General features: G+C 41.3%; 2 protein-coding genes across 6 annotated transcripts; one reads left to right on the top strand and one right to left on the bottom strand.

The window, feature by feature from the left end:
• Positions 1-55,446: 55,446 nt before the first annotated feature.
• Positions 55,447-105,868, bottom strand: LOC149318520 (NHL repeat-containing protein 2-like). The gene is made up of 11 exons (XM_089509940.1): positions 105,639-105,868; positions 100,409-100,561; positions 86,145-86,600; positions 83,613-83,734; positions 82,890-83,019; positions 71,698-71,797; positions 70,622-70,853; positions 69,409-69,531; positions 65,522-65,731; positions 61,865-62,090; positions 55,447-60,744 (listed from the first exon to the last, which is right to left on the bottom strand). Exons 1-11 carry the CDS (start codon positions 105,823-105,825, stop codon positions 60,488-60,490), a joined length of 2,196 nt encoding a protein of 731 aa, XP_089366066.1. The 5' UTR covers positions 105,826-105,868; the 3' UTR covers positions 55,447-60,487.
• A 246-nt stretch (positions 105,869-106,114) lies between these two features.
• On the top strand, positions 106,115-142,363 carry LOC149318519 (DNA cross-link repair 1A protein-like). 5 transcript variants are annotated; one of them, XM_089509936.1, is made up of 11 exons: positions 106,122-106,199; positions 107,489-107,574; positions 112,827-113,673; positions 115,088-116,554; positions 118,493-118,626; positions 122,529-122,647; positions 123,132-123,275; positions 125,556-125,701; positions 127,699-127,853; positions 133,369-133,510; positions 141,488-142,363. In XM_089509936.1, exons 3-11 carry the CDS (start codon positions 113,211-113,213, stop codon positions 141,652-141,654), a joined length of 2,937 nt encoding a protein of 978 aa, XP_089366062.1. In that variant the 5' UTR covers positions 106,122-106,199; positions 107,489-107,574; positions 112,827-113,210; the 3' UTR covers positions 141,655-142,363. The 5 variants fall into 5 exon arrangements, with proteins under 5 accessions (XP_089366061.1, XP_089366063.1, XP_089366065.1 ...); XM_089509935.1 differs by lacking the exon at positions 107,489-107,574 and having other exon boundaries at positions 106,115-106,199; XM_089509937.1 differs by lacking the exons at positions 107,489-107,574; positions 133,369-133,510 and having other exon boundaries at positions 106,115-106,199; positions 141,488-141,610.
• Positions 142,364-144,179: the final 1,816 nt, after the last annotated feature.

Genomic DNA, 144,179 nt, shown 5'->3' with positions numbered 1-144,179 from the left:
AAGTTTGCTTGTGATGTCTTTGCTGTTTGCATATGCTGTAGTCCATGGGAAATTAGTCATGTCATATGCCACCAAGCTGGCACGTGGAAGGCATTATGACTGTGTGTTTAATCGTCTTCGCGAAACTGATGGGGTTTAAATATGCTTGGCTGGACTGTGTACCTTTGCTGTTATTTGCCAAAAGATGAGTTCTGTACATGCCAGCACCAGAGAATGAAATAGTTCAGAAAGTGCAATTATATAACTCAGCCAATATGTAGTATCAGTTTTAAGTAATTTTTAAAGGGCTGTTAGGTCTGAATCCAATTATTAGTCCCAACTAGTGTAGATCTTTTGAATCAATGGAAATTTGATAAGTCAACACTTTGGTAAATTCCATTATTTTAATGGTGTATTCCAAATGAGACTACCAGTTGGATTTAGGCCCAGCACTCGAATTAACTTTACATTAGCACAAAATATACTGCCTAACATGGCTACTTATCTCTGGAAAATATAATGTTGAGAGGATGATGATGATGATGATGATGATGATGATTTTAAAAGTCTGTGGCACTTTAGAGACCAAAACATTTATTATGATATGGCTTCTCCAAATGGAGCAAATATATTTGGAGGTTGCGGTATATATATTTGCTGTAATTCCTAGGATATTTTTTAAATATTCAAATAAATTTTTTGTTGTCTTGAACTAATTGCTAGCAATTCTTGGCACCAGCTGCAACATTTTACTCCCACCCTTGAATTTTATTATTATTCTAAAGACACTTTGAACAAAATACTATAGTATCATTCTCTTCTCTCTCTTTTAAAACAGAGATAAGTATAATACTATAGTGCATCATTGAAAAAACACTTTTGCCTATAACCTTAAGGGGAAAAAACCAAACAATTCAGAGAGCACAGTGAAATCCTGTGAATGATTTGTTGCTGGTTATTTCCTGGTTATTCCTGAAAATACAAAGCCCTCTGGTGCAACTCCAGATAGCTGTTTGCAACACATCCCACTGTACCTCCAGCCACTGCTGGCTGGCTGGCACAGGTAACCCTCTCTGAGGCCAGAAAGAAGTGCCCAGCTATGTAATCAATGTAAGGTTGCCATATCCCGGTTTTACCCGAGACAATTATTATTATTATTATTATTATTGTTGTTGTTGTTGTTGTTGTTATTAACCTTTATTTATGAAGCGCTGTAAATTTACACAGCGCTGTACATGCAATCTTTTAGTTAGACGGTTCCCTGCCCTCGGGCTTACAATCTAAAAAGACATGACACAGAAGGAGAAGGGAGTGGTGGAGGGAAAGGGTAAGAGGTCCAGCAGTTCCTCTCTACCTCCGAGGCCTGGACCAAGGCAGATGGACTGGAGGGAGGGCTTGGCTTCATAATGGAAGGTTAATCTTCATCCAGGGAAAATACATACTCTCAAGTAGGATAATACATATACAATACATAGCAATACAGGAAATGGTTCGATAAACAGGCAACAAAAGAACATCAGATAGTAAGCGACAATTATGCAATGCCTGGGAAGGCTTCTCTGAACAGGATAGTTTTCAACTCCGTTTTGAAGCTAGTTAAAGAAGTGATGGCTCTTGCTTGTGGGGGAAGAAGGTTCCAGGAGTGAGGGGCAGCAAGTGAAAAGGGGCGAATCCGGGATGGGGCAGAGGAAATCCTGGGCTGAGACAGTAGGCCTTGACTACCAATCCCGGGTTTGTGGCCCTGGGATCGCCCCGGCCCAGTTTCGGCCATTTGTCCCGGGCCCAAGGGGCCCGAGCGCTCCCACGCCTACACGGCGCTTGCCGCAGGCCCACAGCTCCTCCTCCTCTAGGCTTGGCCATAGGAGGAGCTGCAGTATCTCCAACTGCCCACAAGGAACAGTGGCTGGCCCAGAGGAGGAGGAGCCCAGGTAGGCCAGGGCCACCACTGCCATTTGCCACGCGTTTGGCGCAGCAGCGGTGGAGGGGGAAAGAGAGAGGCCTGTGTAGGCCTCTCTCCTTTGGCGGGGGGCCTCCCTCCCCTCTTTGGCTCCACTGGCCACCCGGGACGAAGCCGAGTGGGAGAAGGAAGCCTTGCCACGGCAAGGCTTCCTTCCCTTCTTCAGCCTCGGCTGCAGCACGAAGCCAAAGAAGGGAAGGGACCTTCGCCAAGACGAGGCTGCCTTCCCTTCTTCGACTCCGGACGCAGGACGAAGCCGAAGAAGCGAAGGGAGCCTTGCCTGTTCCCCTCTTCCTCCTCTTGTTCTTCTTCCACTCTTCCTCCTCTTCTTCTTCTCCTCTTCCTCCTCCTCCTCTTCTTCTTCTTCCTCCTCTTCTTCTTCCCCCTTCCTCTTCTTCCTCTCCTCTTCTTCACCTCTTCCTCTTCTTCTCCTCCTTCCTCTTCTTCTCACTCCTCTTCTTCTTCCCCTCCTCCTATTTTTATCTTCTTTTTCCTACTCTTCTTCTTTCTCCTGCTTTTCTTCTTTCTCCTTCTCATTCATTTTTCTCCTCCCCCCCTTCTTCCTCCTCTGTTGTTGTTGTTGTGTACCTTCAGCTCCTTTCCAACTTATGGAGACCCTAAGTGGGATTGCTATGCATACCTTCAAGTCATTTTCAAGTTATGGCAACTCTAAAGTGAATCCATCATGGGGTTTTCTTAGCAAGGGATTTGCCACTGCCATCCTCTGAGGCTGAGAGTGTGTGACTTGCCCAAGATCACCCAATGGGTTTACATGGACAAGCAGGGAATCAAATTCTGGTCTCCAGATTTACAGTCCAATGCTGAAACCACTACACTATGCTGGAGTGTGGTAACCTCTTATTTTCCTGTTCAAAACCCCACAAAAATGAATATATATCTTCAGTAGCCATGTCCGGCTTCCATGGCATGCACACTCTGTTTCCTGGGCAAGTTTCTAGGGGGGTGCCTTTAACTTCTCCTGAGATGCTGAGAGAGTGTGACTTGCTGCCCAGAGTCACCCAGTGGGTTTCCATGGCCGAGCTGGCATTTGAACCCTGGTCTCCCATTGCCCTGGGCCACTACACCATCCTGGACCCTCCACTGCACTTAAAGGTACAGTACTCAGTTGTTTTTTATTCTTGTGTACCTTCAAGTTGTTTTCCACCATATGGTGATCCTAAAGTAAACCTATCCTGGGGTTTGCTTGGCAAAGTTTGGTCAGAGGAGGTTTGCCATGGCTTTCCACTGAGGAGCCTGAGAGAGTGTGACTTGCTTGAGCTTGAGGTCACCCAATAGGCAGGGAAGTGAACCCTGGTTTCCAGAGTTCTAGTCCTCCACACAAAGCCACATCCCAAACTTATATCCAGAAAGAATGTCAAAATGTCCTCCATTTTGAGCATGCCTAAGAAGCATGAATTTATATTAATGCTTTTTGAATGTATTTTTTAAAGTTGTTTGTGTCCTCCATTTACAAAATTTGTCCTACATTTGGGGGAGGCAAATTTTGTCCTACATTTGTCCTACATTTTTTTTACATTTGTCCCGGTTTGGAGGTAGACAATTATGGCAACCCCAAATCAATGCTGGGCACCTTGTTTTGGGCCTCAGAGGAAGCAGAATATATATTGCGCTGTGGCAAATAATTCACCTAGCATTCATATGTTACTAACAATGGCAGGATACAGACCGCCCAAAAGGGAGGTCTGCCGCCACCCTAGTTTGCTGCGTGAGGGAGCCGCAGTGGACAAACCGTGCGGCTCCCTCGCGCAGCAAAAAGAACCCTCAAAAAGCGGGTTCTTTTTGCGGCACCGTTGTGATGCTGCAAGGCGCCAATGGCTCACTTGCGGCATCATAAAGGTGCTGAGACGTGCAGACTCTAGGCATCCATCACATCAAAATGGCGGCGCCCGTATGTACAGGGCACCGCCATTTTGACGCCCTCATCATGTGTGAGGGGCGTCTGAAAGCACTGCCCCTCACACGTGACGACGGCATCCCATACGGCCCGTCTATCAAGTGCCAAAATTCTAGTTACAGGGACTCAGTAATTCAAAGCCTCTTTGCCAAGTAACAATGACAATGTCCACTGGAAATTTTTTTATAGGTGCAGCTATTCCTATGGACAGGATCATAGGGGTTGTTCCCACTACGGTTTAAACTGGATCCCAATCTTCTTACATTGATTGAGATTATATAATTTTGGATTCAGCCTGAAAATCCCAAATCTAAATACAAAATAGATTAAAAAAATACATAATTCAAAAAGCATTATAACTGACCCTTCCATTCCCTCCTAAATCCATCTCTTAAAATCATATTGCCTAATTCAGAGTAATAAAGACCTAATTCTTTTCCTTGGCAATTAAAGCTCTCCTCTATCTCTCTCCCTCTCAACCATTTTGTACGTTTTCTCACCTGTGAGGCCAAAGCCAAACTAATAAATCATAGGGAGAATGTGTGCATTTCAGTTTCCCCACATTTGATTTTCAGAAATTTTAATTTATATAAAAAAGGCATATTATAGAAATTCATGTTTTAAAAAAGAAAAAGTTTACTTTGCTCTAGAAATAGGCCACAGAGTAATGGATTCAAGAGATTCCCTCTAAACATTAGGTTATTGATGGTAAGAGGTGATCAGCAGTGAAATATGTTGTCTCGGAGAGTGGTGTAGGCGGGATACACACCACCAAAATGTAGCGTGGCGGCAGTGATTTTACGGTTAGGGAGCATGTACCATTCGCACGTTCCCTAATCCTAGTACATACTAGGGTTAGCCTAGTACATACTGGGAGCAAAATATGGCGGCACCCTGTCATTATGACGTGATGGACGCATAGTGTCCGCACATCATGCGCCCCTTGTGACGCCGCGAGTGTGCCATTGGCACACTGCAATGTCACAAGGGCGCCACAGAAAGAACCTGCTTTTTAAGGGTTCTTTTTGCTCCGCAGGAAGCCCCGCAGTCTGGAGGCTGTGGCTTCCCCATGGAGCAAGCCAGGGTGGTGGGAGACCGCCTGTTTTGGGCAGTCTGTATCCCACCGTAGTCTCCTTCTTTGGAGGTTTTTAAACAGAGGCTGGAGGCCCACCTGTTGGAAGTACTTTGGTTGTATGCTCCTGCATGGCAGGGGATTGAATTGGATGACCCTTGTGGTCTCTTCCAACTCTCTGATTCTCACTCGTCTCTACTTGTGATTAATTTTGGCCTATGTCAATTTTTCCATGGTAGATTCCTTCCATCTCTTCACTTCTCTTTTTCTCTCTTTTTCTTTGAGACATTTTAGCTGTCAAACACAGCCCTCAAAGCTCTTAATTCTTTTTCTCATTTAGAGAAGACAGGACAATTTTGTCATCTGCTGGTATTTTGTGGGCCTTGTGGTTTTAAAACTTAGCAACCAGAAACAAAGATGTGTGTTCACACTCACCACCTCCAACAAAATCAATAAGTGGTAGTGTCTGCATGTGCTGTGACCCCAGTGTGAGAGGGAAAAAAATCCCTAAATCCTGTGTCAAATCATCGCAGCACAATTAATAAAGCCATCCCAGCTGCAGAAAAGGAAACATTCTATCAATTCACTTTCCTTTCATAATATCCTTCTTTGCTTGGGATTTGGATCCACTCATTTAACACTAGATACACGAGGGCCTTCCTGGAAAAGATGCCTTATACAGATTCTCTCTCTCTCTCTCTCTCTCTCTCTCTCTCTCCTTTTCTTTGTGCATGTCTGTTTTGAGCTTATGTCAGTTGCAAGCACAGATTCTTATGGCACAAGCATCAGACATATATCACATATGAAAGAGTACAGAAAGCAGCATGAGCTGGCAAAGGTGAATATTCACCTGATTCTAGATATTCCTGAAATAGGCATTTTTTTTTAAAAAAAAAGGCTACATTTAAAAGTAGAAAAACAGATTGGCATATTGGTAGTTCAAGGTCCAAGTGCCGCATGATGAAGTAAGCTCCCATCACTAGTCCCAGCTTCTGACAACCTAGCAGTTCAAAAGTGTGTAAAAGTGCAAGTAGATAAATAGGTATAACTTTGATGGGAAGGTAAGAGCATTCCATGCAGTCATGCTAGTCACATGGCCACAGAGGCATCTTTGACAACATTGGCTCCCTCGGATTAGTAATGGAGATGAACACTACGACTTACAGTTGGACATGACTTGACATTCACGACAAAGGAGAAACCTTTACTTTTTCTTTAGTTATATACTGCTCCACCATTTGTAAAGAAAAATTGCAGGCCAATTCTCAAAATGCCATAAAGAAAAATTATATTTACCAAAGATATCATTCACATAGCATTGGATCAAGGATCTTTCTTCTGTGGCTAGAAGGGTCAGTTTACTCAACCATCCACCCATTACTGCAGCTCATCCAATTCATCAGGTTCTCAAATTTTGCATTTTTAGAGGGCTGGAGGAGCTGCCACAGCTGAGGAATATGCTTCTGCCAACTTGGTGGTATGTGCCTAAAACTGAATCAAATGTCATGTTTCACAATTTTCTGCTAACCTTAGATTTTACTCTTTGTATTAAACAGACTTCTATAAGATTAACTATATTTTCCAGAATATTGAATGCAACTGTTCATCAGCTAGTGTGCAGAGATAAGAACTACTATAATAATTAATGCAGAGAGATAGAAATTGATCACAAAAAAGGAAGAATTAAAGACTTCTTCCACAAGGTCTGAGAAATCAAAGAAAAATGTAAACCTATCATAGGGATGATATGCGACCAACAGCATAAGCAAGTAGAAGTAAATAGAAAACACGATGGAAACAATACGTGGAAAAACTATGTAAAAGAGAATTATGTAAAAGACATGAAAAGATGACAGAATGATCTCAAGAAGAATCATATGAAGATGAAGTTTCAGCTTTAGAAAGTGAAGTGGAAGCAGCAATCAGAGCACTGAGGATAAATAAATATCCAGGAACAAGATGTCATACCAATAGAGCTGCTTCAATGTACAAAAATAGAAGCTACTCCAATTCTTTCTAAAACCTGTCCACAAATATGGAAAACTAAACAATGCCCACAGACTGGAAATGATCGATATACATTACAATACCAAAGAAAGGAGATGAAGGGGATTGTAGCACTTACAGACATATTACATTAATTTTCCATGCAAGCAAAGTGAAACTCAAAATTCTACAACAAAGACTTTTACAATATGTTGAAAGAGAAATGCCAGATGTTTAAGGTAGTTTCAGGAAAGGAAGAGGTATTAGGGATCATATTGCAAGGATATGTTGGATAAATGAATGTACTAAATAATTTCAAAAAGGAAATTAGCCTGTGCTTTATGGACTACGCCTTTGATTGCGTAGATCACAAAAAGCTATGGCTCACTCTTAGAGAAATTGGGGTGATACTTGTGTAATCTGTACTCAGGTCAAAAAGAGTACTGTCAGGACAGACTACGGATAAGTTGAGTGGTTTCCAGTTGGCAAAGGGGTCAGCAAGGCTATGTTTTATCACCCTATTGGTTTAACTTGTTTGTTGAAAACATCATACGTAAAGCAGGATTAGATCTGTAAGAAGGAGGTGTGAAAATTGAAGGAAGGAATATCAGCAGTCTAAAATATGCAGATAATGCCATACTAACAGAAAATACCAAATGTTTGAAATTATTATTGCAGAAAGTCAAGAAAGAAAGTGAAAAGACAGGTTTACAGGTGAACATTAAAAAACAAAAATAATGACCACATAAGATTTAGATAACTTCAAAGTAGAAAATAAAGACATTGAAATATTTAAAGATTTTTCATACTTTGACTCAATCATTCATCTGAGACTGCAGTCATGAAATCAGAAGAAGATTGGGGCTTGGGAGGGCACCTGTGAAGGAACTAGATAAAATTCTGATATGTAAAGATATATTACTGAATACTAAAATCAGGATGGTCCATGCCATAATATTTCTCATCTCTATGTATGACTGTGAAAGCTGGATGGTGAAGAGGCCTGACAGGAAGAAATTCAACTCAGTTGAGATTGGTACTGGAGAAGAGTTCTGTAGCTACCATGGGCTGTTAAAAAGACAAATAAATTGACCCTAGAGCAAATCAAGCCTTAACTCTCCCTAGAATTCAGGGTGACTAAACTGAGGCTTTTGTACTTGGCCATATAATGAGGAGACATGACCCACTAGAAAAGATGATAATGCTTGATAAGGTAAAGGGCAATAGGAAGAGAGGAAGACCACACCCTAGACGGGTAGATTCAGTCAAGGAAGCCATAATCATGAGTCTGCAGAACCTGAGCAGGGGTGCTGAAGATAGGATAATTTGGCATCTAATTCATGGAGTCACCATGATCAAAGTCAACTTGGGCAGCTAATAACAATATACTTTCCTGGAAAGTCCTGTTGAACTTACTAGGTTCCCTCAGCTATGCACAAGGCAAGACAAGAAATCAATGATACTGTAGTGAAGTCCTTAGCAAATAAAGGTGTCATTATTTACTTAAGCATTAACTATCCATTACTTTAGTTTTAGTCTGAAATTTCTTTATCGCAGAAAACAAAATGTTTTAGAAAGAGTGAACACGACTGTACTTTTATTTCCGTTTCTAAGAGCAACCACTTAGATTTTCCAGTGAGTGGGTGCTGTTAACACAACAAGAACGTGCCAGTATTTCATCCAGCAACAAGAGACAGATGATGTGGCAGATCTACTCAGAGATCCTTCCTGGAATCCTTCCGATTTGAAACAGCTGCTGTCAAGTTAAAAGATGGATGCTTGTGGCATTCAAGAGTTTTTATGATATCTATAAATGTATGGCTTGCAAAATGAAACTGATATGGTCCACATATCACGTAAGGTCAGGATGTTCCTTTATACCTTTGATCCAGGTCAAATCATTCCATCTTTCATTGTTACTGTGCAGATTTTGCTTTTATGTGGACTTACTTCTATATGTTTCAGTTGTGGCCCGTTTATTTTGCTTGAGTTTAGAATTTAAGAGCTCAGCCTTTGCTCCATTTTTAAAGTAATGTGTAAATGTTGTACAATATGTAATTGTGGTGATTTTATATTTTCTTTAATTTCTCTCTGACCAATTCTTGAAATTTCATATTATCAAATATTTTTCTGCTATGGTTAAAGAGGGTCTTAGGGCCGGAGCAGGTGGGTACGAATGAGCAGCCTGAGTCTGCTCCGAGTAGAAGCAGGTCTGAACGCCCTGACTGCACGGCCTGCTCCCAAGGCGGGCTGTACACATAGGGTCCAACAAGAGATGGATTATCCCAGCTCCTTTTTTCTCCAGTCCAACAGACCAGAGCACAGCTTTGGTGTGGCTTCCGGTTGGTTTGGAGGCAGGCACCATCTAACTGGCATGCCTCCAAAGTAGCCAGAAGTAGCTTCATTCTGCCTGTCTGTTTCACCCCATAGTAACTCGAATGTGCCTTTCAAAATAGTAATATGTTGCCATGCTTTTAAACACATTTGCAGCTGAATGGCTTTAAAAAGGATTATCTTCCATCTTCTCTTGGGGAAATATAGGCTGCAAGCCTGATTGTGTCATACATCAGTGTAAATTCCCTCACACATGCAGTATTTTGGGCCACTTTAAAGGTAAGTCTCCAGCTATTAATAATAATAATAATAATAAATGTTTTATTTGTATACCGCCCTTCCGTAGGATCAGGGCGGTTCACAACATTTAAAAATACATAAGAAATTCCAATAAAACAATTTTAAAATTACAAAACAGTACAAGGATAAAACAACAACAAATGCCCCCGGGTTAGCCAACCATTGCCTGTGCGGCCTTTACGGCGGGGGCGCCTATGAGGACTTAGTCGGGGAATGCGATTTTAAACAGGTGAGTCTTCGGCTCCCGTTTGAATTGGGCCAGGGAGGTGACTGAGCGGAGCTCTATGGGCAGCGTGTTCCAAAGGGCCGGGGCGGCGATGGAGAAAGACCTCCTAGAAGTGGAGGATAACCTCGCCCCGGGAACCCTAAGGAGTTGCTGCCCAGATGTTCTGAGGGTGCGAGGCGGAATGTATGGGGAGAGGTGGTCCTTCAGGTATCCTGGGCCCAAGCCATTTAGGACTTTATAGGTCATTACCAGCACCTTGTATTGCGCCCGGAAGCGAATGGGCAGCCAATGGAGGTTTTTTAAAACCGGTGTTATATGGCTGGCCCTGGACATGCCAGTGACCAGCCTTGCAGCCATATTCTGCACCAATTGAAGCTTCCGGGTTTGGTACAAGGGCTGTCCCATGTAGAGTCCATTGCAGAAATCCAATCTCGAGGTTACCAGGGCATGTACCACAGTTTCAAGGTCCCTCTGGGCCAGGTATGGGCGCAGCTGGCGAAGAAGCCGAAGCTGATAACAGGTGCTCTTGACCGTCGCATTCACCTGAGCAGTCAGGTGAAGCGACGAGTCAAGAAGCACCCCCAGACTGCGCACGGAGTCCTTCACAGGGAGCGTGACCCCGTTCAGGACAGGTGGAACCACCGCCATTCCTGGACCAGGGGAACCTATCACAAGTACCTCCGTTTTCTCTGGATTCAGCTTGAGTCGGTTTTCCCTCATCTAGCCCATTACTGACTCCAGGCAGGCCACGAGAGGAGAGACGCCATCCTCAGTCACTGCATCAGTCGGAGACATAGAGAAGATTATTTGGGTGTCATCAGCATACTGATAACCCCGCACCCCATGTCTCCAGATGATCTCTCCCAGCGGTTTCATGTAGATGTTAAATAGCATGGGAGACAGAATGGCTCCTTGAGGGACCCCAGTTTTAAGGGCCCTCTCATCGGAGCACACGTCTCCCAGCTGCACCATCTGGGACCTCCCGGAGAGGTAGGACTGGAACCACTGGAGCGCAGTGCCCCCGATTCCCACCTCTGCCAGGCGTCCCAGAAGGATACCATGGTCTATGGTATCGAAAGCCGCTGAGATGTCCAAGAGCACCAACAGGGACACGCTTCCCCTGTCGATGCCCAGACGGAGATCATTGACCAAGGCGACCATGGCCGTCTCAACCCCATAACCTGCCCGAAAGCCAGTTTGAAATGGGTCCAGATAATCCGTTTCATCCAAGACCCCCTGAAGCTGGATTGCAACCGCCCTCTCGATCACCTTCCCTAGAAATGGCAGCAGTGAAACAGGCCGATAATTATTATACACCAGGGGGTCGAGGGAGGGCTTTTTTAACAAAGGTTTTACTACGGCCAATTTAAGGACAGATGGAAATTGCCCTTCCCTCAGAGATGTGTTAATTATCCGGCGTAACAATGAAGTTACAGCCGGTCCCCCCTGGGCTGCTAGCCACGAGGGACAGGGATCGAGAGAGCAGGTTGTCTTCTGAACACTTCCGAGGATCTTGTCCACATCCTCGGTACTAACCGACTCAAACCGATCCAGCTTAATTAAGTCCACGGAGGCCCTGGACGCCTCTACGTTAGGTTCTGCCTGAATGTCGGCGTTAAGACCTTCGCTTATACGAGAAGTTTTATCCGCGAAGAAGTCATTAAATAAGTCGCAGCAGGCCTTAGAAGGTTCAAGGATCTGGTTCAGGGCAGGAGGGAGCTGAGTGAGCTCCCTGACTACCCTGAACAACTCTGCTGGACGCGACTCCGCGGACGCGATACGAGCACCATAGAACGAATTCTTTGCTGCTCGTATCGCCTCTCCGTAGTCCTCTAACCGTTGGGCTAGGAGAGTCTTGTCGTGTAAGCGGAGGTGTTTCCGCCAACGGTACTCTAGCCGTCGCAGCTCCCGCTTCCTTGCCCGGAGATCTTCCGTATACCAGGGCTTGCATTTGGAAGCGGGTCTGAGAGGGCGCTTGGGAGCGATACTGTGTATAGCCCTCGAGAGACCGGTATTCCAGATACCAGTCAGGGCATCAACAGAATCGCCGTCACTTCCAACCATGTACCCCTCTAGGGCTTCCTGGAACCTTTTGGGTTCCATCAGCCTTCGAGGGTGGACCATCCTAATAGGTCCACCACCCCCGGGAGGGATCTGGGTAGAGACCTTGATTTTCACCTCAACCAGGAAGTGATCCGTCCATGGCAAGGGGGAAATATCAAATATTTCCACCCACGGATTTTCCACATCCGAACAGAAGACCAAATCGAGAGTATTACCCGCACAATGCGTAGGACCCTGAATTAGCTGGGACAGGCCCATGGCAGCCATGGTATCCATGAATTCGCGAGCCGCACCGGGTGGAACATAGCTGGCCGTGAGAGAGATGTTGAAGTCGCCCAGGACAAGTAGCCTGGGTGTCTCCAACATCAGCTCAGCGACCAGCTGTGTCAGCTCGTTAAGGGAGTCCGTTAGCGCACGGGGTGGCCGATACACCAACAGAATCCCTAGACTGTCCCTAGCTTTAAGGGTCAGGTAAATACACTCGATATAGGACGTCTGTCTTATGTGGTTCCTAGTGAGGGACACGGTCTTCCTATGTATCAAGGCCACACCCCACCCCCCCCGCCCACCTAACCTGGGCTGGTCCTTCACCGAGAACCCGGCAGGCAGGGCCTGAGCCCACACAGCATCCCCTTCAGGCCCCAGCCAGGTCTCGGTAATGCAAGCCAGATCACAACTTCGGTCCTCCAGCAAGTCGTGGAGGATGTGGGTCTTGTTGTTAATTGATCTGGCATTGCACAGGAGCAGCGACAGGGTTTGTGGCACGGTTGGAGTGACCCTCAGGTCCCTTAGGTTGGGAGGGGGACCGGAAGGAGAGATGGATATGAGGCATCGATCTCGCCTTCCCCTAGAACGCATGTCCCTCCTCCCACCGCCATATCTCCCCCTGCCCCACACTACCTCAATAGGAGCTCCGCTCAGAGTGATGTTGTCCCCTTCCTCCCCAGCCCATGCATCCCCTGCGTCCATGACCTCCCCCCACCCACCCTACACCAGCAAATAAAGGGCAGAGGTTAGCCACTACAGGCATCCTCTGCCCAAGCTAACCAACAGCCTCCCTAACCCCGTAAAAACTGCGCAGCTGCGCAATTGCGGAGTTCCGCTGCGGTGCTCCCCAGTCCGTGGGCAGCGCTCCCGGGGCGGTGCGCAGATACGTACCTCCGACACCCCGGGAGGAGGCCGCCCGGCAAAGCGCAGCTTGGCTACAGGGTCCGGCGAGGAGGCCAAAGAGGGGGCGTGGCGAGGAGGTCCGGCGTCCGGCTTATGAGCTCGCCGCTCTCACCTGGCGAGCTCTCACTCCTAGCCTTCCCCCCAGAGTCTTAAAGGGGACCCGCTCCCCGGCTACCGCCTGAGGCCAAAGCGCCAAAACAAAGAAAAAATTTATGTGGCAAACTATGGAAGTATTCTTTTGATGGTATATTTATTAAAACTATCTTACAATATAACACCATCTTCATATTTACATCTTTACAAAATAAGTTTTCTTATTCTTATTTCTTATCCAAATTTTTATTTTTATTTCTTATTCAAAATAATTCTTTCTACTGTCTGGATAATGGCTTTACTTGATTCAATCTGTCTTTCATTTTTGCTATCTATATTTCTTATAATCTCCTGCCATAAATGGAAATCTTTTTACCATTATTATTATTATTATTATTATTCGACTTCAAAACTTACTATGGTCACTTTAAATCTGTATTTTTACACATGTATTTAATATAGCATTCAAAATTGCACTCTTATACAATTTGATCAATACCACCTTATGTTGTCATGTTAATCTTTAAAGCCTACTGTATACCAACTTTGGGTTAGTCTATGAGAAGATTTCAGTGTTTTACAAAACCTGCTGTAGATCTTTCTCTTATCAAGCAGGTGAATTTGTCCATTTCTGACAGATCATACAATTTAAGAAGCCAATTGTCTTGAGTTGGTATATTCCATTCCTCTATGAACATGAGCCCTGCTGCAGTCAGCATATATAACACAGCCTTTTTATATTTCTTTTCTAGATGGCTATCAAGCATATTTAATAAGTAAAGTTTCAGATGAATTTTCACATTTAAAATTTCTATCATCAGTTTATTGAACTGGGCCCAGAACATCCTTGCCTTAATACATGACCACCTGGCGTGGAAAAAAAGCCATACCAACATTATTTGAGCATTTCCAACACTTATTGCTTTGACCTTTATACACTCTTGCTAATTTGTCTGGTGAGAAGTGCCATCTCTAAAGCATTTTGTAATAGTTTTCCTTTAGACTGTGATTCAAAGTAAATTTCAGAACCTTTTGACCATGTCCTTAAACATATGGAGACACTGTTCTGTCAAATTGTTCTGCCAGATGCAAGTCTGTCCTTGCCTTTCAGACATGTGGGAGTGAGAATGATTGGTGGGACCAACAGGAATACAGGAAGTGAAGGAGGGACCCATTACAAGAGCGCAAGGAAAGTTAAGGGAGAGAGTGAAAGAGACAGGAAAGTGAACACTGCCACTGTCCTTATGTAAGAAGCGAGGGCATTGTAGGCCATTGGGTGGCTGAGGGCACAAGTAGCAGGGAAGAGAAAGTGAGCAAATGTGTGTGCAAGAAGCATGGATGGATGCAAGAGAGAGATACACATTGCAAGGGCTTGCAGGGAAGTGTGTGAGAGAGGGTAGGAGAGATGGGAGATTGAGTGGTGTGAGCATCAGAGTGCAAAAAGCAAGGGAGGGATCAGTGGCATCACTGAGGTTGGTGTCAACTATTGCTGGGAGGGGAATTGCCCTGCCCTGCCATTTTTTCACTCACCCAGTAGCTGTGCCAGTCCCACCAGTTGCTCCACCTCACTGGATGACATGCCGCTCTGTCACACACACCCCAGTGATGCCTCTGGGAAGGATGCATTGCAAGAGTGCAAGGAGAGGCAAGGAAGGAGTAGGATAAATGGAAGAGTAGGTAATGTGAGTACTAGAGTACAAGATGCAAGGGAGGCATGCATTGCAAGAGTGTGCGAGGCTGCAAGAGGGGAATAGGAGAGACAGAAGAGTGAGGGTGTGAGTGGTGGAGAGCAAGTAGGGGGTCACTGTGAGGGCACAAGGTGAGCAAAGGAGGGAATAGGTATGGGAGGGAGACAGGAGAGTGAGCAGTGTGCGATACAAGTGCAAGAAGCAAAAGAGCACACCAAGAGGGCTGAAAAGAGACAAGAGAGGGAATAAGAGGCACAAGAGAGCAAGTGGTACAAGCAGCTGAATGCATGAAACAAGGAATGGATGCACTGGGAGACCATGAAGTGAGACAAAGGGACAGTAAGAGAGTGGCAATGGCAGGGCGAGTGGCAGAATGCAAGAAGCAAGTGAGGGATCATGCAAGGGTGCAAGGCAAGAGGGGCAAGAAGAAAAGAAGAGACACATTGTGAAGGCATGAGGAGAAATGAGGGAAGGAGTAGAAGTGAAGGGAAAGTTGGTGGAGGGCTGGATGTTGGCAGTGTGCTGCTAGAGCGTGAGGTGAGGTAAGCTAGTGAATAGGAGAGATGAGAGAGTGAAGGATGGGGAGAGACAGGTGCAGTGGCAGGGTGCAAGGAGCAAGACCAGGAGGCATGATGTAGCCCCCCATTGTAGGGAAAGGGCAAGGGAGGGTGATGTGGTAATGCAAGGCAAGGGATGGTGGGAAGTGAGTAGAAGATGCAGAAGCAGAGCACAAAGAACTAGAGAGGGGAGTATGGTGGAGGCATGAAGTAAGGGGGAAGTATAGGGGTGGGGCTAGTGAAGAATACAATGAAGGAGGCAAGGTGATGGCAGCAGCTACTGCTGCCATAGAAATCCTCCAGAAGGAAGGGAACACAACAGTACATTGCTCCTGTGCTCTGATCCCTGAGGCAGGCACCTCATGATGCTACTCTATGGAAAGAAGGAGCTGGGGAAAAGTAAGAGGAGATATCCACGTAGATAGATGTGAATCTCCAGTTTTTGGGGAAATAGATCCAAACCATGATTTAAAAAAGTGTCTTTTTGATGGAATGACTCTACAATTATTTGTCTTGGGAGTATGTCGTGGGCATTTGAACTGTTTACTCACACACATGCCCTGCTAAGTTAAATGCAGTTAAGAGAGCAATACTATTTACCTCTATAATGCAAATGCTATCGGGAAAGCAAAATAGCAGCTGCAAGGGTGATAAGATAGAAAGTATTTACGTTGAAGACAAATACTCTGTGTGTGTGTGTGTGTGTGTGTGTGTGTGTGTGTGTGTATTAGAGAGGAAGATCGAGATCTGTCACATTGGCATTGGACTGGAATTTACTTTGATTTCTTTTCCACCAAGAGGCATGTTTTAAAGTTTTCAAGGAGCTAGCTACATTAGCTTTTGCAGCAAAACAAAGGATCTACTATGTACTCTTATCTAACCAACAGTATCTACCCTAACAGCTAACAAGTTTTATTTGATATACCCTTTGGTGGACCACAGCGTAGTTCATCAGATGCATGCAGCAGAGTCTAAGTTGGGAAATATTTATACATTTGGTTGTGATGGAAGAAAGTAATATTGATTTATAACGCCCTTTCCACCAAATTGGATGAGAGGACAGACATCCTAGCATAAATGAGCTGTGTAGTATGTACATTTTAATGAAAAGTCAAATAGGTAAAAGATAGCTTATTTTCCAGTTAAAATAAAATACTTATTCTGAATCTCTGCAGGAAATCAGTCTGTGTTCCCCACGTTCAAGTACTTCCATTTATCCTTACTTTCCTCTGCAACTTGCTCTGTAAGTCAGATGGCAGTCTTTCAGCAGGCCCTGTGAATGTATTGTATTTTGCCTTCAGTGAAAAAAAATAATGAATGAATGAGTGGATAATAGTAATCTGATGAGATTGCTAAGCACTAGGAATATACATGGCCACGTTATATGGTTTCCCTCTCCTTAATAATCAATCCCCACAGCAACCCTGTAGGGTTGGTTTGCTGAGGGTGGCGTGGTGGTGTAAGCATTGGACTATGACTCAGGAAATCAGGGTTCGATTGCTGGTTCAGCCATGAAACCCACTGGGTGACCTTGGGCAAGTCACATGCTGTCAACCCCAAGGAAGGGCAATGGCAAACCTCCTCTGAACAAATCTAGCCAAGAAAACCCCATAATAGGGTTGCTTTAGGGTAAACATAAGTCTCAAACAGTCCAACACTATGCTGGCTCTCTCAAATATTTGCTAGAACAATTAAGCTTGGGTACTATTCACCTATATGTCCACCAGAGGGCTTCTATTTGAAAACAATTGGCATGCAATTATTTACATGTGGCAAGTGGCTAATGAAAAAGATTGCCATGTATGTGCATGTCTCTGTGTTTGTGTACATGTATGTGCATATGTATACTCCTCAATACAAGAAGTTGTATTGGCAGCTGAGATAGGTCTTAAATCGTGAAATTTCAGAAATGCATCTAGTCATTAAGCGGACATGAATGGATAGGCCCAGAGTGAACATGGTGTAGTGGTTTGAGCATTGGACTAGGACTCTGGAGACCAATCCCCACTTGTTCATGGGAACCCATTAGGTGATCTTGGGCAAGTCACACTCTCTCAGCCCAAGAGGGAGGCAAAGGCACACTCCCCAAAGCAAATCTTGTCAAGAAAACCTTTTGATAGGTTCCCTTTAGGGTTGCCATAAGTTGGAAATCTTGAAGGCACACCACTACAACAAAAAAGGCCCAAAATACCACACTTCAATATAATCAAATATGCCTTTCTTCACAACACTACATTTCAGTAAAAACTAATATGCCTTCCATTAAGGTGGAGATTAAAAAGGGGCTCATTTCTTTACCTTGTACAATGACCAAATTAACCTTAAAGATGTGATAGGCTGAAGCAAAAGAAGAAAATAATGTAATAGGAACAAATGCATGCATAGAGATGCCATATTGTAAATGTTACCACTTGAAAAGCTGTTTGTCTGTATTAAGGAGAATTTTATATTTTCTGTGATTAGCCAGATTTCTGGTGAGGTGTTAGTGTGATATCATTCTTCCCAACCATTGTTTGTCAAGAGAATGAAGGCTCCATTCATCACTTATGGAGACACTAGTAGATGTGAATCTGTGAAGTAGTGATCATCTATCAGCATGTGGAGCCTATTTTATATACTTGTCTATAAGTCAAAAAAATTATGCCCAAAAATTGACCCGAAAATCCCAGGTTGACTTATTTACAGGTCAGTATGGTAATGTGATAGCAGCTCTTTCAGATTTCACTATGCAGCAGTTTCTTTCTCTCTTGAGCCAAGAAGAAAGAGTCCTGGGTGACTGATTCCTGTTTGTCCCTCTCCAGCCTGTGCCACCCTGTTATGGCAAGATCCATAATTTTGGCACCCAAACCTGCTCTTGAGTGAAGGCTGAAATGCTGAAGCAGAAAACCTCAAGGATGACTGAACTGCTGCTTCTTTAAGAGTGCTTCTTGCCGCATGCACACATACATACACTAAAGGAGCCTCCAAGTTTTACCCTCAACTTACCACAGGTCATAGTAAAATTCATAATTTTAGGCCCAAAACCTGCTCTCGATTTATGGGTCAACTTATTTTAGAGTATATACGCTATCTGCTATATTGCTTTTGTGGGAATACGTGCTCATCAGTTCTTCCCTTTGGTCAATTGGAAGAGACATGCTTTCTCAAAGGCAAATGAAACTAATGGGCAAGGTGAAAATGTTCTGACATCTAATGAAATAGGTCCTCATCCTCCAGAACAACTATACCTTACATTCTGAAGTCCAGTCTCTCCTTCATATCAGGTTTTATTTATTTATTATCCCATTTTTCACGCTTTCAAAAATAAATAAATAATTAAACACAAAAACAGATGCTAAATTAGATGTCACTGTTGTGATCTGACATAGCTGTACTTAACAATTACTGTACACAGTTATTTACCATCTTGATCCTACCCTTTGAAAAACCCTTGAGATAATTCTTTAGGTGGTCTGGAAGGTTGTGGATGTGATGGAGTGAGGGAGTTCCACCAGCAGAATGCTGGATGTAGCTCTATGGTTCAGAGTCCTGTTTAGTCTTGATTCCACACAAGTACTGCAGTTATGGTGCTGTGAACTGAATTCTGTCATAAACCTTGCAGCCTTTACTTATCAGGCAGCTGCTGCTGCAATTGATAGAAGTCCTTTCACCTTTTGCTTTGGGAAGCAGCTGGCTTCCATTTCCACTCCCTCCCATGATAGACCTCCATTGTAACGGGAAAAATCCCTGTTGCAATTCCTTCTCAAGCCAGAGATTGTTTCTGTGAGGGATGGTGGGAACAACAGCCAGCTGCTTTCGGGGCTACATAGACTGTGAAAATGTAACGGTCATGACTGCATAATTCCAGGTTATGCATTTGTAACTGTAATACAGGATTCTGGCCAACATTTTTATTTTCACTGTCTTTTGCACTGAGATAGTGCACCTTTTATGGTATTTCTATGGGGCCTCATCCTGTTTTATTCCAATCCTGGAGCCACAAAATACTTCTGAGAAAATGTTGACTTCTTCAGAGTGAATAGCTCACTCAGGCTCTAACCAGTCACTGTGTTCTGCAGAAAAACACAAATACTGTTTATATTTTGTCATTTTTGGCATATACACTGTCAAAGCCAAATTGATGCAACTTTGCAAATCTAAAAGTGTCGCCAGCTGCAAACATGCGGAAAGCAACTCATTCAAACTTGTCATGAAATGGGCAGCATTCCAGTTTCTCCACTTGCCCAGAAAGCTGGGGAAAATATGCCATGGAAAGTGCTAATGGAAACCCATTGTCTCTGTACAAAAAGGAAGATGATCATTTTAAAACGATAATTGCACTGGGAGAGGTTTTCTACTGCAGGCTGGGTCATACTGGGTAACACTATTATTTTGTATTCCAAGGGGATTTGATTTAAAGTAAAAGCACATGGGAGAATTACAGGAAAAGATGAGCGATTTAGTGCTTGAAAATGTAGAAATCCATGAAGAGTCACATTAATGAACTATGTGGATTGCCTTTTGGATTGCTAGTTCTAACCATAGTATTTTATTCTATAGGTATTATAGCTGTGTGTACATGTACGTGCAGATTAGAGCTATGAAGCAATGAAAATCAAAGGCCCTTGCCTAAATTCCATGCCCCACATATAAGGCACATATAAGACATAAAATGTATTGTAGATGCAAAGGGACAAAAACAAACAACCTAACTATGGTGGGATGCAGACCGCCCCTTTGGAGCGGCCTGCACCCACCCCTTTCCCTGACGGATTGGGGCCTCAGTGGCCACAGCGGCAACCCCAGAGGCCCCAATCCACCACTTTTCCAGTCCTCAGGGAAGCGGCAAAAAGCCTCTTCCCCGTGGCCAGGAAAGGGGTGTCCTTGGGGCTTCATGCCCCAAGGACACCCCAACAGTGGTGGGAAGACAGAGAAAGGGGCCGCTTGGCCCCTTTCTATTTTGTATCGCTGGCGCAGCCGTGTAAAGGCTGCACCAGCGATACAAGAGGCGAAAGGAGCTCTGTTTCAGAGCTCCTTCCGGTGCCACTGAAAGGACATCACAAGCGCCCTGCAGTGGCGCAAGGGCATCACATGCGCACCACTCCATTTGGAGGCGGTGCGCATGTGATGTAATCATGGTGGCCCCCGTGTGGATGGGAGGCCGCCATGATTACGCCCCGTCACGTGCTGGGGTGAGGACGGTATGGACACTGCATCCTCGGCCAACCCCTAGCATGTGATGGGGGTGCCACAAAAGCCCGTTTAAATCGGGCCTGAGATCTGAGAACCATGCCTCCCTGCTGCATGATTGCAATTCCATTTAGAAAAGGTCCCTTCCAATATTAATGATACATTATTGCGGCATGTTGCTTGTGGTTAGAAGATGAGTGATGAGTAATCTCTTAAGTATCCCTCAAAGAGATTCTGTTAATTAATTGCCCCAACATCAGTTTCCTTTCCAAAGGGGAAATTTTAATTATTACTTTCCTTGCATAATCTTTTCTTTTTCTTTTTATAATGAAATTGTGACATTTCAATAAAACAGTGCAAAGAAGCCAGTGGTTGAATCCCATTTTGGGAGAAAGTTGGGATATAAATCTAATCAATAAATAATACTGTAGGCCCTCCTTATCCATGGATTCTTTATCCATAGATTCAGGCATCCACGACTTTAAAATATTCAGTTTAAAATATTCCAAAAAGCAAACCTTAATCTTGCCATTTTATATAAGGGATACCATTTTACTATGCCATTGAATTTAATAACCATACACCCATTTTGGTATCCACAAGGTTTCTGGAACCAAACCCCAGCAGATACCGAGAGCCCAATGTACAAATAAAAAAATACTAGTGTCTTGCTCCATAGGAATAAACACTAATAATGGAGCAATTCAAGGGGCAATAAAGAGACACTTCATACTAATGTTTCCATCAGTAGCAATCATTAGGAAGCTGGGCAGGACTAGAAAACAAATAAGAACCTCAAGCTGCAGTCCTGTTGGTATGTGGGAGCTATAGGATAAAGCAGACTTTTCTTCCTCTTCTCTCTCCGCCAGCAGACAAAATGGTCTATATATACAGGATCCTGTTTTAATACTCATGTGCAGTGGAGTAAAAAATTTTTTAAAAAAGGATTATATACTGCACACAAATCATACTGGACGGCAAGAAGTCACAGGAGAACATGCATTCAGCTATGGACAACTGTAGTTAACAAACATGAAAAGTGAAAACTGCTAGGGAATTATCTGAGAGACTGCTTTCCTTCTACAGACTGCTGCCCCCATGTAGGGGAACCATCATCCTACTGAGATGGCTTCCTAGTGTGAAGTGTTTCTGACAACAACTTTATATAGATGGATGGATAGCTAGCAAACTAGATTGCCTGGGCATCTTCTTCTGTTAAGAGCAGTGCACTGGGTTTACTCAGAGGAAAAGCTCCCAGGACCGTACAAGCTGAAGGTTTTAAAAACAGAGAAATAATCAGAGTGACTCCAAGTGAGAATGAGGCAGAAGACAAGCTGATTTTGCAGCAAAAACAATTAATCCTTTATTAAAGAGATAGAAAAGGTTTCTGTGGTCATTAAAGAAACTCTGAAGATACCAGTAAAAAAGTAGTTTTTTTCTCATCACTAACAATCTGATGTTGCCCATAGCAGAATGCAGATTCTGCTGTGACCTCCTACTTCTCAATGTGATTTGTGTGTAGTGCATCCTATTTTTTATTGTACACTGCATGTGAGTGTTAAACATGATCCTGGTAAGGTTTTTCTGACAAAAACTGGAAATAATACCCAGGAAAACCAGTATGTTGTTGTTTTTACTGAGAGGTATGATAAGAGCATGGTGAGCCACTTGTGGTCCTCCAACTGTTGTTGATGGCAACTCCCATCTAAATCCTGGCCAGTGATGATGGACTATAGGAATAAGTTGACCTCTCCTGAGAAGATTCATTTGGAGAGGCACTTACACCATTTCTTTTCCTTTTCCCTTTAGCTGTAGCAAGCAGGCTTTCGGAATCCTGTATCTACTTCAGTGTTTATGGATACAGTTTAAAATAACTTACACTATTCTGACTGTTTAATATTAGCAGAACTTTAAATCACAGTAACAGTGCTCAGCTCATTGTGAACATAGTTTACTGGCTGTACACACAGGCATGTCAGCTAGAAATAACAGTAAGATTAAATTCCAAGTGCAGTCATTATAATATCAATGAACCAAGGCAGGCAGCAGACCGAGGAAGAAAAGGACAAGAGCTGGACATTGAGAAACGGACTGTGATGTCCTTGATCCTCCTTCTGTAAAAGATGAGCCACAAACACCCTGTGCCTCTTGGGAATACATAATTCATATTGGAACATCCTGTGCAGATTGCTTTACAAACTACTAAGAGTGAAGAGTTGAAGTCAGGGAACACCAGCCCCTAACACTGGGCAAAGTAAGGCAGCTGCACCAGGCAGCAGATGCTAGGAGAAACTGGTCTCAGTGAGGAGAAGGTGGGTTTTCCGATTTCAAGGCCTGGCCACAAAGAAGGGAAGGAATCATAGGGTGAGGGAGCTGTCTTGAAAAATGTGTGGGCATGTATTTTCCTCCACTGAAGTAATGATGGAACTCCACTGTTGTAGCTACCTCTGCTGATTCCACCCACCAAAAACCATTCTGTTAAGCCAGGATGCCTCAGTTGAAGGCCTTCTGAGATGCTACAGATCAGTGCACCAGGAAATGACAACTTCAGCAATCCCCCAGTCATGAGATACCTTGACATAGGCATCTGGATAGGCGTCCTGTGATCCTGCTGCAACTGCTTTTGTCAGCATTGCTGGCCACTAGGAGAGTGCTGCAGTCATCAGCCCACTGATCAGCAGCACCTTGGAAACCCTTTGGTTGGAGTACAGTCTGATGTAAGATGTAAGGTTTTGAGGTCACCTTTGGTCCTTAACAACTGTAAATGTGAGCCCTGAAAGTCATGAGATCATAGATCTGGCTTATGATCTTGTTAACTATTGAACAGGTATTTTTTATTTGAGTGGCACAATCTGAACATTTGTGACAGATGCTTAATGACATCACTAGTGTAACATTACCACAGCCTGCATTCCATGACATCACAACAAGTCTCTACGTCTCAAGTTTTGTCCCTGAAATGTCAGGGCTTGGGATAGTCCTGACCTGGCATCTCCAGGGAGAAGAATAGAGTGACAGGGAGAGGGTCTATTCTGTACCACCTAAATTAACCTAAATTAATAAACTAGGTATGAAGCCTGAAAAAAAAATATATGAAAAGTATTTTTGTTTGTTTGAATCCCCAAACTAAGAAAGTTAGAGAAGTAGTGCAACTACATTATGCTAATATACCACTTCCTTGAGCTCTGTGGGGTTTCCCCGGTATTCCTGGCATTACCAAAGACTTTGCCTCCCAACTTTTCATTCTTCCCTGGTCAGTTCAAATTAACCCAGTATTTTAATGTAGCTCTACTTTGCAGTCTGTGGATCCTGGAACTAGCTAAGATGGGTGCTGCTAGTAAACAAAGCTATTGCTTCCAGAAAGCACATTCAACTGGAATCATGTGAAGGAAAGAGAAGTGTTTGCAGCAAAACAAATTATCATAATATTTAACTACTGTAATGTTGCTAAAGAACTTTAACACATTGATTACAGCTTCTGAATAATAGTAAAATTCAGAAGAAATGAGTAAAATTCAGTTTCTGAAATGTTGGATGATTTCAAGAAACACTTAGGATGCAAACCTGGGAATATGCAGGTAAAATCAAATTTTAAAAAACTGGAAACTCTTGATACTTCCAGAGACGTTCACCCTTCTGGATAAGCCACTAGTTAGCACTGATTTTAACTGAACCTTAAGGAGACAGTATTAAATTGTAGCTGGCAATTTCCTTTTCTAAAAATAAAAATACAGTAAAATAGTGAAGAGGTAGAATATTGGCTGTAGCATCATTCTAAATTGTTCCAGCTGTCAGCCAGGAATCAAATTTATTGTGTTTATGTCATTTAAACAGACTACCTAGGTAAGACCAATGACCACATTATTTTTAGCCTCTGTTAGTCCCTTGACATGGTGCTTATTTTTCAGCTGCTACATTGTCTCAAGCAATTGGTTCCTTGCTAGGTCAGACTTTAAAGAGACATAAACAGATGTGCTGCAGTAAGTACAACCGGGGATTTCTGGTGCGCTTGTTGAAAACACAGAACTGTTAAAAGGCTGCCAAGTGCCCGGCTACCAGCCTGTATGGTTTATTGTCAATCTTTGGCTGAAAGAATGAGGAATAACTATGGCTTTCCCCAGAGGTTTGAAAATGCCTGCTAATGCTTAAAATGCAGCATGAAGAAGAAAAAGAATCTCCCGATAAGCTGCATTTAGAATGAACAACTACTTTTCAATTTCTCTCAAAATGAATAACACATATTAATTTAGAATAAATTGAATGCAGATGGATGATAGAATAAAAAGCTCCAGAGACTGAAAGCCTCCATTTATTCCCAGACCACATTTTTTCTGTGTCTTGCATTCCTCTTTAGCTATTGCCTACAGATACAACTGGGAGAAATAAAACTCTTAAGCTCATTCACACCTCTTCTATGGTTGGAAACTGGTGTTGTGCAATCTGAGGTGCTGGTGGGTGTACATTTTGAGTAAAGAAAAGAGACTAAAATTCCACACACACATACCAAATGGCATGTCAAAAACCAGCAACTCACAGTTGCTAATCACCCCCTGCTTTCTGCTGACAGTAATTGGTGGTTTATTGTATATGATGTTGAAATAGGGGTGTTATGGGTGGAGTGGGGTATGGAAGATAAGATCTGGATTTTTTTGTCCACACTCAAAATCTTGAAAGTTCATAGCTGATCTATCTATATTCGAAGACAATTTTCTTTTAAAAATGACACCAACAATAAAGTAACTAGAATGTGGAAGGTAGATGTAGAATGGCAAAAGGTGAAGAATATCAGTTCCATACCACAACATCTAGCAGAGAAAAGATGCAAGCTTGGTCTTCTTTGTAAAACATATAAAAATAGATTTAGGTACAAATTACTTGTACATTGTCAAAGCTAAGGTCTTATGGAGGAGAAAGAGGGAAGAATTAAAAATCACTGCAAGTTAGAGTGATATTAGCAACAGACTGTCTGGAAAAGCAAGCAAACAGGAAGCTTGCAAACATGCAAACAAAGCAGTTAGTGAGTGTAGACATGCAAAGGTTGCTAAATCGACTGGGATGTGTGAAGTCCAACCATATGCTGTCTCTTGAAATGCCTTTGTTGTTGAATGTATGATACTACCCACGTACATATTGCATCAACAGTTTATACACTAATTGAATCAATATAGATAAATGTTTGAAAAATGTGCAACAAGTGTTCACTGATATTAGTGGCAGGTAATATTGACAGGTCTGTCAATAGCAGCAGTAGCAGCAGTTTTATAGCCCTGGCACATGTTGCAGGTTATACCTGCTGCTACTCCTGGCATGCATTGCTGAAATTTGGTGGTGTATTGACAACTGAAACTGGGATGGGGAGATCAATTTCTGGTTTCCCTGAAACAGGTTTTGTGCTCAAGGGGGAGATGCTTTGTTTTGGAGAATAATTGCATTCTCAGAATCTTCCAGAAAGTGCAATTTGCTTCTCAAACAAGATACTGTTTCTGGAATACCTTTCTGTAGCATGAAAATATGCTTTTGGGGATTGTAACATGGCACTTCTGCACTACTGAAGGTTGGCAGCCCACCATGAGGGCTGCAAAATTGATCCAGGGAGCCATATGTGGCACACAGATTCCATATTACCCACTTCTGATTTATATGGTCAAAAGGACAAATTTCTGATTGCCAGAAAAGAAAGAAAAGGGTATGGTTGAAAAATGGCAATTTTTGGTAATATATTGGAATAATAAGATGCATTGTGGGCTATAGCAATGTGTTACATTTACTTAAAAAAAATCAGCAGCCAATGTGACAGAATCACTAATATGTTAGAAAGGGATAGACAAATCCCAATCATGTGCTTGGTTGACACTGCCATACTATTGAACATGGCACAATATTGGCCACATACATACCACCTCTGCAGTGTGTACCAATTCATATTTTCATGGATGTATCATTTCCATTATATTAAAAAAAATGTGTTTCTAGATGAAAACAAAACTTTTTTTGCATAAGAATGTTATATTTTGCAGAGACACAAGGGTTTGTGCATTTTATTTATTTATTTATTTATTTATTTATTTATTTATTTATGCCTAGACAAGTTAAAAATCATTGGAAAATGTGCAACAAGTGTTGTAAATCCATGGCATCACCAATTGCCTCCTGAGCTCTCAGGTTTTGGTCTGGAAATCAAAGGGCCTGAGATAATGCTGACTAGGCATCACTGTTTCTTATTATAAGTTGAATATAACAAATATGCACATGTCGGATCAGAGTAGTACTTGGTGCAAACTAGAAACACAGACCAGAATTCTGGTAGGTGCATCAGCACACATATGTTTTCCTTACACATGTGGATGGGAGACATAGCCAGGTATTTCTCTTTCACTGCTTGTTCACTGTGAAGCATGGAGTGGTCATGTGGCATGGTATGAAGGGCTTATCAGTATGGGGCAGGGTCTATGGCTCAGCATAGTATAGGTCCGCATGCAGATATTTATGCCATGCTGAGGAGATGTTGGCTTGTGGTTTCACTCTGCTTCTAAAGCCCTGAGAGCACCTTCATACCCTTCTTTCCTTTTCCATATCCCAATCCTAGCTATCTAGAGCTTATCATTTGCTGAAATAATTTACTGGCAAGCTTTGCACTGTTTTTTGAGGAGGAAAATGTCCTCCTGTCCTGTTTGCACCAGCAGCCAGGGAGAAAATGCTAGGGGAGATTGACTGAGGGAGTTCTCTGACAGAGCAGGCTAAATATTTCACAAAACTACAAACCCCAGAATTCCATAACATTGAGCCATAACATTGAGCCATATCAAACTGCATTATTTCTGTAGTACAGATGCAGCCTTGGTGGAACTCCATATCTAGGCTTGGAGAGCCTCCTCACATCCCATTCCTGGCATAACAGTGAGACATAAATAAAATGATGGGTGGATGGATATCAGCATCCTCCCACCATTGCATTGACAAAAACCATTGAAACACATTCAAATAGATTTTACATCTCTCCTCAAAGTAGTGTTGTTGGAGATAAAGTCATTATAACATTGGAAACTGTCCTTGTCCCATGATGCAGCTAGGGATGGACTGTTTACAATTTATGGTGACTCTAAGAAGAACCTATCACAGGATTTTCTTGGAAAGAGATTTTCAGAGAGCGTCTGCTTTTGCCTTCCTCTGAGGATGAGAGAGTGGGACTGGCCCAAGGACACTCAGTGGGTTTCCATGGCAGTGGGGACTTATCAATTTATGGTGATTCCGTGAATTTCATAGAGTTTTTTTAGATAAGGAATATTCAGAGGTGGTTTGCCATTGCCTTCCTCTGAAATGCAGCTTACAGCACCTGATATTCCTTGGCTGTCTCCCCTCCAAGTCCCAACCAGAGCTGACTTTACTTAGCTTCCAAGATCAAACTAATGAATGTGCAGAGGAGTGCAATTTAATGAAGTAGATGAAACTGCTTGGTGAAGACCTGAAATTCTCCCTGTACCATCTTGGTACCTGTCTTCTTTAGACCATCTGCTGATGTGGTCACCTTCTGCTGCTGCCACAGACCCATGTGTGTAATTTAACTCACTATGCTAGCAACCTAACGTCACCCTCTGCCTAAAGTAGATCACTTTGCTTTGCTTTGCTGAGCCTCCACACAATATTTGGAAATCAATCTCTGAGTGCTAAAATGCCTCTGGAACATTTCAGCCTGTGGCGCAGGAACCTTGACAGGGAAAGTATGTCCGATGCTTTTATAATGTTTGCTGGTCCTGAGGAAAACTAATAAAGTTCTGTTTTATTACAGCTATGATCTTCTTACTCCTAAGGTACAGTTCAGCTCTGTGTAGGATGACTTCTACATATTTGGATGACTAACAAAGCTCAGACATTAACATCCAGTTCTTCAAAAAAAAAAAAAAAAAAAAAGTGGTTTTCCTGTTACATAAAACTGTTCCAAGATTTTCCACTCTGTTTTATCAACTGAGATTGTACTGTAAGAAATAATATCTGAGACTTCATGTACAAGCCAAAGGAGATGAGATGTGGATTCATGTCTAGAACATGAGTAAGACAGCACCTCATTATTTTCCCGATTATATTACCTTTCTAATAAAGATTAAAGGACAACAGCATGCCACGAACCAGCCCCTACATTTATGACAGATAGTGAATGCAATAATAAAAAGAGCTATTTGAGATGAAATGATGAGTTGTGGTCCAAAAGGTTATGCAGCTAAATATTTCTTCCACTCAGTCTTAATAAGGGCCTTTACCAAAGCCTTGTTTATTTATAACTATGAAAGGCACCAAGAACGGATACTGAAACCTGAACAATTTGACTTGGACCACATGCCATATACATTACATGATAGATTTAAAGTGCTACAAGGAAAAGTATAATGTTGTTGTTGTTGTTGTTGTTGTTGTTGTTATTATTATACTTTATTTCTATAGCGCTGTAGATTTACACAGCACTGTACATACAAACAATAAAATCGATAAAAATGAAACCTGCCAATGGTGTACATTCTACAAAATACATATAAAACAATAGATAATAATACAAGATAGAATTAGATAAAATAAGCAGGCAACAAATTAAAAACATCAAATATCAAATCAAATATCAGATAACAATTAGATAAACAATCACACAATGCCTGGGAACGTTTCCCTGAACAATATAGTCTTCAACTCAGTTTTGAAACTGGTCAAAGAAATGATGACCCTTGCTTGTCGGGGAAGGAGGTTCCAGGAGTGAGGAGCAGCAAGTGAGAAGGGACGAATCTGAGACGGGGCAGTGGAGATCCTATGCTGGGACAGCAGACCTTAACTACCAGAATGGAGGGTATGCATGGGAATATGAGGAGAAAGAATTTCAGATAAATAAGGAGGGGCCAGCCTATGGAGGGCTTTAAAAGTCAACAACAGAAGCTTATACTGAATACGGAAGGTGAAAGAGAGCCAGTGAAGGGATGGTACTAGAGGAGAAACATAAGAGTTTATCGCATGGGGGTTAAACCGCTCCCCAGCGTGTTCTAACGGGGGCGAGCAGGGGCGCGCACAGAACGCGATGGGCACCGGATGGGGCCCAAAACGCGACTTTATCGCACAGGGGGACGCCGCCGCCGCGCGTTCCCATCACGTCCCAATTCGGTTCCAGAGGGCGCCATTTCTGGGAACTGTTTCAAAGCGTCCCCAGAAATGGGGCCCTCTGGAACCGAATTGGGACGCGATGGGAACGCGCGGCGGCGGCGGCCCCCCGTGCGATAAAGTCGCGTTTTGGGCCCCATCCGGTGCCCATCGCGTTCCGTGCGCGCCCCCACTCGCCCCCATTAGAACACGCTGGGGAGCGGTTTAACCCCCATGCGATAAACTTCATAGTGAAAGTGGCGAGCAGATGTAATAATGCGTGCAGCTGAATGCTGGACCAAAATTAAAGGAAGGAGGTGAGAGAGAGGAAGCCCTACCTATTGTAACTAGGTTACAATAATCTAGTCATGAGATGACCGGAGCGTGGACCAGAGTCTTGGCAGTAGAGGCAGAAAGAAATGGACGGATTTTAGCAATATTGTAGAAAAATAATCTATAGGTCTTGGCTGTGGCCTGGGTCTGGGGGATACACGACAGAGAAGAATAAAAAATGAAACCAGGACTGTGGGCTTCCTGGACCAGTCGAATAGAGATGTCATCAACAGAAACACGAAAGGATTATTTAAGGGTGGACTTAGGTGGAAAGACAAGAAGCTCCATCTTGGACATGTTGAACTTCGAGCGCAGATGGTGCATCCACTGAAAGACAACTGTACGACAAGATGAAACTTGCTATTCAAGCCCTGGAGAAAGGTCAGGGGTGGAAAGATACAGCTGAGTGTTATCAGCATACAGATGATAGGAAAAACCAAAAGAACTGATAAGTTTTCCTAGGGACAATGTGTAAAGAGAGAACAGTAGGGGGCCCAAAACAGAGCCCTGGGGAACTCCAACAAATAAGGGAACAGAGGATGAAGTCTGACCACCCATGACCACTGCAAAAGATCTATCTGACAAATAAGATGTAATGGAATAGATCTAAACACAGTTAGTAGGCTATGCTAAACTCTCTATGTGAATCAGTTCCTGGTTTCAAATGCTGACCAATGGGATAGGGGAGCCCAAAACTGAACACAGACATATTCACTGCTCTCTAGAGGAATCTAGAGGAGTAGACCTCTTTCAGTTTTCAGCTTTCCCTGATAACAGACTTTCTCCATATAGGTCAATGGAGGCTACTCTGATTGGTTAACTAATATGGTGTAATGTCAGGCATCTAAAATCAATGTGTCTGGGAGACACTTGACCCACAATCCTGGTGTAGGCATTGCCTAAGCTTGGACAAATCAGAGCTCCCACAATTGTTGTGTCTGTTCCTTCATGTCTATTTCCCATTTCTGTTCAAAGAGACAAAGGTGCATGCTTTAAGGATTATGGCAGTCAGAAGAGCCATCAGTTTGTGTTAAAGCTAACTCTGACTTTGACATTGACTTTTAGTAAAACTTACAATTGCTGCATTGGTTTAATAACAAGCCATAATGGGAGGCATTCTTTCATGAAGCTTTGCATTTGGATAAATACCTATGATCTAAAACACACTGCAGAAATAATCCAGTTTGAGACTGCTTTAATTGCCCTGGCTCAATGCTAGGGAATCCTGGGAACCATAGTTTATTGTGGCACCAGAGCTCTCTGACGAAGAAGGCTAAATGTCTCACAAAACTACAATTCTCAGAATTCCCTAGCATTGAGCCAAGGCAGTTAAAATGGTTTCAAACTGGATTATTTCTGCAGCATGTTTTGGACCTGAGCTACAGTCACTGAAGATATACAAGTTCAAATACATGAGTACCACATCAGTTGTAAGAGGAACTTGGTTCCATTCCTAGCTGTTTCTTTCTTTGAAAATATGCAGATGCATCAACAAGAAATGCTATGGCCCTTTGCTCAGTGAAAGCACATGCTTTACCTAGAAAAGGCCCCAAGTTCAATATCTGACATCTTGAAATGTATCAGGAGAGCCAGTGCAGATCATATAATAAGCAATAATGACCTAGAGAAAAAATGATCTAAGTTAATATAAAGCAGCTTCCAATGGTCTTATCCTAGGCATTGAGCTATTTCAAAGCACAGCTTGGTACTGATCATTTAAACTTTTCACATCTGATGGACACCAGTTGCAGATTGTAGTAGTCTCTCCATCAAATGCAGATTTATCAGATGGACAGAAAAGTCAAATACATTATGTGCAGCTAAAACCTGGATGTGTTCCTCTGTGCCATGTAAGTTTTTGATGAAGCCAATTAAGCCAGGGAAATGACCCACCCCAGGACAAGAGGTCACCATTTAATGGACAAGTCCCAACTGGTCATATTGTGTAAAAGAGTAGATAATCATTTCATCGTTTTTCCAGTTTCCTTTGATCCTGATGGGTGTAGTGACTTTCTTATAACCTGCTTCTGATTCTTCTGCCCAGATTAAAGGTTCTGCGTCCAAGTTAAAGGGAAACTGGAAAATAATTTGAAGGTGTGGAAAAGAAAGAAAAACAGGGATTTACTTCATCTCTGGAAAGAATTAATGTACAATTAGTTCAAATGTCATCATTCTATTTAAAAAGTCTTCAGTGCTGAGGCTGAAGAACAGCTGGTGGGTATGAATGTAGTTGATACAGTGGGGTGACTTATTTTCTCTGTTAACAGCCTTGCCTTGTATAGTGCATGTAGGTGTACTTGTAAAATATTAAAGACGCCTGAGAGAATATTGAGCATAAATGACTTTTACCATAAGTAAGTGACACAGCTCCAGGCATCTGAATGCTATAAAATGACTTATCGCTTTCTTCACATGGCAGCAAATATAATTATTATAATTAATTTTCAAATCCATGACACAAAGGTTAATCAAAAGCGGTAACTTTTAATTTTCCTTTTTTAAAAACAATTCTGTGTGCTTGTGGGTTGACACTGCATCTGAATTATACGTCAGCTGTGGAAGTTTAAGCAAAGTAAGAAAAAAGAACAGGAGAATGTTGCTTACTATCAATTTCAGGCATCTTTAGTTATAGAATGAACAAAAAAGAGCTTTTGCATTATAAACCAAACTAAGGGATAAAGCCAGTTTGGTGGCTTGATAGAAGTGTGGAAGCACATCAAAAAGTGGAGTTATGGAAAGATGCAAGCAAAGCAACATGGAAGACAGAAGTGCTGCCTTTATCCATGGACTATGAGAATGACTTTTAAGATAATACAGTTTGAGAAGCCACCACCATACTAAAGCTGGACACCTTAGTCTTAGTCTGTAATCATAAATCTAGCCCTCTTAGATTGGTCAGGAGTAAGGTTTTAGCACCTGTGTCATCTTTCTCCTCTTTTCTGTTGGGAAACAACTTGTGTTGAACACAGACTGTTCTGTCAGACTTAATAAAAACATAATTGTGTGTATCCTCAACTTAATTTTCTCTTCCCTTTTTTGGGGCCCTATTCAGGTTAATTGTCCACTTTTAAAACCTATAGCTGGTAAGGTCCTTCAGAGAGTTAGTGCCTGGGAGAGCTTTCCCACAAAACCAGTCAACCCAGCACACTATTCTTATCACTGTCAGTTTAGTCATCTTGGCTTCTACGTTTGATTTTCTCTAGGACTCATTTTTTTCTTCTTTCTTCTTTTAATTATCCATAAAACTCTTCTCCAGCAACACATTTCAAATGAGTTGATTTTCTTCCTATCAGTTGTCTCCGCTGCCCAGCTTTCATAGTCATACGTAGAATGAATTGAAATACGATGGCATGGACAATCCTCATTTTAGTATTCAGTGATGTATCTTTCACCCTCAGGATCTTGTCTGGTTCCTTCATAGCTGCCCTTCTAAGTCTTCAGATTTCATGATTGCAGTCTCCATACTGAGTCTGGGGTTACACTCACACATATCTTTTTTTCATACATTAGACATGGAGGTTTCACTGAGTCCTCATGCAACATCAGAATGCTCCCCACCAAGGTAGCCTTTTTAAAGTCCTGTGGTGTTGGCCTTGGGAAGAGGGACATAGATGAGGAGGCAACTAAGGTAAGGAAGCAACTAAGCAGCACCAGTCCTAGCTGAAATTGTGTAGGAGGGGAAAGAAAAACAAGATAACTCTCCAGGATCTTCCAGGTTTCCCCCCTCTCCCCTCCCTCAGCCTATTTGTTCTCTCTTTTCCTTTCTATATTTTAGAATGTCTGAATGGTCCTAGACTTGCTTCTCTCTTGCTTTCATCACATGATGTTACCCACAAAGGTGTGAGGCTTGGAGAGCAGCAGTCTATCTTCAATATGTCAGTGGAAGTTATTTTGGCTTGCCAGAGTCTGGGTAACCTTTAGGATTGGAACCACCTTTTTATACTTGTATTAACTGATAGGCCTCAAACAGATGGGCCTGATAAAGTGGGTCATGACTGCTCCAGCACCATTCTCACCAAGGCCACTGTGATCATACATGCCCCAATGTGGGGCACCACTGCTGTTCTGAACCTGGCCAGCAAAAGGAGCAGGGTTTTTTTCCTTTTTGGCCCAGTTCTTTTGCCTTGGTGTTGACATTGGGTGGCTTCCAGCCGTATGCATCGTCTAAATGCCATCTCCCCAATGCAGCCTGACAGTGTGTGTTTGAGGCCATAGAGAATCCAGGTATGTTTGAAGTAAAAGAGCTTTTATTTCAAATAAATATGAAAGAACAAGGACACAAAAATAACTCACTCTAACATCCAGCATTCACAGCTAACCCAAAATGTAAATGTGAGAGGGGACAGCAGAGAGTCAGTGGAGGGTTGAAATGAGGGTGATATTTGCCCATCCCAAAGGCTGGAACATGAAAACCAGGAACCGCTCTGACCAGAAGTCTGAGGGCAACGGTCACAGAGCAGGGGGGTCAACTGAATGCCAGGTAGACTGCATGCCAAGCAGACTGTGTGCAAAGAAGCTAGTTTTTCCACACATATTTATACCTTACAATAACCTCAAGCTAAAGGTAATTTCATGGGGAACAAAGACTTAATGGTCCTTTGGAACAATAAAAAAATAGATTCCAAAGTGATTGAATCCAGCGTGATTGATAGTATTGATGTCACTACACCAGAGACCAAATCCACAAGGTAAAGAGTAGTCAAAAATCCAAAAACGAGTCAAAGTCATGTAATCTCTATGCCAAACTCTAAATCAAGAGAGAAGAAGAGTAACAACAACAACAAACCAGACACATTTTTCAGAAACCATAGGTCAAAGTGAAAGCGATTCTAAGAATCAGTTCCTTGGATGCTGCTAGCACAGCGGATAAAAAGGAACTGACATAAATGAGTAGGAACACTAGAAATATATATATATATGGTGAGCATAGTCTTCCTTAGAGATTCTAGAAGGTTCCAAATTTCTCTGCACCAGTGCAGGAAAACCAATTTGTATGATTCACAGAAACCATGAAGAAGAACCATTACTGGTTTAACAAAGCAACCAAGGATCTGGGTCACCTAAAAAGATGTGTTGAGCAAAGGATCTTGGGAACACAGTGAGAAGTAAATGGGGAATATAGCCTTGTTTGATCTATTGGTGTGAACCCATCCTTTGTTGTCTGTTTCAGTAGGAAATGCAAAGAATGAGGGGGAGGATTGCACTGGTCAGCAAACCCCTTTCATCCTTTGTGTTCTTCTCACCTGGGCCATCCACATGTTTTCAGGATCTACATGCCTCATTCATACTACCTTCCCAGTGTTTATAGGGTCATTGCAAGCTCAGAAGCACATGCTGGCTTTCAGATGGGCAATTAAAAAAAATAGATACCTCAAAAATATATAATGGTGATATGGGGTGCTTACAAGGCCTATAGCATTCCTGGACACCCAACTTGAAGAATGAGTGGACTGGAACCTTCTTTGGGGAAGGGGGTTAATAGTTTCCTAGAACTGACAAGGAAATCAGAGCTCTAGCATTTGGTGTTTCCCTCAACATTGAAGGTTGGTAGCCTTGGCATTTGTTATTTTGGAAACCACCATTATCTCTATTCAGCCTCATTACTCTAACATCTGTTCCTGTTCCGCCAACTTTAGTTTGAACTACCTAGGTTTTGCAAACTCTCTGCCCACCTACCACACAATGTGTCAAAAGAAATGTATTTACATTGCCCAAAGCAAATAGTGGCAGTTAAATAAGAAAAGTTACAACAGAACCAAAATATTTAGAACATATGAGCCCTTGTGAGTAGCTGTTAATAAGGTGTTCTGCTGTGTTGTGTTGGTTCATTAAATTATGTGGCTTAAGCAGTGCAATGCTTGAAAAGAAAAGAAATTGCATTTAGAACAGTAAAGTGTTATTTAAAAATACTTCACAGACAAGTAAGAAAAAGTGTTTCCCTGTAGCTACAGAAAAGAATTATTGGTCAGTTATTACAGGCCTAAGAGTCAGCTGGCAAAACATTAGGCCAAGTTTCAGCAGAGCTGAGTTTCAGATGACAGCTTCATCTAATTTATGGCATTGTTTTGGATATCAGGGTGAACAAAAAGAAAGAAAGAAAGAAAGGAAAGAAAGAAAAAGAAAAAAAGAATAAAAATATCCCAGCTCTGTCTTTCCTGAAGGCAGTGACCTCAGGCTTGAAATGAATACAGCATTTGACCCCATTATGCAATGCTCCAATTAAAAACCACTTTATCAACAGATTATTTATGCAGTCCTGGCCAGGTAACAGGTTTGAAAGGCAAACAGTTTGAAGCATAAAAGAGGGGGAAACTGGTGGAAGAAGCACTAGATTTACATTTATGAAACATCAAAAGGTCCAGTGTATTCTTTGCTGCAAAGAGATGCAAGTGTTGTGCCAAACCAAGGAATTCATTTTTCAGTGCTTTAAGTTCTTTTTTGCATTAAGTGAACAAAAAGGTTGAGTGAATAAGAAAAGCAAACAATAATATTATTGCAGAAATTACCCTTAGATCTTAAAATGCATTTTGCTTATATTTTGAATGGCAAAAGTTAATGAAATCTTGCTGTTTTGATTCTGGTCTAAGACTTATTTATTTAATATATTTCTGTATCACCTCTCAGCCCACAATAAAAACAATTAAAGAAATACAAAGATTAAATAAAGTGAAATGCATTCAAATACACTTTAAAAACTTTTTAAAACAGTCTAAAAACAACCCACAAATACCATTTTAAAGTTTCAGACATTAAAAGTCATGTGGAACAGCGCTGTTTTGGTTGCCTGCCTGGAGCTGAAAAGATATGGAGCCCGCCTAACCTCCTTGGGTGGGGAGTTCCACAGTCATATTTAAGTAAGTTAAGTAATGGACAGATTGGGTCCAGATTATTTGCAAGACTGTGTTCTTTCTTTCAAATCTGCATGGGCTTTGATGTTTTGGGAAGAGGTTGTGCTTTTGGTCCGATCACTCTTGAAAGCTTGTTTGGTAGAACATTATAGAGGGCCTTCTTGCTGGTGGCTCCCAACTCCCTGTTAAGAAAGGTTAGGCTGACCTCTTCCCTCTTATTCTTTTGACAGCAGGCTGAGGATGTTTTTTTAGACACTTAGGTTGATTGTGGTGGGAGGAACTTTTAACTGGGTAAGCACTGTCCTCTCTTTTATAATTGTGCTTATAATTGTGTTTTTATCTGTTTTGACTGTATTTGTTTTCTTTGATTTTATTACTGACAGCTATTTTGAGTGCCATTTTTTTCTGGTAGGAAGGCAGTCTATAAATTCAATAAATGAACAGAAGAATAGATAGACAGACACCTATACTCCAAATTTGTCAGAATGGGAGGTATATCTGGGTGTTCCAACTCATGTATTTACAATTATATATAGATCTTTTAAAAAAAATTTTTTTTAAAGAGTATAACTTCCAGATCTCCCTTCCAAACTGTATGGTCATTGGCCAAGCTGACTGGGAGAATGTGAAAGATGTCGATGAAAGGGGTACGTAGTTTATTCTAAGGGGAGTTGTGCGAATTATGCAGAGGAAATGAGTCTTTGTGTAATGAGCTGCCCTTGGGAAATATTTTTTCCCAGAGTGAAAACTGACTATAACAATCTCCAAATGGATTGTGCTCAGTAATAAGTTTTTACCCTAGTGGTTTGTCTTTTCAGTTAAGATTATAAATGCTTTTCCTCAAATCATCATCAGATATTAACAAGATGCTAGATTTTTGTAACTATATTTCTATCACAGCAATACCTTAACATACACGATAAATATCATCTCTATTTCCTCTGGTACCACTGAGGAAAGTAGTCAAACTGTTTCAAGCAGCTTTCGTGTGGCAGTTCTCATTCATGTGTTGAATGTATTTACTTGTTCTTGCTATATCCAGTGAGTTCAAATCAGTGTACATAATTTGTCTTATAATCATAGAGTTGGAAGATTTCTCAAAGGTCATCCAGTCCAGCCCCATGCCATGCAGGAATACACATCCAAAGCACCCCTGACAGATGGTCCACCACTCTCTGAGGGAGTGTTTTCCACTGTTGAACACTGTTCCACTGTCTTTGCCCTGCTTTTCACCCAGGGAGTTTCAGGGCTCAAGGCACATCAACCTGGATCCTCCAAGTCCTACAGTCTAACCCTTATACCACTGTGGTTAACTGGGCCTCTGCCACAAGGCAAATGGATTTTAGTGTCCTTGTTAGCATCACAGATGATATTAACATCTGTCCAGTGGAGTTCAAGAGTTAATGCGTGTTAATAACATTGTTAAATACTTTTTGCATAGCTGGGCCTAGTTATGCACAGACTTGGCATCTGTGGATTTGAGTATCCGTGGATGGCAATCTCACATTGTCCCCAATGGCAGTATGTGCACACGGCCGTGCAGCCACTAGGGACAACAGGACTTTAGGGGTGAGGACCTCTGGCCTCGCTTCCTCTGAGGCAGCCAGGTAACTGAGTGAAGACACCCCTCTCTCCCTCCCTCTTTAGGTGCCATTTCCAGAGCTGTGTGTGCACCGGGCCCCCACTGCAGTGTCATCCTGAGGGGCTGGTTTAAATGATACCCCAGTGGAGGAGGAAGAAGGAGAAGGAAAGAAGTGCCATGCCACTGGAGTCCCCGTCTGTTCCATCCTCCCACCCAAGCTGCCCCCTGCTCCCTTCTGTCCCTCTTGGTGCAATGCTACCGCTGCTCCACTCTTCACAGGTGAGGTCCCGTTGTCCTGAATGGACAGCAGAACTTGAGCATATGTGAACTTTGGTATCTGCGGTGGGTGGGTGGGGGGTCTGGAACGGATCCACTGCAGATACCAAAGGCTGACTGTACTTTGCTGTTTCAGGCTGGGAAAAGCTATGACGACTTAGAACCAGCTGCAGGAGTGATTTTTCCCCTGAGTCTAACCTGCTTGTTCAGTTTTTATAACTATTGGTGTGGGGGAGATGTGTCACAGTTTGAATTTCTTTGTTTGCTTCTTCAGTATATAACTTGTAGGAGCCCATCTTCCATTGGGCCTGCCATTGGGGGGGGGGTCTCCTCAGCCCAAGGGCTCACCATATGTCTAGTAATAGGGCTTTGAATTTGATCACTGGCCAAGAGATAAGTCTGGGTAGAATTTCTTTGAGGGTTCAGTTCTACCTATGGCTGTGAGAGATGCTGGACCCTATCAGCAAATGGGCTGGAATGCTTTTCCGCTGTGTACTATCTGGTTTATCATTTACCATCGATAAAGCTCATGCTATAGTAGTAGTAACACATGTCAATGTTCAGCTGTGGAAAAAAACCTTGGAGTGGCCTGGAACTTCACATAGTTCTGGAATGAAACAACCACTGCTGACTTGGGAGTCCAAGTCACATATACAGTCACATAAAGCAGGGATGGGAAACTGCACAAACGACAATTTTGCTCCCGTGAGCCCCTCACATTGGACACACTAGTGCATCCCAACACACCAGAAGGGACATCACACCACATCTGGCTACTGATTCTGCCCAATAATGTAGTTTGGTAGAGAGTTGGCTAGCAAGTAGTTTTCTTTTGTTTGTGGCTGTTTGGGATGAAAATTGCTAAATGTTTGTTTATTTGGGGGCTTTTGGGGGCTGCCAGGGGTTTGAAAAAATGGGCTCTGGGAGTCATAATTCCCCCACCCCTAAGATAAGTGAGGGCAAAGACGATATTTTGTAATGCTAGCTGTTTTAAAAAATGAAGGAAAGAGATTCCTACCCTGTTAAATGCCTTTTTTCATTCTGAGGTCATGACAGGTTGGTGTTGCTTGTTTAGATGAGTAGATCACATTCAGCATCCTCCTGGTACAGTCCATTAGCTGCCACCTGGGAATGAACCCACGCTGATCGTTGCATATGTATTGACTGATTAAAGATACTGGACTGGCAGCTAGCAGAGCTATAAAAAATCATATCACGACTGACTGATGTTTTATCAAGACAGTGATGCTTTGGACCATATGTGACTTAAGTCACTATAGTCAGCAGTGCTGCTGAGGATAGTGTGAATGAGGGGACATCTACTGTGATAAGTACATGTTGTTAAATATGATGGTTCATTGTGACATTAAGCATCTACATAATTCTTAAGGAATTCTATGGTAAACATGTCAGTGCTGGGAGATCAATTATTTATCTGCTACTCCTAAAAGTTAGAAGTAGCAGAGCCCTCGCCCACAGAGTTACGATTTGCAGGGTGACACTTCAGGAGAGAGAAAAAATAGAGAAGATGCTATGGCAAGCGAAAGCTGATGCAAATAACTGGAAAAATCTCTTTACTCCTTTTGTCACATGCAGGGTAGCTGCTCTGCTGTGGCTTGAGTCCTAGCAGGAAGGACTTGGGTTAAAACTTGGCCAGAAAGCACCCTGCTGCTTTCTGTTTTACTGCTAAGCTGCTGCCTGCTGCTGGAGATGTGCTTTAATTATATTCTCAGCTTCACATTGATCTGAGCTTCTTCAGTTTGGTTGTACTCCACTGTTAATTTACATTTTGGTTTATCCAGAAATTCAGAATTCCTAATCCTGCAGAGGAGGCATCAAAAGACTCTTAGGCTGCAATCCTATTATACATACTTACCCAGGAGAAAGTCCCATTGAACTCAATGCCTTACACTTGAGTAGATGTGTATGGGGCTTTCACTGCAGGTGGTCTTCAGTTCTGTATAATAGCTCTGCAAAACTCCATTAATTTCAGGGGAAAACAAGCAGAGGAAAGCAACAGGAGAGCTTAGCATTTTGTGTAACCTTTTCACAAGCAATCTTCTTGAGTCCCCATTTCTATACTCAAAAGTGTTCCAGGCTAGTCTGTGCTTGGGACTTTGGGGTTGAATTAAGTGCAGTAGACCAACTCCTTTCCAGCCACAATTTTTTTGTTATTGGATTTGCACAAATCATTTCCTTCTGATCTCTTTCTCATTTTGTTCCTTCAATAATCTCCCTTTCCCAGTTGCCTCCATGTTTTTCTTTTTAATGTTTGCAGCTGCATTTCTCAGTAGACCCCAAGAATGAATGTTCCTGAAGGCACCCTACACAAAATGGAATGAAAGACCTGATTGCTCTTTCTTATAAAATATATTAAAATTCATTTTTTTAAAAAAGCATAGGCTGGTTGTTTTTTCTTGTTGTTTAGCAACTGGCTATTTCATCTCAGTTTGCGTTTCTTTTGTACTTATACAAATAACAGCAACACAACTGGAAATGTTAACACACTAATTTTACAGTATGTTGCTTTGAACAATGAAGATTTGGACCATGGTCTAATGATAATTGTTTTTAGGGGGATTTCTGTGATTAAGTAACATTACCATTGGCCATCTTGGCCGGGCCTTCTGGGAGCTGACGTCCAATCTGGTTTCCCTACCCCTTTTTATACTCTCACATCCAGTCCTTTGTAGTATATATTTACTCAGAAATAAGTCCCTCTCTGTTCAGTGGGGCTTTCACCCAGGGATAGGACTGCAGCCCCAGGATGTAAATCACAGTTATGAGTTCCTCTTGTATCCACTTTGCTCTATTTAATGGTGCACAAAATATGACGAAGACTCAAGGCCATTTGAAATTGCTATATTTGGTTTATGACCATGTTTATACTAGACAGTTAAAAGCAGATCAATTCCACTTCAGCTGCCCATCCTAATCAATCTTGGGATTTGGTCGAGGTACTTAAAATTTTCCTAATGCAGTTCCCTGAATTCAATTTGTCTATAACTGTGTAGTGTACTGGTACATTCTTTGTGTCTCTGCAGTTACCATGAATTGGACCATTTCCTCCTAACCACTACTGGTGTATTTCATGTGGTAGGAAGAGCTAATAACATTGTACATGAATGGATCACCTCATGGAGATAAGTTGCCAAGTGGTTAGGGTTAACCCAAGACAAGCTTGCTGCCTGAAACAAAAGACAAGCTGTCCTTATCTGCAAAATCCAAGCATAGAAGCAAATGGGACTGCCAGCTGAACTCAGTGCTGGTTACTGAATGGAAAGGAAGAGGTACATACGCTGCATATATGAGTGCATCAAAGAAATTCAACCTGTGCTTTATAAATTACAGCAAAGAGATCACTCTTGAAGAAATAGGTGCACCCCAACATTTGATTATCCTGATGTGTAATCTCTACTCAGGACTAGAGATCAGCATTAGGACAGAAAATGGAGAAATGGAATGGCTTCCAATTGGCAAGGGGGTCAGCAAGAGTGCATTTTATCACCCTAGCTGTACACTGAACATATCATATGTAAAGCTGGATTGGACTTGGAGGAAGCAGTCATGAAAACCGGAGGAAGGAACATCAACCATTTAAGATATGCAGATGATACCATATTATTAGCAGAAAATTGCAAAGAATTAGGATGAATATTAAGAAAAATAAAAAATAAAAAAGCAAATGCAAAGGCAGGTTTACAGTTGAACATTAAGAAAACAAAAATAATGACATAGCCCAGATTTCTATCATTCTGAATATTACAAAACTGTTATGTTTTGCCCAAGCCTTTTACTGTTGGCCATTTATAGTAAAGATAATGGTAATCTGAAAAACTGGAACTTGATTTCATTTCTCATCCCAGCAGCCAGAATGGAAATAGTACAGTGCTGGAAAACTGGAGATCTTAAAATGAACAGATAATAGAAAGGAGTATGGGACCACTGGTTGATGGACAAACTCTCATGTAATATAAAGATTTCTAATGAATACAAGAAAAATACAGTGGGCCCTCTCCTTATGTGGGGGATCTGTTCTGGATCCCCCCCGCATAAGGGAAAATCTGCCTATGCTCGAGCCCCATAGGAAATAATGGGTCTCGTGCATGGCGTAGGCACACTGTACTACATTCCAAGAGAACAGCACTGTCTTTACTGATCATGTCAACAGGAATATACATGAATTGGGATCCCTATCTCACCACATTGACTTTTGGAAAGATGTGTTAGAACGTGACTATTTACATTCACCAGAATAGCATCCAAAGACCTTCTCTTGACAATGCTGCTTTACAGACTTGAATTGATCCTCTTTATACATGGTATTAAACAACTTTTCATATAGACTTACAAATCTTCACTCAAAGTCTCAGTTCTGTTGAATTTATTGTTTTATGTATGCTTTAGGATGATTTTTACTTTTTTATTGTGATTTTTCTTTAATAAAACAAGTTTTTTTTAAAAAAAAAAATCACATAACTTTAAAGCAGACAATGAAGACATTGAAATAGTTAGAGTTCAATCAGAATAAAAACTCCAGTCAAGACATCAGAAAACTAGGACTTGGAAGGGAAGATTTGAAGAAACTAGATAAAATCTGAAGTGTAGGAATATATAATTTCATATAAAGTTAGGATTGCCCATTTCTATGTACGGTTGTGAAAGCTGGACAGTGAAGACAGATGATAGAAAGCGAATTAACTCATTTGAAATGTGGTGCTCAAAATAGTTCTATGGATAATGTGAACTGCTAAAAAGATGAATAATTACAGCAAATCAAGCTTGAACTTTCCTAGAAGCCATGACAAAACTGACAGATGGACAGATCTGAAACGTTATGACTCATTAGAAAAGACAATCAGGCTTTTTAAGGATTAAGGCAATAGAAAATGTGAAAGACCACATTACAGATGGATAGATCAAATCAGAGAAGTCACGGCTCTGAATCTGCAAGACATGAGCAGGGCTGCTGATAAAAGATGCCTTGAACATCTCTCATTAATGTGGGTCCCATTAGTCAAAGTCAACTTGATGGCAGTTAAAAACAGCAAACTGAATGGTGCCCTCCACTACAGCAAATTGAACGGTGCCCTCCCCTACAGAAAATTGAACGGTGCCCTCCACTACAGCAAATTGAATGGTGCTCTCCACTACAGCTCAAGGAACAGGCTAGTTTATCAGATACAGGAGAGCCCATGTACAGGACAGGCACATGGGGCTCTGACTTCCAACAGAGGGGAATGGCCAAGGGACTTAGAAGGTATGTTTAGGGGAGCTGTGACGGCTGTCATCTAGCATCTTCTGCCTGAACCAGTTGCCTCAGTTTACTCAATCAGTGTCGGCTCTTTAGTTACTTATAGTCACTGTGTTTATCTTTTCTAGCATTTCCTTTCTGATCAGGTCACTGTGTGGAGCAGGGGTAGGAAAATGTGTGGCTCTCCAGCTGTTGTTGAAGATGCAGCTCCATGATGAAGTCGAAGGCTTTCATGGCCGGCATCCATAGTTTTTTGCGGATTTTTCGGGCTATGTGGCCATGTTCTAAAAGATTTTCTTCCTGACGTTTCACCAGCATCTGTGGCTGGCATCTTCAGAGAATGCTTGCCTGTAAAAAGTGGGTCTATATAAACTCTGTGAGCCTGGGAATGCAGGAGTGATTTGCATGTGTATTGTTCTGTGCTGATGGCAGGCCTCAGGCTGGGAGGCTAATGCAAAAGAGGATTAGTGTCTGCTAATTGGTGATCATTATCTGCTGGGAAAGCCCCTGACTCTGAGGAATAGCAAAATAAGGACTCAGCAAATGCAAATGGGAAACCCACAATAAACTATGCAGCTCCAAGCATTCTTCACCAGTGGCTATCACTGCTGGGAGCTATAGTTCAACAGCATCTGGAAGGCTGTATTATTCTTTCTCATACACCCCCTCCCCATTTTTTTTTTATAAATTACTTGATGTATATCCTGCCTTTCCTCCAGCAAAGGACTCAAGGCAGGCTACAAGACATTTATAAAATACAGCTGAAAAATACTATTAGTACAAAAGTTTTTAAAAACAGTTAAACAATTGCTCTATTAAATTAAATTAATAAATTAAGCAAGAATTCTATTAAAAACACAAAGCTAAAACAATTTAAAACATTTTTCAATCATAATAAAAATAAATAAATGCACAGCACAGATGAAAGCTCCTCCTGCCACGAGTTAAGAGCTAAAAGTCTGCCTAAATAAAAAGGCTTTTGCTTGCTGATGGAAAAAGAGGAAAGAGACCTCCTGTGGAAAGACATTCCACAACATGGGAGCAGCCATCAAGAATGCTCTTTCTCTCAGGTTCTCACCAAAATATTGGTATTTTATTTAATTTATATCCTACTTTTCTCCCATATGGGATTCATTACTGTAAGGGTGGCAGGACCAAGAAAAGTGCTGTCCCACAAGTTTGAAAATTCAAGCAGACTCATAGAGGGAGACAGTCTGACAGTGGGGAGTCAAGCTATATAGGGCTTTAAAGGTCATAACCAGCACTTTGAATTCTGCCCAGAAATGGGCCAGTAGCCAGTGAAGTTATTTCAGCAATGTGTTCCCTGTAATCAGCCCCAGTTGCTCAAGTTTCTGAACAGTTTCCAAAGGTAGCCACAGATAGAATATGTTACAGTACTCCAACAAGGATGCAATCAAAGAATGTGTCACCATAGTCAGATCTCAAGAAATGGGTGCAGCTAGTACACTAGTTTTAGATGTTGAAATGCATTCCTGGCCACTGCTGAAACCTGGACATCTGGGTTTAACTCCAGCCCCAAGAGTACACCCAAAATGCAAAGCAGGTTTGGAGTTAGAAAATCAACAGGCAGTAATTTGCAGAACTGGCTTTGGGGACAGTGTGACTGCATAATTTACACTGAAATGGTCCATCTCCATAGCTAATCTATTGTTTGACATTAGGCACTAGTACTTTATTATAGGATTTCTAGAATAGCCCTCAGATAAGGATTACAGAGATTCGCAGCTGGATAGCAGCCCAAACATCTTGTCACAATATGGTTTACTTGGCTGAAAGCTTAGAAGATAGGCAGTGATGGAAGAGCAGATTGCACAGTGGTTGATAGTTTCCAAGTGTCAATTTGAAGTGGACCAGCAGCAGAATTAATTACAAACAGCAAAATAACTCCTTCTTCTCCCTTGAAAATGCCATTTAGTTCAATTTTTGTCAGAGGCTGGTTGAATCCCAAACATCTGATTTCCGAAAAACCTGCAATATTTGGAATTCATAGGCATGATTTTTTTTAGTTTTATACAAGTTGATTCCTAAGAATTTGTTGATTCCTAAGAATTTGTACATTACAGAGTTTGAAACCTTTGTGAAAACAGGTTCATTTCTTCTGAAATGTTTAATGTCATAAATATGGAATGGCAAGAGAAAAATATCCTGCATACTACCAATATGCAAGTTCGCCAAAAATGTCAATTAGCTTAAGCACCTGCCTACACAGGGAAATGCTTTGAATCAATATGCAAGTCACCTCTAGCAATCTGAAGTCAGAATAATATAAGCAGGTTGGTCCAAAATATTTTGCTGCACCAAGGTGAAGGGCAAGCACATGTCCAGAAACTGCTTTGGCAGTTGAACCTTACTTCAACACTGGCAATGGGATTGTGTAGTACACCACACAGAGGCAACAGGCTACTTTAGGGATTGTTTGACAGGTTGTATGTGGCACACCCAGCTGTGTCTTCCTAACAGAAGTGAACAGACTTTATGAGGAAGAGCAAGAATGCCGCCATTGCTACCCTCAGCATCTGCTGTGTGGTTGCCTCTCTCTGTGTATGGTAGGATCATCTCTAAGTATAAAGTTACAAAATTAGGCCAGCATACTTGAACTTGTTGGTGCTTACTTGTGAGATGGTATATACAGGATTGCACTCTTATTATAATACAGTCAGCCCTTCATATCTGCAGATTCTTTATTCATGGATTCAAGCATCAAGGCTTGAAAATATTTTTAAAAATATAAATTCTAAAAAGCCAATCTTGATTTTGCCATTTTATATAAGGGATATCATTTTATTATGCCATTATATCTAATGGGACTTGAACAACCATGGACTGGGGCATCCACAGAGGGTCCTAGAACCAAAACCCAGTGGATATTTATTTAAACAGAGGCCCCACTGTATATTATAAGTTTCCTGAAGAATCAACAAAACAGTAGTATTGCCCTGCGAAACAAGAAAGGCTTACTTTGGAAGGCGGGCACCCCAGTAAACTTTATTGCATCACACAGAAGGATTTGGTGGCATGGAGTGTTGCATAGACATTTGGGAACTATATGTGCATCTGGAATTTGTGCATTTCACCACAGGAGATGATACAGAAAGTGCGAGCTACTCATAAATTAAGCAAAAGATATGCCTGTTTCTTTAAACATGGAGCTGAAAAGAAACTTTCTAGGAAGAACAATCGTTCTTCTGGGAACTGTGTATCTTTCAAGCCCAAGAAAACTATTTAACTGCCACCTGGAAGGCGCATTAGTATTGCCCCATCTAAGCGTGATCCTGGATAATATGTTAATGTTATTTAACGGTTGAAAATAAGATTCTGCTTTGTAAATTCCTGATAGCTGTAGCTTGCTTAGATGTTGCACAACACTGAGAAGACTTTGCTGTGGGCTCTTTAGAAAGTATACCTGGCCATGAGATGAAGTCCCTTTGTCCTTTAGAAATCATAATCTTGGCCTTTGGATGAGCAGTCTCCTAAATTTGAACATTATATCATAGATAGCCTCAGACACATGTGAACATTCTGCTGCCTAGGAATCCAAACATTACAATTTTAGGAGAGTAATTCTTTAGTACTCAATTGGCATCTAGCAATATGTGGAACAGAGAGTGAAGGAGAACTCATATCATATTAGTATTTATGATTAATTGTCTTATTTGTGTAGTTTAGTTTGGATGTATGTATGCTGTATTGGAGTGTTGGCCTGTGTCTTTTAATCCTTTATCAGCTGCTATTAACAAGTACACTGCTATCAAAGAAAAGTGGTATGCCATTGTTAGAATGGGGAAGGCATACTTAAAAAGTATAGTTCTACACCTGACTACAGCATTTAATATAGCTGGTAAGAGCAGCTGAACCCATGAAGCTGGATATTCTGCTATTTTTGTAGTACTATCAGCCATAAAGGTAATGACTGAATTTTAGAACAAAGGCCCAAAGTAGTAAAAGAAAAACAAAACATAGATTGTAAAATGCAGTGATTCCCCCCATTCCCCCAGTAACCAGTCTGGACGCACACTAGCTTCACCAGTCTCTCCTATCTTTGCTCAGTTAAGAAAATTACATTACAGCCTATACATGCCCATTTATGAATACAGTATGTCCTAATGAAATCATTGAGAGCTATTGCTGTGTAGGCATGGCTAGGACTAGATTTTGTCTTTCTGTTGTGATGGTAAAAGGAAGTAAAAAAATAAAATAAATAATGGGCAAATCATCAATATTTGTAACATTTCTCTATATTTTAGATGACCAAGAGATCTTTTGACAGAGCTATTTAAGTACAATCATATATCTGTCAAGAAATTTGTACACAATGTGTTCTTAGGTCTTCTGAAGAACCAGTGCTCTGTAGCCAAGTCTTTTTGGAAATAACAACTTTGAATACAGAAGATGTATCCATCTAAAGCTAGTGCTTCAAAAAAAGGCATGCACTTTACACAAAGAAGCCATTACTATTGGTATTTACTACTGGTTCAGCGCCTTAAAAACACCTGCTAAGACACTTTAAACTATAAACCACAAAAACATTTTCAAAATAATAAAAACATTTTTAAAAAACTGAAATTCAGTTATATTATCCCATAACATCAAAACCACTTAAACCAATGCAGTAAGATTAACAAAAGGGCACAGTATTAAAAACAGGAAAGAACATTAGAAAATATTCACAAGATGTTCAAAAATACATTATTTTGAGTGTTAAGAAACCCTGATGAGAAGAATCAGGGACTGATGAAAATATTGGCAATTTGGGAGTGCATTTTTTAAATCCAATTTTCTTTCACCAACTTTGAAAAGAGTCTGTTCCACTAAGAGCTTTAATGCATGGGACTACACCTTGAAATGTGCTGAAAACTGCCTAACTTTGGGTTATTGATGAATAATAAAGACCTAGACCTTTTTCAACTTATAAACAGATCAACAAGATCTTCTCCTCAGTAAATGTGCATAAGATTTCAGCCCCATACCCACCTACCTGAGAAGAGTCCCACTGAACTCTTTGAAGCTTAATTCTGAATAGACATGAACAGGATTGCAGTCAGTAAGCTTGGAAAGGCCAGAGTTAAGAAATGAAAAGGAAAAGAAAAAAGCATGCTCACAAAGTATTTCCTTGTGGATCCCACACATCCTGGAATGAAGTAAGTTCCATCCAATAAAAAGAAGAATTAAGGTCAAGATATCATAGACAAATTCTTTAGGATTAAAGTGAATTACACATCAAAACAGTCCAAGGGAATTATTTAAAGAATAGCAAAACTCTTGCCGAGTACAGACTGCTGGATGATGAATACATACCATTTGCACTGTAATAGCTACCAGACTATTTGAATGCCACAGATAGGCTACATTTTTAACTCAAGATGAATTTCTGAAATGTTGTGTGAGTCTACATAAAACACACGATCAGTCAGAGAGGAGGAAGAACATAATGGAGAGGGGAGGAAAACCCAGGATATTTAAAGAATATGTTTAGATAGAAACCTGGAACTATGTGGCTAAAATCCAAACATAAAGAACTGGAAATACTTCCAGAGATTTCCCTCCTTCTGAATGAGCCCAGGGTTAGTAATTCTGCATTCCTGTGCAATTTCAACATTTCAAAGGATAAGATTAAATAGCTGATTATACAATGGGGAGTCAAAGATAAACATATCTAGACTTTTTAGGGGCCCAGACCAGGATTTCCATACATCTGAACTCCCAGAAAGCTTTTGACATTCTCAAACTGATGAGTTAACTTCACCTCTTTGGGATAGCCATCTTGTTTACTTGTGGGAACTCTCTAGATTTAGAGGCAGATTGCCAAAATCTAGAAACTGCATATGTATTTTTACTATTTAGTACCTTTAATTTCCATACGTACTGTAGTTTGAGTAAATAACAGCTGGTCAAAAAAGTATGATAGCCATAGGAAACTCTTCTTCTATGGGATTATTCAGATGGTGAAAATAATCCCGGTAGAATGTGAGGCCCCATTCCCACTGGGCAAAAATGCAGCTTATTTCGCTGCGATTCTGACTCAGATTCTGACTCAGATTCTGACCCATTGTTCCCATTAAAAATGGGTGCAAACAGACCTGGGTTTTTTTACCCCTGTTTTCGTTCACATTGGTATTATCCCTGAGGTAATTTGAAGGGGGTTATTTTGCTCCCCATTCCCATTGCCCTTCCGGAACCTCTTTTTTTTTAAAGCAGATGTCGATCAAATGCTTAAGCGCTTGTTGTCACAGCCAATCAGTCGCTGAGGCGCTTTTCCCCTCCGGGAAAGGGAAAAGGGAGCCTCTATTGCCCTCAAATCTCTTTGCATCCAGGGCTCTTCTGTGTCTCCCCAGACTCCCTCTGGAAGAGAGAAGGAGCCTCTATTCATCCTAAACCCCTCGCATCCGAGGCTCTTCTGTGTCTCCCCAGACTCCCTCTAGGAAAGAGAGGAGCCTCTATTCCCCTCAAATCCCTTGACGTCGAGGCTCTTCTGTGTCTCCCCAGACTCCCTTTGGGAAAGAGAGAAGAGGAGCCTCTAATCACCCCAAATCCCTTTGCCTCCCCCATTGCTCCCTGGGCTGTCTGGGGGGGGGCGATCATGCAGATCAAGACGGAAAAGTGGTATAGAAATAATAATAATAATAATAATAATAATAATAATAATAATAATATACTGCAAAGCCCATCTGCTGCTCAGGTGCTCAGGCACAGGCAAAAAAAGAAAATAATAATAATAATAATAGTTAAAATGGTGTTCAATGGCTCTCCTCACACATTGGTCTATGAATGTGGAGCAGAGGGGAGGTTGCAGGGGGAGTAATGTGTTTACTGCGTTTGGAGCTCAATGTAGCATGATCGCCTTACCCTGCTTCCCAGTCCACTGGGGGAAAGGCAATGCGAATGGAAGAAAATGGCGCCGGCAATGCAGAAAGAGAACAAAGAGGGTGACACTCCCAGGCCAGCCCCTTGAGTGCTGCTCCTCCCATCTCCAGGTTCCCAAATCAGACACCCTTTCATTCCTATTCATTTGCCCTGAATCAGACTAGGGAGGCACAGGAAAACTCGCTAAAATCCACTGGTTTTTTTAACCAGTTTATCAACCTATAATTTGGGTTTTTCAGGATAATTCGATTCAGATTCAAATTCCAACAGGAACGATATCAGAGCAATGTGGGTTGAATGCACGCTCAAATGGAAATGATGCACCCATGATTGGCGTCCTGATCCGCGTTATAGGCCAGTGGGAATGGTGCCTGAGTTGAATCTTTGTTGTTTACAAGCATTTTAAATACATCCAGGGGGGAGGCTGCCAAAGAACTACACTTAACCTGGGATAATCAATATTGCCCCCCCCTCAGGTTTTCCTAAAAGATTTGGATTATTGGCTGTGTAACTGATGCAGATGGACCCGAGATAAACTAGGACAAACCTCTGCATGTCTTGAACGTGTTTCAAATACATTTGCATCAATGAATTCATCTTTATTGAGGTGCTGACATGTCTGGGCAACAGAACTTGCATAGATGCAGTTCTTATATTTTAAAAAATAGTGTAAACAACAAAACCGGAATGTGTGAGTGAGATTTTTTGGACAGTTGCACTAAAAAAAAAAAGTCTGAACAACCACTATTAGTTCAGTACTTACCTGGGAAGAGAAGAAAAAATATTGTTCACTTCCAAGAATTAGACCTGATTGCTGCTTGAAATCAGTATACAGTTGTGAAAACATCCAGATAAGCTTCCATGTATTTCATTGAAAAGGAGTTAAAATTTGTTTACAGAGTAATTGTGATGTCATGTAATTTTAATAGGTTTAGAGCAAATCTTGGTTTTGCTTAACAGTGTTAACTGGAAAAAAATGAGTGTTTCCTTCACAAGGGCTGTTATAATAAGCCTTGACGAACAGAATTTTGTTCACCAGCCAACTCTATTTTATTTTTACTTAAAATGTCTTTTCAAATACTGTGGTGAGTCTTAAATTAACAGTCAAGATGGTCTAGCAAATTTAGTCTGGGTATAGACTAAATCAGCGTGATGTAGTGGTTTGAGTGTTGGACTATGATTCTGGAGAACAGGGTTCAAATCCTTGCTTAGCCATGCAAACCCACTGAGTGACCTTGGTCACACTCTCTCAGCCTCAGAGGATGGCAACGGCAAACCCCTTCTGAAGAAACCTGTCAAGAAAGCCCCATGAGAGAGGAGAAGGAGAGGAGCTGCTTGGCAGCCATTTTGAGACCGTGTGCTTGAGACCGTGTGCTCGTTGCTGAAGGGGCGGAGCTTCTGTGAGTCACATCTGTGAGTCACAAGGGGGAGGAGCTAGCAGACTAGCTTTATATACCAGCTTCCAGAGCCTTCCAGAACAGTCCGGCCAGAGAGAGGAGAAGGAGAGGAGCTGCTTGGCAGCCATTTTGAGACCGTGTGCTTGAGACCGTGTGCTCGTTGCTGAAGGGGCGGAGCTTCTGTGAGTCACATCTGTGAGTCACAAGGGGGAGGAGCTAGCAGACTAGCTTTATATACCAGCTTCCAGAGCCTTCCAGAACAATGAAAAGAAAAGAACTACTTTAAAACTTGAAAGATAAGGCTAGACAGCTATGCAGTGGAATGATACAAAGCAAAGAAAAAAGAGCCTCACTACTACTAGAGATCGTCCACTGAGTAGTTCTGGTTTCTTGAAACAGTAAATACTCTCAAAATGAACACCCTACCATGATTGATCTACATCTTCCCTTTCACAACATTCCAAAAATACTTTATTCAACTAGGCCAACACTTCAGGGAGATCCATAGGCAAGGCTGCACATTACTTATTCTAACTTACATTTATAATCATGAGTTGGCTTCAGCCTCTTGGAATTGTGTCCCTACATAATGCATACGTAATAGCAGAACCATAATGTCAAAATGCAAAAACATTATTTGCAATCTCAGAGTAGGAAAGAATAGAATTATCCATCAGAATACCACTGCAAAGTTAGGTGGTACTAACCTCCTTAGGACCTCTGTCACCTATTAACCATAATTCAAGTTCTTTGGATGCCTCTAAGAATATTAATGCCCCCTACTGCTGCAAGGCATTAGCCACAGAATTAGCAGAGCAACAACATGTTACATTGATGCACTGAATGCACCAATGTAAAGACCTTGTCTCTGCTCCCAGTTGCCTCTTGATAGTACAGTATATGCAGGGGTTTGGTTCCAGGACACCCCCCCCCCTCCGCTGATACCAAAAAACACAAATGCTCATCAGTATTCAAATTTAAAATTACCTGCAATCGACTGCAGCCAGGCCAAAAAGTGGTCCCATGGTAGTAGCAGAGGCTGTGGTGGTAAGGGGCGGGCATTAGGCATGCATTCTTCCTGCTTCATCTGTGGTGATTCTGCTCCTTCCTTCCAAAAGCAGAAGTGACAGCTGGTATGCTCCTAGAAGGGAGCAGCAAGAATGTGCGCCTGCTGCTTGGGATGATGCTGGCCAATATTGCATTTGCTGTGCTAAAGGTTTCAAACATCTTCATCCAAACCCCTTTGTCTGCAACAGGCTAAAGCTTCAAGGGGGGAAGCTGTGGCACCAAACCCCAAGCTAGGCGCTTACCACGTCTACTTCCCTTGCTAACCCTTCCCTGGGATTGACTTCCATCAGCAGGGGTGGGGGTGGCAGTGGTGATAAACCACAAGGTGCACATTCTAATTACTTTCTGCTCGGAGCATGTCAGCGATCGCTTTCACCTTTTGGCAGAAAGAGCAGAATTACTGCAGATGAAGCAGGAAGAATTCAGGCCTTGGGGTCTATGCCTTGCCACCACAGCCTCCCCTATAGCCCTGGGACCACTTCTTGGCCTGGTTGCGGTTGATTGCATGTAATGTTTTTTAAGAAAAGCTTTCTCCATTTCAATCTGTGGTGGCTAACAAATACTGAGGATCCATGTACATGTTGTTTCTACTTTATGCAAAATAACAAATTCTATTGACAGTGAAGTGGGTTTATATAAAGTTCATTCTAAAATACAAATCAGTCAGTCTTAAAAGTGCTGCCACATTTCTTCCTCTGCCCCCATTTTTCGTTTTTGAATTCTTATGTAGTATCATCTAAGAAGCCTTAGGGAAGAAACAGACTGCCCCTGAAAAAGCTGGATGGGGGAAAGGTGCGTGCACTCAGAGCATGGGAGTGGGTTCTTTTTATGCCTTCTGGAGGCCGTGCTGTTTGGCTGGTACAGCCTCTGTGTGCGGCAAAAACGGGCGATCTGTACAGCCCCATACTTACATTTTTCAACTCACTACTAGAATGATAGAGACCACAAGGGCCACCCAGTCCAACCCCCTGCCATGCAGGAAATCTAAATCAAAGCATCCCCGACAGATGGCCATCCAGCCTCTGCTCAAAGACCTCTAAGTAAGGAGGCTCCACTACACTCCGAGGGAGTTTATTCCACTGTCGAACAGCCCTTACTGTCAGGAAGTTCCTCCTAATGTTGAGGTGGAATCTCTTTTCCTGTAGCTTGCATCCATTGCTCCGGGTCCTAGTCTCTGGAGCAGCAGAAAACAAGTCAGCTCCCTCCTCAATATGACATCCCCTTAAGTATTTAAACAGGGCTATCATATCACCTCTTAGCCTTCTCTTCTCCAGGCTAAACATCCCCAGCTCCCTATGGTGGTATACTGACCGCCCCATTGGGGCGGCCTGCACCTGCCCCTTTCCCCGATGGATCGGGGCCTTAGCTGCCACAGCGGCAGCCCCGGAGGCCCCAATCCGCTGCTTTTCCTGGCCTCAGGGAAGCGGCAAAAGGTCACTTCCCCGTGGCCTGTAAAGGGGTGTCCCTGGGGCTTCATGCCGCAAGGACACCTCAACAGCAGCTCGGCCCCTTTCTCTCTGTATCGCTGGCGCGGCTGCTTAAAGGCCACGGCAGCAATATGCACGGCAGAAGGAGCTCCAAAACGGACACGACACAGCCGTTACGTCAAAATGATGGTGCCCGTGTAAACAGAGTGCTGCCATTTTGTACGAACTCTGTACGTACTAGGATTGCGGGTGTTTAAAAGAGACACCCCCAGGCAACCCTAGTACGTACGATGTATGTACAAAATGGCCCATCTGGACAGGGCCTAAGTGGTTCTTCATCGGGCATGGTTTCCAGACCCTTCACCATTTTGGTTGCCCTCCTTAAAATCTGAACACCTCTGTGTGAAAAACAGAACTACAGCGCGCCCGCGTCATACACGGGCGTGCCTTAAGCATACGCGCTCAAGCTGCGGGGTGTGCGTGGGGCAGAAGGGGCGGCGCGTCCCATTCAATTGAATGGGCGCGCACCCCCGTTGCGCCCCACCACCGCGCACGAGCCCCATTGTTTATAATGGGGCTTGAGCATAGGCGGAATTCGCCTTACGCGGCGGGATCCGGAACGGATCCCCGCGTAAGGCGAGAGCCCACTGTACTACAGAAGGTTTCTGTGCACAAGAATCTTAACATTTTCAGAATCAAAGCTGAAAATGTGTCAGGGTTTCATAGCCATTTAATACAAAATATTACATACAGAACTCAAAAGCATTCTTTCAAGCTTATTATATTTATGATTATGTCAAATAGAAAAGAATGTCTTGTTATACATCAGAACAAACATGAAAAACAAAAAGGAGCAAAACAAGCAAACAGATCAACTTCTGCAAAACACAGTTCAGCTTGTTCAGTGTACAATCCCATCATACCAAAAATCACAAGTAAAATACAGTATGCTCCTTCTTTCATTTGCTGTGTTCTGAAGAATACTTTCAGTTGAGGTTCCCCAGAAATACATATGCTACAATGAAAAGCTAAGATGTTCCAGAAGCTAAGGATCTCAGTTAGTGCATTTTGATTAAGTTTACTCTGGTTTAATGGAAGGCTAGGTAGATTAAAGGCAAACTAGCATTTTTATTTTCTCCACTGTAGCAGCCAAACTACATTTTAATATTTAAGTCAATGATGTGACAAAACCCAGATGCCCTGGAAGAGAGTAAATGCAAACATTAACACTTCCATCATAATTTAGGAACTCGAATGGTTTCATCCAAAAAATAAATCATTACTGTGTTATGTTTACAAATATGGAGGCAAACAGCAAAATTATAAGAAGGTGCTTCAATACACAAAATGATTTTACAGTCAGTGCATTCTTTTGAAGCATCTACATAGCTGGTTATTGGTTGTGTTTGAATGGAACATTAAACAATGTTTAGCATGACAGGAATAAGCTGCAGTGAACCTTAAGACTTACATTCATCCTCCCTTATCTTATAGCTCATCTGTGACTTAAGCTTTTGCTTTAGATTTCAATCACTTTAGTGTGTCACCTGAATCCTAAATTGTGATTAATGTTAATTATGGTTTGTTTGAGGAAGCTTTACAGCTTTACAGCCCAAGCTTTACATCCATTTTTGAAGTTCTTTTCAAGCAAATGATGGTGAACAATAAACACAATTTGTCAGGTTTGATGCGAGTATCGCTAAAGTGGAAGTTAAGTTTCTCAACACTCTCCACTGCTGCTTCAGAGAATGGGGAAGACCCAGTGCTGACTACAGTTTTGCATGAAGCCTAAAGCAAGCTAATATGAACTACTTTATATATTCATGTATAAATCTAGAAATTTAGGTTAAAAAAACTGACCCAAAAAGCCCGAGTCAACGTATCCATAGGTCAATGTAAGTACTGTATTTTAATGCACACACACACAGCCTTGGAAGCACTGATCCCCTTCTACTCGCTCAGCCATCCAGCCTTTAGTATGTGCACAAATAGTTATGCCTGCTGGAATTTTGTAAGTTCTTTGGCATTGTTTTACTTTATTTCATCCTTTATATCTTTTATTACATGTTCCTAGGTTTTACACTCGACTTATCCATAATTTTGGCTTCCAAACTTGCCTTCAACTTATATATAAGGTTGACTTATAGTTGAGTATATACTGTATTTGCATAATTTTATGTTGAAGAACCAGTTGGGCAAAAGATCCAAAATTCAGGAAAGAAATTGCAATACATTCTTTTGTTATCTGACAGTTTTTGCCTTATTGGAGTTACCTAAAATTCAACTAATTATTTGTATAGGTATAGTGTCAGTTATTTGTATAAGTATAGTGCCAGTTTGACCTTGCTAGTCAGAACTAATAGGGCATTATGTACAATTTGAAAAATGTCTCCTTGCCAACACTAGCAGGTATGGGCCAATTATTGACCCAACCGAGGGCCACTTCCAGAGGCAGAGAGGGCTAAAGATATACTAAGTAAATGATAAGTACATTTGTATTCTGACAGCTTTTGGACTTTTGAAATACATTTCTGTACTCTGAAATACGTTTCCAACTTAACACGTATATAGAAACACCTAAAAACTGTATACTTTACTTACAAAAATAGAGGACCAACACCGACCACAAGAAAGTTGCTTTTATAATATTATTTTTATAAACCTGCTGCTGATTAATACATTTTTTAAAAATAGCACCGAATAAGAAGACTGATTTTTGTGACATGCTTAAAAACACATATTCATTAACCTATAGCTGCAAGCCTACATTAGCCTCTGATAAAGGTCATGAGGTTTTTAAAAAAAACAAACACCCTTAAACCATTTAAAAATTTTTAGAGCAGGTTGCTACATCCCTAAATATAGATGTATTTCAAATTTAAGCCTAGGTTTTCAATGCTGTTATACATATTGTTTACTAGACTTCCAGTTCTCCTGATAGCCAGTGATTTGTGTATGTGTGAATTTATGGTATTGGTTAAGTCAACACTTCTACTGTTCTGTCCAGTGGCAAGGGAGAAAGTCCATTAATCTCCTGACTTGTGAGAACAACAGAGAGGTTTATCCAAAACAATGATCTTTTTTTCAAACCTAGTAAAGGAGAAAGTGTAAAGCAGATCCTGAATTTTAGCCAAGAGAGCATAGTAATAAGAGTGCAAAAGGCAATGTCTGTTACTGTTTTAATATTTGGAATAGTGTAAAGGGCAAGATGTCGCTATCACTTGCATTAATCTTGCTGCACTGGAATAGAACACCTTTCTCTTAATACAAGACTGACATAATTTTAGAAAATGCTTTCAAAGTAGCAGAGAAAATTCCATGCCTATTATTTTTCATAGGAATAAACTCTTTTGAGTTCCCCAGAATATAGCTTGAAGGATAGGCCAGAAGGCTGAAGAAATTTCTGAATTCTACACAATAGTGGAAAGAATATTTTTGGTATTCAAGTGACCTTTAAACTTTCATCTGTGCTGAAAAGTGATTTTGAAGCAGAAGAAAAAGCCATACCACACCATATGGTTTCCCCTTGAAAGACACTCGACAATCCTTCAGAAACACTATATATCAACTTCACTTTTGCATTAAAAGGTAAGCCGTTTGACACAAAGCATATGCTAATTTAGGCCAGTGTTTTGAAATGTATCTTAAAAGAAACTTGCTTTGTAAAACTGCACTTTATAAAACTGCACATACATATAAAATACATTTGTCCAATTTTAATTCTTTTCTTTCCTTTCTTTATGTAAGATTGCTGACTGGACCCCAGTATTATTGACCTTAAGCTTTGTGTTAATAAGATTCTAACAACTAATAATGTCTGGGCACTTCATGGGCAAATGGAAAACATATGCATTATTAACATTTCAATGATAATGCCAAAGATCTTCAAGGTAACATCTATGGAGGACTATTAATCTTTGGGTACATCTATAGTCGTCCCTCTACATTTGTGGCTTTGACACTTGCGGTTTTGATTATTTGCAAGGACAAGGCTGCTGTGCATGCACGCACTCCTCCTTGTCTTCTCCCCCTGGGGAGGAAAAAAGCCCAGGAGGGAGAAGCTGGGAAGGGTGAGCACACCAATCCTGCCCCTTTCCAGGACAAAGAGCTGACTCTTTCCCCAAGCAGCTCTTTGCCTTGGGAAGGGGTTTGAGGAAAGCAAATGCAGCCTCCTTCCTGCCGTTCCAAGGCTTCAGAGAACTCCCCAGAGCCTTGGAAGGAAAGGAGGGAGCCGAAGGAGGGAGCCATGAATGCACATTCCCCTGTACTTCCAGCACCTCAGAGAGCTTGCTAGTGCTCTTTGAGGCTTTGGAAGGGAGATGGGGGCACCTATGTGAGCACTGCTCTTGCCCCCCCCCCCCCAATTCACAAATTTTGACTTTAGCAGGGCATCTTATGCCCCTAACCCCTGTGAATGTCAAGGGTCGACTGTACACTGTAGATGCACCCAAAAATGCAGTTTGACATCACCTTAAGTGCTGAAGCTCCATCATGTGGAATCTTGGGATTCGTAGTTATGCAAGGTCTTTAGCTCTCTCTGCTGAAGAGTGCTCATGCCTCACTAAACTACAAATCCCAGGATTCTGTAGGATGGAGCCATGACAGTTAACGTGATGTCAGACGGCATTATTTCTACAGTGCAGATGCACCCTTTGTAAAAGCATTATGAAGCTTTACAAAACAAATAAATGAAAATAAATCCTTGGATTTTAATATTGTATGGAATAGATGTAAACTGCACTTATGACCTTTTTAGTTTTAACACAGCACTGACAAAAATTTACACAAGAAATCTTAATATCAAAATATAGTAACTTCATAGAATCATAGTTGGAAGAGACCACAAGGGCCATCCAGTCCAACCCCCTGCCATGCAGGAACTCACACACAAAGCATCCCCAACAGATGGCCATCCAGCCTCTCTTTAAAGACCTCCAAAGAAGAGTCCACCACACTCTGAGGAAGTGTGTTCCACTGTCTAACAGTTCTTACTGTCAGGAAGTTCGTCTAATGTTGAGGTGAAATCTCTAAAGCTATTAAATCCCGAAGTGTCATCATTATGACAGGTAGGTTTGCTTTCTGTTTCAGAATGCTGCAAGATTTGCTATCATCATTATTAATTGTTATAAATGTTCTCTCAGAAATGTAAGGCATACAATATTTTGTGTAATAAACACTGCTTGCAGAAAAAAGCCTAATACATTTCAAGATTATTTCAGATGACATCAGTTTCTTAAATACACCATAAAAAGATGAGAAAACAATGTGTACAATCCAGGAAAAAAAGTCTTAACCACTTTTCAAAAGAAAAATATATTTAAACTGTCTGCCTGGAGGTTAAGTCCCATTAAACTGAATATGGCTTATTTCTGAGAAGGCATGGATAGGATTTTACCATTAGGCTTTTGCTCCATACACAAAGGAAATTTCTTATAAAATATGACAGCACTATGACTGAAATTTGATGATGAGGCTTAGTTCTTTTCCCTTATTCGTGCAGTAACCTGAGCCCACTTAATGCATATACAATAAAGGAATAAAGTACTACAATTTGGTTAATTTTTTAATAATTCAGCATAATCATTTTTACCTCATCTGAGCCTATGTCTGCAGATACCTCCCAAAAGTTTTCATGATGAACATGAAAGTGCTATATAAGGCAAAATTAGTTGTATTCTGTTGGAAGACTAAAACTGAAGAAATTATCACCACCCAATAACAAAAAAACTGGTGTGAAAAGAATATTAGAAACTAGCATTTAAAAATATAAATGTATCTTCTTTTGCTTTAGTTCTCTTAAAATGCATATAAGAGCTCAATGAGAGTTGTGCTTCCTTCATTGGCATTAGTTATATGGAAGGGCTGGTTGAATGAGATTCCTTTCATCATGCAGGCATTACTATCCTCGCTACAGTAATAGAGGCACACTTTAATTGACAGTACAACTTCAGCTGATAGGCAGCTCATGGGTATCTGAAATGGGATTAAAGGCTGTTTAGAAATGTCCTCAATTTCTCCCAACGTCTTCTGTTCATGAAGCAGCCACTGACTACCTAGAAAAGAAATGGGAGGCCATCACTATTTCAGCATTTTATTACATCAGTGTGTTATAGCTTGTTGTTAATAAAACAAAATTTGGATTTGGATTTAAAAAACTGAAAGAAAGAAGAAAATGATTACTGGAAGACATGGCAACTGCAGTACCCAAAGGTATCTCTTGCTATGTCATAAAGTAAGGAAAAAATTAATATGAAAATATATGTGGCAGGATATTAATCATGGATAGGGAATGTGTGGCCCTCCAGATGTTGTTAGACTGTATTTACTGGCTACTGGCTACAGGTAATAGGAGTTTTCATTCAATAGGAGGGCCAGAATTACCCTAGTAAATACTTTAGTAGTCTATGAAGAAATCTATAAAATAACCCTGCCAAAGTTTTATCCTAGAACCTGTGCTAACAAAAGCCTCTGGATGGCATATATTTAATTTGTAATCATTCTGCTAACGTTGAATGGGAAAAGCTTTCTGCTGTAGCACAGCACCTTCAATCCAGTCTGGTATCTTCAATTTTTCCGCAACCTTTTAGGACCCATAACAATTCTGATAGTAAAATCACTGTAATTTCAGCCTAAATGTGAGATCTCTGGTCTGACTGGAACCTGACTGAAACCACAGATGGCTTTGAAGAGCTTTGAACTCACATCTATATAACAAACAGATAACTGCACAATCTACATGAGTTCTAACTCTATAGCAACATAAAAGACAAGGACTGAGTTTAAATTAGCAATAGCAATAGCATTTATATCTTTGTATTGCTTCATAGTGAACTAAGCAGTCTTTAAGAGGTTTATAACATGGAAGGCAATTGCCCCCAACAAGCTGTTTTACAAACTTCCGAAAGGATGGAAGGCTGAGTCGACCTTGGAGCTCCTCAGGATTGAACTCATAGTGTTGTGGCTGCAGTACTGGCATTTAACCACTGTGCCACCAGGACTCCCTGGACATCATATTATGACAGCATATACGGGATACAATAATGATTTACATTTCTAAACACAGCTTATAACTGTCAAATAAATGTGTGGTGACAGTCACTTCATCTAACAAAATAACATAACTTCAAAGGGTTCCAGAAGCATTTCCTCTAAACAGCAAATGAGGCCATTTACCTTCTGATGTGAGAAACCATGAACTGGGTGCTTCTTTGGTCAGTATGGTATTTGGGGGCAGGCTAAGTTTCAGCGCAAACTGAAGTGCTTGACCAGGGCTTACAGTCACTGATGGTAACTGAAGATTTGGAGCAGATTTAGGCAGCTTTGGTATTTTTGTCATATCAGTCTTTCGCACACTCTGATCGTTTACAGCATCCACTGTGTCAGAATTTAGAAGAGCTAGCTATCAAAGGAACAGAAAGGAAAACTCATTTATTATGAGGTTTAAATAATAGTATTTAGAAAAGTAAATTGTAGTCATCAACTTGATACTTGTAAACAAACCACAACTTCTTAATATGAAAGCTAAATCCTTGTACATTGCTTCTTTAAAAAAATAAAAGAGTAGGTAAACGTGCTCTATGAATATCTAACAAAAAAGTCATATCCACTGAGTTCAATGATACTTACAGGTTGCTGGGCAGATTTCTTCTGTTTAGACAATCTATAGTTGGGTATCTTCTAAGAGTCTATTGCCTATCAAGCTTGCTTCCAATGCCCACCTCACATTATTTTTGTCTTCCCTAAGAGGCCTCTCTTGGGGACCTATTTGCTATTCAAATATCATTTTCTCTAGGCCTGTTTCAGTCCAGAAAAAAAGTTTTAAAAATATGGAAAATTGTGGGAAAATGTTCCTTTCTGGCCTAATATGTGATTTGGGGGAGGGGACTACATTTAAATTAGGCAAATCACACCTCCCTTAAGACTTCTAGGGCCCAATTTGCCATTTGAAGGGCAAAAATGTCTTTTCAGAATTTGGGGTGATACACAGGCCTCATTTTCCAAATTCAGTTACTACCTGTAAATTAAAATAACCAGAATAAACATATCTGAGGTTTTTTTAAAAAGTTTTTCACAGAAACTCAGGATGTATATCAGAATATTGTCACCTTTCCCAAGTTCCTCAGCCTCACCCCTGTTGACACAGAAGTCAGGCCAAGCAAATGTTCCTCCTTCATTACAGTGTCAGGAGGCTTGTCTACTCAGTAAACACTATGATTAGTTTATCATCTTTTTCAGAGACAGATTCAGAACTGGATGAGTAACAGATGGATACAAAAAACAAACAAAAAAAAGCAAGTGACTTTGGCGGGCTACAGACGGGCAGGAGAAGACGTCTTGGAGGTGTATTCTGCTGAATACGGAGCCTCCAGACCACCCGCCCCGGGAACGTGCTTCAGGTGTCGGGGCTTCCACACTGGGGGCAGTGAAGACGCCTCACCTGGGTCCGTTTCGGACCCGTAGCTTCTATACCGCCGCCTCGGAGGACGCCGCAAAGAAAGGGGCAGCTTCCGCACGGGCGGCTCAAACCGCGGCTTTTTTTTTCCTTTGCCGGCTGGCGGGTGCGCAGCTGCGCAGCTGCAGCGCTAAGCAGCGGCGGCAGAAAGCCTATGGGCACATTTAAAGTGCCCAAGCCCCTTTAAAACTTTTTCCCCCACTCTGCCCAAGAACAATGGTGGTCTCCTGCCAGCTGGTGATCAGCTGGTGTTGGCATCCTTGTCCACTTGCACTTTGCCAGTGTCACCAGCATCATGGATGCCTCCTCTCCTTTGGTCCCCGCGCTCCTGCTGAATCTGCAATGCATAGTCACAGCTGTCGCCGCTGCCACCGCTGTCCCCCTGCCATCCCCCATCACCTCCCTTGTACATATGTAAATATTTAAAGTTTTAGGGGTTTTTATTGTTAGGTGAAAATGGCACAGGAATGTGTGTAGGGGTTCACTTTAAATTCCAAACTTTCCCGATTCTAGCAGCGCATGCGTACATGTTGCTCTAGGGTTAGGGTTAGGGTTAGGGTTAGGGTTAGGAGTCTTAAAATGCGCTGCAGCTGTGCTGCAGCTTCCACACCTGCATGGCAGCGGACGCTGCAATTAAAGCCTGACTGCAAACTGCGCATGTTCCAAGACCCCAACTCATTATGCGACGCAGCAGACACGGAGCTTTTAAATTGTTATTGTTGGAATTGTTATTGCTCATTAGTAGACAAAAAGAAAAAAGGTGTGGCAGTTTATGTGAACAAGAAAATTGAGTCAAAGGAAATTTTTAAAGATAACAATGGCTCGTACGTTGCTATAGAAGTTAAATTAAATGGTAAAACAATATTGGTAGTGGGAGTTTATGCTCCCTGTGATAATAAAAATGCGCCGCAGCTGTGCCGCAGCTTCCACAGCTGCATGGCAGCGGACGTTGCAATTAAAGCTTGACTGCAAACCACGCATGTCCCGGACCCCGACCCATTATGCGACGCAGCTGACACGGAGCTTTTAAACAGGCAACTTATATTTGCGGCGTAGCAATTCGGGCGTACCGGTGCAGCAGCTTACAGACGGAGCTGCGCACGTACGCCGCAAATCAAAAAGAAGCGGAAAAAAGCAGCACCTTTTTAATGCCGCTTCTTCCCGCTTGGGGCGTGCGGGGGGCGTGTTCATGACGGCATTCAGGTAAGGGCCGTCTGAAGGCTCTACCTTCATGACGTCATGAATACACCCCTTTTTGCCCGTCTGTATCCCGCCTTTGCTAACTGATTAAAGCATTCAATCTTTTTTTAGCATTTGTTTTAAACATCATGTTTTAAACAAAAGATGTATGCTACAAATTATTATTAAGGAGATTTTCTAGAATCTTGCATAGTTTAAATGCTATTAGTATATCTGTCATCTTTCATGGCAAACAAAGTAGTAGATAAATATTCCTTGTCTTGACAGTCTTGACTTGTTTAGTTACATGTGATTAACCATCTAAATACATGTTCAGCTTCAACAATTATTAAACCCAAACAGCTCTTAGGATAACGGATGTACTATCTGTTATACTGAAAAAGTTACTAATGCTATGAGACTATTAACTTTTTACCATTCTTTTGCCTGCATTTTTAAGAGTCTTTAAACAGAAGACAATTCACTCATGTCATTATGACTGCAGATATTCAATTTAAATGACCAAGTCTATATATCCTGTGGGTCAGACCAGAACCAATCCTCTAGATGGCAGAGTCAGGAGAAAGCATGGTTTCCACTGCCTTGAAGGTAATGATGCAGACACAGTGCTAATATTCTCCACAACAAAAACACTGTATTCTCCTTCTGTTGTTCTCTCAGCTGCAGAAGCTTATTAACTCAGTGAAAATCATGATCAGAGAGTCTATTTACTTAATTAAAGACTTCTTAAACATATGTGAAGTACTTCACAATAGTTATCTCGTTTGTCTCCTTAAGATCCCACTAGGTGGGACTTATTTCCCTTTTAAGGTGGGAATGACACAGAGATCACATGGAACTCATTAGACCTATTCATTAAGACTAATATGAGACTTGAATCAGATCTCTCATATCTAAGTTCAAAAACACTTTGAAAACTGACGTTTCTGTATCTCAGCTCACTAGTGTCCTTTCCAACAAGGAACATTTATTTTAAGCCTCAGGATATCCTTAACACAAAAGCTGTTCTAGTTGCCAGATCATTATAAAACAATATAAGAATGCATTTACTGCTATGCTTCATACTATCCAGGCAGTTAGCTTAGGATATCTGATGAAGGATGATCCAACTATAAATAATTTATCCTGTGCAGAAAGCGCTATATAGTGAGATATAACATTTAATGGAGACAGCTTACCAATGAAACGGTTTTGGTTTCTAAATCTAACACTTTAATTTGATGGTTGTTGGTGTCTGCAATATAGAGCAAATGTCCCCTTTCTTCAACGCACAAGCCTCCTGGTTCATTAAAAGCTGAAGAGATAAAGCTGGAACCAATGGTATTGCTTGCTTCTCCTGTACCTGCCAATGTTGCACAATTCTTCATTTTGGGATCTATAAATTTAATCTAAAGGAAAAACAACACAAAGAAAACATTGTAAATCATAACAGCAACGATTCAATTTCTTGGCCTTCAAAGGGCAAGTCTACAGCAGCAGGCACTGAATTTGACCATCTATGTGAAGAAAGATTTTTATTCCCAATGACTGCTAGTTGAAGATACTAATTAATGAAAATCAAAATATGGGGGAAATGCTGTTATCACACGTATGCATACAGCTGCTAATTAAGATTTCTTAGCACTCAGTGAACACAGCCATGATGCTCTGCAGATACTGCAGCAATATCAAAATGGAGGACTTCAAATACCCAAGTTTTCAATGCATCCAGCAAAATGTTTCATGTGTATGTGCATATATATTGAGATACAAATATAATGTGTTCTCTGGAGGCTTCACATTTTTCTTTTTAATATTAGTATTATTAAATCCAGCTGTATCTTTCTCCCAAAAATGGAATTAAATCTATCTCCTTGCTGCATATAACAGTAAGCAGATTTGTGCTCTTGATCAATGGAGAATATTTTAAACACTCTGATAATATTTTCAAAACATATTTTAAGTGTACAGACATTTCTGATTTACTTATTTCTGTACTTCTTTGACAAAATTATTTTTGTCCTCAGGGCAGATAACAACCAATCATTAAAAGAAACTAAATCCAAAAGTCAGATTTTAAACATTTATATTGTTTTTTAAACATTTAAATCAGATTTTAAAAATGTACTTAAAACCTTATTAAAAAATAGAATTTAGGTCAAAGTTACAATCAAGAACACTAATTATACAAGTTCTAATCATGTATATGTTAACAGTGCTTTGTGGAATTAGGAAATTAGATGATCAGTCCTGCTTTGCAGGGAGTATACACAGTGTGCACACACTCTCTTGTTCTTCCTCTCTTTAAGTGAAAATGTCGAGAAAGTCAATGAATAGAGAATTTGAAGAAATGAAGTATACCTGACTATGGAGGAAAGAATTTGGAAGCATACGAGCCTTGTGATACAGAGTTGGAAGAGACCACAAGGGCCATCCAGTTCAGCCCCCTTCCATGTATGAATATACTTTTCAGGGGGGGAGGGGGGAGACCTTTTGCCATAATCCAACCACCCCAACAGACCCATCTAGTGAAGACATGAGAGTGAGCCTTCTCAATTGCTGCTCCCAAGTTAAGCAGTTTACTCCCATGGGAAGCTTTGTTGGTCCCCTCTCTGCTCTCTTCTCCCTGGAAGACTTTTTTTTAATTTAAGCATATCTGTAGTGACAGGAGAATCTTTTAATGGGATGCTGCATTTTTATGTTTACAATGCTTTGAATGTGCTTTTAACTGTTTAAAGTGTCATAGAATCATAGAGTTGGAAGAGACCACAAGGGCCATCCAGTCCAAGCCCCTGCCAAGCAGGAATTCCCAATCAAAGCAACCCAGACAGATGGGCCATCCAGCCTCTGTTTAAAGACGTCCAGGGAAGGAGACTCCACTACACTCCAAGAGAGTTTGTTCCACTGTTGAACAGCCCTTACTGTCAGGAAGTTCCTCCTAATGTTGAGGTGGAATCTCTTTTCCTGCAGCTTGCATCCATTGTTCCGTGTTCTAGTCTCTGGAGCAGCAGAAAACAAGCTTGCTCCCTCTTCAATATGACATCCATTCAAATATTTAAACAGGGTTATCATATCAGCTCTTAACCTTCTCTTCTCCAGGCTAAACATACCCAGCTCCCTAAATCGTTCCTCATAGGGCATGGTTTCCAGACCCTTCACCATCTTAGCTGCCTTCCTTTGGACATGCTCCAGTTTCTCCAAATCCTTTTTGAGTTGTGGTGCCCAGAACTGGACACAATATTCCAGATGGCACCTGACCAGAGCAGAATAGAGTGGCACTATTACTTCCCTTGATCTAGACACTATACCTCTACTGATGCAGCCTTAAATTGCATTGGCCTTTTTAGCTGCCGCATCACACTGTTGAATCACATTCAACTTATGGTCTACTTGGACTCCTAGATCCCTTTCACATGTAGTCTTGTTCATCCAGGTGTCCCCCATCCTATATCTGTGAATTTCATTTTTCAGCCCTAACTGCAGTACCTTACATTTCTCTGTGTAATCTATTAAGGTCATTTTGAATTTTGATCCTGTCCTCTGGGGTATTAGATACTCCCCCTAATTTGGTGTCATTTGATGCAAATTTGATGAGTATGCCCCCAATTTTGTCCTCCAAGTCATTGATAAAAATGTTGAATAGCACTGGGCCCAGGACAGAGCCCTGTGGGACCCCACTGGTCACTTCTCTCCAGGATGAAAAGGAGCCATTGTTGAGCACCCTTTGTGTTCGGCCGGTCAACCAACTACAAATCCATGTAAAAGTCACCTTGTCTAGCCCACCTTTTACAAGCTTGTTTGCAAGAATGTCATGGGAAACCTTGTCAAAGGCCTTACAGAAATCAAGATATACTATATCCACAGCATTCCCTTCATCTACCAAGCTGATAATTTTATCAAAAAAAAAAAAAAAAAAGAGAGATCAGGTTTGTCTGGTGTGACTTGTTTCTCTGAAATCCATGTTGACTTTTTGTGATTATGGAATTGCCTTGTAGATGTTCACAGACCCTCTGTTTAATGATCTGCTCTAGAATCTTTCCTAGTATTGATGTCAGACTAACTGGACGATAATTGTTTTGATCCTCTTTTTTTTCCTTTTTGAAGATGGGGACAACGTTTACCCTCCTCCAGTCTGCTGGGACTTCTGTTCTCCAGGAGTTCTCAAAGATTATTGTCAGTGATCCCGAGATTATATTTGCCAGTTCTTTTAATACCCTTGGATGTAGCTCATCTGGTCCTGAAGACTAATATTCATTTAGGTTAACCAGGTATTCCTGTACTATCTGTTTACCTATTCTGTGCTGAAATTCCCCTATTCTGTCCCCTGCTCCATTATCCTCAGGTTCAAGTGTTATCTTTTATCAATATGAAGTCCCATTTGCACAACTATTACTGTTAAACAAAAGGAACAAGCTACTTCCATAAACATTTGTGGAAAAGATGTGGATTTCAAGTGACTACTGGAATTTCTGTAGAAAACAGAGTAACAGTTGTTTAATAAAATATTTCCTTACATTTCTTGAAGATGCATGACAATTAGTGTCAAAACTCATATGAATCTTCTTGCTGTATGTGACATGTTTAGCTGGATCTCTGGTATCCTACAACATATACCTATAGTACTGTAGATATTTACATCAGCATGTTTACAATGTCTATGAATTACAACTACTAAAGTACAAATTATGTCATCAAACAGACTAAGGTAAGGGGGAATGTAATTTTAGGTTCTGTGCTACTGTAGTAAGAATGCTTTGCAAACAATAACAGATGAATACCTTTGCACTTTCGCATTTTAGTCTCATGTTTATTGCTGTTAGTTGTCACAAATCAATTCTTGAGACCTATCGTCATGTGGGAATTTCCTCTTAGCAATTTGGCTGACACAATAGGCATAATCGAAATCCACAAATAATGCACAGGTTAACAATAAAATGTAAAAAGCAATCATGATAATGTATAAAGAAGTATTAATTCATTTCTAAAATCCAATAAACAATTTTATACTACTGATTATTTAAAATGTAAGTGTGAAATAGTGGTGATGAAATGAAATTGAAATAGCTGATTCATTATCCAGACTTACTTTATGATTATAGGTATCTGCAACATATAAGAGGCTTCTTTTCTTGTCCCAGGCTACTCCTAAGGGATGCTGCAATTTTGCATTGATTCCAGCTCCATCAGTATCACCAAAGGCAAATAAATTCTTTTACAAAAGAAAGAAAAATTAGATTATGCTTCAGTGATTTAGTTGCTAAATATGGCCCACTGAATGTAAAGATTCACTTTGGAGTACAAAGAGTATACATATACAGAACCAGTGTGGTGGAATGATTTAAGTGCTAGGCTAAGACTCTGCGAAACCAGGGTTTGAATTCCCACTCAAACATGGAAACCCATTGGGTGATCTTGAGCAAGTCATTTTTCTTAACCCCAGAGGAAAATAAATCAATCTGAATAAGTCTTCCCAAGAAATGATAGGTTGTCATATTTCAGAGTTAACAGAACAAAAAGACACATAAAGGACTGCATTGTAAATGTAGATGAGTATGTGTGTGTGAAAATGAATTCCATATAAAAATGTCCGAGCACTGGGAAAATTGGGACAAGAGAAAGTCCTAGCTCAGTTGTAAATAGAGCTGGACAACTGTCAGAGGTTGGGGGAAGGCAGAAGAGGCTCCCCAGAAGACTTTTGGCGGTTAACCCCCCAGTAACTTTGGGGGTGGTGGTGGAATCACACAATGCTTGCTGGGATTGTATGTGTGAGAATTCATAACATTTTCAGCCCCCTCACCCCATTTCCAAGGAAACTGCCAGGCTTAAAATGGCCTAGGAGAAGCAAAGAACATGGCATAATTGCTTCCTCACTTCTTATTTACTTATTTAATTATCTCCCTGACATGGGATCCAAATCAGTATGCAACAAGGTGAGATAAACTAGGACAAAGCTGGATACCTATACTGATGATAGGAAAGTAAAATATAATTATACAATATATTAAAAAGCCATTAACTTTAAAAAGTCAAAATGACTTTAAAAACATAATATTAAAGTCAAAACGCAACAAACATTACACCATTAAAAGATTCTACACAACCACTTAATCTCCAAGGCCGGGGTGGGCAAGGTACTTGTAGGCCATTTTTGGGGCCCTCTCACCTTCCCAGGAGTAAAATACATTTGCCCCTCGTTTTTTGTGGATTTCAGATCCACGACCCTCGCTTACTTGGAGGAGCAAATGGAGGGGGTTAAAATGGGAAAACAGGAAATGGAAACAAAAATAATTTTAAGTTACCATTGGGTCTCTCTCTCCTCCTACAAGGTGCTTCACAGCCCCGTCTTTCAGAGAAATTGTTCGTATTGTACTGCTCTCACTGTCTGCTACAAAAAGATAGTTCCATGGCTCTTCAGCAGCAACAGACAAACCAGAAGGCTGGGCAAAGCCTGCTTTATGGGGATATGCATTGTTCCGATTCTCTTCATTTCCGCTCCCAGCAAACCGAAGGCAGGTTCCTTTTTTTAAGTCACTAAAATAAAAGGAGGAATTTCCATGGGACATAATAAGTGATTTCAACCAGCAGTCTGTTCTCTAAATACCATCACTTACATTACAGAACTTGATTCATTGAACAAAATATCACTCTTTTGTTTTTTACTCAGCCGTAGAGTCACCAGATTTTATTGCTTTATATTAATGGTTGATTAAAAATTCAAAAGGGATTTGTTCACTCTTTTCTCTTGGACTGCACTTCTCCAATTACAGCTGGCCCTCCGCATCCATTGATTCTTTAGCCACAGATTCAAGAATCCATGGCTCAATAAATAAATAAATAAATAAATTTCAAAAGGCAATCCTTGATTTTGCTATTTAATATAAGAAACACCATATTACTATGCCATTATATTTAATGGGACTTGAACATCCACAGATTTTGATATCCATGGGGGGTTGTGGAACCATAGCCCAGTGGATACCAAGGACCCACTATATAGTAAGCAAGAAGTGGTAATCAATAATTACAGTTGCTTTAATGCAGTGGTTCTCAACTCTCTTAATGCTGGAACCCTTTAATACAGTTCTTCATGTTGTAGTGACTTCCAACCATAAAATTGCGGTATCTCGGTTCCTAAGACCATCAGAAATATGTGTTTTCCGATGGTCTTAAGCGACCCTTGTAAAAGGATCGTTCAACCCCCAAAGGGGCCATGACCCACAGGCTGAGGTTAGTGGAAGAACAAAGTCTGTGATTCAACTGATTAATAATAGCTTGGGTTTCTTCCTGAAGAGTTTCAATAAGGAAGTAATAAGTGGAGATAAGCTGCTAACCAATTACTAAACTGGCTTTTCTGTGGTAGATATAAAATGCTTACCTTCCTTTCGGTAGCTTTCCACAGTCCAGCATGAGTGCCCATATCTGGTGTATACCTGCCATGGCAATCCATAGAACATCATTTTCATGTGTTTCTGAAACTATAAAGGGCACAACATCAATAAAAATGAAAGGATGCACCATTATTTGATTGTCTTTTCATATTTTCATTTTAAAAAGTTTAAAAAAAACCCAACAAATTATTCAGTAGATAATTGCACATCTGCGTTAATGGATATACATTATGACATTTTCAATAATGCAAACTGATGTACAAAATGGATAAACTTAAATAATTTCAGCTGTGGTTTTATAATTAAAACTTGCAATCCTGCAAGTCAACTAAAGCCTCTGTCCTTCATTCAAACTTTCTGTATTTACTAAATGGCTGAATGGAAAAGGCAGTCATTTCCCCATTGCAGATAAACGTGCTTCTTTTCTTTTCCAAGAGTTCCTAAATATAACAAAAGACTCATGTGCTCATTCAACTTTCTAATAAACAAACAGAGTTAGAAGTAAGGGTGGAGTCTTAACTTGCACAAAACTATGGCTATAGAAGAAACAGCAGGTATTTCTCTTCCTGTCCTCAAAAGTGTCTTTTTTCAAACCCTCTATTGCTAATGAAAGGTCTGGAAGAACAGGTGATATTCTTCTCACTGGAAAAAGGAGAGTATCAGCAAGAGAAACACTTGGGCTGCGTACCCACTATGATGTAAAGTGAATTGCTGATTGTTGTTCCCATGTGAAACCGATTCCTATCCTATTGTGATTGGTTTGAAACGCGATGAAGTGAGGCAAACACAAAAACCCCAATCTTTCCTGACACAAGTTTTTTGGCGTTTCTTTTGGGAAAAAGTGTGTACAACAAGTGGCAACGACAGATCTGAATCCCATCATTCTGGAGAGGAGGGACTAATGCCAGAGGGGTGTTTTTGGTAGATCCACCATCTTCTATCAATTTTTTTATAAAAACATAGTTCCCAAGCTGGGCTGCTGCTTATGTCACCGATGATGCACAGATGGTTGACATGCATTTTGAAGTGGCGTAAACTAGTGGGGATGACAATCATGCCAAAAAAGAAGTGATTACAAGGGGATAATGAAAAGATCCACTTTCATAATGGGCATGAGACCTTTTGGAATCAATGCACCAACATGGAACAAAGGCGAATCCAAACCAGTTTAAATGTAAGTGGGAATGGGGCCTTGCTGGGTTTTTTTCCTTGTCAGTGTCACCATCTTTTCTTCTAATAATTATGGAATGCTTGGAAAAACTATCTTGACTGAGCTGCAGTTTGAATAGGAAAAGAACCAGCAGAGATTTCATATCCTGCTCTTTCTCTTCTTATCCACACTCCTGGGAAAGTCATAACAGATTATGTCTCTTTTTCAAGCTCTCTGTCCTTGGCAGTGGGCTTGGAAGAAAGGCATGTCACTCACACAGAAGTGAGGATGGTAAAAAGCATAAGAGAATAAAAAACATATCTTTCAATTACTGATGTCAGCCATTAAAGCAAGTGGCACATCTAGGGCTGCATTTATATCCTATCTGAATTTGAAAAGACAAATTCATAAATCTGTGTGGCACGTAATAAATCCCGTCCCTGATGAACATCCAGAAACCTAAATATCTAATAACAGTTCAAAGGTTCAAACTCTTCATTAAACTCAGAAAATTCTGGTCAGAAACTTCATCATCTATCAAAGCAGGGTTAAATTAATCCTGAATCTTTAAGCCAAAATGAAATTGTATTTCATTTAGTAGTAGAAGTAAGAACAGTTCACGTCTTAGAAACACCATTTCCTCTTTCCTTTTTCTCTGTGGTAAATACAGGAAAAGGAAGGGAGAGAAAGTCATTCTAATTTCCTTTGTGGAAATGGTCTAAATCTACACCACTTTTGTTGATTAATGAAAGAAATGAAACATATGGGTACAAAAAGAGGGAATATGCTGGAGTTGTATGCCCTTGTATATATAAATATTAATAAAATTTGAATGGAAGGCAGGATAAAGTAAAAGAAAAATGTATTTTTTAATTATATAATGCAGTGAGCCTGTTTTTGTTTATTTTCCCTTTGATATTTATTCACATTATATAATTGATAGTTCTCAAAAACTTATATAAAATCAAGTTACCCCAAGGATCCATCCCTTCTGGAATAAATAACAAATAATTTTCCAGAAAAGCAATTAACAGTTTTATTCTTAGTAAGTGAATACTTTGAAAACAGAGTGCATTCTAGTGGACATTGTTAAGAACTGACAATTGACTCTATTTGCTCAAATTATGTCAGTACTACATCCCTAATACACCTTAGTGAGACTGCATGGCACTGAAAATCAATAGGATTTGCATTCAACTACACATGCAAAATAAATAAATAAATAAATAAATAAATAAATGGATTAGTAATGTATTTCATTTTGCCAATAATCTTAGAAATAGTTTTACTTCCAAACTGTCTTTTCAGAATGTCACTTAGCAATATTGGCAATACATAATATTGTTTGAAAAGACTTCACAAAATGGAACTTGTCTCTTATTCTATTTACTTTGGAGAGTTCCTTATGTTCTGGGGGATACAGAAACTGCAAAGGTGAATCACTAGTAACAGAAGCCACCACCAACTAGATTTCATCCAGTGATGTCATACAGTAAATGTGTGAATGCAGCAATGTATATTAATTAAAATAGGTATGACTAAATTTTTATAAATATAAGTAAAACAACAACAGCAGTGCTTTTATTCTTTGAACACATTTGAAACATGCTTTCTCCTTCTTCAGCTTTCAGTCAACCAGACTAAACTGAATGCATTACCTGAATGAACTTTCTCATACAACTATGTAAGATTACCTCAAATTATGTTTCTGACTGCATGAAAGATACATTTAAGGAAACAAATCTTATTTGAGGAATATGTTTATTTAATAATTAGTTCTTTCCTCTTTAGTTCTGTAATGAAATTGGCACTTGCAGCATTCCGCACCTTGAAGGCAAAACACATGTAATTCAAATGTAATGCATGGTGTTCAAAATCTCAAAAAATAAAAAAAAATTAAAAAAAGAAAGAAAGGAAAGGAAAAAAGGATATAACAAAGAAATACTTAATTTCTCCTGCCAGTTGTTTGTCCTGACTGTAGAGCACAGGTGGGAGCCTGTAGAAGGCGAGGATGTTGTATTAGCCTCCTCCCATAGACCTTAAGAGGACTGTATCCCACTGTAGGCCCCCTCAAACCCGCCCCCAAAACCAAATGGCCTCAAGGGGGGCATTTTCATCATGATTTTAGACCTTCATGGATCTAGTTCTAGTCTAATGCCAGTTGCCAAATATCTCATTTCTATGCAATGGTGCATGGAACTACTTTAGCAGATATCATATTTCTACTAAAAACAATTCAGGGATGATATATAATCTGGCATTTTAGGCCCAGGAGAAACCTTTTTAACAACAGGATGTGCAGAAATAACTTCCTTTTTACTTCCAGTTTTTTTTAAAGACTTTCCCTGGGCCTAATTTGGCCCAGTCCCTCCAAAAACATAGTGGAAATACTCTCACACCCTAGAAAGCAAACAATTTAGAATGGAAGTATTTTTTCACCCCTGGTAGAAGGGTGGGGGGGGTGGGACATGATAGAAATGCCTTACACCCAGGCCCATAGCTAGGCCTTTAGAGGCCCTGGGGCAGAAAGTAGGGCTCGGTAGGGTGGAGCATTTGCACGCTCCCAAGTCCTACTACGTGCTGCAGGCGCCATTTTGGTGCACTGCTGTTTGGGGGGCCCTTTTGCTAGGGGCCCCAGGGCAGTGCCCCGGTTGCCTCAGCCTAGCTACTGGTCTGCTTACACCCTCTCTTTTTGGGCAAAGAAAAAGAACTTCTGGGATGCTCTGGGGCCACAAAAACTGTCCTGGCCACATGTATCCCATAGCCTGTACTTTGCCCATCCCTGCTCTAGTGAAGGGAACTAAGCACACAAACAAGAATATGACAAACATTTGTAATCTGTCAGGTCCGGCAGTGATTCCAGTTACTACCTGAAATGTTACAAAACCTTCACAAATTCACACAAGGAAGATCTGCAACTTAGAAGAAAAAATTAGCATCACACCTTCTTTTTCTTCTTTTGCCAGCACCATACTCCCAATTTAGTCCTGGTCTAATGCCAGTTCTCAAATATCTTATTCTGGTGTAATGACACATTGACGACTGCTCTAATGAATGCCATATTTCTATCAAAAATAATTCACTGAAGATCCATACTCGGGTAATAAAGAAGACACATGCCTGACCTTCAATGACTGCTCTTGTTTAATGTTAGAAGGAACTGAGTATTTACAAATATGAAAACCTTCTAAATTCCTGATGTTATCTATTTGTGGTTCATGAACATTTTCTATTATTTCATCATTGAAGGTTTCTGTTGCAGAATAACTGGTCAGATAATTCCTTGAAAATAAAAACCATAAAGTGGTGCACTCCACTCATTTTTGTGGACACCAACCACACTGGACATCTAGTTATGGCAAAAGCTATATGTGCTTTTAAACTATCTCTTTTCAAGCCTAAGTAAACATTATACACATCACCTTGGAATTTGATACTGCACTGCAGTTGACACGGTTCTCACCTTCAAAACGATCTTGTAAAATATTGCTGATAAAGAGTGTCTCTCTGTGTGTAATATATCTTCAGGTCGCCTGTTGACTATGGTGACCCCATATATCCCATTCTCTGAAATATAACCCACAGCACCTGGTAATCATTGCTAGTCTCCCATCCAAGTACTAGCCAGGACTGCCGCTGCTTGGCTTCCATGATCAGACAGGATCTGGTGCCTTTAGGATATTTAGGCCCTACGTGATAAAGAATGTAACTGAATATGTTTTTAAACAGAAGGGTGGCTGGGAATGTCCCATGCCTTATCTCATATCCCATGCTGCACAGTCTGTGTTTTCCAACAACTTTTAAAAAACAAATCAGTGTGTGTGGTTTACATAAAATATTCTACCCCTTGCTCTATTTAACCATTTTTAAAAAATCACACAGGAAATGAAACTTCTATGGTTGCTTAACAGATAAACTGGGCACAGAGGAAACAAGTTTTTTAATCTGAGAAGAAAAGGGAGGGTATAAGAAGAATTACCATATATAGCTGCATCTGCAGAGGTGTTTTATGAAACACTCACAGTATGCCACAATTCTGAGCACTATTATGTGTGAGATTCTCACCAACTACATAATCACATGCAGGATCATGTCAGAGACTAAGGACTTACTATAGCATTGTTGCCATTAATAGTTCAAGGATCCTGGAAATAGTTGGCTTCACTCAATGCCTACAAAATACAAACTGAAAAATTATCACAGGACTATTTTATACATCATCTCCCTTACTTTAAACAAAGAAAGTTATTACAAAAAGTTTCATGTTTTCCATGAACAAGGAATGTTATTTTTTAATCTAAAATTGACACACTTAGATATTTTTTTAAAAAAGCAAATCCCACAGGGAGCCAAAATATTGTACTTATATGTGCCTCTCAGTATGATCACAGAAAGCCTAGAAAAATGCCATAATCCTTCTATGGAAAGGATTTACCTAAAGTTCTTTTATTATAAATTAGCTACCCTAGTAAAAAGAACAAAGTAATTCTTTTACTTTTATGTAATTAAATTCCACATTCCAACTAGGGTGTAATTTCAAACCAATGTAGCTTATCCTTATTAGGATATGTATGTTATCATTGCCAGTGGTGCTCAGAGATATCAAAGCAAGATGTTTGCTATGCGATGATCATCCTAGTATAAATATGCAATAACAATCAGCCACAGCGTTTGATGTATTATCAGTCCTTATTTCTGAAAACAATGTCTTTTTATGATAGTTATTTAGTTTAACATACATAACCTCTCCACAAAAGTGTAGATCCAGTATACAGTGTAAGATCCACAGGACATATATATTCTAATAAGGCTTATTCCCTCGGCTCTTCAGCTTCAGGTACTTGGTTTCACACTGTCCTACCAACTGGTCCCAAAGTAGCAGGCCAGGGTTTTAGACAAAAGGAAAAAAGAGAACTACCGTAACTACTCAAGGAATAAAACTGTTTGTGGTCCCTACAGTTTTAAACTGCAGGTAGGAGGTATGACTGAAAAGTGGGGTATAAATACAACAACAACAACAATAATAAAAATATGCTAAACTAAATAAAATGGATAAAGAAAATTATGACCAAAAAATGAGATGTTTAAGACAATGGCTCTGCCCTAAAACTCTTTTCTGTTTATAGATATCTGTATTTCCAAAACATTACATCATGTCAGCTCCACTGAAAATCCCATACAGTTGAGATACAGGTCCCCATCTGATTGAGGACTAGGCCAGAGGCTTTTTCTGCTCTTGGACCATACATAAGGGGGGCAGTGGACTGATGGAATACAGCAAAAACACATTTGTATCACATTTTCCTCTGGGGAATACAAGATGATGCATGTGGCATTAATTTAACCTTCATGAATAAATCTGCAAAGAAAGTAGGTTAGGATGTTCCCAAGGTGACACAGTGAACTTCTTGCTGAGTTGTTAAACTGGACTTCCTAAAACTAAACCCTGTACCAGTGATGCTATATAATGGATCTCACAGTAGACGTCCTGGGGGAAAGGCAGGTTTGTGTCTTTCTCCTCAATTATCTTCTGTACTCCTGGAGGAACATTCTTGTCAGAAACACCAGAAATGCTTTCAAGCGAATTCCAAATATAAAGAATACAGATGTTGTTGTTAACTGCTGTCAGAATGACGTTAACTTATGCTGATCCCATGAATAAGAGAGCGCCATGTCACCCTATCATCAACAGCAATGCTTACATCTTGCAGACTTAGGGTTTCTTGATTGAGCCTATTAATTGAGAATGCAGTCTTCCTCTTTTCCCAGAGAATTCTACCTTTCCAAGTATTATAGTATTTTTTTATTGAGTCATGTCTTCTCATGATATGGCCAAAGTATAGTAGTCTCAGTTTAGTCATCTTGGCTTCTAGGGAAGAGTTCAGGTTTGATATCCTCTAGGACCGATTTATTGGTCTTTTTAGCAGTTCACAGTATCCACTGAACTCTTCTCCAGCAAAACATTTCAAATGTTCTTCACTCTCCAGCTTAAATAACCACACACATTAATGGGAAATATTATCGCAAGGACAATATTAATTTTAGATTTCAATGATATATCTTTACACTTCAGGATCTTGTCTAGTTCCTTTAAAGCTACCCTTCCAAGTCCTATTCTGATTTTTTGACTGCAGTCTCCATGCTGATTAATGAATAAATGAGCCAAGGTATAGAAAATCATGAATTAATTCAGTCTTTATCATCTACTTTAAAGTTATGTACCCATTTGTGGTCATTATTTTTGTTTTCTTAATACTCAGCTATAAACCTGCCTTTGCACTTTCTTCCTTGACTTTCTTAAGTAATCTTTTAAAGTCTTTGCTATTTTGTGCTAATAGTATAGTGTCATCTGCACAAATTAAATTGTTGGTGTTCCTTCCTTCAATTTTCACGCCTGCTCTGAGTCTAATCCTGCTTTACATATGATATATTTAGCATACAAGTTAAAAAGATAGGGTGATTGGGATGTATATTGTTCATATCAGATTAATTCAGATTATTATTATTAATTAGGTGAAATCCTTTTTGTGTAGGAGATTTTATAGCTGAGATTTTATAGTTCCACAGAATATCTGGCAGGCTTCCTAGCTTTCCTTCCACATCTCAATATCATTCTAAGATCAAACCCGACTGCCATACACTTTTCTGGCACATATTGGCCTCATAATTTATGAACACTACTTAAAAACAACAGGGTAGAACTTGAATGGCTATTTCTAAGCTATTGCTGGAGAAAGCTGTATTTTCCCTAATGCCTCTAGTGTGGCATCCCAAGCTATTATTTCAGGGAAACTAGTGGCCCAGAGGGAAATGGTAAAAAACATCCTCACTCTCTTCCCCAGCAAGTCTTCCCCAAGTGAAAGTCTATTCACAAGCAGTCTGGATCCAACCCTTTTAAAATCAGGACTGCATTCTCCAACAGACTGAAAGTTAAAGTATAGATGATATTTTAATAAATGGATGAAACTGTAACTCAAAAAGCTTGTGCTTTGGAAATTAAACTATATGTGGCTCTTGGGTCATAGCTCTGTGCCTTTGAGAAAGAATGCAGCTATCAAGAACATTTCACACTTCAACCAAAAATGCATTTAGCACTGCTTGCTTTCAACAGCACTGAGTAAAAATAGAAGAGGATAGTACAAAAAGTTGAAAAGTACACGGTCATTAATAAAGTGTTAAGACTCCAATGCAATGTATGTAACATCCTTTTTCAAGAATTCTAAAGGAAGGAAATATACCAGCAGGCAAAAGGGGAAAAAAGAAGCAATTTCTTTATTCTAACAATCAGAAATAAACAGGAATGATGGAAACATGAAGCATGCTTGAAAGTTATAAAATGCTTGGTTTGTCATCGTAAGAAAAACTGTTTCTGCTTTGATGCATTACACATTCAATCATGAAGTCATATCTGTTGCAAAAGAACCAGTGTTTTTCTGTCCATATAATCTCAACTTCCCATATTATCCTTCCCCATTTCTTTCACCAGCAAGCAGTGCTAACTGCAAATTCGATCCACTTCAGTTATTATTCACATTTTGCGTACTTGCTGAAGGAAGCACAAGTGCTGGCACTGTATAAAATATAAAACTGGTATTTTATTTTCTCACCATATGCAACACCCACTACTCACTTTTAGGTTTATTTGTAGAAACTATAACTATAACTATGATTTCCAAAGAGCTGTAAACCATGATAGAGCAACAGATTATTTTATCTACCTACTTAACAAAGAATGGATTGATTTTCTGAATTACACAGAAGGTAAATCAGGCTTGTGAGGAGGGAAGAAATAGAAGAAGAGAGAGCAAGCGGCTACATGGCACACCCCTTATCCTGATAATATGTACAATCAAGTGGATGACTCAGGATACAGTGTTGTAAAATGTAATAAAATGCAGTTTGAAAAGAAGAAATTTTATTTTTTATTAGGGTAAAATCATTCTATTTTTTCCCAAAGGGGATATATATATGGAGAGAGAGCGAGAGAGAGGTCCCAATTCATCAGTTTCTATTGTATCTTTATTTAAATTTGTAGTTTAAAAACGTAGTCTTTGGCCATGTTTATGTAATCGGCAGCCAAATATTTTATTACAGATGCTTGGACATTTGCATATAAAATCTTATCGCCCTCCATGCACCTGGAAATAAAGAGGTGAGTTTTTTTCTTTTCTTTTTTTAAAGGAAAATTTGTATTGGGAAAACTGGGGTATCTGGTGGGAATTTACAGCGCTCTAAAGTCCCTTGTGGGGGCAATGTACTCCCAAGCTCTGCCTGTTGCCCATCCCTGTTCTAAAGGGTAATCTCTTCCTTTTAGAAAGCAGAATGGACTTTGTTTAATATTCTAATAATGCAATCCTATATGTCTAGTCAGAAGAAAAGTAGCTCAATGGGAGTTCAATGGGTCTTACTCCCAAATAAATAGGTATGAGACTGCACTTTCAGTGGTTTAGTCAAGCCATGTAAAAATTAGGCATTTAGTTCAACCCTCATAGAACTTGCAATCCACTGACATGAATGGGGCAAACCTCACTTAGGTCCAAAACACACTGCAGAAATAATCCAGTTTGAGATCACTTTAACTGCCATGGCTAACTGCTAGGGAATCCTGGGAATTGTAGTTTAGTGTGGCTCCAGAGCTCTCTGAAAGAGAAGCCCTCCCTTCAGCCACCATCTGGGAGAGAGAGGCAGGTGAGCTCCAACTGCCTTCCTCGAAGAGGACCAGCCCTCCTTTCAGCCACCATCTGGGAGAGAGAGGCAGGCGAGCTCCAACTGCCTTCCTCGAAGAGGACCAGCCCTCCCTTCAGCCACCATCTTGAAGGGGAGAGAGGCAGGCGAGCTCCACCAGGCCTGCCTGAAAGAAGCAGAGCCCTCCCTCCGGTCCATCTGCCTTGGTCCAGGCCTCAGAGGGAGAGAAGAATGCTGGACCTGATCCCCTCCCCTCCTCACCATTCCCTTCTCCTTTTGTGTCGTGTCTTTTAGATTGTAAGCCTGTGGGCAGGGAACTGTCTGGTTAAAAATAATAATCAATGTAAGCCGCCCTGATAGCCATTAGGGCTGAAGGGCGGGATATAAATACCTAAATAAATAAATAAATAATAAATAAATAAATGTCTCATAAAACTACAATTTCCAGAATTTCCTAGCACTGATCCAAGGCAATTAAATGGTTTCAAACTGGGTTACTTCTGCAGTGTGTTTTGGACCTCAGATAATTAGGATGCATTCTTATGTACTCCCCTTAGCTTTATGCTTGAATATATAGCTTTTGACAAGAATGTACAAAGAACAGGCTTGGCTGATTCATGTTGTAAATTATAAATTATACTTCTGCTATGTATTTGGGATTATGATCCCAAATAGATGTCTGCTATAGAACTGGTCTTCAATATATTTGATGTTATAAAGTAGAAAAAAACATTGCCTTTTAAAAGTATTTCTTTTCTCATAGTTTTATACAGAACTTCATAAAACAGAAAATACAGCAATGCCAACAGTACAGAAGAAAGAACCATCTTTTAATATGCAAAGGTGTTTCTGATTCTGGTGTATTCATTTAGTACATTTATAATAGGCATTCAATATGCAGAATCTAGCAGATGTCTATAGATGTCATTGAAGCATAACCATATGCAGTCTAACACGGGGGGAAATTCTTCTTCTCCTGACTTGTTTTTATCAACTCTTGTTTCAGGGCGGGGTGCTACAAAAATGAACCAAGGATAAGACACAATTTATGGTTCAGATATCACAATAGCCCATGTTTCAAAATAACAAGAGTCCACAAACCAAGAAATAAAAGGGTTCAGACTATATTTTGTGGCTAGTTAACAAATCACAGCCTATTAGCAGAGCTGGGTTCACACTTCTTAACAAGCCAAGAAACCACACCATGAATTGTTGTTACATGGAAAAATAATAAATAATTGGTTCTACATGACTAAATTAACCCATGCTCTTAATACATATGCTCTAAAATGGATCAGAAAAAAATGACAGAAAGTGTGAAATCTGTAACTTTCATGAAAATACCTGAAGTTCCAAAGGCTACATCCCAAGGTGAACTAATAGGTTGTTCGTCTCCTCTGGCTCCTCCTTCCTTATCTGTGCCTTGAATTCCAACTCCAGCAACGGTGCTCACCATTTCTAATTGCAAGTCAATCTAGAATTGAATTAAGAATTTAATTTTCTCTCCAAAGACATACATTAAATTGGCATTAAAAGAAGACAGACTTGATTATTATTTTATGGTGATGATACTATGGCCCTCTTCAGTATTATATAGACAGAGAAATGTGGCGTGGTATTCTAGATATAGAAAAATGCAAACATGTTTTGTGTTGATCTCACAGAAATCTCTTAGGTTTATAATCTTGGATGTAATTATATTCCTAGATGTCCTCCAAAGGAATGAAGACAAAATACACGATCCTAAAGAGCCAAAATATCATTATTTTAAAATTTAAAAATGGAATATAGAAATCATTGCACACAACGTTATTACTACATTCCTTTCTCTTTAGAAAAGCGCTAAATTGTTGACTCTAATAGCTTGCCTTAAAAGCATATGTCAGGAGAAAAACAAGTCTGTTCCAAGTACTTTAAAAGTATATTTATAAATATTTGGCAGTATTCTACTTTCAGTTACACTGCATAGTCCTCGAATAATTGCTTTGACATCACTTTCTGTCCCTCAAACTAGGAAGAAAACTCTAGAGATTATACTTCAATTTTTTCTCAATTAAGAAAGTTTACCTTTCTAATCAGATGGTTTTCTGTGTCAGCTACATAAATAATATTGTTCTTTATGGCCACCCCCTGCGGTGAACTGAATGTGGCTTCTGAAAATGTTCCATCTTTTCTTCCACTATTTGGTCCTTAACAGAACAGAAAACAACAAACAAATCAGCAGAATTAGCATTTACAAAAGATCAACAATAGACACAGTTGATTCAAAGCTGGCAGTAATTTTATAACCCTTTATAAAAACTCAACAAAGGTACAATTATGTGAGGTCACAGCTCTTAATATTTTAAAATGTCTGTCTTTAAATTCAATGAATTGTTTAAAGAGACTTATCCGCATTATGCCATTTAGTATATTTGCTGTTTTTATCCTCTAGGAAAATAATTGATTTTTACTTTAAAAAAATACAACTGGCATTGGAATATAATCTGTATGTTTTCACAAAGTTTTATTTTTAACAGAAACCACAACAAAGCAATTCTGCTGAAACTGCACCTTAAATGAGGAGTGGACATTACTTGTCTTGGGAGGCTGCATTGTCTCCTCATGAGGCCTTGGAGTGACGTACCCTCTGGCCCTATCTACAAAGCTTGAATTTACAAACTTACAGTTTACTTTCTGATTTACTATGTAGTCTAATTACAATTAAAATTTAAAAGCAATAGTTTTATTGAAAATTTCATCATTTTTTACCTCACCACTGATGTCCTTGTATTTTTTGTTTGTAAAATGCTTTTTTACCTGATTGTATCCGCTGCTACGATGACTGGGATTTCATTCTCACTCTTGCTTGAGGAGAGAAATATTTTAGCTAACAGCGACTGTGATCGTGACTTGGACACCTGTTGCTCCTCAGAATCGGCAATCAGTTATTTAATTTTCTTTTGTTTTAGGCTCTCCGTGATCTGCCCACTGGCAGTCGTGGAGGCAATAAGGGAGCAAGTAGGGGTGTCATCCTGATGCCTCCGTTTCTCTGGTGGTACTTGCTTGCATTCCAAAACTCCATTTAACTCTTTCTGTTTCCTTTTACCATTTTCTACCTTTGCTTCTGTTAGCGACAGCTTTTCTAATTAATATTTCAATTTTTCTAGCAATACTGAGAGAGAGGGCTAAATGCCTGACCAGTTGGCAAGACAGGAAAGAAAAAAACTGATGAGAGAGGGGTTGAGGATGACAGTTAAATGTTTCAGAATTTTGAGTTCCTGCCTGGCCAGATCGGCATGTGGGATAAACCCAGACAAAGTTGATTGGGGCTTCAGCCTCTCAGTGAATAAACATGAAGTCAATTTTTAATTTACTTCCTGCATGGAAAAAGACATCTCTCATGAGGAGCGGGAGGAGCATGGCAAAATTGCTTACATGCTCAGAAGGGTGTGGAGGGGGGGCTTTTCTGGGCTTTGCAAATGAATAAATAAAAAGGTACTGAGCCTTCCCAAAACAGTCTTGGGGAGCTTCATGCAGCCCATGGGACAAACTTTGCCCATCTTGTTTAAGTACTGAACATAAAAGCAAAATCTAGTTTGTTTGGGATGGAAGAATAATAGTTCTAAGTTGAACATATTTCATTTTAAAAAATCATCGGCCAGCTGAACATTTTAAAAGGCAACATCTTTGAGGGTGGTGGTGGATTATGCTGGGATGCCATCTTAAACAGTCACCGTATAAACTTTCTAAAGTTTCATAATTACAGTATTAAACCCTTATTCTGATTTAGAAAAAGAATGCTGGCCACAAGAAAAAATCCAAACTCCATATTATGGTGATATATCTATTGGGCCAACTAAGAGCACAAAAACGTATGCTAAATTTTTCAAAATCTTGCACATATTTTAATGTTGTTTGGCTTGTCTAATAAATCCTAATACAGATTCTGGAAGTATTCTGACAAATAATTATTGTAGTAACGTCAGCACTGAACATAATTGGTATATGCAGGAGGAGCAGTGGGAGGAATAACATGGTAATATTAGAGGAAACATCATCATCATTAAAGAAACATCCTTTTTGAACTGGATTAGCTGGAATTGACCAAGGAAACTATCAAGACTGTGGAGTCAGATTTCAAGTACTGTATTTCCATGTTACATGTTCTGAGATATGATGAAACTATAACAGGAGGGACTCACCATGGTGCAAGATTTATGGAGAAGTGAACAGCCTTAATAAAAAACAGGTAAAGAGTAAATTTTGAACTACTAATAATTAGGCATTCAAAGCTAATTTACCTTGATTATAATACTACATTTAGGTGAAACATCTTTGTTACTGGTTCTGCTTTTTGTAGTGCCTTCATCTCCATAAATGTCCATACTCCAAGGCTGTTAAATATATTTTGGTGATGCACAATTAATCACCTCTAGGGAAGTCAGTCTAACACGATGTAAACTTAAAAAGATAATAGCAGTAACATTTCATAGACATAAAATTTGTTTTTAATACCACCTACTGTATAGTGCAAGGCACTGTAACAAGTAACACAGAATTCAAGATCTGCCATGGCATCTTAAAAGCAATGTGTTGAAACATTTAAGTTATCTTTACCTCCAACAGTGTACAGAATTTGACCAGTTTTCTTAACCACCAAAATCCTATGATGTCCAGTATCTGCTATTACCAGTCTGTCCCCTGAACTGTTCACTGTGATCTTCCCAGGAAACAACAAAGGTGAGGGTGGCAAAGAGTCTCTATAGAGTTGTGTTCTGATTACATTAGCATTGATTTGTCCTTTCTCCTTGTAATACTTCAGGGCTATGGATGCAAATAGAAACAATTTATCCTTGTGTCCTTCACCAACCACAGTGAACAGCATATTCCCACGGGGCCCAACAATGACCAAGGTTGGCCAACAGGACACTTCCAGCTCATGCCACAGGATTGCATCAGCATCATTTACCACAGGGTGAGTGATGTTATATCTCAGGACAGCACTTTTTATGTTATCCAGAATCTTTTCATTTGGAAATTTTGCTGAGTGGACGCCAACAACAAGGAGACCATCTGAAAATACAGATTAAAAAAAAAAATAATGATGAAAACCATATCTAGCAAACAAAAAGATTTCATTTAATACTAGCTCCAATGCAGGTTCCTTACACTGTATTATAGAAAAGCACACTGCTCCAGTGCATAGAGGTGGGACAGTTAAGAACATTAGTTCTGAATTTTTCTTTGTAATTTTAATCTTCTCAATGTAAATCAATCCATGCTACTCCTCAAACCCATACGAAGAAGCCTTATTGCTATCTGAAGTGTATTCCACAGGGAATAGATATAAAAAGCAGTGGCATCACTATGGGCTGCGGATGGCACCAGGTGACACTTTAAGAGGGGGATGACACCACTGCTCTCTAAACATCTTTCTTTTGGAAGGAACTGGCTGTAGAATTTGCCTGTGTCCTTTTAAAAAAAAGATGAAGATTGTGTGAGTGGGGTGATGATCAGTGGAAGGAAAAAGGGGAGTCCCTAATATTTAAAAACATCACATTTTACCAATTTTTCACTTTAACCACATGAAATGATGTACATATCAATACATGTAGGCTGTGAATGTAATATTGTAATTGAAAGGAATAATTTTAATTTTGCTAGTTGTTTATGTCACAACCATTATATCATTACATTGATTTATGAGGAACATTAGTACAAAAAACATTACTAAGGATCCTGCATGTTGTGGTTTGGGAGGAGGCCCATGGGCAGTCTGTGACACCATGCGTTACTGCACCCATGGGCCTCCTTACATCAACCCTAGTGACACCACTGATGTAAAGTACATAGGCCCTAGCAGAGTATTTGTATTTTTCACTCACATTTTGGGGTTATTTATGCCCACATGACAATTAAACTTGGAACTCCAAAACTACAATTTGCAAATGCTTTTATTAAAAACTTCAAACTACATGTTGCTCCAAGATAAGCGTATATTAGAAATCCAAAGCTGCACGTGGGGAAGAAATTATGTCAGTGATACAGCTCTGTGATCTGTTCTGTAATAGCTCACCAAACATCCTGTGCAAGAGACTGTGAAGAATCTTCAGCTAGCATATATAATGAGACATTATGAAAAAGGCTTCATGCCTCATGAAAATGAAACATCACTGAATTTCAGTTCTTTTTACTTGCTGCAAATATCTGAGGTCAGTCATAAATATCCCTTTTCTGCATGCAGAAGATACCTCACTCTGGAGGAAGGGCATCTCTGGATTCACACCACTGATATTAACAGCAGTATTTTAAGACTTCCCCATAATTGAAGACTAAAATATTAAGATGAAGCTCAAGCTGGAAAATGTGAATCATTGCTCTGGCATATAAACAGCCAGGTACTGGTATGGCACTGTAGTAAAGCAAAAAGGCGATCACCAACAATTCAATGGATGTAATTACAACATACACAAACCAGACAGTCCAACAGGGAGAAATGAGGTGAAGGGAAGTTATGGGAGCATAGAATCAGAGAATCGTATAGTTGGAAGAGACCACAAGGGCCAGCTAGTCCAACCTCCCTGTCATGCAAGAACTCACAATCAAACCATCCCCGACAGATGGCCATCCAGCCTCTGCTTAAAGACCTCTAAGGAAGAAGACTCCACCAGTTTCTGAGGGACTGTGTTCCACTGTCGAAAGCTCTTACAGCCAGGAAATTCCTACTGATATTTAGGTGAAATCTCTTTTCCCATAGTTTGAATCCATTGCTCCGGGTCCTATTCTGTGAAGCAGCAAAAAACAAGCTTGCTCCATCCTGATATGACATCGCTTCAAATATTTAAGCAGGGCTATCATATCACCTCTTAACCATCTCTTCTCCAGACTAAACATACCCAGCTCCCTTAGTCTCTCCTCATAAGGCATGGTTTCCAGACCATTCACCATTTTGGTTGCTCTCCTCAAACTGGGCATGTGTGGGCAGGCCTTCATGATTGTGGTTTGCCAATGTGTCATTGGGCACACTGATGCACTTATACATCACATATGCAACTGTGTGGTTGATTATATGGGAGGGCATCTAATGGAATGGCATCTGGGTAGGAAGAGGGAGGTCACTGGAAGCCCCAGGTGGTCTGTTTGTACACTGGTAAGCATGCATGATGGGGAAGTAGGGCGAAAAATTACCACACAAGGTGGTGTGATGCCGCCTAGTGTTGACAGCCCTTGGGTGTTCAGACCATCTTGAGAGTGGGTTTTTTGGATTTCCATTTTACCAAGCAGTACCATATTTTCCAATGAATCACATCATCTCATGATATGTCCAAATATGAAAGCCTCAGGTTAGTTATCTTGGCTTCTAGTGAGTGTTTAAACTTGATTTATTCTAAGACCCAATCATTTGTCTTTTTGGAAGTTCATGTTATATGTAGAACTCTTCTGCAGCACCACATTTTGAATGAGTTTTCTTCGTGTCAGCTTTCTCAGCTGTCCAGCTTTCATAATCATGCACAGGAATCAGAAATACTACGGCATGGATTGTTCTGACTGTGGTATTTAATTATTTGTTTTTACACTTGAGGATCTTCCTTTATGGCTACCTTTCCAAATCTTAGGGCTGAAGCAGATGGGCAGGAAGGAGCAGCCACAAGCCGATCCCAGACCATTTGCCCAAGGGCCACGATGAACACATGCCACAGGCCCAAGAGTACCTTCCACTACAGTCCCAAATAGGTGCAGAAAAGATCTGCTGTTTTTGGGAGTGGTTTGGGCCGCGTTAAGTGGCGCTCTCTGAAAGCATGCGTCATGTGAATGCCATGCCCTCAGAGTGGCTGGAACTTGCCTTTTTAAATTGACTCTGCCTTATTGTGACTCTATCATACTCCTTTCTTGGCAATATTTATTCAGAGGAGGTTTGTCATTGGCTTCCTTTTAGGCTGAGTGAGTGTGACATGCCCAAGGTTACCCAGCTGAGTAGGAACTCTGGTCTTCTTGACTTCTAGTCTAACACTCAAACTACTACATGATTGATTGATTGATTGAAAATTTATTTCTATACCGCTGTTCCTGCGATCACGGCGGTTTACAGACAGTACAAATATAATATAATACAGATTAAAAGAAACAATCATCCCAATAAAACACCCCGATTAAAACCAGCATAACTATTAAAATCCACATAGAATCAATCAAAATTACTAAAGAGTTAAAAATCCAAAGCAATATGAAACAGCAATACTACACAACAGTACACATAGGGGGAACAGTCAGGACATGTGGGAGAAAGCTTGACGGAATAACTGAGTCTTCAGGTTCTTCTTGAACAACTCCAGGGAGGGGGCTGAGCGGAGCTCTCCAGGGAGGGCGTTCCAAGATTGCGGGGCTACCACAGAAAATGCCCTTTGTGCAGTTGATACATATTTTGTCTTGGGGATGCTCAAAAGATTTTTACCCCCTGACCTGAGTGTGCGGGGCGGATTGTATGGGGAGATGCGGTCCTCCAAGTACTCTGGGCCCAAGCCATTTAGGGCTTTATAGGTAACGACCAACACCTTGTATTGGGCCCGGAAGCGAATTGGAAGCCAATGCAGGTCTTTCAGTATCAGTGTTATGTGGCTGGTCCTGGAGCTACCAGTGACCAGCCTAGCAGCCATATTTTGAACCAATTGCAGCTTCCGAGCTTGGTACAAGGGTTGCCCCATGTAGAGCGCGTTACAGAAATCAAGTCGAGAGGTTACCAGTGCATGCACCACTGTTTCAAGGTCCCCCCGGTCGAGGTAGGGACGCAGCTGGCATATCAGCTGAAGCTGATAACAGGTGCTTCTGACTGTCGCATCCACCTGAGAAGTCAGGTGAAGCGACGAGTCAAGGAGCACCCCCAAGCTGCGGACTGAGTCCTTCATGGGGAGCGTGACCCCGTTCAGGACCGGTGGACAAACCTCCTTCCCAAGACCAGGAGAACCTATCACAAGTACTTCCGTTTTCTCTGGATTCAGGCTGAGTCTGTTTTCCCTCATCCAGCCCATTACCGACTCCAGACAGGCATTGAGCGGAGAGATACCATCCCTAGTCACTGCATCAGTCGGAGACACAGAGAAGACTATTTGGGTGTCATCAGCGTACTGATAACACCGCGCCCCGTGTCTCCGGATGATCTCTCCCAGCGGCTTCATGTAAATGTTAAATAGCATAGGGGACAAGATCGCTCCCTGAGGGACCCCAGATGTAAGGGCCCTCTTATCGGAGCGACAGTCCCCCAGCTCCACCATCTGGAATCTACCTGAGAGGTAGGAACGGAACCACTGCAAAGCAGTGCCCCCGATACCCAACTCTCCCAGGCGATCCAGAAGGATACCATGGTCGATGGTATCGAAGGCCGCTGAGATGTCCAAGAGCACTAACAGGGACACGCTACCCCTGTCCATGCCCAGACGGAGATCATCGACTAAGGCGACCATGGCAGTCTCAACCCCATAGCCCGCCCGGAAGCCGGTTTGAAATGGATCTAGATAATCCGTATACTCCAAGACCCTCTGCAGCTGGGAGGCAACAGCCCTCTCGATCACCTTCCCTAAAACTGGCAGCAGTGACACAGGCCGATAATTGTTTCGAATTAGGGGGTCAAGGGAGGGCTTCTTTAATAAAGGTCTTACGATGGCCGTTTTTAAGTTCGATGGAAAAAGGCCCTCCCTGAATGATGTATTAATGATGCGACACAGCATTTCTGTTGTCGCCATTCCCCCTTGAACTGCCAGCCATGAAGGACAGGGATCGAGAGAGCAGGTCGTCTTCCTAATGCTGCTGAGGATCCTGTCCACATCCTCGGTACTAACAGACTCAAACTGATCCAGTATAACTGAGTCCACGGAAGCACTGGACGCCTCTACTCGTGATTCTGAACAAATAACAGTGTCAAGATCGGCGCTTAGCCGAGAGATTTTATCCGCGAAGAAGTTGTTAAACTCATCACAGCAGGCTTTGGATGGCTCCAATAATGGGTTCAGGGGGGGAGCCACTTGAGTGAGCTCTCTCACCACCCTGAACAGCTCTGCTGGACGCGACTCCGCGGACGCAATACGTGCAGCATAGAACGAATTCTTAGCTGCACCTATTGCCACTCCTTAGGCCTTCAAAAGAGACTCTAGGAGTGTCTTGTCGGCTAAGTCCCGATGTCTCCGCCATTTGCGCTCTAGTCGTTGCGCAGCCCGCTTCCTTGCCCTGAGATCTTCCGTGTACCAGGGCTTTTTACTGGAAGCAGGCCTTCTGATGCTAGTTCAGAAAAATGTATAATATGTTTAACGTTCCACAAGTACTGAACTGTAGCATGTAAAGGTTTGCCATCTTCAGCATTTAAGAAGAGTAGGTTATACACTGAGGCCTCAGTGTTGCATGATGGGGTGAGCTCCTGTCACTAGTCCCAGCTTCTGCCAACCTACCAGTTCGAAAGCATGCAAATGCTAGTAGATAAATAGGTATGACTTCGGTGAGAAGTTAGTGTTTGGTGCAATCATGCTGGCCACATGACTACCGGAGTAGTCATCAGACAATGTCAACTTTTTGGCTTAGTAACAGAGATGAGCACTGCCCTTTACAGTCAGTTATGACTAGACATTCATGTCAAGGGACTACCTTTACCTTTAGGTTATACACTGAATGAATTGTAGTAGTTTTAGCAATAATAGTGATGATGATTATAGATAATGATGATGCAAATAAATCTTCAGTAATGTTTATAATTAATAAGTGAACTTTGGTGTAGAAACAAATACAACTGTCCTCCCTAGTTCCTCCTCTTGCAAAAATCCCCAGTGCAAAGATTTAAACAAATGTTTCAACTTTCTATTAATATCTTTTATAAAATTATATAATTCTTCAAGTACCACAAGCTGAAAAATTCAAAGGAATCTTCCCTGGCCTTCTGTTATGCAGTGTTGACAGAACATTGCCATAAATAAGATTCTAGCATTCTGCTCTGTTAATTTGATCTACGGAACTGTGGAAGGTGATAGCTATCCTGTTTCAAGGGTCATTCTCACAGACATTTCATTCACAGATAGATATAGAAATAGTGTGTGAGTAAGAGGGAACCCTGTAAAACACATTGGCCTGTTACAGACTGCCAAAATAAAGCTGCTTCGGGTCTCTTTGGAGGTATGCTATTTAAATGATGCATGCATCCCAAGAATCTGGAAGCTGCACCAAAAGCTGCACTCCGGTGCTTAGGAATGGAGTGTGGCTTTGGTGCAACCTCCAGACTCTTTGGACCTATGCAACATTTAAATAGCATACCTCCAAAGAGACCCGAAGCAGCTTTATTTTGGCAGTCTGTAACAGGCCGTTGTGTTTAATGATTTATCAAATGAAGCAAGGGCATTCTGGTTCTGAAATGCTATAATTTTGCCACAATTTCAGCCTGAGAATAAGAACACCATCATGAGATGACAGAACAGTTTCCATTTTGGATCTATTCCAGTTTCTTTTTACCCAAGCTTGGCATAAGAGTTCAAAGAGTGAGATGAAGGCTTAATGAGAGTTAATGTACAGTGTCATCAACACAGCACTTCACATCCTTCTGTCATGCTCTGACATGCAGAAGATTTCAGTGCACATCTTGCAATAAATTTTCTAAATACAGTACTGCTGCCCTTCCTCATTCGTCACAATCTGAAGAGGAGCTGCAGAGTAAATATAGGGTCTCAACATTCATTTTACTACTGAACTAAGAGGTATGGATAAGTGTCATTTATGTTTTCTCTTTTTATTAAATAGATAAAAACATGCAATAAAACACACACTGAAATACATGTGACTTAGTTCTGAGTACAGTGGGACCCTGTTATCTATGGAATTTCCATCTGAGGATTTGAGCATCCGCAGACAGCAAGCAAGCCCACGCTGTCCCCAATGGCGGTGTGTGCAGGTAGCTGTGTCGCCCTTGAGGGCAATGGGTCTGAAGTCCTCCCTCCCTCCTTCCTTCCCCCCTTCCCCTTTAAGGCTTTTGCCCCGGGGCTTGGCTTCAGGGGTGATTTGGAGGCAGAGGCAGAGGCTAGAGCCCCGCCAACCAGAGAGAGCTGGAGCCTGGGTCTTGGAGGGCCCCGATCCCAGGCCCAACACCCGGGATGGAACTTCCAGGCTCCTAGACCCAAGTCCCAGCCCTGGCTCTGAGGAGGCACTAGACTACATCATTTCTACACAAGAGATACACAGCCATTACAGTGGGCCTTTGTTATCTGCTGGGGTTTGGTTCCAGGACCCCCCGTGGATAACAACACCCATGGATGCTCAGGTCCCATTAAATACAATGGCATAGCAAAATGGTGTCCCTTATATAAAATGGCAAAATCAAGGTTTGCTATTTGGAATTTATACTTTTTAAAAAATATTTTCAAGCCATGGATGCTTGAATCCATGGATAAAAAAAATCTATGAATAAGAAGGGTCAACTGTACTATATTTAGAGCCACTTCTAACATCAGTGGAAAGTAGGATCCTGTTGAGCACAGTATGGGAAATGTACTGAGCAAAGTCAACCACACTACTTTTAACTTGGAGCGATTCATACCTCTTGAGCTGAATGACCTGCACAATGAATCCCTCAACCCATGAAGCTTGCATCTGTCATTATCTGCACAAGGCCCTGTTTCATCAAAACTACTCCTTTGTTCAAACTGGTGTCCCTTACCTACCATTTTAATTATGTTCTCAAATATATCAGCAATGGTACTAAAAAGATGTACTATTTAAGATGATCACCTTGTTAACTGAAGAGAAAATTTAATTAAGTCCATTAATTCCTATATTTACAACAAAAGTAGAACACTAAAAGGTAAGTTTCTAGCATGTGAAAATGCAGTTAGATTCAAATGTGTCCTCAGAAGATTATACAACAGAAGCAAACTGGCCCTCTCCCAAAGAATTTATATCAAGAAGCACTTCCTCAAGCAGCAGTCCAGCAATCCATTTCTAGACTATTGATGTGAAATGAATGTGCATTAGGGCTTAAAATAACCTTGTGAATGCCTTTCTGAATGCAGAAATAGTACTAACAATGATAAGAGTAAGACCATATCAGATAAACATGGTAGTTGGTATTAATTCCTGTAGAATTTGACGTTTGCTGAAGATGTACAAAATTGCAGATGTGCACGTGAAAGAAAGAATAGGGAATGACCATGGCAATGTCATGCAACAGTTCTTTCTTTTAAAGCATCTTCTATCTCAGCACCATCATGATAGAATTCTGGTATTACACAGCTGTAGACTACGAAGGTATCTGCTGTGTGAAAACATAAACCATCTAAAAAAGGGATATATGTTCAGGATATATTCATCAGGCTCACCATGGCACTGCCTTTCTATGGTGGTCGGACTAAATGTTTCTGTGAGGCAAGAGGCTATGCTGATCATAGCAATGATAGAGTCCCTGATATCAGACAGGCTTTTGCTTAGGAGACAGACTAAATGTACCAAACAGTTACTGGGCGGCAGCAGTAGTGGGGGTGACAATGGCAGATGATCTCTTAGAGACAATTGCAGTGGCACAATAGTTAACAATTGTTAGTACTACATAGAAGGAGGCACCTATAAACTCCTTTTTACTCTCTCTTACCATGAAAACCCTATGATGAAACAGTCCAAAATGAAAGAAGAGATTGTGCCAGAAAATGAGACTGCCAGGTCAGAAGGCACTCAATGAGCTACTGGGGAAGAGTGGAGGACAAGTGCAATAAGCGCAGTGGCTAGAGACACAACTGGATTTAAGCTGAAAGAATGTTCAGCTGCTGACATGCTCAGGGGTGAAAGGAAAGTCTGAAGCAGCACAACACATATAAACATGGAATGTGAAAAGCATGAATCAGATGAAGTTAGACTTTGTAAAACAAGAAATGGAACATGTAAACATTGCAGTACTCAGGGTGAGTGACCTAAAATGGACAGGAAGGGGACATTTTGAGCTCGATAATTACAGTGTTTTTCTCAGGAAATAAAAATCTAAAAAGAAATGGTGTGGCATTAATAGTAGAGAGATGTAGCAAAAGCAATCAAAGGATATAATGTAAAGTCTGACCAAATCATATCAGTAAAACTTTAGGGAAAACTGATAAATATACAGTCGACCCTTACCTTATGCGGGGGATCTGTTCTGGACCCCTCCCCCCGCCCTGCGTAAGGCAAAAAGCACGTATGCTCGAGCCCCATTGGATATATAAGGCTTATGCTCATGCTGCGGCTGTGCGCGTATGCCGTGGCCATGCACACCATTCTCCCTTTTGGTGTACGGTTTCAGAGTAGGCCGCCCTACCCTTACATGGGGGATCCCCTCTCCCACGTAAGGGAAATTCCCCGGATGCTCAAGCCCCATTAAAAACAATGGGGCTTGTGTGTACAGAGCAGCATGGTGTGTGCTGCGTGCGGCATTGCCATTTATGGCAACCAGCTTTCAGCATAAGCTGAAAGTCGCATAAAGTGCACCCACTGTATTATCCACATTTATGGTCCAATTATAGAAGCAGAGGAAGAAAAATTGAAAGATTCTATGCTGGAATCCAGGAGGAATATCACATATCAAAACAGGACATACAGATATCACAGGTGATTGGAATTCAAAAGATGGAATAAAGAGTTTCTAATGAACAAAGATAACAAGGCTTCTGAAACATGCCTATTACATAATAGCAATTTCACAGCAAAAATAAATTAAAATGCCTTAGATTCAAAAATTTACTGGTAGCAGCATTATCCACAAGAAATACTCTCTTTGGTGTTCTTGCCACTGAGCAGAAGTGAAGAAGGCAACATTTTAGTTTCCCCTTGGCCCTGTAGTCCCTTGCATTCTGTTAAAATCTACCCCAGAGAGTTCTGGAAGCTTCTGGGACAGTATGAGAGGTAGTGAATGGTGAAACTGGGGTGACTCAACAAACCTCCTTCACTTGCAAGATCCTTCCACTGGTCCTTCTGCGGACAGAAGGATTAATTCCATTTGCAGGAGGAAATTTCAGGATCCAACCCATTTAGTATTGCTAATAGCATTTAGTATGGCTATTTGCAAAATGACTGGCATTCTGGTCAGTTGATCACCTTATTATTTCACCTTGCTCAGACATGCCAAGAATGCCACTGAGATGAAAATGTAACTTTCTAAATTCATTATCATATTGTTTCTTTGAAGGTCAAGAATGAGAAAAGTTTGTTCCAAAGCCTCCAACACTATGCAGCAAACTTCTAGCACAGCAAAGCTTCTCCCACCTATGCTGCAAAATGGTCTTGTACTTTAAAATAAAAAACCATAAATACAGATAATAGGGGAGGGGGAATTCATGTGTTGGGTTGCTGTATTACAGTTCACCTAGCTGAAGCAAATTTGCATATTATTCCTTTATATGTACCAACTGCTTTATATGTGCAACTACTGCACAAAGTTGAAGAAAGATCAGAGAAATACCTTTTTTACATAGCTCACTATCACTATATTTGTTTTTCTTTCAGGTAATTGTGAAATGTGTTGGGAAAGAAGTAGCAAGTTACTGGCCACACTGGATTACCTTCCAGAAGATAGGCCAGGTATATATACAATAAATAAATAAATAAATAAAACCTTTATGATGATTTCAAGGCTTCATAATAATGGTTTATTTAAAAAAAAAAACACCTGAAACATATTTGGAGGCCAAAGGCTCCCCCCTTTTCCCTCTACAAGTAGTGGTTTTGATACAAAGATCTGGCTTGTATTAAACTATTGTTCTGCAGCTACATTGTTCTCTTGATCCAATTCCTACTTGTGTTCTAATTTCTATAGCTCCCTCTTTTCTGCCCTCACTTCTCTATATCTTTAATCTCTCTCTCTCTCTACAGGTTCCTTCCCTTCGGTCTTTAAACATGTTTTAGTTTCTCCTATTCTGAAAAAAACTTCTCTTGACCCCTCTTCGTCTAGCTATCGTCTGATTTCTCTTCTTCCTTTTCTTTCTAAGGTTTTGGAACGGGTCATTTATTCTCGCTGTCTTGAGTTTCTTGAAGCCAACTCCATTCTCGTTCCCTTTCAGTCCAGTTTCCGCCCACAGCATTCTACAGAGATGGCTCTCAATAAGATCTCGGATGATTTTTTACGGGCCAAGGCTAATGGCCTTTACTCTGTTCTCATTCTTCTTGATTTGTCTGCAGCCTTTGACACCGTTGATCACTGTCTTCTAGCTGATATACTTTCTGACCTCGGGTTCTCAGACTCTGTTCTTGACTGGTTTAGATCTTATTTGTCAGTCAGATCTTTTGCAGTGGTCATGGGTGGTCAGACATCATCCTCTGTTCTCCTATCTGTTGGAGATCACCAGGGCTCTGTTCTGGGTACCATTCTGTTTTCTCTCTACACATTGTCCCTAGAAAAACTCATTAGTTCTTTTGGCTTTGACTATCATTTGTATGCCGATGACACTCAGCTATATTTTCCCACCCCTTACCTTTCTCCGAGTCTTGAACAGCAAGTTTCATCTTGTCTTACAGCTGTTTCTCAGTGGATGCGGCATTGATGCTTGAAGTTCAGTATGTCCAAAACAAAGCTTCTTCTTTTTCCACCTAAGTCTACTCTTCAACACTCCTTTTCTGTTTCTGTTGATGACATTTCCATTCGACCAGTCCAGCGAGCCCGTAGTCTTGGTTTTATTTTTGATTCTTCTCTGTTGTGTATCCCCCAGTTCCAGACCACAGCTAAGGCATGTAGATTCTTTTTATACAATATTGCCAAAATCCGACCATATCTCTCTGCCTCTACTGCCAAGATTCTGGTCCATGCCCTGGTGGTATCATGACTTGATTTCTGTAACATCCTTCTGGTTGGGCTTCCTCTTTCTCGCCTCCGTCCTTTAATTTCTGTCCCACATTCAGCTGCACGCATTATTATACCTGCCCACCGCTCCGACCATATCTCTCCTTAGTTGTCATCCCTTCACTGGCTCCCCCTCCCTTTCTGTATTCAGTATAAGCTCCTGTTCTTGACTTTTAAAGCCCTCCATGGGCTGGCCCCTCCTTATTTATCAGACCTTCTTTCTCCTCACTTTCTTGCTTGGGCCCTCCGTTTTGGTAGTCAAGGTATGCTGTCTTAGCCCAGGATTTTCTCTGCCCTGTCCCGGATTTGTCCCTTTTCCATTGCTGCCCCTCACTCCTGGAACCTCCTTCCCCACGAGCCGCACGGGTCATCACTTTTTTAACTAGTTTCAAAACTGAGTTGAAGACTATCCTGTTCAGAGAAGTGTTCCCAGGCATTGCATGACTATTATTTGCTATTTGACATTTTTAATTTGCTCCCTGTCTTATTGATCCCTTTCCTATATTGTTATGTATTATTTATATGTATTATGCTACTATTTCCTAGATTGTACGCCATAGGCAGGTTTACTCGTATCTATTTTATTGTTTGTATGTACAGTGCTGTGCAAATCTACAGCGCTATATAAATAAAGCATAATAATAAGAATAAAAATACATCTGAAGCAGAGAATTCTGATTTGATGTTACTTAGTTAATAAGGAAAATAAGCCAAGATTTCTAACAATACAATGTGTCCGCGTTATACGCGGCTTCCAGCATATGCTGGAAGCTGTGCCGGAAGGAAGGGAGGCGCGCGCCAGAAGAAAACAATGGCGCACACTCCCGTGGCGTGTGCCCTGCGCGCCACTGCCACCACGGGCATGAGCCCCATTCATTTGAATGGGGCTTGAGCATCCGTATTTTTTCCCTTACACGGGGGGGGGGGGTGTCTGGAACCAATCCTCCGCGTAAGGGAAGGGACGACTGTAATCTTAAACCATGTTTTCATGTCCTGCATAGTAAGCATACATTAAAACAATTAAGGTACTGGTAAAGGGAACATTTAATACCAGCTAAATGGTCAAATACTGTATTGCATTTTTAGATCTTCAGTTTAATCATCTATAAATTGGATTTTAGTTTAAATTCTTCTTTTAGCATTTGCAGTCAGGAAGCTTTGGATTTTTGTTTCTAAACTGAAACTATCCTTGCCAAAATATCATCTCCGTCATCATGGATTACATATCACATATAACAGAATGTGAATCCCAAACCTGATATTGATAATTAGATTAAATACGAAGGTAGTCTTTTGAGTTATTGCCATTTTTAAATTCTTCTCTAAATACACAGAAATACAATCAATCCAGGTAACTCTTTCTACAGATTTGTAAGAACACTCATCTTGGAGTGTTTTGCCAAATATTACATGATAAAATCTAAATAACATACAGGTTGTGTCTCCCTTTTTTGAAATTCCAAAATCCAAAACATCCTAAAAACCAAAACTTTTTCATGGGTGGTTGAAATATTGACATCTTTGCTTTCTGATGGTTCACTGTATACAAACTTTGTTTCATGCACAAAAGTATTAAAAAGATTATATAAATTTGCCTTCATACTTGTGTAATAGTCATATATGAAACATAAATGAATTTTGCATTTAAATTTGGGCCCCATCTCCAATATATCTCATTCTGTATGCACATGCAAGTACAGGTATTCCAAAATCCAAAATAATTTGAAATCCAAAATACTTCTGGTCACAAGCATTTCAGAGAAAGGAGATTAAACCTTTCGTATTTAATAAGATACTATTCAGTGTGTGAGAGCCAACATGGTGTAGTGGATTGGGAGCTGGACTACGACTCTGAAGACCAGAGTTCAACCATGGAAACCTATTGGGTGATTTTGGGTGAGTCACACACACTCAGCTCCAGAAAACCCTGTGATAGCTTTGTCTTAGGGTTGCCATGTTAAAAATGAACCAAAGGCATACAACAACAACAATTTAATGTATGTAAACAGCTTTAACTGAGATAATGTCAAGAAATTCTATTCTCAGAAAATGTGAGGCCTGTTACCTGTAACAGAGTACTTCTGCTCTAATTCATGGAGATCAGGAAGCACATGGATGCAATTGATGCAGCAGTAAGTGAAGAAATCTAATACCACTACTTTCCCACAAAGGTCTTTGTACAGAGAGAGAGAACCTTCCGTATTCAACCACTGTAGATCTGAAATCAGAAATCAGATGTCTATTATTTTCAAGAATCAAAAGCCAAGGAACCTCATAAATTCAGAAATAGCTGAACTTCATGAGAATTTTTCAAAGATACCAACATAGAAAATAAATCTATTTCACAATTCTGAAGGCAGACAATCTGAGAAATTACTTCACACAATGTTCAATTCTAATTTATAAGAAAGGCAGGGGACAGCTATTTATTTATTGCCTCTCAGCCTACCATAGCTAGCAAGGTGATGCACAAAAGATAAAAACATTTAAAACAATACACTCGTCCCTCCACATTCGTTGGAGTTAGGGGCACTTTGAATGTGGAAAAAACACAAATAACAAAACCACTGTTTTTACCTGAGACAACACCTCTCTAGGTCCTCCAGAGCAATTCTGTGGTCATCATCTTCCATACAATGACCCCAGAATTGCACTGGAGGAACTACAATTGCCCAGTGGAGTGATCTCCCTAGGAATCTCCAAGTCCTTCAGTGAGACTTTTGGTTAAAGTTGACCATAGAGTTGCACTGGAGGACCTAGATATTCCTACAGAGAACATATTAATAAAATCCGTGAATAATTAAATCTGCAAAAGCTAAAGCCACAAATGTGGAGGGACGAGTGTACATAGTTTAATACTTTTCACGCTCCTTAAAAATACCTTAAAATCAGATGGTTTAACCACCTGAAAAATTTCAAGGAACAAAGACCATGTGGAATAATAGTGATTACATACCTTATAAAATGTGTCAGTTATCATAATGAAAACAAAACAGATAGTGCTGTACTTCTAAAGTTCTTTGAAGATGTTATTGTGCACGCGTGTGTGTTTTACTAGTCTCTATTTCAATGCCTACAGCAGAAAGAAAAACTACTTTCTTTCATAGCCTATATGAAAATGCAGGACAGTAATCTTAGAAAGCTAGTTTTAAAATAAATAAATAAATAAATAAATAACCAAACAGGCTGGTGGAGAAAAAACAAAGGTTCATGTATATTCCTTCCTTCACAGCCAATATGAAACCAAAGTGGATTGATGAAGATAGATCTTTTCTTTTTTTGCATAATTTAATCACTTAGGCCTTGTACAGACTGGCACTTTGTGTCGGCCTGTGGGCCAAGTCAGGGCGCAGGGTCCTGATGCTGGATGCCTTGACTCCGCCCCCAGGGTGTCATGATGCCGTGTGCTGTTCCAGATGGGGCGCGACACAATGGTACAACTCTGGCACTGCATCCAGATGATGCAGTGCCGAAGGGTGCCTACAACTGCACTGCTGCGGCTATGGCACTCTTTGGAGGGTGCAAAAAGGAGCCACTTTCTGTGGTTCCCTTTTGGGCCCTCCAGAGGCCGGATCAGGGCCGCGGCATGAGGTTGCCATAGCCCTGATCCGGCCACGAAAGGGGCAGCCTGTACAGCCCCTTACTCACCTGTATAGAATCCCTAATAGCTACCAAGTACGTAGATAAATACTAGACTGATGTAGATATCTGAAAAGTAACAAACCCTGTGATTTATCTAGTAATTTATCTGTAGGGGTACTAGAATACTTGTTAGGGCATCACACTTTGGTGCAGAGGCTGGGGAACAATGAGTTTGTTTCCCGAAAGAACCCCACACATTCTAATTTCTCTCAGGAACTTCCTAGAAAACCTGTCTCAGGAACAAGCCTTAATTTAAGTAACGATAAATAAAGACAGAGTAAACCTATACTTTCACTAGCATCAGTCACCAACCACAAGTGTGCAAGCTTTCAAATTCATCAGAATTATTCTTCAGTAGTGACAAGATAAAAAGAACATTGCAAACATGGTTGAAGACCCAGGCTAAACCTATGGCAGTATCAAAAGACTGGAGGCAATATTTTATCAATTAATGTCTGAATCCCACTGGTTAGTTCCAACTAGAATACACCTGCTGAAAAAAACTGAATGGTGAGCCAACACATAGGTAAACTCCGCTGATTCAAGGGGTCTGTTCTAATTTGGACTAATAACAGAAGTTGAGTCGAAGGCTGCAAGCCCATATAAACCTATCTGGAAGTAAGCTTTGACTTGGGAGTTGTACATGGTATTTAAAAACCCTCACATAAGTCAGATAAGAATTGAAGGCACACAACACACACTCACACAGAGAGAATTGGTGATGATCTGAACACATGATGTTCAGAATAATCTGCGGTAACTGCAGAGCTTTAAGGCATTTGACAGCTTTAATCTGCAGAAAAAAGAATCTTGATTTCTCCAGAATTTCCTTAAAAAATCAGGTAAGTGGATGTGTGACCAGCAGATTCACATTGGTAGTGGAGGGAGGAATATGTGGTGGACAGGGCAGCACAGACAGGGCCTAGTGGTCACATGATCATCCTATCAGGAAGTGACAATTCTAAAGAGGTGGGACATCCGAGTGGCTAATCTGTCATTTTTTTTAAAGGATGCTGCCTTTGTGCGCATAACTGGGTATCAGTATTTCTGCTTGCTAGCTACATTATCTACACATCTCTGATGAACTCCTTGGCTTAGTTTTAGCGATGGTCAAAGGCCGGACCTCCCATGGTAAAAAAAGGAGATAGAGGAGCGTCATTGACCAGGACAAAAATTAATATGGTCATGTGCTTGACAAGGAAATAATAAAATAATAATAAATAATAAAATAAAATGGAGCAGCCATGTGTGGCCAAAAATAATTTGAGGAAAGTAGCTTATGGGCAGTCATTTCACAATGAGGCAGGTTTGGAAGTATAGACACTTGAGCTGTTTTTGCCACAATTTGCCTTGATGTCTGTAGCAATAGTGAAGACAAGCCCAGGAATGCTGCAAATCTCAAAAACCCAGGGTCCAGACAGAATTTATAGTAAATACAGACTTGCCCTACACATATGGTTGGACTCCGAGGCTGTCTTTGAAGCAAAAGGAGTTTAGGCTGCAGCAAGATGACCACAACATTTTTGTCCTGATGTACCACACATACCAGTTAGACAGGGTGTCTACTTGTTGAATTATTCAAAACAAGCAATGCTGAAACTCTGGTTCTATCCCAGGACAGGGTTCTTAAGTATTAGGAAACCAAACTCAGTTATGATGACAAGATACTATTACTATGAGTATATGTTTTCTATCATACAACCCAACTCATGTTTACAACAGTTCCATTTATTTCCATGAGAATTACTCCTCCAAAAGCATGAAGTGTATCAGCAACCTTACTATTTACGATACCCTGCTCAAATCTAAATGCTCTCCCAAAACAACACATCCCAGTATCCTTTAGGAAGGAGCAAAGCTGTCAAAGCAGTGTCAAAGTTCTGCAGTGTAGATGCAGCATCTGTCATCCTCGGGACTGTGACAGAGTAACAGTACTGGTCCAAAACACACTGCAGAAATAATCCAGTTTGAGACTGCTTTAACTACCCTGGCTCAGTGCTAAGGAATCCTGGGAATTGTTGTTTGTTGTGGCACCAGAACTCTCTGACAGGGAAGGCTTAAATGTCTCACAAAACTACAGTTCTTAGAATTTCCTAGCATTGAGGTAGGACAGATAAAGCAGTCTCAAACTGGATTATTTCTCCAGTGTGTTTTTGGATAGTGTGGGCTGAGAGGTTGAAAAAAAGACACCACAGAAATAATCCTGTTTGAGACCACTTTAACTGCCCAGGCTCAGTGCTGGGGAGTTCTTGGAAATGTATTTTATGGTGGCAGAAGAGCAGGGAAGGCTGAATGTATCACAAAACAACAGTTCCCAGATGAGAGAAGTGACCAGTGGGGTCCCACAGGGTTCTGTCCTGGGCCCAGTGCTATTCAACATCTTTATCAATGACTTGGATGACTGAACTGGGGGCATACTTATCACATTTGCACAGATATAGGATGGGGGACACCTGGCTTAAAGAGAATAGATGTGAAAGGGATCTAGGAATCCAAGTAGACCATAAGTTGAACATGAATCAACAGTGTGATGCTGCAGCTAAAAAAATCAATGCGCTTTTAGGCTGCATCAACCAAAGTATAGCGTCTAGATCAAGTATAGTGCCACTCTATTCTGCTCCAGTCAGGCCCCACCTGGAATATTGTGTCCAGTTCTGGGCACTACAATTGAAAAAAGATGTGGAGAAACTGGAGCGTGTCCAAAGGAGGGTGACCAAAATGGTGAAGGGTCTGGAAACCATGAAGCCCTATGAGGAATGCCTTAGGGAGCTAGGTGTGTTTAGCCTGGAGAAGAGAAGGTTAAGAGGTGATATGATAGCCCTGTTTAAATATTTGAAGGGATGTCATGTTGAGGCCAAAGCTTGTTTTCTGCTGCTTCAGAGACTAGGACCGGAACAATGAATGCAAGCTGCAGGAAAAGAGATTCCACCTCAACATTAGGAGGAACTTCCTGACAGTAAGGGCTGTTCGACAGTGGAACAAACTCCCTCGAAGTGTACTGGAGTCTCCTTCCTTGGAGGTCTTTAAGCAGAGGCTGGATGTCCATCTGTCAGGGATGCTTTGAGAGTTCCTGCATGGCAGAATGGGGCTGGACTGGATGGCCCTTGGGGTCCTCGTCCAACTCCATGATTCTATGATTAATAATAATAATAATAATAATGTAAGTTGTCTTGATCCTGCAGGAGAGGCGGCATATAAATATTTTTAATTATATTATAATTAATATTTTAAGCTGCCTCGATCCTGCAGGAGAGGCTGCATATAAATAAATTCTGAATTACTATTATTAATAATTATAATATTGTAAGCGGCCTCGATCCTGTGGGAGAGGTGAAACATAAATAATTTATTATTAATAATAATAAAATAATAATGTAATTTAAAATAATAATAATATTGTAAGCCACCTCGATCCTTTGGGAGTGGCAGCATATATGTATATGTGTATGTGTGTGTGTGTGTGTATATATATATATATAAATATATATTATGATGATGATGATTTCTAGTGTAGATCCAGAGAGAGAGAGAGAGAGAGGGAAGCAAAGGTGGGCTGAGAGAGTGTGACTTGTGCAAGCAGCCACTATTGCATCTCCTTGTTCCAATGCCAGCTGCTTTACTGCTCTGGGCACTTTCTGGCCCCTGGTCCTCACCTGCTCCAAACTCGGGGACTTTCAAATCCCGCTCCCAGCCGTCCACCTTTTGCAAATATTGGTAGACTAGATTCTCCCTCTCCTGAGCCGCCGAGGCCTCCTCCAGCGCCGACTCCAGCTGGCTCTGAGAGGAGAAAAGGCCGCCTAAGCCGCCTAGGCTTCCTTCACTGTCGCCCGCAGCCGCCATTTTGTGCCTCTCCCTCAAAGAGAGAGAGAGAAACTCCCATCATCATCATCATTAGAGGCGCTTCAGTTTACCGCCCTGACGTTTCGTCCTCGGCACTTTCGAGGCCGCTCTCCTCTCCCACACTGTCGTTTAAAAATAAAATAATACAATAAAATGTTCAAGCCTGTCATGAAAAAATATAATTTATTTATATATATTGCTTTTAAGACTTCGGAGTAAATAATTCCCATTTTTCAAAAGGGAACTAACGATCGGGAACGGCACATTCGACACAAAATTGGCTGTAATTGCAATTTTGATCCCGCCGTTTCTGAAGAAGGAAGGAAGGATGCTTCGAATAAATAGCAGAGATGGGAAGAAATGGGTTTGAAGATGTAAAGATCGTGCTTTATTGTTATTTATTAGTAGTATTATTATTACTATGGGTGGTAGTGAAAGGGCATGAGGCGTTTGAGGGAGGGGGAAAACGCTGCCAAGGAGGGGAATGGAGGTTTGAAATGTAATAGTAAAGCGGGATAAAATGTGCTTTCTCTTTTCCTCCTTGGTGTCACTTAGGTGAGAACTGGGTCGCTCTTGGATCTAGTACACACTGCAGGGATAATCCAGTTTGAGACCGATTTAACTGCCCTGGCTCAGTGATAAGGAATCCTGGGAATTGTAGTTTATTGTGGCACCAGGGCTCTCTCTCTCTCTCTCTCTCTCTCACACACACACACACAAAACTACAACCCCCACAATCCCCTAGCATTGAGCCAGGGCTGTCAAAGTGGTCTCAAACTAGATTATTTCTGCAGTGTGTTTTGGACTTTAAAGTGAAGTGCCATTCATTTAATAGGCAGGATTCCACAGGGCACTGCCTGGGCATGTCAAGGCCCTGGCAAAGGGAGGAAAGAATGCTTTTTCCCCCTCCTAAGGTGCATTAACATTGTAGAAATAATGCAGCCTGGCACCACTTTTAAGTGCTGTAGCTCCATTTTATGTAATCCTGGGAGGTGTGGTTTTTGGCTGCATCCACAGTCTAGAAATAATCCAGCTTGGCACCACTTTAACTGCCATGGCCCAGTGCTATGGAATTCTGGGAACTGTAGAATTCTGGGAATTGTAGTCTGCTTTGGTGCCACAACAAACTTCAACAAACCCCAGAATTCCATAGACCTGAGCTATGGCAGTTGAAGTGGTGTCAAAACGGATTATTTCTGCAGTGTGGATGCAGCCCCTGTGGATGAGACATCTCCAAGACTCCCTATCCTCTACTGCTCTGTTTAGTTCCTGCAACTTCATACCTGTGACCTCTTTAATAGAGTCCATCCATGTAGCATGCGGCCTTCCTCCTCTCTTTCTACTTCTCTCCACCTTTCCCAACATTATTGTCTTCTCCAATGAGTCTTCCCTTCTCATGATATATCCAAAATACGACACTCAGCTTTGTCATCTTGTCTTCCAAGATTTCTGACTTGATCTCTTCTAGGACCCATTTGTTTGTCTTTTTGGCTGTCCACGGTATCCTCAGCACTCTTCTCAGGCACCACATCTCAAATGTATTCATTTTCTTCTCCTCCGCTTTCTTCACTGTCCAGCTCTCACATCCATCCGTACATGGTGACAATGGCTTGCATGATTCTAACTTTCATGCTCAATTGTATATCTTTATTATCTTCTCTAGTTCCTCCATAGCTGTCCTCCCCATTCCCAGTTCTCTGATTCCTTGACTGCGGTCCCCTCCCCACTCTGATTGATGTTTCATCCAAGGTATGGAAAGTCTTTCACTGTTTCCTCATTGTCTAGGTTGAATTTGTGTAGATCCTCCATGGTCATTATTTTTGTTTTCTTTATGTTCATCAGTTCAGCAGATCTTGTACTTTTGCAAGGTCTTTATCCTTCTCTGCCAAAGAATGCTAGTGCCTCAGAAAACTACAAATCCCAGGATTATTTAGGATGATGGAGCCATGGCAGTTCAAGCGATTTCAAACTACATTATGTCTACAGTGTAGATGCACCTCTACTAGTCTTCTTGGTTGTAGCTGCTGCTTTCTACTCACTTGACAGATATTAAGGTATCCTATGTGTGCTTCTCTCTTTCCCCTCCCTCTACTGCAAAAAAAAAAAAAAAAAAAAAAAAAAAAAAAAAAAAAAATGGGGGAGAGGAAAACCTGTAGCCCTCCAGATGAGAATTGTAGTCCAATCACGGCTGGTGGATCACAAGATTTCTCATCCCTGGTGATTAAAAAATCAGATAAGGGATTTGGGATTGACTTTGCAAACCATGCTCTTTCTCTTTAAGGCAACATTTCTTTGTGCACTTGCATGGAAGTAATACTAGATGAAGTCAGGGTGCATCTACACTGTAGAAACAATGCTGTTTGCACCATTCATCCTATGGAATCCTGGAATTTATAGTTTTACATGGTCTCTAGCCTTGTTTGCCAAAGAATGCTGGTGCCTCAAAAAAGTACAATTCCCAGGATTCTGTAGCATGGAGCCATGGCCATTAACGTGGTGTCAAGATGCATTATTTCTGCAGTGTAGATGCATGTCTACTAATCTTCATGCTTCGTGTTGCTGTTTTCTACTAACCTGAGTTGGTGTATCCTATGCCTCCCCTCCCCTCCCCTCCCCTCTACTGCAAAAGCAAGGAAAGCTGTAGTTCTCCATATCTTGTTTCATTTTAGTACTCATGCTGAAGTTGGTGAGAAATGTACTCCAACCACAGTTGGTGGGTTGCAGTTTTCCCCACCCTTAATGATTAAAAATTCAGGCAAGGGATTTGGGATTGACTCGCAAATCTTGTTCTGTCTCTTTAAGGCAACAGTTCTTTATGCAGTTGCATGGAAGTAATCCTATCCTACATTAACTCAGTGGGACTTGCTCCCATGTAAGCATGAACAGAATTGCTTGCCTAAGATTGCTTCCTTCTTTGCCTTTGCCTTTGCTTACTGTGCTGATATAAATAGGATCTTGAAGATGAAGAGATCTGATATTGTTTTAGTCCATCACTTCTATAAGCCCCCTCACCACACACACACACAGACAGTAGAAACTTGGGAAAGGAGAGACAACATTCTATTCTAGGTTGGCATTTTTTCCTATTTGGGGAGGCCATCAAAACAGGAACCCTGGCACCTTTTCTGCAGTGGAGGACACTGACAGAGTGAAGTTTAAGCCTCCATCTGCAAAATCGTTAGAATGCAGACACAGCAATGCTTAATGAAAACAAACAAGGTGGAATCATTCAGTTCCAATGTTCTGTTTCCCAAAGGGATAGAAAGATGACTATAAACTGTGTACATTCAAAATACAGCCTTTATATTTTAAAGTTGAGCAATTTAGGTTATAAAGGACAGCATAAGCTGCATTGACACTGTAGAAATAATCCAAGTTAACACCACTTTGCCACGGCTCGGTGATATTTGTAAAATATCTACCCTTCTTTGTCAGAGAGCTCTGGTGCCACAACAAACTACAAATCACAGAATTCCATAGCATTGACCCGTCACCCAGGGCAGTTGAAGTGGTGTCAAACTGGATTATTTTTGCATTGTGGATGTCACCATAGTAGTTTGATTGTGGAACTGTGACTCTGGATACCAGGGTTTGAATCTCCACTCAATCATGGTAACCCCACTGGGTGACCTTAGGCAAGTAATACTCTCTCAGCCTCAGGGAAAGGCAAAAGAAAACCCCTCTGAATAAATTCTGCAAGAAAGCCCTATGAAAACTTTGCCTTACTGTCACCATAAGTCAGAAATGACTTGAGGGCACACAACACAAATGGTAATACAATCATCAGAGCTGCATATCACACTACACTGTTATAGTGTTATATTCCATATATGCTATATATAGAGTTGCCATAAGTGAGGACCTCCAAACCGGGACAAATGTAGGACAAATGCAGGACAACATTTTCAAATGTAGGACACATTTGTTAAAAATGGAGGACACACAAAAAATTGAGGCTTTTTTAGAAATGTTAATATAAATGCATGTTTCTTAGGCATGATCAAAATGGAGGACATTTTGACATTATTCGTAGACAGATCACAGAAATGTTCTTCCCTTTCTGGCCACCCCCCTCTCCCCATTCCAAACAGCACATTTGAGCATTGAACATGGCTTTATTTTAACATTGCCTCTTGCATATTTCAGAGGCTTATTCCACAACCAAACCCTTTGGTCAAGGGACTTTGGTTTTTCTTCATTTTGACTTGTTTTGTCTGTATTCCACCCCACTAAATAAAGGAGACATGAAATGGAGTTAATGGGTACAAGTTGTTCAACAAAACAGTCTTGTGAGACTCTGTAGGCAAGAGGTGCACCATCTTAAGAACTGCATTAAGCACACTTAGGCTGCTGCCACACTGCTTTCACTCTCATCACTCCATCCTATGGAATACTGGGATTTGTAGTTTGTTGTGGTGCCAAGGCTGGGCTTTAAAATCTCAGGCATAAGAGAGGCAAAAGGCTTGGGCTGCATCTACACTGGAGAAATAATCTGGTTTGAGAACACTTTAACTGCCTTGGCTGAATGCTATGGAATTCTGGGAATGGTGGTTTGTTCCAGCACCACAGCAGAATGGCAGTTAACCCCTGGAAAGCTCTCTGACCAAGGTGACCAATGCCCTCACCCCAAAATGTAGGGCACCCAAGCAAAAATATGTAGGACATGGCCAAAAATAAAAGCTAAAAACACCCATGTAATTATAAATCCATGCTTCTTAGCCATAATCCAAATGGAGGACATTTTGAAATTTGACAGAAGAGGACATGTCCTGGAAAAGGAGGAGGGTGCCTGGTCACCTTGTCTCTGGTCCAAAACACACTGCAGAAATAAAACAATGCTGGACTGAAATGCCCAGAGTTCCTCACCAAAGCTGCATCCACACTGAGGAAATAATCCAGTTTAAGAGTGACTTAACTGTCCTGGGTTAGTGCTGGGGAATGCTGGGAATTGTAGTACATTGTGGCCCCAGAGCTATCTCTAACAGGGAGTCCCATAATCCTCCAAACGTAGTTGAACTGCAGTGCCCAGAATGCCTCCCCAGGTGCATCCACACTGAGGAAATGGTCCAGTTTGAGACTGCTCAGTGCTGGGGAATCCTGGGAATTGTAGTCTATTGTGGCCTCAGAGCCATGACTGACAGAGAAGTCTCAATGTCTCCCAAACACTGGCATTCCCAGGATTCCCTAGCACTGAGTTAAAGCAGTCTCAAAGTGGGTTATTATTCCTGCAGTGTGTGTGAGAGATATAAAAGCTAGGGACTGGATTCATTTGGAGGATCTCTGTGTCCAAAACACACTGCCTGGACTGCTAGGGCTCAGTGCTATGGAATCCTGGGAATTGTAGTTTATTGTGGCACCAGAGCTCTCTGACAGAGAAGGCCAAATGCCTCACAGACCCCAGAATTCCAGAGCATTGAGCTTTGGCAGTTAAAGGGGTCTCAAAGTGCAGGGGGGGGGGGGGAGAGAAAAGCCAGGGAGTGTGAATGCGCTCTGAGAGGAGGAGGAGGAGGAGGAGGAGGGAAGGAGCCAAGGGAAGTGGCCAGGACCACCAGAGGAGCCCCTGCTTTTCCTCATCATCGCAGCCTTCTCACTGCTGGCAAGAGGCTCTGCCCCCAGCCAGGCAACGCCTCCATTCAGTCTCCTTTTGTCAAAAGAGCTCTGGTGCCACAAGAAACTACAATTCCCAGAATCCCATAGCACTGAGCCATGGATGTTTAAGGGGGGGGGGGGTCAAACTATTTCTGCAGCCTTTGCTACCCCAAAGCCTTCTATTATTTACCAGCAACTTGCAAGGCAAAATCTCTTCCTTCCAAGCCCTTGAAAACCAACCCAAGGGGAGGGGGGCTGATTGCTTCTTTCCCATTGGTCAGCTTCGGGAGAAATTTGCATATTACAAGGAAAGGTGTTTAGGGCCTCAAAAACGACCCTGTGATAAAGAATTACAACAATACTGAGTGGTAGACATTTAAAAGATGAGGAGGCATTTAGACTCCCAGGGAAACAGGAACCATTGATGGCCTTTTTTTCTTTGCTCACTGTAACCTGAAAGTAATGCCTTTTGCAGGGTATATATACCAAGTGGGCTGGCAATAGCTCTGAGTGGCAGATGTCTTTAAGACCTGCTCTCTAGGCTTAAGTCAAGCAGGGAGGCGGGGAGGGTGGCACACAGCCATGGGGAGGGCTGGAGCTGCCTCCAGGGCCTTGCTGGGGGGGGGGAGGTCCCGGGGGAGGGGCCAAAACCGGGGCGGGACTGTGTGGCCCCACCCCAAACCGGGAAAGTCCCGCCCCCAGGCGGGATATGGCAAGCCTAGCTATATAGTGATTTAACGTTTGCCTGCATCCCTTTAAAATGCTGATGAGATGGTGTGAGTAGGGCGGGGCACAAATGGAAGAGAAGAGGAGCCTCAGATTTTTAAAAATAAAATGTATTTATTTATTTATTTAAAATTTTAATATTTATTTTTTATTATATTTCAATGTTCTTTAAAAACATCACTGCATACTGTACAAAACCATCACTGCATCTTACCAAATTTTCACTTTAACCATATGAAACTATGTACATGTAAATACATTTAGGCTTTGTGTATAATACTGTAATTTAAAGGTAAACAGTAATGTTAATTTTGCTAGCTGTTTATATCACAACTATTGCAATTACATTCTGTGATATACATAAATTACAATTTATGAGCAACATTATTACAAAAAGCATAATTAAGGATTCTGTATGGTGTGGTATAGGAAGAGGTCAGTGAAGTGGGGTGATATCGTGAGTTACCGCACTAGGTGATGCTTAGACAATAGTAGTCCACAAAGTAGTGCCTTGTTGAGATATTAATCTCTGGCCTATATCTCTGTATTGTTTTTTGTTGCTCAAAGCATTGCATTCAAAATATCCTTCTGGCTATTTATACTGTGTTTAAGTGTCATGTTAAGTAAAATTAATTACTTAATCCATTAAGTATAATTTTATTTGTTTTTATTGATCTGTATTTCAGAAGCATTTCAGAAATTGAAGAAGTCAGTGGAACACATCTGACATGACCTAACCAAATTTCCCATAAACTATCATTACAAGTACCTACCTTCTAAGAAGAAGATGCATCTTTTCTACATGCACTTTACTTTGTTTTTCAGTGTAATTCATTGGACTAAAAAGTCCAGGCTTTTTATACCTTTTGGACTATTAACCCTATATTAGTACTTATAGTATTTAATCTATATAGCCAAATCTAATTTTTAAAAATGGCATGAGATAATTTTAGTTATACACGCTGGGGAGAAAAAGCGATTGCAGAAATACAATCTGGTATGCACATCTGAAAACCTCAAATTACTACCGTATTTTTTAAAAAGAGCATTTTGTTTTTTGATGGGTTATCATGTCTGAGGATTGCCTATTGGAGGAAGATGTTTGGGAGTACAAATCTATTAGAAAGTTAAATTTAGTAAGCCATGATTTGGAGTCTATCTCTAAAAATGTACAAAAATCAAATGATGGAAAAGATAAGTCACAACAAAGTAACAAAAGGATGGCTTCAAAAGAAAGAAAGACCCCAAGGAAGACCAAGCAAGGACCGAGGAAAAGAGATAGCCAAACACCCTTAAAACCAGAGCAGCAGTGTAGTGTATCTGATGATATCCCTGTTGTACAGTCACAGGAAGGCGTTTCACCAGCTTCTGCAAAGCCAAACAAAAACTACAAGAAACAAAGCCCATCAAAACCACGGCCAGTTTATGAAGGGTACTGCCCAAGCTGCCAGATGCCTTTCTCTTTGCTGTTGATACAGACACCTCAGTGGCATGTCACAGAATGTCTGGATGGCACAAGCATGGCTGAGAAAGGTACAGTCATGGTGGAAGTGAACACATTTTTTAAATATGTGTATAACTCGTTTTTCTTCTTTAAAACAGGTTGTTGCATATTTCTACAGTTTGCCAGAGGAACATTCACCTACTAATTTTTTGTGTCTGGCTGTTGATAAAACACACAGCCAGTGCCACAGAGAGAGAGAGAGAGAGATGGCAGAACCTGCTTTCTCAGAACTTATTTACACAGATTTTCTTTGAGCAGCTTTAAAAAATGTAAAATTGAAAACCGGAATTACAACTGAAGATGGTCCAAAACACACTGCAGAAATAATCAAGTTTGAGACTGCTTTAATGATCCTAGCTTAGTGCTAGGGAATCCTGGGAATTGTAATTTATTGTGGCACCAGAGCTCTCTGACAGAGAAAGCTGAATGCCTCACAAAACTACAGTTCCCAGAATTTCCTAACACTGAGCCAGGACAGTTAAAGCGGTCTCAAACTGGATGATTTCTGCAGTGTGTTTTGCACCAGTATTGCTTTATAGCAGTGGTTCTCAACCTTCCTAATCCCACGACCCTTTAATACAGTTCCTTATGTTGTGATGATCCCCAACCATAAAATTATTTTTGTTGCTACCATTGGAAATATGTGTTTTCCGATGGTCGTAGGCGACCCCTGTGAAAGGGTTGTTCGGCCTCCAAAGGGTTTGCAACCCACGGGTTGAGAACTCCTGCTCTATAGAATAAAAAAAGCAATATTAAATTTTAGAACAGAAAAAAAATCAGTTCTGTGCCTATAACAAGGTGGCCTTAAGAACAAACAAGGTGGCTTTAAGTACAAACTCATTTGTACAATTCTTTTAGCTATAAGGGTAAAGTATTAAGAACATATTTTGTATTTATCTGGCTATTTGTTCTCAAAGGCCTGTTACGGACTGCCAAAATAAAGCTGCTTCGAGTCTCTTTGGAGGTATGCTGTTTAAATGATGCATGCAACCTAAGAATCCGGAAGCTGCACCAAAGCTGCACTCCAGTGCTTAGGAATGGAGTGTGGCTTTGGCGTGACTCTTAGGACCCATGCATCATTTAAATAGCATATCTCCAGAGAGACCCGAAGCAGCTTTATTTTGGCAGTCTGTAACAGGCCAAAGGCATTTGGAAGTTTGCAATTAAACATTATTTTATATAATATCTAATGATTAAGAATATTTTGAGCTGGTTCTAATAACAGTTACCTGGATATGGGTAAATTCATTTCAAATTAACTTTATTCTGCTTAAAAAGATTCTATTTTTCATTAAATAGTATGTCATCAAATTAATAGGTTTTGCTTATCTGTTAAATAGTCTAGAATTGGATCCAAGGCTATGTTCTTATTCTTTTGGTGTTTTTTTTTTTTACAGTTATAGGCTTATACCACTACTAAACCCTTTTTTCTTTTCCCCTTAGAGTGCCCAGATGGTCTTCTGTGCACGTCAACCATTCCTTCTCATTACAAACGGTATAGCCATTTACTTCTTGCAGCAAGCAGAGCTGGGGAATATGTTCCTGAATTGTCATCAAATAGCACTGAGGCTAATTCCTTTATGTCTGGTGCTGTTCCATCCATTGAATGCAACAGGGTGCTACAGGATCTGAATGACTCCCAGAATGTACCTGCAAGCACTATGAATGTAACCAACAAAATAATCTCCTCTTTAGACAATACTAAAGAATTTGAACATAAAATACAGTGTACAGATGGTTCTAAAAATGTTGGATTCTTTGGCTCCCTTTCTCAGGAATATGGTGAAGATCTAAAGAGTCAGCATGGCTCTTACCAACCAAATACACTCACCTCTGACTCTAGTGATTGTGAGATTTCTTACTCTCCACTTAATACAGATGGGGAAGAGGCTATACTCACAGAAGAAGAGGAAGCAGAAGAGACAAAATACTTTAGAAAAAAGCAATTTGACATAAGAGGCATAGAGGAGAAGAGCAAAGAAGATGGAAGTTCTGTGTTTAATGCCTCAGAGCTAAAGACATTTAATCACTGCTATGTTGAAAGAATACAAGCTTGTACAAGAAACAAATCTTCTAAAATGATAAATACCCTTCAGTACACTGATAGGACTTCTGAGCCTCTCTCCCAGGGTAAAATAGTTAATAGAGTTTACAGTTCAACAAATGTTGAACTGTTAAAACTTCCCACAGAAGACCATAGTATTCCTATTGAGTATAAAAAAAGTAAGGAGCCATTTGAGGGGCTTAAACTGAATTCTCCTTTTAATACAGGTGAACATGGGTGGAGCAACTGTAATTGGGCAGGTGAAGATTCAGCTGTTAAGAACAAGTCATTGTCTCCAGGATTCAAAGAAGATGGTGTTATGCCTTTTCTGTTTGGCCAGAAGGAAGCTAGTAGTTGCTTGGCTAAAACTATTACTGGTGCTGGTAGAAATAGGCTAGGTCCTAACAATTCATACTCATTAACAGAAAAAGAAGAAAGGTTTTGTAACAGCATTGCTATGCCTGTTTTTCCTGGTCCAGTCTCTAAAATATTGCCATATGTTCCTGCTGCAAACACTCAAGTCAAATGCAACCCTGCCAAAGAACTCAAACAAATGGACATAGGTGTTTTCTTTGGATTACAACCCAAGGCAAAAATGGAGGGTGATGAGAAGAAAAATGTTTCTGAGAATATGCTCACTATGAGTCCATCAGCTGCCATAGGAACTAGGCCTAGATCTCGAAAGAGGAAAGCTAAGGGATCAGTGGGAGACTCAGATGGTATCACTGAAAGTTCAAGCAAAAATTCTATCCCAGAAGATGCAACATCTGGTGGACAGAGAAGGTGGAGAAAGAGGTTTAGAGAGTCATGTCCTGATGAAGAAGAAACAATAAAAAAGCAGTGCCCTTTCTATAAGAAGATTCCAGGTACCTGAGTTTCTTAATGTTGTTATAGGTACTTCTTCCACTGTGCTGATAAGTTTTCTTCTTAAATATAAAAATCCATTTCAATTCATATAAAATTTATTTTGCACCAGCCTCTGCACTTCTCTATTAAACCCTTTGGCTCTTTTGTATTAATCAGCTACAAAAATCTCTTTAGTTATAAATAGAAATGTGATAGTTTTTTTTAAAAAAAAGTTCATGGCTATCTACTGCAAACCTTATTTTGTGCAGAAGTGTACCCAGTACTCAACAGTGGTTGCTTCATTTTCCTACAGAAGCAGACTTGACCAATTAAAAATATATATGAAAGTATGTAGGGAAAATATACTATAAAAATAAGATTGTGCTTCTAAGGGGTGACACAAGGCTGCTCCTTCCAAAGACAGATTGGGGCCTCAGCAACCTCATGCTGCAGCCCCAATCTTCTTTTTTGCCAGCCGAAAAAGGAGCAGCAGAGAACCACTCCTTTTTGTGCTAGCTAAAAGCCGGCTTTTCTCATCCCACCTTGAATGGAAGCTGGCTTTATGGCTCTGGCAATGTGTAAAAGCCACGCTGCTGGAGCATCTAGAAGCCGGCCAATATGTGGCAGCTTGAAGCTGGCTTCTGGGCAGTTTCAGAACATGTGGTGTCAAAATGCTGTGCTCTGAAGCTGCCCAAACGGCAGCGCAAAGGGGTGGTCTGTTTAGCCCCTAAGTCATTCTTAGACTTCCTAAGATTGCTGTTCTATACACACTTATCTGGAGGTAAATACCATTAAACTTAGCTGAAATTGCTTGTGAATAGAGATGAATAGGATTGTGCTGTGAGACCTTTATTGCTCTTCTCTTCTCTGCAATCTAAGATTACAGTGCAATTCTGTTCTGTACCTACTCCAAACAGTCCCATTGAGTTTAGCTGGCTAACTGTCAGACATATATAAGACTGCTGCATGCGTACTGCTGCATGCATAGTCAGCATTAAGGTTTTCCATGTAATGGTATAATTTCTGTATATGAACTATGTGCACGTTTTTATCCTCAGGATATTGAGTTATACTAGCCTGCAAAAAAAAATGTAACAATTCACATTTCAAGATCCTTTACTTGAAATACACTGAATGTATTTTCATATTGAACCATACAAGACAAATTCTGGAAATTATTCTCACAACTGGAAATTATTTCTTTTCATATTTCAAAAGCTGATATCTCATCCATAGGGTCACCATGAGTTGAGGTTAATAATAATAATATTTATTATACGGCTTACAAATTGTTAATTAGAAATTTCCCTGCCCTCAGGCTTACAATCTAAAGAGACAAGACACAAATGGAGAAGGGAATGGCCGTGGGGAAGAGGAAAAGTCCAGCAGATCTTCTCTCCCTCTGAGGCCTGGACCAAGGCAGATGGACTGGAGGGAGGGCCCTTCTTCTTACTCTGGTTAACGCCTACAACAGTAATTGCTGATATACAGTATCTTTGTAGGTCTTAAGCCCCATACTCAAGTATGCTAGGATTCTATGCTAAAAATCCACTAAAATTTTAATTAATTATATTTGTGTACATTTGTTTAATTTACCCATTTTACTCAACCTCTTAAAAATTATCTTATTTAATTTTGATTTATCATGTTTTGTGTGCGAACACTAAAGAAAAATAGTAATTTATGGGAAAGTGCAAGAAATTAAAATACACTGGTAATAGTTGGTAGAAATTCATCCACAAATAATATTGCTCTTGTTGGATTTACAAACTGAGAGCTAGTACAGAATATGGTACATTTTCTGTTCAGTTTCCTTCTTAAGACTGTACTGATTAATCTTCCCTTTGTTTTATTTTCAGACCTCAACTAATTGCTGCTAACATGTTGATGTTGTTTTAAGCCTTGGGAGCTTTAGTTCTTGTTTTCTCACTGGTTTTTATTCTATTGTTTTCTTGTAGGAACAGGTTTTGTAGTTGATGCATTCCAGTATGGAGAAATCGAAGGATGCAAGGGATATTTCCTCACACATTTCCATTCTGATCATTATGGTGGTCTAACAAAAACATTTTCCTTCCCAATATATTGCAATAAGGTATGTTTACTGCAAGATCATGTGAAATGTAAAAATAGCTAAAACTTAAGATTGTCTGTTTATGATAATGATACACAGCTGGAACATCAACTTCTGAAACTGAACAGGCAAATACTTTTGTTCTGTTTTGAGATCTGATTGTTGGGTTAGAGCAAGGGATAGCTGGAGTTATTGAAATTTCTTAACACTTTTCTTCACCTTTTTTGATGTTAGTTCTCTTTACAATGCTGCTTTTCTACACCCCACCCTAATCCTCTGTAGTTCAGTTTGTGGAACTGTAAAATATAATGCTGAGAGAGGGAACACATGCAGGCCACCAAGTGGAAAGATAGCAATAGTGTTTTCAAAATATGATTTTGGTTATTTTCTGTCAAACACTTTTTTTTCTAGGATTTTATAAGAGAGGAACCCTCTCTGCCCCCCCCCCCCCCCAATGTATAAAGGGTTGTAAGAGTACAGGGGGTTACATGATGCATTCTCCATGTTTCATTCTCTGTCTACCCCATTCGTTCCCCAAAGTCACAGGTGGGCTGATATCTGTGATGTTAGATGCTTTCAAATAAGGTGTATGTGTATGTGCAGGCATACCTGCCTTCAAAACTTATGCCGACCCTATGAATTTCATAGGGTTTTCTTAAGCAATGAATATACAGAGGGGGGATTTGCCAGTTTCTTCCTCTGAAATATAGCCTACAACACATGGTATTTGTTGGCAGTTTCCCATCCAAGTAGTAGCCAGGGCTGACCCTGCTTGCCTTCCAAGATGAAATGGGATCTGGTGCCTTCAGGGTATTTAGACTACTTTAAATAAGATACTAAGCAATTTTGTTTTAACTTTCCCATTCGCTAATTGCCCACTCTGGAAATACACAAAGAAAATGAAAGAGGCTGAGTAGAAAAAGAAAAGAGAAGAATGGAGTTCTAAAAAAGATAATCTCTCTGCCTTTTTATGAAAACCATTCAGTTGCAAACTGTTAAGTGTAAGATGTCTTTCACCCATTGAGTCCCATGAATCAATAGAATATGTCTATTATACTACTTTTGTGGATCAAGGTCTTGTTATTCACTGTTTCAAAAGCCTTAAACTCAACTTTCTCTGCAGATTGCTCCCTAGCTCTCAGAATATGCGGAAGATTCTTAGCTTTAGTAATATAACAGGGACGTAGCCGGGATTTTAGGAAGGGGGGGTCCAGACTAAGTGCCACCATTATAATGGGGCTTGAGCGCAGCGGCGCAGCAGCACACACCATTCATTTTTCTAATGGAAGGGGGGGTCCAGACCCCAAGAACCCCCCCTTGGCTACGTCCCTGAATATAATATGAGGAATAAAAGCTTGAGAGCAGAGCTCTGTTGCTATTATATACACCCCTCTTACCCATCCCTTCTGTTGAGGTGCCTGCAAGCTTTTTAGTCAGTCCTGGAAGCCTACAGCTTCACTCAGTAGCCCCACATCTGAATGTAAAATCCCTAATGACTTCTTTTGATAATTTTTGTCCCATTGTCCTACCAATAGCTTCAGGTTTAGAGAGGTAGTCACTTTTACATTACTGATAAACTACTATTGCTCATTATAATATGGACAAATGGGCACATGTTGTTGCTGTTTCTGACTTTTGGCTACCCTAAGATGAGCCTATCAAGGGGTTTTCTTGGCAAGATTTGTGCAGACTCACCAGTTTGATTTAGCCATTGCATACCAAGTAACTAGGTCCCTGTTTGTGTCACTGTCCTAACCAAATGGAAGATGGCTTCGATCTATAAAATGAGGAAAGTTATTATCATATATACTCATGTACAAGTCAAAAAAATGTTTGACAAAAAATCAACCCCAAAAAACTGGGTCAACTTATACATGGGTCAATGCTGGATTATGTACCCAGTGCAAAAGCAATGATAAGAAGCAGAGGCGAGAAACTCTTCTGAATGTGGCAGGGCATGGAAGCAGTCTTTGCAGAGAGGCTTATACACTAGTTCTCTATTTTAAATGGCCACTACAGTCTCTTTTCGGGCTTCTCCGTGTTGCAGCTGAACACTGCTGGGCCAAAAAAGTAGGTGGAGGGAGGGCTGCCTTTCTTTCTCTGCTTGGGGCAATGGGGAGTGCTGCTTTTATGCTAAGAGTGCTTCTTGACTGCCTTTGTGCTGTGTTTCTAATAGAGGCAGGTTGCTTGCCTTGCTCTTTTACCCTACCCCTGTTTTCTCTCAGGCTGTATTTTCATTGTTTTTCTTACTGTAATTTATATTCTTTTCCCTGCTGTATTTGTGTAAATGTAGACTTTTAAGATCAGCAGTGCCATTTATACACACACACACACACCCCAATTGTAATTTCTCAGATAAACAGATCCTCTCCTTCTCTTTAGCTCTTCCTAAGCATGTCCCCTCTATATATGCTGGACCTGATCCTCTTCCCCCCCCCTCCACCATTCCATTCTCCTTTTGTGTCGTGTCTTCTTAGAGTGTAAGCCTGAAGGCAGGGAACCGTCTAATTAAAAGATTTTATGTACAGTGCTGTGTAAATTTACAGCGCTATATAAATAAAGTTTAATAATAATAATAATAATAATAATAATATTTTTAAAGGAGAGGAAAATAAGTGTTTGTTACATGCCGCTAAGTTTTATCCTTGATTTATCCATGGGTCATACCAAAATCCATAATTGTGGCCCTAGACCCTGCCCTTGACCTATACAAAAAGTCAACTTATACATAGGGTTGCCATAACCCGGCTGCAACCGGGTTTTTCCCGGTTTTGGCGGCACCTGCCCGGTCACGGCACGGGTGCAGCCAAAAACCGAGAAAAGCCCGGTTGCAGTGGGGTTGCTAGGCAACCCTGGGGCCTCGATGCCCTCCTCCTCCTCCACTGCTCATGGCCGTGCAGAGGAAGAGGAGGGCAGCGAGGCCTGGGGCGGAGGAGGCTGCAGGGAGGTGGCGCCTCCTGCGCGCAGCCGCGCCAACCTCCCCGCCTCCCTGCAGCCTCCTCGCCTCCTTCCTGGTCCCTGCGGGGGCTAGGAACGAGGCGAGGCCCCGGCGATGGCCGGCGGCCTCCTCGCTTCCTTCCTGGTCCCCGCGGGGGCCAAGAAGGAGGCGAAGCCCCGATCCCGGCCTCCGATCGTGGCGAGGCCCGGGGCCCAGGTGGGGAGGCTTAAGTGGAGGCTTTCCCTCGCCGCTTAGCCTCCGCTCCCCGCCGCGATCGCATGGGGAAATGTAGGACAAAATTTTCAAATGTAGGACACAATGTGTGTGTGTGTGTGTGTGTGTGTGTGTCCTACATTTGAAAATTTTGTCCTACATTTTTCCCGGTTTGGAGGTCCGGCACTATGGCAACCCTACTTATACATGAGTATGTATGCTAAATGGTGAAGCCCAAATTTATCTTCAGCAATGCAACCAAATCATTAGGACCAAGTCACCAGGACATACTAAATTGAGAGAGAGAGAAAGAGTAGTTATGTGATTGTCTAGGAGAGAATTGGAAAATCAATTTATATTAGTCTTGCAGTACACTTGTAGTGGAAGAATAACAAACTTTGGGATTTCTGATTTCAGCTCATTCTTAAAACTGTTTTTCTATTGCTTTTATTGATTATATATATATATATATATATATATATATATTATATATAAACTCTCTTTATAAATATCCAGTAAATTAACATGCACTCAGCAAGACCTTCAAGTGAAAGAAGTATCTTGGTGACTTCCACTGTTCATTCTCGTCCCTCTGCTTTATATAGCTTCAAGTTTAATGAAATTTGTTATCCATTATCAGGAGACAAGCAAAAATATCAAATCTATTGTAAAATATGAGATGATTACTTTAGTCTTTTTGCATCAGCTACAAATGGAGTTGTTACGAACTGATGAAACATGAGTACATTGCTAACCACTTTCTTTTTTTCAGATAACTGGAAATCTGGTGAAGAGCAAACTTCGAGTGCCAGAAAAACATATCCATATTCTGCCAATGAATAGAGAATGCATAATAGATAGCATCAAAGTGGTGCTGCTTGATGCTAATCAGTATGTATTTTTTAACGGGCTGACATTTCAATGAATCATAATTAAAATGGTGTAGTTAACTGGGGGCTGGAACAGACTAGCAGCTTCAGCCTGCTTCAAGCCAGCTTGGGGGTTGTTCCATTTACATGTGCCACACCCCCACATCACCTGGAAGTTGTGCCAGCGATCACACGCTGAATGGCTTCCAGGTGACTTGGGAGTGTGGTGTTTAGATGGCACATGCCTCCAAGCTGAAAACCAGCTGGAACTGCAGTGGGGCGGCTTCAATCTGCCCCAAATAAGAGGGCTCTTTGCTGCTCCTGTTTGGGCTGGATTCTGACCAGATTGGGGCCGTGGCATGTGGTTGCTGCAACCCCAGTCCAGATTTGTTAGGGGAGGTCTCTTTCGCCCCTAAGATAGCTGTTGCTAAATTGCTATAATTTGTGTTTGAAGTTATGTGGATTCCAAATCAGAGTTCCATTTCCTCCCTTCTCTTCTTTGGCAGTTGTCCTGGTGCTGCAATGATTCTATTCACCTTCCCAAATGGGACTGTTATATTACACACAGGAGACTTCAGGGCAGATCCTTCTATGGAGCGTTATCCTTTTCTGATTGGCCAGAAAGTTAATACTCTCTACTTAGATACAACGTAAGTTACATTCCATTAATTAAACCTTGTATTTCATCACAATAAAAACACATTTGCTTACTTCTGAGTACATTCTTTGGGCACCACATTTGTCAAATAATACTGAGTGTAAGGATGTCAAATAAGAGTTTCATGAACCTGTCTGGCAGTAAGGACAGTTCATTTTGTTTCCTGTTCCAGGCCCATGTTTACTCACTGAACAGATGTTATGTTTTTGCTGCTCTGTTTCCAATGGCAGAGCAATGAAAGGACTAAAGCAATTGTTATCTTGCATAATACTTTGCCTCTTCCATTCACTCTTAGTGTGGTACCCCATTATATTTTAGACCTCAAAGACTCCTAGGCAATAGTTTTCTAGGCAAAAAAGGTACTTTTAAGTGGAGAGTCACACACGTGACCTTTCCAGGTACTTCAAATACATATTTGAAATCCAGGGACTTTCTGAAAGAAACTAACTCTTCAGCACTAAAGCAGGGACTTCTTGAAACCAGGCAATAAATTGAGATCTCTCCAGTACCATCTCAATAATAAGGTTGGTTGTTGTGTTTTAATACTAGCCGCAATGTCCCTTAAATACAGTGTAATCCAAAATAAATTAGAATTTCCTCATCAGGTGCCTCACTGTAATCCAAACAATATAATTTACGATGACCAGGCTTATTTTATGGCAGAGGTCAACAAATAATAATAATAATAATAATAATAATAATAATAATAATAAATAATTTTATTTATATACCGCCCTGTGGCGGTAAAACTGACAGATGTTTTACAGTCACATAAGCCCCTAGGAGACTTTGGAGGATGACAACCTTCCAACCCTGGCAAAAAATAAGAAAGAAAAACATTTCCTCCCATAATTGTCTTTAGGGGACATGGGGACATTCTAGACTTAGGACAGTCTTTTTTTTTTAACAACATAAATGACTGTCAGGTCACTTTCTGTTCTTTTCTTGTGTTTTGCCCCCTTAAAATTTCTCCCAGGAAGCCCCAACTATGAAAGTGCATTTCATGCCCCATGGAATGCATTTGAGGGCAAAAAAGCACTTGGGATGAACTTTTTTTTTTTACTGGAGGGCCACAAAAACAGCAATGGGAGCCACGTATGGTCCATGGCTCACACTTTACCTACCCCTGCCTTATGGGCTAGCTTACCGAATCAGTTGCTCATGTCACTTCCACTAAAGTCTAGTTCAGAGGTTGCCAAACTGTGCTCTTTAAGGGATTTTGGACTTCAGCTCCCAGAATTCCAGGCTGTTGGCCACCATGTCTGAGGCTTCTGGGAGATGAATTCCAAAATGTCTTAAAAGGCACAGTTTGGTTACCACTTTTCTAGTTAAATGCTAGTGAATTGGTCCCTCATCTGAAACATTTGCAAACATCTTCTAGGACTCTTTCCAGTTACAAAATCTATATGATATGATGCAGATATATAGCAAGAGCCTTTCCTTCCTCCTTTTTCTAAATCCCCATTTCTTCACTAGTACACTGGTCCCTTCCCTTACGCGGGGGATCTGTTCCAGAACCCCCTTCCCACATAAGGGAAATTCCACATATGCTCAAGCCCCATTAAAGCCAATGGGGCTCGTGCCTGCGGCGGCGCGCCACAAGTGCAAGCCCCATTACTCTTTCCAGCGTGTGGTACCACTTCTTCTGGTGCGGCTTTCAGCATATGCACTGGGGATCAGCTATTAAAAAGCAATAACTCTTATTTGCGCTGCATCAATTTACATATCCTACCAGCTATTTTGGCATGACACCGCAATTCTGATTATGGGGCTTGACAGATCTGCTCCCTCTTGGGAGCAAAAAGAGGCTGCTGTAAGCAGTTTCCTGGAAGGGGTGCAATAGTGGCGCTCACATGCCATCATTATGTCCTTTCCAACCAGCACTATTTGGGCGATGTGACACACATGCATCATCATGGCTTGCCCTGTATGGATGGGCACACACCAAGATAGTGCCTGGGATGCACAGTAGGGTTTGGGAGCAGCCCTAGTTCATGGTCAGGCCGGCACAAAGTGCCGGTCTGTACCACCCCTATGTTTCTTTCTCTTCAATTTCCTATTTCAGTATTTAAATTATAACTCTACCCTACTCTTATTCCCAGCATTTTTCATCATTCGTTATGCTGGTTAGGGCTGCGTGGAGTTGTACTTCAACCAAATCTGCACCCACCCTTTCTTTACAGGCATCTTATATAGTCTGTTGAATAGAGCAACATCCCAATTTTCTAATGAAATTTATCCTTTATTTATGTCTTCCATTCCCATTTCCTAGATACTGCAGTCCTGAATACACTTTTCCTTCCCAACAAGAGGTGATCCAGTTTGCTGTCAATACTGCCTTTGAGACCATAACCGTAAACCCTCGAACATTAGTTGTTTGTGGTACCTATTCTATTGGAAAAGAAAAGGTCTTTCTTGGTATGTAAGATCTCAAGAATTAATGATTTACACTTTCTTCTTTAAAGGTTTTAGCATTTCTATAAAAACACTTAGAATATTTTAGTCTACTTGGTGCTGAGTGCAGAGACAAAACAGTAGATGACATGCATCATTTTGCTGATTTTTCCTCCAGTTTAAATCTTCCAGTGGTATTAACAGCTTTGTAAATGTATTGCAGTTTTAAAACTTTTAGGCTTAGTGTCTTGGTATGTGCATTATGTCTACAATGTGAAATAAAATATAAATGCATTTCTAATTTCTAAAACATATACATCAATAATTATTGGAAATTATCTGCAGTGAAATGTCTGTTTCTGTCACTTCTTGAAACCATTCCTGATCTGCACCTAAATTGCTATACTTTAAAATCTCTGTTTTGGTAAGGCTTTTTTTAAAAGGAAACAGGCATATTTAACTTTCAATACCCTCCCTTCCCAAAAGAAATTAGTTGTATATACTGGATCACTCTGTAATAACAAAGTTAGGAAAGGAATGCCTATTTCCTTTCAATCTGCATGTGCTAAGATTATGTAAATTAAGGGATTTTTTGACTGCAATGTGAATTTCAGTGTATACCAGGTTATAAAAATACTCCATGTTAAAAAAAAAGTTCATCTGCAGAACAAGTGTTTTTCACCCAAATGTTCCAAATCAGAAAACAAAGTGTGGGTTAAAATAAAATAAAATAAAATTGGAACATACATACCTTATAATGTGGGGGTATTTCCTGAGCCCAGTGAATTCCAATGTCCTTGATAACCCACTGAAGAAAGTCCAGTAGCCAGGCTACTGATAACTTGAGCATGCCAGTTCTACTTCTTAGCACCATGGTTTGCTGGGGAAAAGCATAGGATATTTTTGTCCCAATATATTATAATGATTGTGACAAAAAAGTATACCCATGGTAGGAATATTTTATCACTATAGTAATTTTTTTTCTATAGAAACCCTAAAAGTCAATTATAAAGTCACACATATGAAGAAAGCAGATTTTCTTAAGTTTCCATTGCACATCTTTAAGTAGTGGGTGTGATGGTAGAGCTGGAAGAATGTTTTGCTGAGGGCCCTTTCACACTACACAATTACAGCACTGTGATTTCATTTTATGGTGACATCCTATGAAACCCTGGGATTTGCAGTTTAAGCAGGGGTATTTAGAATTCTGTGGTAAATCATTTTAGTGTCTCAGCAAACTACAAACCCTAAGTTTCCATAGCCATGGCAGTTAAACTGAAATAATAATGCTATAACTGTGCAGTGTAAAAAGGCCCTGAGATCAGCACTCTTGTTTTTGATGAGGGGTAAAATAATATTGGATTAGCTGATGTTTTGAGCCTGCCATGAGCAGGAAGCACAAGGAATTTTGCATTAACATTATAAAACAAAAACAAAACTCAGCAGTGTCTGTGGTATGTTCTCAGCAAAATCGATTTTTTAAATTGGTGGCCAAAAGGCTGCATCTGATTCATAGTTACAATATCATAGCTACATGTCATATCCTAATCCAACCTCTGAAAATCACCTTTCCCAAGCAATGGAGTTGTGTGCAGACTCTACAAGATGCTGTGACCAGCTCCTTCCTGCCAGTGAGCAGTGGTTTGAAGAACTGAAGCAGGCCTGCGGGATTCAGTCACAACTCTTTGTCACATTGGTGCTCATTGGCAGGAAGGGGCTGATCATCCTGCAGCACCCTACTTGTTGGCTTCATGAGCTTTTGTTGCTCAGCATGGCTGACAGGTTTTTAAATTGAGCACCAAGGGCATTTATGCTTATGGAAATGGTACCACAATGGTAAATGTGAACAGGAAACAGTCGCTCAATCTGTTATTTCAAGTGCTGTGTCAACTGGTATGCTGTGAGGCAATTATGCCATAAGTAGCTTATGACATAATTGCCTCACAGCATACTAGTCGGCATTTTTATTTTATTATTTTATTTTATTTATCCATATCATTGTACCACCATTAATTCTGCAGCTATAGCTGATGTTCTAGGCTCAAAGGTGAGCATGTCTCAAGAGAAATACAAAACACTACAGTGCCTGGAATCAGCAGCAATAGATTCCCTTATCACCCTGGACTGGAATAACACTTTGCTTCACCTTCTGCCTATGATGCAAATTAATTTTAAGGTGAGTTTAAAAACTGTCACTTGTACTTACAGACTGATCTTAGAATGCAAGGAGGAAAGCTCAGAGGTGTTCCATTTTATTCCTATCATCATAATTAGTGCTTTTTTGATAGCTAGTAACCTTTCCAGGACAAGAAATAATTAAAAATTAATAGCCAACAATATAATTCATAGGATGTAAAGTATTTCTCTTTAATACAGTTTCATGGAACACGACAACTTGGCAGTTGTTCAAAGACACGAGTCCTTTAAAAAATTGGTTCTTTAACGTACTATCTTATACTGTACTGTATTACCTGCTGTTATCTACTGAAATGTTGTAGTTCTTGTTTCCTTTCTTCTTCCTTTCTGATAATTTCAAAGTTCAAGAAGAAGAAAAATTCCACAAGACCAAAATGGAAATATACTGAGAGGCAGAAGATGGCCTCTCACAAAATTTCTGTAAATTATTGTAAAATATATAATATATAGAATAATATATAATGAATAACTTACTGAACAGGCCATGTCTGGTGGGCTTTTAGCTGATCCCTCATGACAGTATTCTAGAATATGATCATTTATTGTCATATTTAGAGTATTTTCCCCCACAAATAGCCAAAAATGCTACATGCCAAAATGTTTAACCCTTTGCTGCTATACAGACCCCAGCACCTTGATAGCAGAGAGTAGTGCATGGTCACCAAAAAAGCACCCTAAATCTGTGATGGCTAGACTGTCATAGCTTCAAGGCAAAAAGAACCAAAAGATTGGACTTAAAGCCAGACAAGTGTCAGGTATCCAGAATGTTTGGGATGTGGTCCAGGTTTCCTTGGAATTCCTTTCTTCACTTCTTAAGAAACTCTTACATCACCACAGTCTCAGGCATCTTCACCAGATACCTAGATGTTCTATAAAATATAGCCCAATGGCCTTTGTAACATGGAACTTTGTAGAAAATACCATCAAGCCAATGGTTTTTTAAAAAATGTAATTAAGAACAAGTTTACAAAGAATGAAAATTGGTCTTCAGTAAATCTCTTGAGAGAAGTTTTCAGAAGCAAATGCTGATTGCTATTGGAATTCAAATATAGCATCCTTTCTCAACTTTTTTCATCCTGGGGGAGCTCTTGGGGAACTTCTGCATAAAAATTATAGCTGCAGTTCAAAAAAGTGTTTGATTGTTTTTCAGTCACAGTCTCTCATGGAACACCTGGTTGAGCAACCCTGAACATAGCATTAGATGTTATTCTTATGTCTTTTATAACCCATGCTTGCCTTGTAGGATTCTCACTTGTAAATGAGATTTGATATTATGCTACTGTAGTAGACCACTGAAAAATTTACCATTGCTATAACTATTAACACACTGGCCATCCTTTTATTAACATTGTTAGTTTAATTATTTAGATTGAAGTTTGCACACACCTTTCAACGTGCCAAGAATTATGTAAGCCATTATGGACATGGGTAGGTAGGATAAGGTATCTACCATAGACAGAAACCTTATCAAGCCTGTGGAATTACTCAGTGTTCTTCCTTCTGCACCTACATGCTTGGAAAGAATCATAGAGTTGGAAGAGACCACACAAGGGCCATCCAGTCCAACCCCCTGCTATGCAGGAAATCTAAATCAAAGCATCCCCAACGGAAGGCCATCCAGCTTCTGTTTAAAGATCTCTAAGGAAGGAGACTCAACAACACTCCGAGGGAGTTTGTTCCACTGTCGAACAGCCCTTACTGTCAGGAAGTTCCTCCTAATGTTGAGATGAAATCTCTTTTCCTGCAACTTGCATCCATTGCTCCGGGTCCTAGTCTCTGGAGCAGCAGAAAACAAGCTAGCTCCCTTCTCAATATGACATCCCTTCAAATATTTAAACAGGGCTATCATATCACCTCTTAACCTTCTCTTCTCCAGGCTAAACATCCCCAGCTCCCTAAGTCATTCCTCATAGGGCATGGTTTCCAGACCCTTCACCATTTTGGTCGCCCTCCTTTGGACACGCTCCAGTTTCTCAATGTCCTCTTTAAGTTGTGGGGCCCAGAACTGGACACAGTATTCCAGGTGGGGCCTGACAAGAGCAGAATAGAGTGGCACTAGTACTTCCCTTGATCTAGACACCAGCCTTTTTAGCTGCCGTATTGCACTGCTGACTCATGTTCAATTTGTGGTCTACTTGGATTCTCAGATCTCTTTCACACGTAGTCTCATTCAGCCAGGTGTCACCCATCCTATATCTGTTCATTTCATTTTTCCGCCCTAAGTGCAGTACCTTACATTTCTCCGTGTTGAAATTCATTTTGTTAGCTTTGGCCCAGCTTTCTAATTTATTAAGGTCATTCTGAAGTTTGATCCTGTCCTCTGGGGTATTAGCTACTCCTCCTAATTTGGTGTCATCTGCAAATTTGATAAATATACCCCCAATTCTGTCATCCAAGTAATTAATAAAGATGTTGAACAGCATTGGCCCCGGGACAGAGCCCTGTGGGACTTCTCTCCAGGATGAAAAGGAGCCATTATTGAGCACCCTTTGGGTTCAGCCAGTCAACCAGTTCCAAATCCATGTAACAGTTACGTTGTCTAGCTCACATTTCACTAGCTTGTTTGCAAGAATGTAAAGGGGAACCCTGTCAAAAGCCTTACTGAAATCAAGATATACTATATCCACAGAATTCCCTTCATCTACCAAGCTGGTAATTTTATCAAAAAAAGAGATCAGGTTTGTCTGGCATGACTTCTTTCTCTGAAACCCGTGTTGACTTTTTGTGATTATGGCATTGCTTTCTAGATGTTCACAGACTCTCTGTTTAATGATCTGCTCTAGAATCTTTCCTGGTATTGATGTCAGACTAACTGGACAATAATTGTTGGGATCCTCTTTTTTCCCCTTTTTGAAGATGGGGACAACGTTTGCCCTTCTCCAGTCTGCTGGCACTTATCCTGTTCTCCAGGAGTTCTCAAAGATTATTGCCAATGGCTCCGATATTACATTTGCCAGTTCTTTTAATACCCTTGGATGTAGTTCGTCTGGTTACAAAGAAGTTACAAAGTGATAAATTGCTCTTTCCTCTGAATGTAGAGGCTTCATTTAGCAATCATAACTGACAGTCATTGAGAAATGTGTCCTATGAGTCATTAACTGCTGACTTCTATCGATGCACACTGAATTGATATTACAGTCTTACTATTTCAGAACTGGATAAAATGCCACTTCAAAAATTGTTGAAAAATAAAATTCACTGGCACCAGTTGACTGAATGTTATAGTGCTTATGAGGAAAGTACACATTCATTTTGCAGTCATAGTTTTAATAAAGTCAAGGAGAAGCAGATGTACTTGTTATTTAATCCTGCTGTATTCCTGTGCCGTGGACTGATATGTTGCTTTGAAAACATTGATCTATAAGACTGGAAACCTCGTATAGCATTAAATCACCATTAAACTGAATCCCCCAAATTTTGCTCTATTCTAATTTGGAAGAGTTTGCCATAATGAACATACTTTGGTGTCCCTTACAAATAATTGTCATAGATGGCTACAGCACACTGTTTTAACATACTCAGAAACAACACCTCATAATGCCAATTACCTTTTCGTTGACATGGAACTATCATTCCTGTATTGTGACTTTGGTTTCAGGATGGGAGCTTGGGGCCTGGTATCTTTTGGTGCTCTATTGTAAAGCTTTATTTGTTCTATCTTTTATTTTCATTTTTAGCATCTTAATGTATTAGGAGAACAGAAATATTTGCTCATTCATAAGACTTTTAGGTGCTTTAGTATGTTAGTACCTTATCTTTTTGGCTCAGACAGACATGTAAGTGCTGTGCAGCATTTGCCAGTATTTTTGTCACTGCTTCTGAGCTTGCGGCTGCTGTTGGAGGAGAGGTGACCGTGACCCAAAAGATCAGTCTATTGTGTGAAGCAGTTTTTGTGGTCATAGAAGTTGCTTGTCTCAAAATTTACACAACAGTTTTACTTGTTGGAGTATTGAATTGAACACAGAAAGGGCCTTATGCCAAATACAACCACCATTCTATCAAGTACCATACTGACTATTCTAGCTGGGTGCAGCTCTTGATGATTTTTAATAGGAATCTTTCCCATTGCTAACTGGGAGATTCTAGGGACTGAATCTGGAGCTGTGAAGGTTCTCTAGAGTCCCCCTCCACTCCTGCTGAGCTGGATGGGACCCCTTGAGACCACATTTTTTTATCTAAAACAAACCTCACTGCCACCACCAGCCAATAGGCAGGAAGGCAGACTGGCAAACGGACTCCAGACAAACAAAAGCCTCATGTTGCATCCAGGCTTTCTTAAAAACCTCTCTCAGAACCCTCTCAAAGGTTCATGCTTCTCTCCAACTGCCCATCTCATTGGACAGTTGCCATCTCATCAGTTGTGATGTAACCCCTCATTAAAATGTATCTCCCCGAACATTTAACCCTTAGTTATCTGGGAAGAAGGCTCTGATAAATGGAAGGACTCCCATTTATCACAGGGGTCCTGTATATTAAGAATGATCAAGTAAAACAGGGCTGTGGATCACTCTCAATGCTAACAGAAGGTTAAGAATTATAGCATTAGGTCAATAGTGTTGTTGGTTTTTAAGTGTTCAATTTTAGGAAAATAAAAGTGACATTATGTATTATTTTATTATAAAATGAATTATATTCATTTAAATTATTTAGTAGATACAGTATTGGCTTTAAAAAATCATCATAAAATACAATATAGTCAATTGATATGTCACTGAGGAGAAAAGAAAGTTGAAGAAAGTTGTGCTTTGGGTAAGAAGAATCCTTGTAATTCGGAGAACAGTAGCAAGAAGAATTTGAAAGGCAACTTGTTGCTATTTTCATGGCATGGAGGATTTAAAGAGTGAAAAGAACTGGGTGTCCTCCTTCCCCCAGGAAACAGGAACTGCTCAAACAACCATGCTTGATCATGTATGCTGGAAATTGTAGCACTTTCCCTTCCCTTTCAGACACGGTGCAGTTTGTTAGCTGCCCAAAGCCATTATAAGGAAGGTAGAGTGTAAATTTAATCAATCAGTAAACATTATGCAAATTATAAGAATAATGCAAAATAATAAAAATGTGGTACTGGCTACACTAATACAGTGGACCTTTGGTATCCACTGGGGTTTGGTTCCAGGACACACACACACACACCATGGATACCAATCCATGGATATTCAAGTCCCATTATATACAGTGGCCTAGTAAAATTGTGTCCCTTATCTAAAATGGCAAAATCAAGGCTTGCTTTTTGGATTTTTTGAAAAATATTTTAAGCCTTGGATGGTTGAATCTGTGGATAAAGAATCCGTGAATATGGTGGGCCACCTGTATGAGTATTGACAGCAGAGCCACATTTTCCCTCTGAAATGGTTTAAGAATCTGTAAATATACCTACAAACCCCCCTGTTATCATTTATTATCTTTTATTGAGAAACTCTTAGAGGGTTTTTTGTTTTTTTTTGCAGAGTATGTGTTTCATATTCTCAATAACAGCTGTTATTTTCTATCAACAGAGTTTGCAGAGCCATTTGAATAAGTTTTCTGAGAAATTTGATCAAATTCTGGCTTTTAAACCCACTGGATGGACTTACTCAGATCGGTGCTGCTCTTTGAGTGATATCCAACCTCAGACCAGAGGGAAAATCACCATATATGGTAGCATAATTTCCAAACAGTTGAATATGTTTCATGCTCTTCTGACTGTCTTTCACATTATGGATTGGATCTAGAGTAGTGCTTAGACAAGTTCTACTCATGCTTGTGGACAGTGAGGTGATATTTGTGATTCCGGCTTCCTCCTGTTTATCCTGAATGCTGTATACTAGCAAGCCTGACTTTAGTATTTTGCAATTATTTTCAAATATATTTGACAACCCATTAAAATAAAGACAGTTTGGTTAGATATATAACTAAGCAGAACAAGATTTATAAAGGCATCTCAAATTTACTGGAATGGTTGATGAGATCGCTTACATTTCTTGGCATAACCACATGACATGCAGAGCAATTACACTTCTTTTAAAGCCATGAGTGTGTTGAAATAAACCCACACTCATAGGTTTTAACTTTAGATAAGGGTTTAGCTATCCTTTTGCTTGTCATTCTCTCAGGAGTATGTCCACTGCAAAGTGATGTTGCAAGCTGTGGGTGTGCGGGGCCAGAAAAAGCAAGACTCTCCCATTTCTTTCCTTCCCATATTAGCAGGGAGGAAGCAGATCACCCTTGCAGAAACCTGAAAAGGGTACTTACTGATGGCTTGAAATTAGGCCAAAGCACATATAGCTATAGAGGTACAGATCTTATCTTTACTGCTCTGGATCTTATACCAGAAAATATTTATTAAAGAACAGATGTTGTAACAGCTAAGAACTAATGTGCTTCCGCAGTATAAATCTACATTTACATAGTTACATAGGGGTTGCACTGCACCATCCCTCTATTGAACACCAGCAATGTGCAACTGATTGGTGAATAGACAGTGCACCTACTTATTGTGCACTGCAGAATACACAATAGGCATTCTACAGTCCTAGTAAATAAAGTGGTATCTTGCAGACACTGATGAATAGTTATGCACCATCATTCAACTACATTGCTAGAATCCTATTAGTTACTCCCAATCAGAGGAAACTCATTGAATCAAGTGTTGAATAGTAAATGTAGACAAAGGTAAATCCAGTAGTTTCCCAGCAGAGAAGGGGCGAGCATCCTGACTTCGGGTGGCTCCGCCCACGAGGCTCCTGATAGGCAGGTAGAAAACAAAAGAGACAATCGGGGCTCAGCCCCGCCCCTGTGGGCGGGGCCACCCCAGAGAGCTCCAGTCGTCTTCCTGCCTCGCTCCTGGTAGGACGGATCTCTGCTTTGCTTCATAGCATTGGAATTTCTAGCTCCCCTGGACTTTCCTGGCTCTCCCCTTCTCTCTCTTTCTCCTTCCCTCTGCCTAGCTTCCCCTTTTAAAATATATATATATATATATATATATATATATATATACCCTTCTTTATTTCCCTTCCCTCCCTGTCCCAATGGCCAGACCAGCCATGACCAGCGAAGATGAGCGGGCTTTAGGGGAGCTAGCTTCCGCCCAGCCCAGGCCAGCCCTGGCTTTGCCGGCTGCTCGCCGTGCGGCTTCCCCCACAACAGCGGCGGCGGAAGCGCGCCCGCAGCGGCCGGAGGAGCCCTCCCTCCCTCCCACTGATGGAGCCAGGGCCTCCCAAACGACCCGGCCAGGGTCCGAGGATGGGGAGCCCTCACCAGACTCACCGCAGGACAGCGAGGAGGACATAAGTGACCCCCCACCGCCGCAGATGCAGCGATGGTTCAGGTCCCTCCTCGCCAGGGAAGCACCGCATCTCCGCGGGGGCCCCCGGGGAGACAGCGACCCTGCAGGCGCGACACCAGCATGGGGGGGCATGCCTTTCGCGGGGGGGTCCCCTTTCCTGATGTGGCCTGGGGCCCCTTTTCCTGGAGGGTGGGGGATGCCGGGTACCGGGGTTGACCGGCAGATCGTCCCAGGCTTCATGCCGGTCGCCTATGGAGGCGGCCATCTTGCCCCCAGGTCGCCCCGCCTACTTCCGGATGACCCGGAAGTCGGCCATCTTGGCCATGCGGCCTCTGATGGGCGCCGCCATCTTGGCCATGCGGCCGCCCATGAGCACCGCCATCTTGGACATGCGGCCATCGATGACCGCCGCCATCTTAGCCGCGCTGACCCCGATGGGCGCCGCCATCTTGGCCGTGCAGCGAGCCAGGGCGCCGCCAGCTGGGGGATGCCCTTCCCCCTAGTCAAGCGACAGTCGCCAGGGCTGACGGAGGCCGCTCCGGTGGGGGCGGGGGGGATCCCTCCACCACCTCCCAGGCAACAAAGAGGATTAACCACCCTACTAGGGACCGCTGCCACCTCAAAGGTCGAGAGGGTCACGGCACAGGCACCGCAGTGCCATCTGGTGGCAATAGGCTGTCAGAGCCCTCAACCAGCCAACTAGGCCTCCAGGAGTTACCCCATAGTTCAGGAGAGGAGGAGGATGAAGGCTCCTTCTCCGACTCAGAACACTCATATCAGCCGCCTCCCAAGCGGCCAAGATTTGACAGGGGTTCGTCTCGCAAGCGCCCCCGCTCTCCCCACTCTTCAGACGAGGAGGTCTCTGAGCATTCCCGGAATTCCTCAGCTTCTGAGGCAGAGGAGGGCGAGTTGTCCCAGGATGAGGGGGAGGACAAGGGGGAACACCAGGTTTCTTCCTGCCTTATCAAGCCAGAGGATTATGTCCCGCTCATTAGAAAAACAACCAAGACCTTGGGCATTTCCTTGCCCCCAGGTCAGCCCACCCCCTCGGACTCTGACCTCCCCACGGTGAGCGAGGAGCTTTTTCCAGTCTCCTCCTCGCCTGTCCAGCAAATCCCTTGTCCCCTCAACATCATGCAGATTGTCCGAGACGAATGGGCCAGGCCTGCTGCTTCCAGGTCTAACCATAGTGTGATTTGCAAACACTACATCCTCCAGCCAGCAGTTATGGAAAAGCTCAAGGTCCCATTGGTGGACGCTCCTGTGTCGGCGCTCGTTTCCTCTGCCGTGTTCAGGAGGACAGGAGGGCTGAAGGGGCGCTCAAAAAGGCCCATGAAGCCATGTCCATAGCCATTAGGGCAGCCACCACAGTCTCTATGGTGATGCGAGCCAGCCTTCAGTGGTCCCGCCAACTCCTAGACCTGCTGCCCAATTCCGACACCAGGGTCAGGCAAACCATCAATAAGCTGGCCAAGGCCGCAGCCCTTGCGGCTGATGGCACCCTGGACACCATTCAGCAGTGCGCACGAGCCCAGGCCGCTGCTGTAGCGGTTCGCAGACAGTTCTGGCTTAAAAACTGGAGTGTGGACTCCAAATCCAAGCAGAACCTGGCCTTCACACCCTTCTTGGGATCCAAACTTTTCGGAGAATCCCTAGATCCAGTGCTGGTTGAGGGAAAAGATAAGAAAAGGTCTCTGCCCTCAGTCAAGAAAAAGGATGACAGGAAACAGTATAGATACCGCTCTTCCTTTCATTCCTCTCAGTCCTTCTACCCTTCCAACTCCCAATCCTTTCGAGCCAGGGAGTCCCGACCCAACAAGGCCAGATGGGGAGACTCCAAGTTCTCCAAGCAGGGCAAATCCCCCTTTCCAGCTAAAGACGGTGGAGGTCCCAAACAGCCCCGCAAAAATGCCCCGCAATGACGGCATCCCCCCAGTAGGGGGAAGACTTCGGGAGTTTGGCCACATCTGGGAGACGTCCACTTCAGACAGGTGGGTCATCGACACTATCCGTCACGGCTACAAGATACAGTTTCATCGCAAGCCCGGCAACATCTTCCTGCTGTCTCCCAGATCGGCCGACCCCCTCAAACACCGCCTCCTGCTGGAAGCCATCGACCGCCTTCTGGCCGTCCACGCCATCGAGCCGGTGCCCACAGAAGACCGAGGCCAGGGGTGCTACTCAACTATCTTCCTTGTGCCAAAGAAAAACGGTTCATGGAGGGCCATCCTGAACCTCAGGGGCGTCAACCGGTTTATCTTCAAGAAGAAGTTCAGGATGGAGACTCTAAAGACCATACTGGACAGCCTCCAGCCTGGAGACTTTCTTTCCTCACTGGACTTACAGGATGCTTATCTACACATTCTGATTCACCCCTCTTCACGTCGTTTCCTCCGCTTCAGATATGGCAACCGGCATTTCCAATACCGTGCACTTCCCTTTGGACTGGCCTCTGCTCCCAGGGTCTTCACCAAGGTCATGGTAGCTTTGGTCGCCCATTGGAGGAGACTCCGGCTCCACGTCTACCCTTACCTCGACGACCTGTTGATTCGGTCATCCTCCAAAAGTCAGGGACTTCTCCACACCAACCACATCCTCACATCTCTGCAGGACCACGGATTCCTCATAAATCTGGAAAAGAGCACCCTTGTTCCAGACCAACACATCCACCACCTGGGAGCCCTCATAGACACTCAGGCAAGCACGGTACGGCTACCTCCGGACCAGATCTGTTCCATTCAAGAGGCCATATCAGAGGCCCTCTCAGCCCCGCGAGCCAGTCTCCAGCTACTGGCTCACCTTCAGGGTCTCATGATTGCGGCCATCCCGTGCCTGCCGTGGGCGAGATTCCACCCCAGGCCATTGCAGTGGCTTCTCCTGCCCCACCAGCGAGCCATCGCCCTCAAGAGACCCAAGAGGATTCACCTGTCCAGCGAAGTGCACCAGTCCATTGGTGGACATCCAAAGCAATCCACCACAGTCTCCCGATCTGGAAACCCCCCAGGGTCCAGATAACTACAGACGCCAGCCTCCGCGGATGGGGGGCTGTCTGCGGGACGCAGTTAGCCCAAGGCTGCTGGAGCCCATCGGAACAGTCCCACAGCATCAACTGGCTGGAACTGCGAGCGATTCGCCTAGCCCTCCGCGCCTTCCACCAGAGGGTTCGACACAGACCCATCCTCATAAGGACGGACGACATCACTGCGAAGGCTCACGTCAATTGTCAGGGAGGAACCAGGTCCCGGTCCCTGATGCTCGAAGCTCAGTCCCTTCTGAGCTGGGCCGAGGCCAACCTCACGGCCCTAGAGGCCGAGCACCTTCAAGGATCCCTAAACTCCAAAGCCGACTGGCTAAGCCGGACGGACATAGACCAGGGAGAGTGGAGCCTACATCCAGAGGTTTTTCAGACCATATCAGACAGGTTTGGCAAGCCAGTTCTGGACCTCTTCGCCTCCCCAGTCAACGCCAAGACACCCAGGTTCTTCTCCAGGTTCCGAACAGAGGGGGCCGAAGACGTAGATGCTCTCAACTGTCCCTGGCCGGAAGGTCTGCTGTACGCGTTCCCACCTACTCCTCTACTCGCCAAACTGCTGGCCAGAATTCGCAGGACCCGAGCTCAAGTCCTACTAGTGGCCCCAGCTTGGCCCCGGCAACCCTGGTTCTCCGAAATCCTCAGCATGGCAACTCAGAGTCTTCCTCTACCAGCCAGGTCGGACCTCCTAGCCCAGGGACAGGTCCACCACCCAGACCCAACCTGGCTACAGCTTCACGCCTGGAAATTGAACGCAACATGCTGAGCGGCTACGGCTACTCTCCAGAGGTGATAGATTCCATCCTGGCATCTAGGCGTCAGTCCACTCTCAGGATTTACAAATACACCTTCAGAGCATTTAAGAGGTGGTGTAAACGCAAGAACAAAGATTTCATCAATGTCTCAGTCCCTACGGTCCTTCAGTTCCTCCAGGACGGATTTCTCCAGGGGCTTCGGCCTAATACCATAAGGAGGCAGGTGGCTGCCATCACCTCCATCCTTCCCCATGAGGACGCGGCAAGGATAGCCCTGCATCCCCATATCCGCAGATTGCTCAAAGGGGTCGCCAATAGGGCACCCCCAACCAGACATCGGTTCCCGTCCTGGCAGCTCCACAAGATCCTTAAGGCTTTGACTGTTCACCCCTTTGAGCCTTTGAGGGAAGTGCCCCTCAAGTTCCTCACCCTCAAGACATTAATGCTGACGGCGCTCACCTCGGCAAGGCGAGTCTCTGAGATAGGCGCCCTTTCAGTCCGCAAAGAGTTGTGCATCATCAGGCCAGACTCAGTCCTCCTGAGACCCGACCCAACCTTCATCCCTAAGGTCAACTCTGTTTTCCACACGTCCCAGGACATTGTGCTCCCTTCCTTCTGCCCGCGACCGTTTAGAGACTTGGAGAAGAGCTGGCATACTCTCGACGTCCGCAGGGCCATAAAGATCTATCTCAAGAGGACGACAGCCTTCAGAAAATCTGAGGCCCTGTTTGTATCCTTTAGGCCTAACTCCAAAGGTAAAAAGGTGTCGGTTTCGACCCTGGCCAGGTGGATTAGAGAGTGCATCGTCCTCTGCTACAAATCATTAAACCTTCTACCACCAGGGGGTATCACAGCTCACTCAACCAGGAGTGCGGCTACTTCGGCGGCGCTGGCCACCAATGCCCCATTGGCTGAGATTTGCAGAGCGGCCACCTGGAAGTCCCCTTCCACCTTCGTCAGGCACTACAAGCTGGACCTGTTCCAGTCAACCGAGGCGGCCTTCGGCCGCAGGGTGTTACAGCAAGTGGTCACTGAGTCGCCTTCCACGCCAGTCGGCCCACCCTAATTCTTGGGCCTGCTTTTGTACATCCCGAAGTCAGGATGCTTGCCCCTTCTCTGCTGGGAAACGGAGCGTTGGACTTACCTGAGAGACGTTCCTTTCCAGCAGAGAAGGTCCGAGCATCCTCCCCACCCTAACTTGCCTACTGGCCCGGGTGGGCGACCCCTTTCTCCTCTCCTTTCAGTTTGACCAGTTCCTGCTCAGCTGGTAACCGACTGGAGCTCTCTGGGGTGGCCCCGCCCACAGGGGCGGGCTGAGCCCCGATTGTCTCTTTTGTTTTCTACCTGCCTATCAGGAGCCTCGTGGGCGGAGCCACCCGAAGTCAGGATGCTCGGACCTTCTCTGCTGGAAAGGAACGTCTCTTAGGTAAGTCCAGCGCTCCGATTTAGTGGCTCTACTCTAATCAGGATACACTATAGGATGTGGGCCCAAATGTTGTGGTTACAATACAGCACAGATGTAAGCACAGCTTGGTCTATTGATATATAGAGTCTTAGTGTTGCAATTCTATGGCCATTTTCCTGGGACCGTGTCCAATTTCTGAGGAAATATGCCTAGGACTGCAGTTTTAAGAGCAACCCGAAACCCTGTGTTAGGTTGTGGCTAAGAGCTTTACTTTACTGAAATCATAACACTTTCAAATGATGTTATAGTAAAGTGGACCCTTATTATCTACTGGGGTTTGGTTCCAGGAACCAAATAACAAAATCTGTGTATGCTCAAGTCCCATTAAATACAATGGCATAGCAAAATGGTGTCACTTATATAAAATGGAAAAATCAAGGTTTGATACCTGAAATTTATACTTTTTTATATATTTTCAAGCCCTGGATACTTGAATCCGTGTATAAAAAAATATGTGGATAAGGAGGGCCAACTGTAATATTTATGATATTACTTAGCACTTACAGTGTTGAAGTATTTCACATGTATCATCTAGTAATCCTAAGGATCCTGTCTGTCTATCTGTAAAATAGTATTAGTCTTATATTATACATTGGTTGATGAATGAAGGACAATACCTCTGCCTTGAGTTCATACAACTTTACGCAAAATATGAGTGGGGGATTTACTGGCTCATTCTGTTGGTGAGTATCCCACACCATCTTATTTGAGACAAAGAACAGAGTTGAGTTCTGGAAAAGCAGTATGCAGTTGTTTGCATTATGTATTCTTTGAAGCACAGTATTCCTCAAAGACTTCTCCGTTGCAGGTTTAATGGAAGATGTATGGTTGACAAGGCTTTCTTTTACAAGCTAATCACATCAGAAAAAGACCTCCTTTGACTCGGTTTCTTATCAAGTTTAATTTCATCAAGATTAACTCATAAGTAACAGGAAAGATGAATGCTAGATAATTTTCTCCTCCATTGTTAGGTCAAACTGAAGATCAACTCACTATTTGATTAAAATATTTGTTCCATGCCTTCTTATAGAGCATATTGTGCTAGCTTTCAACTAAATACATTAACTAAATTTCTTGTAAATTGTTGTTTCATTTCCAGGGATTCCTTACAGTGAGCACAGCAGCTTCCTTGAAATGAAACGATTTGTCCAATGGTTGAAACCACAAAAGATTATCCCTACTGTAAATGTGGGTAATTGGAAAGCCAGGAATGAAATGGAAAAGCATTTCAGAGACTGGGAAATGGATGCTGCTGGACGGAAATAGGAGCTACAGTGACATTTTTGCTATATCTTACACTCAGTTTCAATTTTATTGTCTTGTTCTTTGACCCTGAATCATGGAGTAGCAGGAGTCTCGTTCTGATTAATCAAAAAGATACCTTCTATAATGAAAATTATTAAATCTGTTGAGATGCAGGCTCCTTAGATAATTTACAATTTGATTGGTAATGTGATGACTGCTGAAAGTGTTGTCACATTAAAGCATCTGTTTGGGTGCTGTGGGACAAACAAGTTTGACAGGATCTTAGTGCATGATAATTTCATGCTATATATTTTGTAATCTCACTACAGTGGAGTGCCCAAGATCCAAAGTTTAGAAATTCTCTTCTAAGAAGGGGACAACTTCCTGCTAATCAAGGGCCTGGAAATTTGCCTAAACAAGGGTTTAATGTCCTTAAGCTGAAATCTTTAACAACACTCAATATCTGATCAGGAGTTTCATTTATCCCACCCCCTGGAGATACTCCACGATACATTGTACAGAGCTGAAATGTACTGTAAAATGGTAGCTTTCACCTGCTGAATATCAATCTCGGCAGCCAAAAGCCTAAACATAAACTATTTAACTTATTTGAAAATTTTGTATCATGCTAAGAGCTCTAAAAGCCTTTGACTGCACCATACACATAAAGCAGAATTAATGCATAATGCACTATACACTAATGAGATTTTTTATGTTGTATGTTTATAAAAGAAATATATTTTAAATAAACTATCTAAATGCATTTATATTGTATTGGAACATTGTATAAAGTGTCTTAACAAAGAAGTGTCTTTTAGTAAAAGTTGGGTTGAATGTTCCCAAAGAATTTTAGAAGTTTAGCCTGTTCAACTATTATGTTTACAATGTGAACATCGATCATGCAGTTGTATCTTTGCTAAGAAAAACTATGTTGACCATACAGTTCTAACTAATAGTACTCACCTGGCTTCCTTTTACATTTGTGGCTACCATGATTACTTGTGACAAGCTATTTTAGTCATGTAGGTTGGCATCCGGGGGGGGGGGGGGAATGTGTGTGTCACTGCTAACCAACTGGTGACCATGCCAAACTAAGTTGTGCCATTATACAACATTTCTATTTTTAGGCGGTGAGAGGAAAGCCGTCCGGATGTGCAGTGTGCAATGGGAGTCTCCGTTGCTCAATATGACATCTTTGCAGTGCCCCATTGTGCAGTTCATGTGTACTGAGTCAGCAGAATATTTATTTATTTATTTATTTATTTATTTATTTATTTATTTATTTATACATACATACATACATACATACATACATACCCTGCTCTTCAGGCAAAAGGCTATCAGATAGCTCCATCATAAAGTTATACAGCATACCTCGGATTCAGGAACCAAGACAAATTGTGCAGGGAAAGTCCTGCTTGTCCCCATTCACCATGTTGGTTGCTATTTTTCAGCATCTTTCCCAACTCTGTAATCCTTTTGTTGTAAATGACAGAAATCTAAACCTGTTTACAATAGGTTTTAGACTGTGGCTGTATCATATAACAGATTTATATGAAGCCACTGGAGCTACTGGCTATTTTTAAAAAAACTGTTTACTAATAAGCCCAACATGAACTTGTATTTTTCATTACCGTGCCACATTTCATTTTATTAATTACCAGAACATATATCATAAGTGAAGTTGGGATATTTTCAGTCTTAGTATGCTTCATATTATGGCTCATTCCTATACAGTTATGGACCTTTTTCTATTTTGCTTTGCATTTCACTAACTTTCAGCTCACCACTTCTTCAGATCATTTATAAATGAATTAAATCATACCATTTCCAGCAATGATCACTGGAATAGTCCTGCCCATTTACCCCTACTATTGCAACCAGTAGTTTAACCTGTAATTTATAAGACAGCCTCTTATTCAATGACTGTTGAGTTTTCTCTCTCAAATCCCTTGTAGGTGTAAAAAGGGTATAAAAAGCAGAAGAAAAATCCAGTGTATAATGTTATATTAGCCTTATTAATAAAACTAAAAAAACTAAAATGTTTATAGAGAAGTCATAAAATAGGGGGTGGTTTATTCATTTATTTGGTTTTTGCAGAAGTTAGGCTGATTCTTCACTGTTGTTATTGTGTGCCTTTAAGTCATTCTTGATCTTAAGATGAATCTATCACAGCATTTGCGTTACAAGATTTATTCAAAGGAGGATTTGCCTTTGTCTTCCTTGGCGGCTGAGAGGGTATAACTTGCCCGTGGTCATTTTCCATAGATAAGGGGGTTTTGAACCATGATCTCCCAGAATCCTGATTCAACAGTCAAACAGCTATGCCATGCTGGACCTACCACACTTTATTCTTTCAACCAATGTACCTGAGAGGAGGAGTATTAGTGTAATGGATAGAAAGGATGATAGCTGTTGGCTATCATCCTATCTAGGAAGGAGGCAAATTCACTGATGCTGCATTAATTCCTTTTGAAAAGTTAAGATTTCACATTTGCAATCTTTTAAGAATGCCAAGGTGTGTACCACCCTTTATCTGGTCACTT

Source organism: Sceloporus occidentalis, unplaced genomic scaffold (genome assembly GCF_023333645.1).
Source record: "Sceloporus occidentalis isolate IW3139 unplaced genomic scaffold, rSceOcc1.0.p SCAF_2, whole genome shotgun sequence".
In the NCBI taxonomy this organism is placed as follows: Eukaryota; Metazoa; Chordata; class Lepidosauria; order Squamata; family Phrynosomatidae; genus Sceloporus; species Sceloporus occidentalis.
This window is presented reverse-complemented; position numbering and strand designations above follow the sequence as displayed.

Excerpts from the sequence above, each read along its gene's own strand:
- LOC149318520 (XM_089509940.1), bottom strand. The coding sequence starts at position 105,825 with ATGGCGGCTGCGGGCGACAGTGAAGGAAGCCTAGGCGGCTTAGGCGGC. Across the intron at positions 69,532-70,621 it reads GAGGAGAGAGAGACCCAATG|AATTTATTTGCCTTTGGTGA; the intron begins GTAACTTAAAAT and ends CTTTTGTAAAAG. Across the intron at positions 60,745-61,864 it reads ATGGTTTCTCACATCAGAAG|GTAGTCAGTGGCTGCTTCAT; the intron begins GTAAATGGCCTC and ends TTTCTTTTCTAG.
- LOC149318519 (XM_089509935.1), top strand. The coding sequence starts at position 113,211 with ATGTCTGAGGATTGCCTATTGGAGGAAGATGTTTGGGAGTACAAATCT. Across the intron at positions 113,674-115,087 it reads CACAAGCATGGCTGAGAAAG|AGTGCCCAGATGGTCTTCTG; the intron begins GTACAGTCATGG and ends TTTTCCCCTTAG. Across the intron at positions 116,555-118,492 it reads TTTCTATAAGAAGATTCCAG|GAACAGGTTTTGTAGTTGAT; the intron begins GTACCTGAGTTT and ends GTTTTCTTGTAG.